The sequence below is a fragment of the Artemia sp. Qi Xiang Cuo genome, chromosome 5 (genome assembly GCF_049724085.1).
Source record: "Artemia sp. Qi Xiang Cuo chromosome 5, ASM4972408v1, whole genome shotgun sequence".
NCBI classification, from domain to species: domain Eukaryota; kingdom Metazoa; phylum Arthropoda; class Branchiopoda; order Anostraca; family Artemiidae; genus Artemia; species Artemia sp. Qi Xiang Cuo.
The window spans coordinates 47156650-47279046 of NC_142798.1; the positions used below are offsets into that span (position 1 = coordinate 47156650).

The window sequence follows — 122397 nt, forward strand, 5'->3', positions numbered from 1 at the left end:
AGTAGTGGAATTCCATATATACAATCTACTGACGTCCGGTATTTAGTGACCCTCTTTAAGCTGAAGCATCTGAAAATCAAGGTTGCAGGTTTTAGACTTTTACAATGAGAGATTGGGGGCAAAAATCCAAACTCTTGTTTCTAGTGATTTTTTTTCGTTTCAAGCTTGATTCACATTAAATAAAAAAAACAAGTTTTTTTAACTGAAAGTAAGGAGCGATATTAAAACTTAAAACAAACAGAAATTATTCGGTATATGAAAGGGGCTGTCCCCTCCTCAACGTCTCGCTCTTTACGGTTAAGTTTTTTATTGTTAAAAAAAATAGAGTTGTTAGAAAGAGTCAAACTTTAGCGTAAAGAGCGTGGGAGGGGACCTAGTTGCCCTCCATTTTTTTGGTCACTTAAAAAGGGCGCTAGAACTTTTAATTTCCGTTCGAATGAGCCCTCCCACGATATTCTAGGACCACTGGGTCGATACGATCACCCCTGGGAGCACAAAAAAAACAACAAATAAACACGCATCCGTGATCTTTCTTCTGGCAAAAAATACAAAATTCCACATTTTTGCATATAGGAGCTTAAAACCTCTACAGTGACTTTTAGGGGGTGTTTCTCCCTTTTTTCGAAAATCAGGCAAATTTTCTCAGGCGCGTAACTTTTGAAAGGGTAGGACTAAACTTGATGAAACTTATATATTTGAAATCAGCATTAAATCTAATTTTTTTTATGTATCTATTGGTATCAAAATCCCGTTTTTTAGAGTTTCGGTTACTATTGAGCCGGGTCGCTCCTTACTTACAGTTTGTTACCACAAACTGTTGGATATTCCATTTTATATTTCAATCGTTTAAGATTCATTTATATTAGTACCTATTGTATATTTGTCTGCTAAGATTGTTTATTTAATTTCTGTTCGTTTTGGGTTTCATTTATGCCTCAATAGTAGAATATTGCAGTTCGTTTTAAGCTTGATTTGGATATTCAATTAAAACTTCACTCCTTTTAAGATTTATTTATTCATTTATATTAGAACCTGTTGTATGTTTTTTGGCTGTGATTGTTTGTTTAATTTCTATTCGTTTTGGGTTTCATTTATTTTTTAGAAGTAATTTCTGGTTGTTTTGTGTTTGAATGATTGTAGGTTTCTATTTCTTCTGATGTTAATTTTAATATGGCCTTTACCTTTCTTTAAACAAATTCTTTTTCGGAAAGTTTCTTTCTAATTAATTTCTGTTCGTTTTTTATTACCCGAGTTTCAAGTTTTTCGAATTTTCGTTTTCAAAATAGTTTTTTAGTTCCAAATAAATTAACAGCCTTGGCAAGAACTAATAAAATCAAATTAAAATATTCGATATATAATCATATTAATTGCTGAAAGCTCACTAGCTCACGATTTTGTTTTACTCAGGGCCGGATTTAAAGCTTTCACACTTCTAGGCCCAAGCGTTTTTACCGCTCCGTTTTTTTAAGATTTTCAGGAAATTCCCAAAACTTTGCGAACAGTGAAAGCCACAGGGTCTAGTGGGCCTGTTGGGAGAATCCTGGTCTGGTTTCAATACAATTTTCATATTATTTTCAATGTTGTAATAAGTACAAAAGAAAATATTTGTAATATATTTCATTTTAGTAAAGCGCCAAATATGCAGTAGGCCTTATGCTTTTGCTATTAGGGAAAGAAACACTAGCCAACCTCTTGTTTGTAGTGAATAATGTAGGTGTCTTGAACAGTTTTGGAAAGAGCTAATAAACTGAATTCCCGTGATTTCGGGAATAGAATATCACTAATTAGTTTTTTTGGGTAGGAGGGGGGCATGGAGGGAGGGCCAGGGGTCAGCTCCCATGATTTTGGAATAAAATCGTCAATAATAAAATCGTACATAATTCGGTTATCAAAAGAACGTATCTCCTGCAGGGGCTCCATATATGGGCATAGACTCCCTAGAGAGAACACCTGTGCTGTCAGTCCGACGGGGCACCATATATGGGCATGGAATCCCCAGGGAGAACACCTGTGCTGTCAGTCCGAACGGGGCACCATATATGGGCATAGATTCCCTAGGGAGAACACGTTTCCGAGAAATTGGTGTTCGTCCCGGAAAATTGTCTCCGGAGCGAAGTTTATTAATTTTTGATGGAGGATGTCAAGGTTGATAGATTTTTTGGTGATCATCCAGGAGAACTGTCTCTGGGCGAAGTTTATTAATGCCTGACGGATGATGTCAAGGTTGAGTGATTTCTTGCTTTTCATCCAGGAGAATTGTCTCCGGGCGAAGTTTATTAATGTTTGATGGATGATGTCAAGGTAAATTGATTTGTTGATGTTCGTCCAGGAGAATTGTCTCTGGGCGAAGTTCATTAATGTTTGATGGATGATGTCAAGGTTGATTGATTTGTTGATGTTCGTCCAGAAGAATTGTCTCTGGGCGAAGTTTGCACATGCATATTAACGGTGGGGAAGAGATATTTTGATCTAGGACTCGAGGGGGAAGTGAATTTCCGAGAACTTGATTTACATAGTCGCTAGGGGAATGTATTGATTCACGAAAGGGAAATTAGAAATGACATCACTTGTTATCTTGGAGTTATGCGGGAGTCTAAAGAGATAAATTAATATTCAATTTTTTGAATACGGCTTCATTGAATACGGCCCTCCTAAACCAATTTTACAAGTTGAAGAATCCATCCTTTTCACCCACAACTTTACATCACATCTTTTTGGATTTATCAACACCATAAAATACCTTTAAAAAGAGATTTCAGAACAAGTTCCTTTAATAAGATCCCGACTAAAGACATTTTTATACTTGATGTACTTATCCTTTTCATAAACATTTTTACTACATTGACTATATTATACCTTACCCCAAAGCAATACCTTTCAAAATAAATTTCAGTAAAACCTCTTTTCATAACGTCATTCATAAAAACATATTTCAAGTAGAAGTTCGCACTAGTGCCGTAACAAACTTTATAGTGCAACTTTGATAATGTATCAGCACCAAAATAGACCTTTCAAAAGGCATCTTTGAACTTGTTCTTTTCTTACAATCTCTCCGATGACAATTTTACGACTAGAAGTACCTATCCGAGATAATAAAAACTTTACTTTACAGGTTTTTAAATTCATCAACACCAATATCTATTTTTCAAAATGCATTTAAGAGACATTTCTTTTCTTAATGTCCCTCCTAAACCCATTTTACAAGTTGAAGCATCCATCCTTTTTCACCCACAACTTTACTTTACAGCTTTTTGGATATCTCAACACCAAGCAATACTTTTCAAAAGGCATTTCAGAGCAAGTTCCTTTCTTAATGTCCCTCCTAAACCCATTTTACAAGTTGAAGCATCCATCCTTTTCACCCACAACTTTACATTACAGATGTATCCAAAAAGCTGTAAAGTAAAGTTGTGGGTGAAAAGGATGGGTACTTCAAGTTGTAAAATGTGTTTAGGAGAGATATAAAGACAGGAAGGTGCTTTGAAATGCCTTTTGAAAAGTATTGCTGTGTGTTGAGGCATGCAAAAAGCTGTAAATTAAAGTTATGGGTGAAAAGGATGGATGCTTTAACTTTTCAAATATGTTTAGGAGGGACATTATGAAAAGAACTTGCTCTGAAACTCCTTTTGAAAAGTATTGCTTGGTGTTGAGGTAACTAAAAAGCTGTAAAGTAAAGTTGTGGGTGAAAAGGATGGATGGTTCAACTTGTAAAATGGGTTTAGGAGGGACATTATGAAAAGAGGTTGTTCTGAAATGCATTTTGCAAAGTATTGCTTGGTGTTGAGGTATCCGAAAAGCTGTAAAGTAAAGTTGTGGGTGAAAAGGATGGATGCTTCAACTTATAAAATGGGTTTAGGAGGGACATTATGAAAAGAACTTGCTCTGAAATGCCTTTTGAAATTATTGCTTGGTGTCGAGGTATCCAAAAAGCTGTAAAGTAAAGTTGTGGGTGAAAAGAATGGCTGCTTCAACTTGTAAAATGAGTTTAGGAGGGACATTATGAAAAGAACTTCTGAAATTCCTTTTGAAAGGTATTGCTTGGTGTTGAGATATCCGAAAAGCTGTAAATTAAAGTTATGGGTGAAAAGGATTGGTACTTCCAGTTGTAAAATGGGTTTAGGAGGGACATTAAGAAAAGAAGTTGCTCTGAAATGCCTTTTGAAAGGCATTGCTTGGTGTTGAGGTATCCAAAAAGCTGTAAAGTAAAGTTGTGGGTGAAAGGGATGGGTACTTCAACTTGTAAAATGGGTTTAGGAGGGACATTATGAAAAGAACTTGCTCTGAAATACCTTTTGAAAAGTATTGCTTGGTGTTGAGATATCCAAAAAGCTGTAAATTACAGTTGTTGCTTAAAAGGATGGGTGCGTCAACTTTCAAATTGGGTTTAGGACGGACATTAAGAAAGGAACTTGCTCTTAAATACATTTTGAAAAGTATTGCTTGGTGTTGAGATTTCCAAAAATCTGTAAATTAAAATTTTGGGTGAAAAGGATGGGTACTTCAACTTGTAAAATGGGTTTAGGATGGAAATTAAGAGAGGAAGGTGCTATGAAATGACTTTTGAAAAGTATTTTTTGGTGTTGAGATATTCAAAAAGCTGTAAAATAAAGTTGTGGGTGAAACGGGTGGCTATTTCAACTTTTAAAATAGGCATAGGGTGGAGGTTATGAAATAAACTTGCTCTGAAATGCATTTTGAAAAGTATTGCTTTGTGTTTAGGTATACAAAAAGCTGTAAAGTAAAGTGGTGGGTGAAAAGGATGGGTACTTCAACTTGGAAGAAGGGTTTATAAGGGACATTAAGAAAAGAAGTTGCTCTGAAATGCCTTTTGAAAGATATTGCTTGGTGTTGAGGTATCCAAAAAGCTGTAAAGTAAAGTTTTGGGTGAAAATGATGGATGCTTCAACTTGTAAAATTGGGTTTAAGAGGGACATTATTAAAAGAACTTGCTCTGAAATGCCTTTTGAAAAGTATTGCTTGGTGTTGAGTTATTGAAAAAGCTGTAATGTAAAGTTGTGGTTAAAAAGGATGGATGCTTAAACTTGTAAAATGGGTTTAGGAAGGACATTATGCAAGGAAGTTGCTCTGAAATGCCTTTTGAAAGTTATTGCTTGGTGTTGATGTATCCAAAAAGCTGTAAAGTAAAGTTGTGGTTGAAAAGGATGGATGCTTCAACTTGTAAAATGGGTTTAGGAGGTACGTTAAGAAAGGAACTTGCTCTGAAATGCCTTTTGAAAAGTATTGCTTGGTGTTGAGGTATTCAAAAAGCTGTAAAGTAAAGTTGTGGTTAAAAAGGATGGATGCTTAAACTTATAAAATGGGTTTAGGAGGGACATTAAGCAATGAAGTTGCTCTGAAATGCCTTTTGAAAGTTATTGCTTGGTGCTGAGGTATCCAAAAAGCTGTAATGTAAAGTTGTGGGTGAAAAGGATGAATGCTTCAACTTGTAAAATGGGTTTAGGAGGGACATTATTAAATGAACTTGCTCTGAAATGCCTTTTGAAAAGTATTGCTTGGTGTTGAGTTATCCAAAAAGCTTTAAAGTAAAGTTGTAGGTGAAAAAGGATGGGTGCTTTAACTTTTCAAATGTGTTTAGGAGGGACATTATGAAAAGAAGTTACTCTGAAATTCCTTTTGAAAAGTATTGCTTGATGTTGAGGTATCCAAACATCTGTAAAGTAAAGCTTTAGGTGAAAAGAATTTTTGATTAAAGTTGTAAAATGGAATTAGAATTGATATTATGACAAGAAGTTGCTCTGATATGCCTATTGAAACGTATTGCTTTATGTAGAGATATCCAAAAAACTGTAAAGTAAAGTTGTACGTGAAAAGAATTGATGCTTCAACTTGTAAAATTGGTTTAAGAGGGATATTATGCAAAGAAGTTGCTCTGAAATGCCTTTTGAAATGTATTTCTTGCTGTTGAGGTATCCAAAAAGCTGTAAAGTAAAGTTGTGGGTGAAAAGGATGGTTACTTTAACTTGTAAAATGGGTTTAGGAGGGAAATTAAGAAAAGAAGTTGCTCTGAAATGCCTTTTGAAAGTATTGCTTGGTGTTGAGGTATCCAAAAAGCTGTAAAGTAAAGTTGTGGGTGAAAAGGATGGGTACTTCAAGTTGTAAAATGGGTTTAGGAGGGACATTAAGAAAAGAAGTTGCTATGAAATGCCTTTTGAAATGTATTGCTTTGTGTTGGAGGTTTCAAAAAAGCAGTATAGTAAAGTTGTGGGTGAAAAGGATGGATGCTTCAACTTGTAAAATGGGTTTAGGAGGGACATTAAGAAAAAAACTTGTTCTGAAATGCCTTTGAAAAGTATTTGTTGGTGTTGGAGCATTCAAAAGCTGTAAAGTAAAGTTGTGGGTGAAAAGGATGGATGCTTCAACTTGTAAAATGGGTTTAGGAGTGATATTAAGAAAGGAACTTGTTGTGAAATGCCTTTTGAAAAGTATTGCTTGGTGTTGGGGCATTCAAAAAGCTGTATAGTAAAGTTGTGGGTGAAAAGGATGGTTGCTTCAACTTGTAAAATGGGTTTAGGAAGGACATTAAGAAAAGAACTTGTTCTGAAATGCCCTTTGAAAAGTATTGCTTGGTGTTGAGATATCCAAAAAGCTGTAAAGTAAAGTTGTGGGTGAAAAGGATGGGTTCTTCAATTTGTAAAATGGGTTTAGGATGGTCACTAAGAAAAGAACTTGTTCTGAAATGCCTTTGAAAAGTATTGCCTGGTGTTGGGGCATTCAAAAAGCTGTAAAATAAAGTTGTGGGTGAAAAGGATGGGTACTTCAAGTTGAAAAATGGGTTTAGGACGGACATTAAGAAACGAACTTGCTCTGAAATGCCTTTTGAAAGTATTGCTTGGTGTTGAGGCATCCAAAAAGCTGTACACTAAAGTTGTGGTTGAAAAGATGGATGCTTCAACTTGTAAAATGGGTTTAGGAGGGACATTAAGAAAAGAAGTTGCTCTGAAATGCCTTTTGAAAGTTATTGCTTGGTGTTGATGTATCCAAAAAGCTGTAAAGTAAAGTTGTGGTTGAAAAGGATGGATGCTTCAACTTGTAAAATGTGTTTAGGAGGGACATTATTAAAAGAACTTGCTCTGAAAAGCCTTTCGAAAAGTATTGCTTGGTGTTGAGGTATTCAAAAAGCTTTAAAGTAAAGTTGTGGTTGAAAAGGATGGTTGCTTAAACTTGTAAAGTGGGTTTAGGAGGGACATTAAGCAAAGAAGGTGCTCTGAAATGCACTATGAAATTTATTGCTTGGTGTTGAGGTATCAAAAAAGCTGTAAAGTAAAGTTGTGGGTGAAAAGGATGGATGCTTCAACTTGTAAAATTGGTTTAGGAGGGACGTTAAGAAATGAAGTTGCTCTGAAATGCATTTTGAGAAGAATTGCTTGGTGTTGAGGTATCCAAGAAGCTGTAAAGTAAAGTTGTGGGTGAAAAAGGATGGGTGCTTCAACTTGTAAAATGTGTTTAGGAGGGACATTATCAAAAGAACTTGCTCTGAACTGCCTTTTGAAAAGTATTGCTTGATGTTGAGGTATCCAAAAAGCTGTAAAGTATAGTGTGGAGTAATAATAATGGGTGCTTAAACTTGTAAAATGGGCGTAGTATTGATACTATGACAGGAAGGTGCTCTGAAATGCCTTTTGAAAAGTATTGCTCTGTGTTGAGATACCTAAAAAGCTGTCAAGTAAAGTTGTAGGTGAAAAGAATGGATGTTTCAACTTGTAAAATGGGTTTAAGAGGGATATTATGCAAAGAAGTTGTTCTGAAATGCTTTTTGAAAGGTATTTCTTGGTGTTGAGGTATCAGAAAAGCTGTAAAGTAAAGTTATGGGTGAAAAGGATGGGTACTTCAACTTGTAAAATGTGGTTTAGGATGGCCATTAAGAAAATAAATTGCCCTGAAATGCCTTTTGAAAGTATTGCTTGGTTTTGATATACCCTAAAAGCTGTAAAGTAAAGCTGTTGGTGAAAAGGATGGGTACTTCAACTTTTAAAATGGGTTTAGGAGGGACATTAAGAAAAGAAGTTGCTTTGAAATGCCTTTTGAAAGGTATTGCTTTGTGTTTGAGCTTTCAAAAAAGCAGTATAGTAAAGTTGTGGGTGAAAAGGATGGATTCTTCAACTTGTAAAATGGGTTTAGGAGGGACATTAAGAAAAAAACTTGTTCTGAAATGCCTTTGAAAAGTATTGGTTGGTGTTGGAGCATTCAAAAGCTGTAAAGTAAAGTTGTGGGTGAAAAGGATGGATGCTTCAACTTGTAAAATGGGTTTAGGAGTGATATTAAGAAAGGAACTTGTTGTGAAATGCCTTTTGAAAAGTATTGCTTGGTGTTGGGGCATTCAAAAAGCTGTAAAGTAAAGTTGTGGGTGAAAAGGATGGTTGCTTCAACTTGTAAAATGGGTTTATGAAGGAGATTAAGAAAAGAACTTGTTCTGAAATACCCTTTGAAAAGTATTGCTTGGTGTTGAGATATCCAAAAAGCTGTAAAGTAAAGTTTTGGGTGAAAAGGATGGGTACTTCAATTTTTAAAATGGGTTTATGAGGATCGGTAAGAAAAGAACTTGTTCTGAATTGTCATTGAAATGTATTGACTGGTGTTGTAGAATTAAAAAAGCTGTAAAGTAAAGTTGTTCGTAAAAATCAAGGGAACATCAACTATAAAAATTGGCTAAGGATTGAGATTATAAAAAGAACTTGCTCTGAAATGCATTTTGAAAATTATTGTATTGCGTTTATGTATCCGAAACTCTCTACATTAAAGTGTCGGGTTACGATACCTCGTTGGTGAAGATTTATTTGTTTTCTTGAACGGTTATTTTGCTAGGAACTTTCTCTGAAAAGTATTTCGAAAGGTATTGTTTGTTGTTTTTGTATTCGAAAAGATATAATGTAATGTTTCGTGTGAAGAGGATGGCTTCTTCAACTTCTAAAATGGGTTTACGAGGGACAATAAGAAAAGAACTTGCTCTGAAATGCCTTTTGAAAGGTATTGCTTGGTGTTGAGTCATCCAAAAAGCTGTAAAGTAAAGTTGTGGGTGAAAAGGATGGGTACTTCAACTTGTAAAATGGGTTTAGGAGGGACATTAAGAAAGGAACTTGCTCTGAAAAAATGTATTCGAGGGGAGCCAAAAGTAGGGGGGATGGGGCCCCTTTGCGTCTCAAAAAGTATTAAAAAACGGGAAGCAAAAAAGTTGGGGGGGGGGCTCTTTGGGGTTGGGGTAGGAGGGTCCTTTGGGGTTGGGATAGGAGGGCCCTTTGGGGCTGTGGTAGGGGACATCACTTCTTCTAAAATGCCTCAAACCGTTTCGCTTAAATAATTCCCTAAAATGTCTCAAAACTATTTCGTCCCAAATAATCCCTAAACGTAATTTCTACGTGTTCCTTTTGTTTTGGCATCACTGCGCTGTCATACTTGAAATTCCCAGGAAACCCTTTCCCGCGTTAATCTCTTCATCTCATAAATGTTCCTAGCTACACTATTATGGTTTCGTTAGAATATCAATTTATCTCTCCGACTTAAAGATCAATGAAGCCGTATTCAAAAAATTGAATATTAATTTATCTCTTTAGACTCCCGCATTATTCCAAGATAACAAGTGATGTCATTTCTAATTTCCCTTTCGTGAATCAATACATTCCCCTAGCGATTATGTAAATCAAGTTCTGGGAAATTCACTTCCCCCTCGAGTCCTAGATCAAAATATCTCTTCCCCACCGTTAATATGCATGTGCAAACTTCGCCCAGAGACAATTCTCCTGGACGAACATCAACAAATCAATTTACCTTGACATCATCCATCAAACATTAATAAACTTCACCCGGAGACAATTCTCCTGGACGAAAAACAATAAATCAATCAACCTTGACATCATCCGTCAGACATTAATAAACATCGCCCAGAGACAATTCTCCTTGACGAACACCAACAAATCAATCAACCTTGACATCCTCCATCAAAAATTAATAAACTTCGCTCCGGAGACAATTTTCCGGGACGAACACCAATTTCTCGGAAACGTGTTCTCCCTGGGGATTCCATGCCCATATATGGTGCCCCGTTCGGACTGACAGCACAGGTGTTCTCCCTGGGGATTCCATGCCCATATATGGTGCCCCGTCGGACTGACAGCACAGGTGTTCTCTCTAGGGAGTCTATGCCCATATATGGAGCCCCTGCAGGAGATACGTTCTTTTGATAACCGAATTATGTACTGATGGGACCTCATGATAGGTTCCTACTTTCAATATCCAATAGAATGAGCCCCCGATTAAGTTTATACGATCATTCCTTCCACAAAAAACCTTCAATACCTCGGGGCATAATTTACCGCACCTATCCCCGGGTTCTGGGGTGTTGTGTAAACCTCTGAGCTTTTGCTATATGATCATTGGTCAATTTTGGACAAAATGAAAATCTCAAAATTCGATCGGACGCATTTGGGGAAAAGAAGATTGGCGGGGGGGGGGGAGGAGCTAGTTGCCATCAGATTACTTTTGACTCTCAAAAAGGATCTAGACCTGTCGATTTCTAGTCATTTGAGTCCACTCCGAAGTTTACCTTTTCCATAAAAAACCTCTTATGCCCCCGGGCATAAGTTACAACCCTCCCACGGGCTCTGGGGGGGGGGAGGGGGTTACGTTAACCCCTAAGTTTTTATCTGATCGTTGAAAACTTTCAAAAGAAACGGCTATCTCAAAATTTTGATTAAATGCGTTTGGGGAAAAGAGGGTGTGTGTGAGGGGGAGGATAGATGCCATCCGTTCACTTTTGACTCTTAAAACGGTAACTAGAACTTTCAATTTCTAATCAAATGATCCACTTCTGAAGTTTATATCACCACTCCTTACATAAAAACTTTAAATGCCCCCTTTGCATAACTTACAGTACTTACCCCGGGGCTCTGAGGGGTTGTGTCAACCCCAGAGTTTCTGTTATTCTATCTTCAAACTGTTTTGAATAAAATGGCAATCTCAAAATTTTGATCGGATGCATTTGGGGAAAACGAGCCTTGCGGGGGGGGGGGTCTAGTTGCCCTGCGGTCACTTCTGAATTAAAAAAGGCACTAGATATTCCAATTTACTATCGAATGAGCCCCTTCCGAAGTCTATACTACCATCCCTTCCATAAAAAAAACTTAAATACCCCAGGGGCATAACTAACAACACTTGCCCCCAGTTTCTGGGGGGCTGTGTTATCCCTGGAGTTTTTGTTATATGGTTTTTGGTCTATTTTGAACAAAATAGCTATATAAAAATTCGTACGGACGCATTTGGCAAAACAGGGTTGGTGGGGGGAGGGGGGGGGGCTAGTTACCAACGGATCGCTTTTGACTCTTAAAAAGAGAACTAGAACTTTGAATTTCTAAACATTTGATTGTTGGACTATTTCAAAGAAAATGCCTATCTCAAATTGATCGGATGCATTAAAGAGAAAGAGGCTGTGTGTGTGGGGGGGTGGGGGAGTAGATGCCCTCCGGTCACTTTTGACTCTTAGAAATGTAACTGAAACTTTTAATTTCCAATCAAATGAGCTATCTCTGGAGTTTATATGACCACCCTTTTCATAAAAACCCTACATGCCCCCGGGGCATAACTTAAAACAATTGCCTTTGGGCTCTAGGATTTGTATCGACGCGGAATCTTTGTTATCTGATGATTGAACTATTTTCAATGAAATTGCTATCTCAAATTTTCGTCGGATGGGTTTGGGAAAAAGAGCGTAACCTTCGATCTTTTTTTACTCTTAAAAAGTGAACTAGAATTTTCAATTTCCAATCAAACGAACCCCCTCTGAAGCTTATACGAGCAGACCTTCTATAAGAACCATGCATGCCCCTAGGGCATAACTTACAACGCTTGCCCCTGGGCCCTGAAGGATTGTGTCGACCCCTGAGTTTTTGTTATCTGATCTTTAAACTATTTATATTTTTTTATTGGATGCATTTGGGGAAAAAGGGCATGGGGGGCTTTTGTCCTCCGATCAATTTTGACTCCTAAAAAGGGCATTATAATTTCCGATCGAATGAGCCCCCTCCGAACTTTATACGACCATTCCTTCCATATGAAGTGCCACTGGGGAGAAAAAATATTGAAATCTCATGGCCTTGGGGCGGGTAGGGGGAGGCTAGTAGCCATTGGATCACTTTTGATTCCTAAAAAGGGAACTAGAACTATCAATTACTAATCATTTGAATCTCCTTCGAAGTTTATACGATCACCTTTTCCATAAAAACCTTATATGCCCCGGACATAAGTTACAACCCTTCCTCCAGGACCGGGGGGAAGGTATGTTGACCCCAAAGTTTTTGTCATCTGATCGTTGGACTACTTCAAAACAAAAAGGCTATCTCAAAATTTTAACCGGATGAATTTGGGGAAAAGAGGGTATGGGGAGGGGGTATATACCCGCCAATCACTTTTGATGCCACCTAAAAAGTTAACTAGAACCTTTCAATTTCCAATCAAATGAGCCACCTCTGATTTTTATACGACAACCCCTTACATAAAACCTTTTAATTTCTAATCATTTGAGTCCCCTCCGATGTTTATACGACCACTTCTTCCATAAAAATTTATGCCCCCAGGGCATAATTTACAACCCTTCCCCGGGCTCCGGGTGGGTTATGTTGACCCTGATTTTGATTTTATCTGATCGTTGGACTACTTCAAACATACATGCAATATCGAAATTTTGATCAGACGCATTTGAAGAAAAAACGGTGTCTGTGGGGGAGGGGATGCTCTCTGATCCCTTTGACTAATCAAAAGACAATTAGAACTTAATTTCCAATCAAATTAGCCACCTTTGAAGTTTATAAGACCAACCTTTACATAAATCTTTATAGGGACGTGATAGGGGCTAGTTGTCCTCCGACACCTTTTGAATATTAAAGAGTGAACTAGAACTTTCAACTTCCAATCAAATGAGTCCTCTCTGAAGTATATACGAGTATCCCTTCCATAAGAACTATATGTGCCCCCAGGGCATAACTTGCAACGCCTGCCCCCAGGCCCTGTGGGGTTGTGTCGACACCGGAGTTTTTGTTATCTGATCTTTCAACTATTTTCAACAAAATGGGTATCTTAAAATTTTCGTCGGATGCATTTGGCGAAAAAGGGGCGGGGGGGGGGGGGCTAGTTGCCCTCCGATCATTTTGACTCTTAAACAGGGCACTTAAACTTTCGACTCCCAATCGAATGAACCCCTCCAAAGTTTATGCGAACACCCCTTCCATATGAAGTGTCTCTGGGGGAAAAAAAAACAACATAGGAGCCGTATGCTCTTTACTATAGGCAACGCCATAGCGTTGCCAATTATAGGTACCAATTGAAGGTATTCTGGGCCCCGTATTACCAAGAAAAGTATCAGTTCTTTGTGCTACCACACGGTTAGTTACGGGATATTCTAACTGTTATCCCTGAGAAACTGGCGAGTTTCCGCAAATTCTGCCTATTTTTTTCTGATAGCATCTATCAGCATTAGCTTTCAAATGCGCCCTTTGACAAAAAGATAGTTAGCGAAAGGAAGGAAGTGACCACAATGAGAGGAAAATGATAATGTCTATAAAAAGAAAAAAAAGAAGACAAAAATTTATGTTTTCGGTACAAAGTGCCAGAAAATGGCACTTTGCTATGGCACAATATATTTCGTTACTCAAAAAGGGTAATATATTTTTTCATTTACCTTCAAATGAACCCTCTCCCGTTATTTTATGACCACTGGTTCGATACGATTACCCCTGTGAAAAAAAAAGAAAAAAAGAAGAAGAAAATGAGACATCCGTGCTACCGATGGCAAAATATGATTTTTCTTGTTGTTCAAGGTGTGGGATTATAAGCTTCCAGGTTATACTTTTCGGCAATGTCAATTTCAGTACGGTAGTGAACATTTATCTCAATTTGGTGTTTGCAGAGCTTCAGGTCCTTTTTCGAAATTCACAAAAATTGGTTCTCATAACTAAAAATTTCAGTTAAATTTGAATGAAAAGTACCATTTCCTAAATAAAGCTACCTGGGAAATTTCCGTCCCTAGTCGATTTCTTTAAAATCACTTTTTAATTTTGGCTACTATGGGCTGTGCGCTCTTTGCTAGGCAACAGTTACTGCTGTAACCCTGATAACATTTGTTTTGGTCCCAATTCTAAAATTAGATAATGAAAATAGAATACGGCATATTTCATTTATAACTAATCAGATCATTAGAATAATACAATTTGTAAAGAGTTTACCCGCATTTTTGTCTCATTGTTTACATTCGAAACTGCAAAACTAACCCATCTTATGTCAAAATAGCTTTATATTCAGTAAAAAATACCCTGTATTCTTTCATAATTATTTTTAGGGTTAAAATCAAATTGGCTCGAAACGTATACAGGATGCTGCAATCCATTTTTTCAAACTTCGGCTAGAAGACGGATGAAAGGAATTCAGGCAGCGTTGCATGGTGTTTTGTAAATGAAGTGTGCATTTTTTTTTTTTTTTTTACTACATACAAACAAAAATAACAGCAACTATTTTTTTTTAATGAATCTGCTACTAAAGAATAGCATCAACTATAGAAAGTAAAAGAATAATAAAATAAGAAGAAGCAAAACATTTTCCAATTTTAGGTTTTTAGCAGTAAACCAGAAATCTTCACACTAAAAAAATATGTGATGGAGTAATTTGAAGCTTAGAACTTGGGTATTTTACTCCTCCCCCCGCTCTGTACCCTCTTTCTATCGGGCCTGCCCACACAGAGGGCAGTCCAGGCGTTTATATTTTGTCGTATCTAATACTATTCCATTACCACTGGTTGCATGGTTGACCCAAAACTTAATATTCGATAAATCTTCCATTACAATTGTTCTATCCCAATACTCTCACACAAAATTTTACACGGCCAGGATGTTTTGGACGATGAAATTGGAATATTTTGCATCTGGTTTTTGCTCAGATTAACTCTTGGTTTTACCGAAGCTTAATAACATAAATTGTAATTAAAGAGTATTTTGCCTATTTTTTCTTCAAACCTCAAATAATATAAAATGAAACCATAAAAAAACTTCGATTACATAGATGAATATCAAGAAAATCCAGATTTGAAATTAAAAGCTACGGCGTCATTGGCGCTTTACTGAAAGCCAATTTTGTGACAAATATTTTGTTTTGTACTTATCTCTGAAAATAAACATTAGAATCATAGTAACATTTTGAACCGATGTGATTTCAGCAATTAATATTAATATATATCAAATATTCAGTTTAATTTATTAGCTCTTTTTAAAGTTGTTAAAGATGAATATAGTTTCCCTAGAAACAAGTGTTTGGGAACTGCCTCCTTTCCTAACTGTAAAGAAAAACCAAAAGCCTACTGCGTCATTGGCGCTTAACTGAAAACGGATTATATTACAAATATTTTCTTTTCCAGTTCTTACAGTATTGAAAATAAAAATACAATTACAGTGAAATAAATTCTTGAACTTATGGATCTTTCAACAATTAATATCATTATACATCAATTATTCAATTTGATGTTGTTAATACTTTCCAACCCTGTTCAAGACGCATATAGCTTTCAGTAAAGCGCCAATGCTGCCGTAGCTTTTAGACTCTTACAGTGAGTGAAGGAGGTCATACCCAAACTCGTGTTTGTGGGTATTTTGTTTGTTTCAAGCTTAATTTCTATATTCGATTTAAGTTCCACTCGTCTTAAGATTCATTTATTAATTTACATTAATATCTATTGTATGTTTGTTTGCATTGATTGTTTATTTAATTTCTGTTCGTTTTAAGTTTCATTTGTACTTCAATAGAAAAACAATTTTTTGTCTTAAGCTTGATTTTCATATTCAATCTAAGCATTGCTCGCTTTAAGATCTATTTATTCATTTATATCATTACTTGCTGTATGTTTTTGCTATGATTGTTTATTTAATTTCTCTTCGTTTTCGGTTTCATTTATTCTTTAATAGTGATTTCTGGTCGTTTTGAGTTTGAATTTTATAAGGTATTTGTATCTGCTGAGCTTAAGTTTAAAATGGCCTTTACTTTTCTTTGAAAAACCTATTTTTTCAGAATTTTTTTTAAATTAATTTTGTTCGTTTTGATTGCACAAAAATTTCAAGTTTTTACAAACTCCTTATTTCAAAATCAAACTTAAAAAAGAAAAAAAAAATCAAATATTCATCAAAGTATCAACTAATATCAAAGTGAAAAAATGGGTTTGTGTCTACCTCGGAGTTTTTATTATCTGATGTTTGCACTATTTAAAAAAAAAAAATTGCTATCTCAAAATTTTTATCGGATGGGTTTGGGGAAAAAGGGCGTGGGGGGACTAGATTAAGCTTCGGTCTCTTTTGACTCTTTAAAAGTGAACTAGAACTTTCTATTTTCAATCAAATGAGCCCACTCTGAAGTTTATACGAATATCCCTTCTATAAAACCCATAAAAATCCCCAGAGTATAACTTACAACGCATGTCCCTGGGCCCTGGGAGGTTGTGTCGACCCTGGAGTTTCAATATCTGATGTTTGAATTATTTTTAACAAAATGTTCACCCGAAGTTGGTGTCAGATGGGGTTATAAGTCTAATGTACCCTACAACGTCAAGGATGGGATCCGTTATTTTCCCTTAGATCTTTTTCACTTTGTGAAAATGAACTAACACTTTTAATTTCCATTCAAATGAACCCTCTCTGAAGTTTATACGAGTATATCTTCCATAAGAACCATATATGCCCCCAGAGCAATACTTACAATGCCTGCTCCGGCCCTGGGGGGATTGTGTCGACACAGGAGTTTTTCTTATCTGACCTTTGAACTATTTTTAACGAAATGACCATACGTAAAGCAGTTTTGTTACATGATCTTTGAACTATTTTTAACAAAATGGCTACCTCAAATTTTTATCAGATCTATTGGGGGGAAAAGGGCTTGGGGGGCCAGTTGCTCTCTGATCACATTTGACTCTTAAAAAGGGCTTGATTTCAATATCCAATCATATGAGCCCTCTCTGAAGTTTATACGAGCATCCTTTTCATAAGAACAATATATGCCCAGGGCATAACTTACAACGCCTGCCCCCGGGCTCTGGGGGGTTTTGTCAACACATGAGTTTTTGTTATAAGACTTTGGAACAATTTTTAATTTACTGCCCATCTCAAAATTTTTATTGGATACATTTGGGGAAAAGTGACATGGGGGACTAGTTGTCCTCCAAATATGTTTCGAATTGAAAAGCCTTAATCAGAACTTTCAATTTCCAATCAAATGAGTCATATCTGAATTTTTTATGAGCATCCCTTCAATAAGAACCATATATTCCCCAAGGGCATACTTTACAACACCTGCCATCGGGCCCTGGGGGGCTGTGTTGACCCCTGAGTTTTCGTTATATGGTATTTGAACTTTAAAATAAAAAAAAAACGTTATCGCAAAGTTCTTATCGGATGAGTTTGAGGGAAAAAGAGCGTGGAGGGGGGGGCTAGGTGCCCTCAAATCTCTTTTGACTCTTAAAAAGTGAACTAGAACTTTCAATTTCCAATCAAATGATACCTCTTTGAAGTTAATACGAGCATCCCTTCCATAAGACCCATATATGCCCCCAGGGCATATCTTATAACGCCTGCCCCTGGGCCCTGGTGTGTTGTGTCAACACCGGAATTTTTGTTATATAATCTTTGAACTATTTTTAACAAAATAGCTATCTTAAAATTTTTATTGGATGCATTTGGGATAAAAGGGTTTAAGAGGGGGGGGGGGGCCGCTGGTTAGCCGCCAACATCTTTTGACGCTTAAAAAGTGAACTAGAACTTTCAATTTCATTTCAAATGAGCCGTCTCTGAAGCTTACACGACAACGTTGTCTATACAAAACCTTACATGCCCCCAGGGCATAACTAACAACCCTTGCCCTGAGGGCTGTGGGGGAGTTGTCATCCTCAAAGACCTAATTTCTAAAACTTAAAACCACGTGTAACATACTAATTGTGTAAAAATTTTGAGGGGGTATTTTAAAGTATAAGATGGGTGTGAAAGGGGGGTTGTTTGCTATAAAACCACTTTCGAATATTCAAAAGGGACTAACCCTTCCGCCTTCCACTTGAATAAACCCTTCTTGTCGGTTCTACTACACCACCTTCTATAAAAAACTTATATGCCACCAGGGTATAACTTAAAACCCTTGCCGTGAGGGTTGTGGGGGAGTGTCCTCCTCAAAAACATATTTTCAATCTGAAAATCAACTACGCGGAACAAAATGGCTATCTCAAAATTGTTATTGGATGTGTTTGGGGGAAGGAGGGGCGTGGGGGGGGGCTAGTTGCCCTCCAATCACTTTCGACTATTAATAAGGGCACTAGCCCTTGGAATTTCCAATTGAATGAGCCTTTTTTGAAGTTTCTACGACAACGCCTTCTATAAAAAACCTTATATACCCCCAGGGCATAACTTAAAACCCTTGCCCTGAGGGTTGTGGTGGAGTATCCTCCACAAAAATATATTTTCTATCTGGAAATCAACTACGCTGAACAAAATGGCTATCTCAAAATTTTGATTGGATGTGTTTGGGGGAATTATGGGCGTGGGGGGGGGGCTAGTTGCCCTCCAATCATTTTCAACTATTAAAAAGGGCACTAGGAATCTCGATTTCCAATCGAATGAGCCCCCTTTGAAGTTTCTACGATGATCCGTTCCGCGTGAAGTGCCTCTGAGAAAAAAAAATAATAAGTAAATAAATAATAAAACATTGGAGCCGTATGGCCTTTACTATAGGCAACGCTACAGCGTTGCCTCTGACTATAGACTCTCAATTGAAAACCTGTAGAGACATGATAGATTCAGTTGCTGGCAAAGCATGTCTGACTTTCACTGCTAAAACTTCCATCGTGTGAACCAAACAAATGGCTTAATGCTGGTGTGGCTGAATCACAGGAACTGACACGGCACTTGCAGCGACCGATAGAGATTGAGCAGCCAGCATATACATTTTCCTCAAACGCAAAATCCTGACGGGTGTGACCTGACCACTGCTTACAAAACCTAGAGCATTTTATCCAGCAAAGTCTTTCAGAGTTCCTCAGCAACATTTGATAGTACACCCTGACTAAATGCAGCTTGAGTTTGAGAGCAGGCTATGCAAACGTATAGATACATATATACATGCTATTTATAAGTATGCATGAGTCAGTGAATCGAATACGTTATTCTTCTTCTTCTCGGCCATTTCTAAAATACATTTCACACTATTAATACTACTAATTACTCACTGCATCACCAGGCCACCTGAGACCAACAGTTTTAGGCACGCTCTTCCTCCATCCCAATATATTCAAAGCCTCCCACTTTAAACCCTCCCAAAATTTCCAATTTTCCTTTTCTACCTTACGGCATCCTCCATCCCATTCAAGGACAACCCACTCGACATTGCCACTAGGACGATTTTTTTTTTATTATATCCCTAGAAAGCAGGATTGGACCATATTTTTCGTGCAGCTTACTGTTTGAGTTACTGTCAGTCGGGTGCCCAAAAAAATCCGTTGACGATTTCTCTGGAAAACTTCAAGCAAATCTTCCGTCTTTCGGAGCGCCCATACTTCAAAAGCTTTCTTGGCCACTGTCATCACTCTGGCTTCCAATATTATAATATTGTAAACTTTTTTCAACTGTGAAAAATGCCCCGGGTCTTGACGAGTATTCTTTTAACATATTCATTACACCCATTCAGCTGGCTAAATTAGTCTTTACTAATAATACTACCTACGTAAGTGAAGCTGTCCATGTGACCGACGTTCTTGTTACCCAACATCCCGTCACTTATTCCTAGTCTTCTTAACATTAATTTTCAAACGTATTTTTGTGCCATAAGCTCTCAAAACATCCAAAAAATCATTCATTTTTGTTACATTTTCATTTAGGATGGTCAAATCATCAGCATAATCTTAGTATAAGAGATTTTTACTTCTACTATTGATTCTATCCCCCCCCCCCATTGCCTTTGATGTGCTCTTTAGGACTAAGTCCACCAAAATGTTCAAAATAAGCAGGAATAGAATGTAAGTCTGCTTAACTCATGATTCAACACAAAACCAGATACTAACCTCATTTCTTGCGTTAATCGCAGCATTATTTTCGTCGTAAATAGCACTAACGCCTTTAACATATTTATCGGGTACACCATACAAGGATAGAACCTTTACTAACGCTCTTTCATCGGCTGAATCAAACACTTATCCATAATTTATAGGCTGAAGACTATAGGGGTTTGATGGATGAGATACTTCTTACTTTTATTAATCTAAGAGTGAAAATTTGCTGACCCATCCTCTCTCCTTCCTAAAACCATACTGATGTTATCTTAAAAATTTGTCTACAGAATCTTTCAGTTTAAAAAGCATCATCATACTAAGTAATTTCCCTCCTACAGAAACCAAGCTAATGCCTCTATAATTACCACAGTCACTCGTATCACCTTTTTTACAGAGGAATTTAATTAAAGTTTTCCTAAAATGGCTAGGTCCTTTCCCCCCCCCCGCTCAAAAACCATATTCACAATCTTCAGAACTTCACAACGACCATATTTAAAAGACTCATTTACCGCACTATCAGTACCTGGAATCTTATTATTTTTTAATCTTTTAGTGGTCTTCTGTCATTAATTCTGCCTCCCAAAATAAATCTTCCTTTACTTCCAAGTGTCACAGACTTTCATCATTTTCTATATCTTTTACTGTAACTTCATCAAGGTTTAGCAAATTCTCAAAATGGTCTGCCCATCTCTCTTTAACACATTCGTAAACACTATTTTTGGCCCCGTTCCTATCTTTAACTGGGACAAATCAAGATTGACTATTCCTTCTCAATTGCTTAACATGCCAGTACAATATTTTACTATTATGCCGTCTGATTACATCTCGCAGATCTTCAGCAATTTTATCCATGGCCTCCATTTCACACCTCCTTAATTCATATTTTAATGCTTTCTCCACTTTCCTTACGTTCCTTTTATTTCCATATACATTTATTACTTTAATAATTCTTGTACAAACCGGTCCTCCTCTCTAATAAACATAAACCATTCTCTCTAATATTCCTAACTTCGTCGTTAACTTTCCTCTCTCAGACACCTTCAGCGATTTTACAAATCGTTTCTATCAAATTCTCATCCTGGAGTCTACCGCCACCCTACCTCCCCGGAAAGTGTTTATCCTTCCTAAATTTCAGCTTTAAAATGATTTTTACTTTTAACATCAACAAAAGCACTCCTATATAACCAAGCATCTTGTATTGGTCCTGCCGGTCTTCGATTTCCAATAACATAATCAATAAGGTTAGCCGTATGAGGAACATGTAAATACCATGTTAATTTATGGGCCTTTTTATGGACTATGTAAGTTGGATGTTCACTAGTAGATGGCAGAAAAGCTGAAAATATTCAGATATTTCAAAATATCGTTTTCGATAGTTACGTTTCTATATTCGATATCGATATTTGGTCGTACATATCAATATCAAATATTGCCCAAGACTACGAAGAAAGCTATTGGGGTGTGAAGAAAACTATTGCAATAAATTAAAGACTAAAAATACCTTTGCTTTCAGCTCTGAAGTTTTATTAATAGAATATCCAAGAAATAAATAGTTACTGAATTGTACAAAAAGGAATAAACACATACATAAACCTTAACACTCGTCTGTTTAATCAAATTCAAAGACTTGCAAGTAAATTCTTGATACTTAGATAAAATCTTATATAAGTTTTGCAATAATTTTTTGATTTCTCCAGTTTGCCTATTGGGTCTTTTCTTTTTAAACTTGTTGCTATTGGCTATAAAAATCTATTGATTACGCAGTTTCAGTCATAACTAACTACAACATATAAAACTATATTAAAATCAAGCAAGGCTTAATTCCTTTTTTATTTCTATTTTTTGTCGTCTTTTTGCAACTTCTTGTAGCCTTTTTATTGTTGGACAACTTGCGGTAGAACAAAAAATTATAGAATTTACGGAAAGATATTATCCCTAATCAATTTTTGTGCATACATGGTCGTGAAATTAGACTTCTTGCGGTAAAAAAAGAAGAAAAAAAAAGAAGAAACTGCCTTACTGGGACTTTGGAAAAATGATATCAGTCCTTAGTCTCTTTTTGTCCACCCATAGTCATACATAAAATTAATTATGTTGTTTTACGGCATTGTAACATTATAATTGATCTGGTAAAATCATCAATTCTACTAACAGATGATTTTGTCGGTTTAATTAATGTTTTGACCGAGTGTTAAGCAGTTACATTCTTCATTGTAATTTAGTCTGCACCCCTTTTTGAGTTGCAACATAATCAAGGATAGTATAGTGGAATCGTGACAGCAACTACGAATATCTTCCTAGTTTGGATTTGGTGCATTAAAACACATAAGCTATTTGAACTAAGCTCATATAGCGTAAAGCAATAAAAATACTATTTATTTAAAGTAGCCTCATTTTTCACAGTCCAAATAGTTATTTTAGTATATATTTTATATCCACAGCCGAAAGGAAACAAAACTATTTAATTACGAGGACATTGCTTAAACTTTCATAGTTTACTTGCAATCAAATGTGGCGGACAAAAGCCGTGGCGATAAAATATACAAAATCACCTAGAGTGAACGAACTATGAAAAGCATTGCAATAAAAAATAATAGTGCAAATCTCACAATAATAAGACATTAAGTTAGCTATATTTTTAGATTTCTTGGTTTGGGTGTAGTAGACTGGAAAACAGAGGAAGCTGACATGAGATTCTCTATGTACTGGCCAAGTACTTGATTCTCAGATTTCAAACACATATTTTCCTCTTTGACCGTATCCACGCGTCGTGATAAATCTGTAATGAGTTAAAAAGCCAATAAATTAGTTAACCCAAAAAAAGTTACATAACGCGGCTTCAGATTGACCATCACCTAGTTTTGCGGTGTTTAATGCTAAATTAGCAGACAATCGAAAAAATAAATATAAAGATCTATCACAAAGAAAGAAGAATAAGTCAATGGTTTCTATTAAATTATATCGTACACCATTTGTGAGATAATTTTTACCAAGGGTGTAGAACTACTAAAACCAAGAAACCAACTATAACTTCAAGAATTTAGCAGTTTCGATCCGCAAATCTTTAACTTTCGAAGGGACGACTCTAACTCTGACTCCCATATTTCAGGCACTGAGTTTAGAGTTATGCTTTTTATACTATTTTATAACTCTCTGAATGAAAGTTTTAACGGTTGTGGGTTGTGGTTATGCAACTGCGGCTATGTTTTTAAACGATAAAATAAAATAATAATAATAATAGCAGTATTCTCAGACATACTAGAGTGAAATTCCAACTATAAAAGAAATTCTCTTGTATTTGATTGCATGATCAATTCTGTTCATTTAGACAGAACAGACATTGAAGGGGCACAACAACCCCAACGCATTAGACATTTGCGAGTGGAGCTGGAGTTCTTTTATTTTACACCCACACCAAAACATTCTTTCTCACCACTACCACTAAAAGTATTATTTTCTAGCAGCTCAAACTACCCCTCTTTATGTAATGTGACCCAGGTCATGCTACTATTCAAAGTCATATACTTCACCCATCTAGACTTTGTAAATTCAACCAGAGGCAACAAAATTGACATGTTCCTACGGAACAAATTATTGTTGAAATAGGACTTTCAAATTAAGCCCTCCTAAATTAAATTTTCTACTGTTGGACAAGTATAACTCTAAAATCCTGTAAGAACATGCGTATTCAACGATTCAAGTTGAGTTTTGTCAAGGAAAATCGTAGATTTTCAATATTTGTCAAAATGATTTAAGAGATTTCCAATATTTGTCAAAATAATTTAAGAGATTTTGAATTTTTGTCCAGCTTATTTTGTTTTTGTTTGATTTGTGTCGTAAAGATTTCAAAGATTCCCAATTTTGTGGTGGAAGCTCACAGGTTTTCAATCTTTGTCGTAAAGTTTTCTGAGTTTCATTTATTGTCAAAAAATTTTCTCCATTTTCAATGTTTGCTCATGACATTTCATCTTTTTTCAATTTTATTCAAGTAGTTTCGTCTTTTTTCAAGTTTTTTTGAAGTGATTTTGTCTTTCCCATGTCTTTGCTCAAATAACTATGTCTTTTTAATTTTTTGTTGAAATGGTTTCGTCTTTTTACATTTTTGCTGAAGTAAATTCTTCCTTTTGAACTCTTTTTGTCCCAAAGTTTTCACCATTTTCTCTTTTTTCAAGTAATCGTGTATTTTCAAATATGTGTTCAGATCATTTCGTTTTTTTTTAGTTTTTTGTTTCGCAGTTTTCGCCATTTTTAACTATTGTTCAAGTAATTTCGTATTTTTTTTCAAGTAATTTCTTCTTTTTTAATTTGTGTTCTAAATTATCCACAATTTTCAATTTTTTTAAAGTAATTTTGTCTTTTTTCCCGAAAATTCTGACTATTTTTTTCTTCACATGATTTGGTCCTTTAAAAAAATCACGCAATTTAGTCTTTTTCTATTTTTGGTTCACGCAATTTCACCATATTAGGTTCCTTTAATGGATTGTGGAGTGTCAATTTCTGGTTTTATGTTTTTTTTTCTAGGTTAAGATATGTGTTAAGTGATATTTTTTGGAGTATATGCTATCATCGCATATGTACGTTGAATTTTGCTTAGTTTATCTTTGCTGAGTTTCACGTATTGACTCTAGAAATATAAGGTTTTTTCATATTCTTGAAATTCTTGATATGATTTCTTGAGAAAGACTTCTTCTGTCAAGTTGAGAATAGTTTGAATTTATGAAATTTGTTTAGATTCCTCATTGAGGAGGGTTTTGTTGTAACAAATCAAAATGAGAACTCTGAAATTTGAAAAAAAAAGTGCGATTCTTGAAACATGAAAAGTGAAATTTGTTAAGATTCTTTAAGGCGAAGATCTGTGTTGTCAAGTTGTGAATATAACGAAGAACTGTGGAACTACAAAAAAGAATTTGTTCTTGAAATATGAATAGATTAGTTGTACAAATCTCAAAATTCATGAGTTGGAAAGAGGCTTGTCATTGAAAATTGAAATAAAAAAAGTAAGAAATATTGAAAAAGGGCATAGTTCTTGAAATTAGAAAGGTTCAGTTATAGATGAACGTAAAAATTCTAAGGATAAGAAGAAAGAAAATGAGAAATTCGCTGAGATATTTGAACAGGAAAGGGTTTTGTGGTAAAAAAAAAAGGAAATGAGAACTGTGAAAATAAGAAAAAAGGTATTAATCTTGAAAAGCAAAGGGTGAAATTTGTTAAGACCCCTTGAATGTAAAGGCTTTGTCTTGCCAAACTGTGAAAATAATTTGAAAAAATGTGGGATTTTGAAAAAAAGCTGTGATTCTTGAAACATGAAGGGATTTGTTATAAGATTCAGGTGCTTTGACTTTTTACCCTTGTTGAGTTTCCTATTTGACTCGTAAGGGTCAAGTTTTGTAATACTGATTCGAAAAGAAATCAAATTTCTTGAATACACAGTATTTTCATATGCATAAGCTGAGTTTTACTGTACTGAATGTTGCTGGGGTTTCCCATTTTCAAGTCTCCCTTATTGACTCGAGAGGTTTAATATTCGCCATATAAAATTTCTTCAACGGATTGTAGTGTGTTAATTTCAGGTTTTTTAGTGTTTTAGTTGATTAAGATGTGAATGGAGGGATAAAGTGTTGAACACATGCTGTTTTCATATATTTCCCGTTGCCGAGTTTCCAGTATTTTCTTGAGAAGCTTGAATTTCGTCACAATGACTCAAAAGGAATGAGTCAAACAGTTCGTGGTAACGAACTGTAAGTAAGGAGCGACTCGGCTCAATAGTAACTAAAACTCTTAAAACGGAAATTTTGATACCCATAGATACATAAATAGAATCAAATTTTTATGCTGATCTCAAATATATAAGTTTTATTAAGTTTAGTTACACCCATCACCCCCAAAAAGTCATAGAACTTTAATGAAAACCAGACCTTCGGATTCAGCGTATCAGAAAACCCTACTGCGGAAGTTTCAAGCTTCTATCTGCAAAAATGTGGAATTTTGTATTTTTTGTCAGAAGAAAGATCAGGGATGCGTGTTTATTTGTTTGTTTGTTTGTTTTTCCCAGGGACGATAGCATCGATCCAGTAGTCCTAGAATATCGTATGAAGGCTCATTTGAACAGAAATTAAAAGTTCTAGTTCCCTGTTTAAGTGACCGAAAAATTGAAGGGCAACTTGGCACTCCAATTTTGAGATAGTCATTTTGTTCAGAATAGTGGAAAATCTAATAAATATGTCTTTGAGGATGACTTAATCCCCAACAGTTCCCGGGGGAAGGACTGAAAGTTATAAACATTGTCCATTGTTTAGATATAGTATTGGTTAATGGGAAGTATAAAGACATTTCAGGAGGGATTTTTTTCTGATGGGGGGGGGGTGTCAGAAGAGGGGCTTACGGGGGCGGATCTTTCCATGGACGATGTTTTATTGGGAGAAGCCACATATCTATGAAGGGGCGCCGGATTTCCCAGCTTTATTTAAAAATCGATCAGAAATTAAATAAAAAAACTAGTTTTTTTAACTGAAAGTAAGGAGCAACATTAAAACTTAAAACAAACAGAAATTATTACGTATATGAGGGGGTTCGCCCCCTAGTCAATACCTCGCTCTTTACACTAAAGTTTTTTTTAGTACTTTCAAAAGAGCTATCTATTCTAATTAACCAACCTTTGTGATTCAGGGGTTTGTGATTCGAACAAAATTCGATCTTTAGCGTAAAGAGCAAGGTATCTACTAGGGGGCAAACTCCCTAATATACGTAATAAAACATACGAATACAGAAGTTCGTTACGTAAGTTAATTCGTAAGTTAAGTCAGAACAAAGTTTTGAGAAAGCCATGTAGCCAAAAAAGTAAAATTAATACGCAAACTTTGTTTAAATTACTCAGGTAGGGTGACCCAAAATAAAAGCTGCATTAATTCAAAAACGTTCAGTAATTAAATAAAAAACAAGTTTTTTTAATTGAAAGTAAGGAGCGACATTAAAACTTAAAACGAACAGAAATTATTACGTATATGAAAGGGGATGTCCCCTCCTCAATACCTCGCTCTTTACGCTAAATTTTGAATCTGTCACATATTTATTTTTATTACTTTCAATTTCAATTAATATTTATATTAATTTCAAACTTTAGCGTAAAGAGCGAGGTATTGAGGAGGGGACAGCCCCTTTCATATACGGAATAATTTCTGTTCGTTTTAAGTTTTAACGTCAATCCTTACTTTCAGTTAAAAAAAGCTTGTTTTATTATTTAATTACTTAAAAAAAACTTTCCGAAAAATAAGTTTTTCAAAGAAAAGTAGGCCTAAAGGCCATTTTAAAATTAAGCTCAGTAGATATGAATACCTGTTAAATTTCAAACTCAAAACGACCAGAAATTACTATTAAAGAATAAATGAAACCCAAAACGAACAGAAATTAAATAAACAATCATAGCAAAAAACATACAACAAGTAATAATATAAACGAATAAATAGATCTTAAAGCGAGTAATGCTTAGATTGAATATGAAAATCAAGCTTAAAACGAAAAAAAAAATAGTTTGCTATTAAAGTAAAGATGAAACTTAAAACGAATAGAAATTAAACAAACAATCAATGCTAACAAACATACAATATATATTAATGTAAATGAATAAATAAATCTTAAAACGAGTGAAACTTAAATTGAATATTCAAATCAAGTTTGAATCGAATAAAAATAACTACAAACAAGAGTTTGGGTATCGCCTCACTGCAGAAGCCTAAAACCTACTGAGTCATTGGCGCCTTACTGAAAACTATATGAATCTTGAACAGTCTTGGAAAGTATAAACAAAATCAAATTGAATATTAGATATATAATGATATTAATTGTTGAAAAATCCATCAGTTAAAGATTTTTTTTTACTGTAATTTTTATTTTCATTTCAATGCTGTAAGAACTGGAAAAGAATAAATTTGTAATATAAGAGTAATTCGTTTTCAGTGAAGCGCCAATGACGCAGAAGGCTTTAGGTTTTTGCCGTGAAGGCAGGAAGCAGTATCCAAATTTTATTGTTAGTGAAGCTATATTTTTCGTGACCAATCTTGGGAAGAAGTAATAAATTAAACTGAATATTTGATGTATAATGATATTAATTGCTGAAAGCTCATCAGTTCAAAATTTTACTGTAATTTTAATGTTTATTTTCAATATTAAATACAAAAAAAAAACATTTGTAATATAATTCGTTTTCAATAAAGCGCCAATGTCGCAGTAGGTTTTAGGCTTTTGCAGTGAGGCGATACCAAAACTCTTGTTTGTAGTTACTTTTATTCGATTCAAACTTGATTTGCATATTCAATTTAAGTTGCACTTGTTTTAAGATTTATTTACTCATTTACATTAATATATATTGTATGTTTGTTCGCATTTGATTGTTTATTTAATTTCTGTTAGTTTTAAGTTTCATTTATACTTAAAGTGCAAACTATTTTTTTTCATTTTAAGCTTGATTTTCATATTCAATATAAGCATTACTCGCTTTAAGAAATATTTACTCGTTTATATTATTACTTGTTGTGTTTTGTGCTATGATTGTTTATTTAATTTCTGTTCGTTTTGGGTTTCATTTATTCTTTAATAATAATTTCTCGTCATTTTGAGTTTGAATTTTAACAGGTATTCATATCTACTGAGCTTAAGTTTAAAATTGCCTTTACTTTTTTTTGAAAAACTTCTTTTTCGGAGTTTTTTTAAATTAATTTTTGTTCGTTTTTGATTTCAAAATGTTTAAAGTTTTTATTGCATGGTGGGGGGGGATTGCTTACTGTCCGATTATTCTTGACTTTAAAAAAACGGATCTAGAACTTTAAATTTAAATCGAATGAGGGTTTTTTCAAAGTCTATACGATTACCTCTTTGGTAAAAACCTTATATATGAACAATAGACAGCTTGCATAACTTGTGGACAGCGATTGGTAATAATGAATGGATTGAAAAAATAGCTCCAATAAGGGTGTTTTGACCATTTTACTTGCTGACACAGAGAGATCACGACTGTTTGGGATTGACCTTAATAGGATTTTGTGTGCCAAAGCTATTTTGCATCTATCACAGAGTATGTATTTTAACCTTATAATGGGATAATTATAATAGATTTACTATGTGTTCTTCCAATACAAAACTTTACCTTATTAATGTCTTTGGGGTGGGGGCGGCGTAGTTGGCAGAAGGAAGAAAACTTTAGCGTAGACAGTAAGAGAGGGGGAGGGGGAGGTTGGAGACTCATCCAATACGGGGTGGAACTTCACTTATCTCCTCCGTTCCCGATTTAGGAGATCAGACAGACTCATTGGGCTGTAGAATGTTGGACCGTTTGAGTTGTGGAAGACGTTAAAATACTCAAAAATACTTTATATTTTCAGTTATTGCAGGATTGATTTCATAGATTGTGGAATGGTGAGCCCCCTGGCCCATCATTTGGGTGAACCTCAACTCATAATATGCAATTTTTATTAATTGTTCCGTGTTGTGTGTATATATTATTCTATATATGTTATTTTGAGTTATACTTTTATCGCATTGCGTTCATTTTTAAGGCTTGAGATAAAAACTGAAACCTCAGCGGAGACAGTGGTGGGGGGAACTCTCCCCCCCTCACATGCATTATTGAGCAGCCACAGAGAAAGTAAAACAAATTAAGATAATCTGTCTTTTGAAAATGTCTTTTTTTCAAGAGACACGAACAAAATCGTCTAAAGGAACCTGAAGTGCTATATCTGACATTTCAATTGATTCTTTATTCCCGTTATTTTCAAACGTTAAATTTTGAATATTATCGAATGGGTTTAGTCAACCCCTCCCTGAATTATTCACGTTTGGAAAACCCAGCCCTGGGACATTCCTCCCCCCTCAAAAGAACATTTTCTTTTCCAGCTGATAATTCCTCCGCGTTAAATTCCACCCAGCAGAAATTTCCCAGCTGTGGAATATGCTCCCCCAAACATATTCCCCTCAGATAATTTCGGATATTCATAAAAACGGAAGCTGAAATTTCTACTCAACTTTTTAGGTCAGAAGCAATGCTATAGCGTTACCTAAGTAAAGAGCCATAAGGGTTCAATGAATTAATACATTTATTTTTCCAGGGGCACTTTATGTGGAAGAGGTGGTCGCATAAACTTTGGAACGGGGTTCATTGAATTACAAATTAAAATTTATAGTACCCTTACACCATGGGCAGATCCAGGATTTCTTAGGGGGGGGGGGCCCAAAATAGGTTGATGCGATAGACTTGCGTTAGGAACAAGTTTAATTAACGCAATCTTGCGTTAATTAAGTAAATTACATTACTTTAGACTACGTTAGGGGGGGGGGGGCCCCTCGCACATCCCCTGGATCCGCCACTGCCTTACACTCTCTGTTTCTTTCCTTGTTAGGGAGGCGAGCAGATGCCTAATAGGTGTGTGTTAATACCAAAACATTCTAACTCTCAATGAGCCTTCAGGTATAAACAGAATTAGTTAAAAGGGAGGGGTGGGGAAAAGGGCGTGGGGGGGGGGGGTATTTGCCTTTAGATCGATTTTGACTCGTAAGAGCTCGACTAGAACTTCCAATTTCCAATCAAACGAGCCCTCTCTGAAGTTTATACGAGAATCCCTTCCTGCCCCCGGGCCCTGGGGGGTTTAGTCGACGCCAGAGTTTTGTTAATTAACCTTTCAACTAATTTTAACAAAATTTTTATCTGATGCATTTAGGGCGTGGAGGACGGGGGAGGGGGCTAGTTGCCCTCCAATCTCTTTTGACTCTTAAAAAGTGAACAAGAACTTTCAATTTCCAATCAAATGAACCCTCTCTAGAGTTTATACGAGCATCCCTTCCATAAAAAAATGATATGAAGGATTCGGAGAATCCTTAAATTATAACCCTTGTCCTGAGGTTTGTGGGAGAGTTGTCATCCTCAAACAGCAAATTTCCAGACCTTAAAACTACGTTTAATAAAATGGCTGTCTCAAAATTTTGATTGGATGTGTTTGGGGAAAAGGTGGGCGTGAGAGCGGGGTTAGTGGCCCTCAAATCTCTTTTGACAAATAAAAAGGGCACTAGCCCTTTGGATTTCCAATCGAATGAGCCTTTTTTGAAGTTTCTACGACACCGCCTTCTATAAAAACCTTATATACCCCCAGGGTATATCTTAAAACCCTTGCCTTGAGGGCTGTGGGGGAGTGTCCTCCTCAAAAACCAATTTTCTATCTGAAAATCAACTACACTGAACAAAACGGCTATCTCAAAATTTTGATTGGATGTGTTTGGGGGACGGATGGGCGGGGGGGGGGGGCTAGTTGCCCTCCAATCACTTTTGACTATTAAAAAGGGCACTAGCCATTTGAATTTCCAATCGAATGAGCCTTTTTTGAAGTTACTATGACAACGCCTTCTACACAAACCTTATATGCCCCCAGGGCATAACTTAAAACCCTGAGGCTTGTGGGGGAGTGTCCTCCTCAAAATTTTGATGGGATGTGTTTGGGGGTATGATGGGCGTGGAGGGGGGGGGGTAGTTGCACTCCAATCACTTTCGACTATTAAAAAGGGCACTAGCTTTTTGAATTTCCAATCGAATGAGCCTTTTTTGAAGTTTCTACGACAACACCTTCTACAAAAACCTTATATGCCCCCAGGGCATAACTTAAAAACCTTACCCTGAGGGTTGTGGGGGATTGTCTTCCTCAAAAACATATTTTCTATCGGGAAATCAACTACGCTGAATAAAATGGCTATCTCAAAATTTTGATGGGATGTGTTGGGGGGACTGTTGCGCGTGGGGGGGGGGCTAGTTGCCCTCCAATCACTTTCGACTATTAAAAAGGGCACTATCCCTTTGAATTTCCAATCAAATGAGCCTTTTTTGAAGTTTCTACGACAACTATCCCTTTGAATTTCCAAAAGAATGACCCTCTTTAGAAGTTTCTACGACACCGCCTTCTATAAGAACCTTATATGCCCTCAGGGCCTAACTTAAAACGCTTTCTCTGAGGGTTTCGACGGAGTGTCCACCTCAAAATAATTTTTTCTATCTGGAAATCAACTACGCTGAACAAAATGGCTATCTCAAAATTTTTATTGGATGTGTTTGGGGGAATGATGGGCGTGGGGGGGGGGGCTAGTTGCCCTCCAATTAATTTTGACTATTAAAAAGGGCACTAGCCATTTAATTTACAAGCGAATGAACCCGTTTAGAAGTTTCTACGACACACCCTTCTATAAGAACCTTACATTCCCCCAGGGCATTACTAAAAACCCTTGACCCGTGGGCTCTGGAGGAGTGTACTTTTCAAAAATATATTTTCTATCTGGAAATCATCTACGATGAACAAAATGGCTATCTTAATGTTTTGATTGGATGTGTTTGGGGGAATGATGGGCGTGGGTGGGGTGGGGGGAAGTTGCCCTCCAATCACTTTCGACTATTAAAAACGGCACTAGCTTTTTCAATTTCCAATCAAATGAACCTTTTTTGAAGTTTCTACGACAACACTTTCTATAAAAACCTTATATGCCCCCAGGGCATAACTTACAACCCTTATCCTGAAGGCATAATTTCATTCTTACACATTTCCTCAAACACATAATTTCTATTTGGAATTAAACTACGCTGAACAAAATGGCTATCTCAAAATTATGATTGGATGTGTTTTGGGAAATGGTGGGCGTGGAAGGGGTGTTAGTTGCCTTCCAATCAATTTCGACTATTAAAAAGGGCACAAGTCACTCCAATTTCCAATTGAACGAGATTTTTTCGAAGTTTCTACGGCAACTTCTTCGATACGAAGTGTCCTGCTCTAAAGGAAAAAAAAAATTATAAATGATACATTGTGCCAACATCATTCTTATATGCCCTCAGGGCATAACTTAAAACCCTTGCCCCGAGGGTTGGGGGGGAGTTTCCTCCTCTAAAAACATATTTTCTATCTGGAAATTAACTACGTTGAACAAAATGGCTATCTCAAAATTCTGATTGGATGTGTTTGGGGGACTGATGGGCGTGGGGGGGGGGGGGCTAGTTGCCCTCCAATCCCTTTCGACTATTAAAAAGGGCCCTAGCCCTTTAATTTCCAATCGAATGAGCCTGTTTTTAAGTTTCTACGACAACGCCTTCTATAAAAACCTTATATACCCCCAGGGAATAACTTAAAACCCTTGCCCTGAGGGTTGTGGGGGAGTGTCCTCCTCAGCAATATATTTTCTATCTGGAAATCAACTACGCTGAACAAAATGGCTATCTAAAAATTTTGATTGGATGTGTTTGCGGGAATGAAGGGCATGGGGGGGGCTAGTTGCCCTCCAATCACTTTCGACTAATATCAAGTACGCTGAACAAAATGGCTATCTCAAAATTTTGATTGGATGTGTTTGGGGGAATGATGGGCGTGGGGGGGGGGGGCTAGTTGCACTTCAATCACTTTCGACCACTAAAAAGGGCACTAGCCCATTAATTTCCAATCGAATGAGCCTGTTTTGTAGTTTCTACGACAACGCCTTCTATACCAACCTTATATGCCCCCAGGGCATAACTGAAAACCCTTGCCCTGAGGGTTGTGGGGGAGTGTCCTCCCCAAAAATATATTTTCTATGTGGAAATCAACTACGCTTAACAAAATAGCTATCTCAAAATTTTGATTGGATGTTTGGGGGAATGATGGGCGTGGGGGGGATAGTTGCCCTCCAATCACTTTCGACTATTAAAGAGGGCACTAGCTTTCTGAATTTCTAATCGAATGAGCCTTTTTTGAAGTTTCTACGACAACGCCTTCTATAAAAACCTTATATGCCCCCAGGGCATAACTTAAAACCCTTGCCCTGAGGGTAGTGGGGGAGTGTCCTCCTTAAAAACATATTTTCTATCTGGAAATCAACTAAGCTGAACAAAATGGCTATCTGAAAATTTTGATCGGATGTGTTTGGGTGAATGATGGGCATGGGGGGGGGGGGGCTCGTTGCACTCCAATAACTTTCGACTATTAAAAAGGGCACTAGCCCTTTAATTTCCAATCTAATGAGCCTGTTTTGAAGTTTCTACGACAACACCTTCTATAAAAACCTTATATGCCCCCAGGGCATAACTTAAAACTCTTACCCTGAGGGTTGTGGGAGAGTGACCTCCTCAAAAATATATTTTCTATCTGGAAATCAACTACGCTGAACAAAATGGATATCTCATAATTTTATTTAGATGTGGTTGGGGGAATGATGGGCGTGGGGGGGGATAGTTGCCCTCCAATAACTTTAGACTATTAAAAATGGCACTAGATCTTTGAATTTCCAATCAAATGTGCCTGTTTTGAAGTTTCTACGACAAAGCCTTCTACAAAAACCTTTTATGTTCCCAGGGCATAACTTAAAACACTTGCCCCATGAGTTGTGGGGAAGTGTCCTCCTCAAAAATATATTTTCTCTCAGGAAATCAACTAAGTTGAACAAAATGGCTATAAAAAAATTTTGATTGGAGGTGTTTGGGGAAAGGATGGGCGTGGGGGGGGGGGCTAGTTGCCCTCCAATCACTTTCGACTATTAAAAAGGGCACTAGCCCTTTAATTCACAATCGAATGAGCCTGTTTTGAAGTTTCTACGACAACGCCTTCTATAAAAATTTTATATGCCCCCAGGGCATAACTTAAAACCCTTGCCCTAAGGGTTGTGGGGGAGTGTTCTCCTCAAGAATATATTTTCTATCCGGAAATCAACTACGCTGAACAAAATGGCTATCTCAAAATTGTGATTGGATGTGTGTGGGGGAATGATGGGCATGGGGGGGGGCTAGTTGCCCTCCAATCATTTTCGACTATTAAAAAGGGCACTAGAACTCTCGATTTCCAATCGAATGAGCCCCCTTTGAAGTTTCTACGACGACCCCTTCCATATGAAGTGCCTCTGAAAAATAATAAAATAATAATAAAACATTGGAGCCGTATGGCCTTTACTATAGGCAACGCTACAGCGTTGCCTCTGATCACACAATAAGGACAAAGTTTGTTCGCGTTGTATGTCAGTTAGTTAAAACAGTGTAAGTGAGTAGCGAGCATGTATAATGATCCTTTCTTAGAGGAAGGGGGATCACCTTCCATTATCGTTGGAATAAGATTAAATTCGTAAGGAAGATAAAATTAGACTTGAAAGAAAATGTAAAATAAATAAAAGGTGATTGGATTGTAGCAGGGTATAGACATGTGTATTACCTCGTCAATAGGAATCAGTTTCATTATAATTCAAATAAAACTGGACCTGAAAGAAAGATAAAACTAGACATCAAAGAAAACATAAAATAAATAAAACGTGGTCAGTCTTTAGTAGAGGTGAAGACAGATCTTTCGCGGTCGCGGCTAGGATTCGTTTTCATAACTATCTAAATAAAATCGCACTTGAAAAAAGGTAAAGAATAGTTTAGAAAGAAAATGTAAATATCATACTAAGAGGATAGAAAAACATGGAGGAGGGGGTGCAATTGGGAGGAAGCATAAGTGAAAGCTTTATATTCATATTATTGAAGCACAACATACAGGATTTTTTTCATAGGAATCTGTTATGTCCTTACTACTGCCTTTAAAAAATCATTTAAAAACGAATGGGGGAAACATTTAAGTAGGAAAGATCAAATTTTTTAAGGTTCTTTAAACATGAAGGCTGGAAAGTGTTTCAGGCTTGTAGCTAAGATGACTTGTAATTATCACTCGCTTTGTGAAGGGGTGAAAGCCGTTGCACCGTTCTTACTAGGATAAGATATAATTATTTAAAAATAGACGTGAAAATACTGATAAGAAATCCCATATTCAATGAAACAGCTAAATAAGCGTATACAGCTGTTTTAAGAGACTTGAAGGGTAGAAGCAAGGTATCATTAAAATTTAAATTATAAAGGAAATACAAGTTAAAAAATTTTGTTACCAAAAAAGTTACCAAAAAAGTTTTTGGTAGTAAATAGAGGTTTTTTGTTTTTTTTTTGGGTGGAGAGGGGCAGTATGCATGGCTGTGTTGGGCTCGTCACCAGAAGGTGCTATAATTATTACTTAAAAATAGAGATGAAAACAAAATATAAAATAAGCAATTGTTGATTGGAGTATAGCAGGGGTATGCATCAGAAGAAAGATCATGGATGAGTGTTTATTTAATTTTTTTCTTTTTCCCAGGGGTGATCGTATCGAACAAATGATCCTAGAACGTTGGAAGAGGACTCATTTGAACGAAAATTAAAAGTTCTACTGTCCTTTTTAAGTAGCGAAAAGATTGGAGGGCAACTCGCCACCCGTTTCCCCCCAAAATCGTCCGATCAAAATTTTGAGATTAAATCACCCCTGCCCAGCTACTGGATACGTCTTTAAATTTCAAATTTTGCCCATTGTTTATGCATAGTATTTGTTATTGGGGAGCATAAGACATTTTTAGGAAGGGTAGGTCTTCGGCTTGAGGTTGGTTTCCATGGGGATAATTTTTGTTGCGGAAAAAAGTTTGATTTCTTGTTCTAATTTTGTAAGAACGACTTCGGGAACACAAGGACCGTTTAATTACAATAGGAAGCTTTTTAAAAGTGCTAGAAACCTTACCGTGAAGAGCAATATATTGAGGGGGGATAACCCCTTCATATACGGAATTATTTCTGTTCGTTTTGAGTTTTAATGTTGCTCCTTACTTTCAGTTGGAAAACTTTTTGTAATTATTGAATCAGAACTGGGCCTATCAGATCAGTAGATCAAAGGTGTCTCGAGGGGCTAATAACTGACCGTCGCAGGTCTCCCTTCCTTCGTGCCTCCGGCACACCTGAAACAGCGTGTTCCTGGAAGCGAAGGAACACAGTTTTATCTTTGGCTTATGGAAAGCGTACGGCGCGTTTTTTACGACGGCAAACTTTCTCCTCTTGAGAGGTTATCTTTACTTGGTCGTGTTGTTTACTGCGTTCGACATTGGAGATCCTGGGTCCTAAAAAGTGGACATTATGCTTTGAACGAGAATTCTATACTACAAACCTTTACCATTGCCTAGAGATAAATATGCATTCCCTAGTGCTTCTCATTCGTCAATTCAAACGGCTTGGGCTCGAACGTCTTTTCAAACTCTCCGACATGAATAGCCAACCATGTGAAGATTTTTTTTTAGGAAGATGCGGTCTCAAATCAACACTTACAGTACTGTAATAAACTTTTCGTTCCTCCAACTTCTACATCGAATTCGTCGAAATGAAAGTATAACGTATTTTGAAGCTCAATATTCTAATGAACAGTTGTCCTTGCCCAAGGCCAAGCGAGTTAGATCCATTGGTGTTGTGTCTGTCAGTTCCGATTTTTCTTTGCCCGGGGACGATGAAATCAAGCTCGAGATAGGGCGAGCTCGTATTGAAAGCTAGCGAATAATGAAAGCCTTGATACCCGACGACGTACTTTCTGCTTTCGGTCACCAAGTACCGGATGTTCGTCTTTCTGTACTTCACGACAGTGACTCAAACGATGACTCAGAGGAAAATACTCTGTCCGATAAGTAGGAAAAGGCTTCCGCGACTGACACTGAATCGGGCTCGGAAAGTGACGGCATCTTTGAAGCATCTTTGAAGATTTGCCAGTGATTGCTCACTGTGTGAAACACCAAGTTGAGAAAAATTGGGTTAGTGAGCCTGTGACGAACATGAAGAATTCTAGGTTTTGTCTTGTCAAGACTTCTGACGGCTCCATAACACCAATAAAAAAAATCCACGCTGTTGTGGCTTCTGAGGGAAAGCTCTGAGAAGCTGAGTAGTGACCGATTAAAACGGGTGATGGTCCAGGGCCACCGAGTAGGACTACGTGAGTCGCCACAAACCAATGCAGAGGTCGGTGTGAAATCAGAATTGCGTATCGGTGAATGGTGCGTTTACAGACCGGTTGGCAGGGGAAAGAGAGTATTAGTTGGGCGGGTCATACAGTTTGGCTACTTGTCTGGGCGAAGATGCCACTCTGTTGACATGCAGAATATGGCGATGCCGTTCCCTGATGACATAGGAATTCTGTGACAGTGGTTCCGGCTGAATGCTGATCTCACATTAACTGCCGCATTGCTAGACCAGGGTTACTGTGACTCCAGCCTGTATATCATGCATTCAGCAGAACCCGTTTCTAGGGAAATCGGCACCAACATTGTCTTTGGCTTTGACTCAGACGTCTTCACAAAGCTGAATTCATTTATCCAGAAGAAAGGGTTCCACTCTTTTGGTGTCTCGTCAGCATCGCAATCATCATGTTAAAAATGGCACTTAAATCCAAAACTGACCTCAAGACCATAGCCACCCCCATCGCAATGTTTTGTGTGTCAATAGAAGGAATTTTGTTCAAAATTTTTCAGAGATAGTTGTTACTTTTTGTTCCCTCTCCTCCTCCTCTCCACTCGGTGATATTTTAATACAAAAATATATGAATCTTACAACTTTATACATTATCATATCACCTAAACTTCAAAATTCTTTTATTATATACCAGTCAATGTATTAGTGGACATGAAGGCACACTACCATTTAACTTTTTTCTTGCCAAATATCTATCGCTCCCCCCGTTCCAGGGTGTCCTTCCCCCTCTAGAAGACGCTTTTCCGGTGGCATTTTTACTTCAATTTCTTAAAATTCATATCCTTCAATTTTCACTAATACGAATTCGAATTTTAAAGGTGGTCTTCCAAAAGGCTTACTCTTACAACTTTAAGATTTTTTAACACAAAAAAAAAACTATTTGCTCTTCCGTATACTGGGCGTCCTCCGTCCACAAGAAACCCATTCTTGCGGAGGCACATTTTTCCTTCTTTTTTTCTTTTTTTCAGCCCTTTTTACGACCAACCTTAATAAAAAAAAAACAAAATAAAAACAAGCCATCAACAAAAAAACAAAAATAACCTTAATACCGACGTGCATGAGGGCACAGAACTGAACAGAATCTTGAACCATGTCTCCTACGGACGAGGAGGCCACCCACGGCGGGGCTGGTTCTTCCAGTTCAAGTGCGTGTGCCCCTCGTCCTCCATTTGCTTGAGTTCTTGATATAATTTTATGAGTCTCGAATGCATTCCGAGATCTAGGGCAGCGAAAGCGATGAATACCATCGGAAATCTTGTTATGCTCAGTAGAAGACTTAGTAGTAGAAGACTTAGTGTTTAAACTTGTGCTAACCGAGCTTAGTTTGATTTACTGAAGCTCATTTGTCCAGTTTCTTAGGGTTGTCATTTGAGCTGTGATTATCGAGATCATTACTGAAACGTACCAATAAATATCTGAGAATCTAGTTATTTTTTTTAGTTGGTTGCTTTACTTAGCGCTTTTTACTAATAACTCGGTAGTAACAGTTTTGCTGACTGTTGCTTTACAGTTTTTCCTTCAAATACCCAAAGGCCTGGGTTTAATACCAAGAAAGTTGGATTCTAAGTACATTCGGGAAAAAGGGATCTGTGTTTCTTCCGGATTCTTTCGTGTCAAAGCAGTAGATTCGTTTTTTTTTAGTACAATTAAGAATCCGAGATCCAAGGGTGCGTCTTGGCACAGCCACTAAACAGAAAAGCATGTATGATAAAAGGGAAAGGGACGTGTGAAGACGTGATAAAAGGCAACTTTTACCGCTGGCCAAGCCGTATTGAATAGGGCTGCGAAGCGTGACGTCAATTCTTGGGCGGGAAATTCAAATAACGATGAAACGTGGATGCGTAGACAAGTTTTTTCGGAACTCTGGCGAATTGTTTTGGCCTAAAATATTGGTCGTAGATCCTACTAATCCACCAGAACGTTTTAAAGTCGAAATAATTCTAGGAATATTGACAATCAGTTGTTAGTTACAATTAGAAACCACGTTTCACGGTACTTCGAATTTTGCAGCTTGCTTTTTACGTCATCACCGCGCAGCTCTATGTTGTATAACTTAAATACCGTGTTCCGGGATTTTTTTTTTTAATTTCGGGAATTTTTTTTTAAAGAAAAATCAGAATTTTATTTTTGAGCTGGTGACAACGCTGCATGTATAATAGGAAAAAGTGACACAATCAGTGCCATCGTAGGGTTACCTAGTTTTTGCATGGGTATCAACAACTTGCAGTCCTCCTTTCTTCTTCTTTTGGTACATATCAGTTTTTTTCAGTCTTGGGGGCTCTTTTCCTTGCCAAATAAACCTGTAAATGATTTTTTCCAAGTTTTAAAAGATCGCTTTTGAAGGTGGTAAAATATTCAACAGATATCGAATAACAGGCAAGCTGTTTATATTTACATATTGCGCCCTTTAGAATATGCCTCCGGCGTGCCTCCGGAGGCATGCCTTCGGCAAGCCTCCGTGCCTCCAGGTGTCCCTCAAAATGCCCAGTTGTTAACCCCTCGAGGTGTCTAGAGAAGACTGGATTTGTATCATAATTATTGAACCCCGTCTGTCCTTGGTCTCTTAAAAAGAAAATAGGAAAAAGGAATAAGAGGGAATGTCTTCCATCTTATTTGTGCCTTAGTTTGATTGCACCTTCTTTTCAGGTTCGTTTTCCAAATGGAAGAAAAACCAGCCTTTCCTGACGTACATAAATTTTTTACAAAGGTGTCGGCTGTTAAAATGAGAAGCCTAAGAAATTGAATATATCAAATTTTACTGAAATATATTTGATGTTTTTGCAAATAAATGATTATTTATCTGGCGTTTATTGTTTATTTTAAAGATTAGAAAGGGAGATTGAAAATCTAGGACTAGAAGTAAGATTATAAATCTAGTAAATTATACAACACTAGTATAGTAAACTCGGTGAAAGTAACTGAAAATACAACACCAGGCCTAGAAAATTGAACATCGGTAGTAAGGAAAATCCAACGAGAGAACTGAAAATCTAACAAACACGATAGAAATCCAATAAGGATCTTAAAATCCAACATGTTGTTTTGTCAATAAACTGAAAATTCAATAGCATGTGAGAACATCCAAGTGTTTATTGTTCAACAAGTCGAAAATTCAATTCGGGTATGGGAATCTTAAAATTTTTGTTTCTCAATAAATTAGATATTCAATAATAATCATGGAATTCCAATATGGTCTCTAATCTTTAATTTCAGCTATTGAAATTCCACTTTTGTTGTTGATAAACATTACAAACAAGTTTTGTTTGATCTCAAACAATTTTTTTACAGTGTAAAATGAAGAAGATGACATTTTGATTCGTGCACTGTGGGATGAGAAAAGTTCCATAAAAAAAATTTAAAAATACTTCTTCAAAAAAGGTATATAGCGATCTTTAAAATTTATAATTTCCCTAACATTGGAAAACTATTTGTCGTTTGGATCTGTTTTCCTTAGTTTTATCAACCCAAACTCCCGTTATTGTAATTATTTCTGGTCTTTTTTGCAGTAGCAGAATGAAGACCATGGAATATGTTTTTCAGGGCTTTTGGCAGCATCATAGGCGCCAGAAGCAAACTAATTACTAATTCCACTATTAGGCAAGACGAGCAACAAAATCTCTAGTGTTTCTGAAGCATGGTCAACTGACTTTGGTAACACTGACTTAACAGGCGAAGACTCTTGATTTATGATTTAATGGTACACTTTTAAGGAACGCTTGTCAAACTTATCAAAAAATAATAAACATAATAATTTTTGCTTTCATTATGCTTTCGGGTTTAAAGCAAAAATTATTATTGTTCCAAATCTTATATTCAGAATAGGTAAAAACAAAGGCAAAGATCTCAGTGCTACACTCTTGATATTCCTTAAAGTAAAGTAAATGTATATTATACACACCATTAACCATTATGAAAGTAATTAGCTTTAATTCCCTTTTTGCCATTTTTAGCACCGGCTTTAACTATTCTAAATAATACATTTCTCTGAGCAGTTTTGAAAAGGGATTTACAAATACTGAATTCAGAAACACTTTAATAGAAATAGAGCTCAAATAGTAAATAGCGATATAATAACTAAATCCATAAGCACAGACAGGTTAAGGCCAGGGGCGTTTCGTCAAGATCATGGGGGCAGTTGGGGCTGATTTTCCCAAATCAAGAGAAAATGATTGAAAAATGTGCCGTATAGCACCATAAAAGCAAAGGTATACTAAAGAAAACTGATCAGCTTCTGTGGATGCTTGAATTATGTAGGCCTATCTTAGTTTTGACAAGACTTTTGAAGACACTGTATTTCAGCTGAGAGATGGGGGGGGGGTGCAAACTAGTGTTGTTCTGCCTCTGCCTGTTCAGGTAAGAAAAGAAAGCTGTCAAGATGCAGCTACGCGATCATCTAACAATCATTTCGCGTTCTAGGTACAGTTCCAAAATTTGTAACCTCAGTTCAGCAAAAATAATGGAGAGGCTTACAAGCCAATACGTACAATAGCCAATCAACATCAATATTGCATGGAGTAAAAGGAACTGATTCTACTTATGCATTTATTATTTACTCAAATTACAAATATCAAATTATTAGTGTGCTACTATGTTTCATCAAAAGATAACTGAGGCCCTAAATCAAATACTTCACTTCTTTAATTTGAATATCTAAGTTAAAGATGTTTATTTTTAGTTTAAGGTTCAAAATAAGAAATTACTTGAAAGAATGTCACTGTCACAGTTTCGTAGCAAAGGAGGGGGACAAGAGGGGTATACTTGTGTCCGGGAGTAGCATTGGTTGTGGCTCAATTTAGATAAACGTGTTTTTTTTCTGGGCATTTGAATACAGAAGGCCCGTTCTTTTGCACTAAGATCTTACATCTTAGATCTCACATCTTTCTGCGAAGATTTCCGTTCTTTTAACTCATCTTTGTTCTAACATCTTACAGCTCACTGATGTTCCCAAAAAGTGTGAAATACGCCATCTTTCTACCATATAGAACAATGATGAGAGAACTTTGATGATATACTCATCATTGTTCTTAGACCGCTAATCAGGGCCGAATGATGAAAGACATTTGCAAAAGAACGCCATACGATGATCTTAGTGCTAAGATTTCACTTTTAAGCGTTCTATGTCAAAAGATGCAAGATCTTAGCACATAGATGAGTAAAAGAACGACCCTAGAGATGCCGACAGCACCTTTTGGGACCAAGTTGAAACTTTCAGGGAGAGTAAGAAGGGATGGGCCGTATTGACTTCAACATTTGATTTGAGGAACAGGGGTCGAGACAAATACAAAGATACTATACGTATCCAGGTTATTTTAATTAGCATATATGCAACATGTCTCAAACGCCTTGGGGGATCAAGCTGAAACTTTCGAAGTGCAAGGGGGGAGGGCAAGGGGACTTCAATTTTTTAAATGTCTGTTTTAAGGGGAGCAGATGAGAGGACAAATTTTTCTTTTGTCTTCGGTGCACCCAAAAATATTTGCACTATAGGCCCCTATGGGACTTGGAATCTATTGAGGGTAAAGTAAAGAGGTAAACCAAAAGGCATTATATGCACCCGGTTGTTCAAATAGAATATCTCCGACATCTTGTGGATCGAGTTGAAGCTTTCAGGGAATACTGGGGGAGGAAGGCGCAAGCGAATTACAAATTTTATGTTTGGGATAAGCGATGATAGGGCAAAACATTTTTATTGGTTCGCCAGAAGAGGGTCCAAGCACTTTTATATTAAAAGCTCAAAACTATATCGATAAGTGCTTGGGCCACAGGGCCAACAACAAATTAAAAAACTTTTTGGTCTGCAAATGAGCCAACAACTTTTTGTCTCGACCGGTCAGGACTCATAATACTTTTGTTCAGTCTAAACCAAAAGCAGTTGCTTGACGTGGAATGGTATCGATCATCCCAGTCCAAAAGACTAAATGACCCGTGTGCTCCAAAAACAGGACTAAACATTTTCTGTCTCCAATCAGTTTGATAATTACATTGATGCATCGCTCGACTAGGTGAACCCCTATGCAGAAAACTATTTCGAAACTAATTTTGGCAGTTTTGAATCGTGACGCCCCAAAATTGATGTTTCTTCCTTTAAAAACATTTCTTTTAAAAGCGAAGGAAATCAATTGGCAAATAACTGATTGATTCATCAACTAAAGATATTGCTTCAACACACTGAAAAGATTTCTTCAAAATTACCAATTACCATTTCAAAATATTATTTGGGCATCAATTTTAAATATGTTCGAATGTTTTTTAAAACGAAAGGTTTTAACAAAGAACGTCTCCCTTTATAGTAATAAAATTGAAATGAAAGTCCCAAATGTAAGCATTCAAAGAATTTTGTTTTTCTTTTCCCTAATTGCGATTAGAATCGTGTTTTGCTTCTTTTTTTGTTGTCAATGTTTTGACAAACAGAACTACACTGTTCGAAACCCTTGTGTGTTTGTTATGGCATACATGACGCTCTGGTATTTAGAAACTTCAGAGGGGGGGGTAGCCCCAATATAAGATTGTGGAAACACAAGTTCGTTTTAAGTTTGAGTTGATTATTCTTATTTGTTTCTGTTCTTCTTAGGTTTCATTTAGTCATTTATATTGATGTATGTTATTTTTATATTTGATGAGGTTGTTTATTTTAACTTCTATTCTTCCTAAATTTCAATTATTAGATTACTTTATTTCTGATCGTTTTAGGTTTTAACATGGGTCTTTCCTTTCCTGAGAAAAACTGTTTCTTGAAAAACATGTTTTTAAATTAATCAAATCGTGACCTGAGTCAAAATTATCCTACTGCTCGAAAATTGATTCCCAAAAAAAACTATAAAAGATTTTGAGCGCTAAATAATCCAGTTGATAAAATTATATCAAGTGAACATTTTTTCTTTGGTCTTTAGTGATAGTGGAACAAATAAGAGGAATACGATATCTTCGCTCCTAGAATAACTCCGCTCTAAGTGCTGACGAAGTCGGGATAAAACTGAATTATCTGTTGGTGACTAACAAAGGATCGTGTGGGGGCCAGGTCACAGAATTGAGATCCTTAAAGAAATGAATTTAACTGCGAATGTTACGCGCAGTTTTTGTATGTTGGAGATAGTACAGACAAACTAGAGTTTGACCCCAAAAAAATTGCAACAGAAATGATTTTTACAGCATGTTGTAGAAAAAAAAAAAGCTGAACAACATATCCAAAGTTGCACATTCTAGGTCAAAGAAAAACTGTTGTTTTTTTTGGCCTATCGTGTCAGTTTTCTTACTTTCCTAACAAAAAAATTAAGTTTAGTTAATTGTCCGGTTTCTTGAACGAAATTATTATTCCGATGTAAAAAGACGAGATGAGTGCAAAAAAGGAGTCAAATTTGGTTTAGTCAATATAAAAAAAAGTTTCATAATCATCAAGATGAGATTTTTACGATTCTCGTCACCGTGACCCCATTTATTTTATTTTATCAAACCATCTTTAGGTGGCTAAATTGTCGGTTCTGAGATCTAATAATTAGTTAGCCTGAATCTGATCGTCGCTGGCTCCATCACCTAATGGGTCGGCCTAAAAAAGTAATTGCAAGATGTTTATTAAAACATAAAAATACTAGAAAAGGGAAATCATCTATGAAACTAGTTTTTAAAATCCCTATGATAGGCCGACATTTAAAATCCCTCTTAGAATAAACTATTATCAAACAGTTCGTGGTAACGAACTGAAAGCAAGAAGCGACCCGGCTCAATGGTGACCGAAACTCTGGAAAACAGGATTTTGATACCAATGGATACATCAAAAGAATCAGATTTTAATGCTGATTTCAAATATATAAGTTTCACCACATTTATTCCTACCCATTTAAAGTTACGCACCTGAGAAAATTTGGATGATTTTCGAAAAAAGGGGGACAGACCCCCTAAAAGTTATAGAACCTTAATGAAAATCACACCATCATATTCGGCGTATCAGAGAACCCTACTGTAGAGGTTTCAAGCCCCTATCTACGAAAATGTGGAATTTTGCATTTTTTGCCAGATGAACGGATGCGTGTTTATTTGGTTGTTTTTTTTTCCAGGGGTGATCGTATCGACCCAGTGGTCCTAGAATATCGTGGGAGGGCTCATTGGAACGGATATTAAAATTTCTAGTGCCCTTTTTAAGTAACCAAAAAAATGGAGGGCAATTAGGCCCCCTCCTACGCTCATTTTTTCCCAAAGCCACCCAATCATTGAGATTTTGAGATAGCCATTTTGTTCAGCATGGTCGAAAATATGATAACTATGTCTCTTAAGATGACTTAATCCCCCGAAGTCCGCGGAGCAAGGGCTGAAATTTATGAACTTTACCCAATGTATACATATAGTATTGGTTATTGGGAAGTATACAGACGTTTTCAGGGAGGATTTTTTTCTTGTAGTGGGGGTTGGGTCGGGGGTTATGTGGGAGAATCTTTCCATGGGAGAAGGGATATAGCTATGAAGGGGGCGCCGGATTTCCCAGCATTATCAAAAAAAAAATAATCACAAATTAAATAAAAAAAAAACAAGTTTTTCAACTGAAAGTAAGCAGCAACACTTAAAACGAACAGAAAATATTACGTATATGATTGGGTTCACCCCCTAGTCAATACCTCGCTCTTTAAGCCAAAGATTTTTCAGTACTTTCATAAGAGCTATTTATTCTAACTAACGGCCTTTGTGATTAAGCGGTCATTTTTAAAGAATTGGAACAAAATTCGAACTTTAGCTTAAGAAGCAAGGTATTGACTAGGGGGCGAACCCCCTAATATACGTATTAAAAATATATGAATATAGAAGTTCTTTAGGTAAGTTAATTCGTAAGTTACGTATATTTATTACTAATGAAAACGTGTGTCATTAAAATTAAGAAACTTCCAAGAAAACCATTTAACCGAATGTTAGTAAAATTAATATGCAAATTTCTTTTCAACTATTCATGATGGATGAACCAAAATCAAAGTCTGCCTTAGTTCAAAAACGTTCAAAATTAAAAAAAAACAAACAGTTTTTTTTAACTGAAAGTAAGGAACGACTTTAAAACTTAAAATGAAAAGAAATTATTCCTTATATGAAAGGGGCTGTCCCCTCCTCAACGCCTCGCTCTTTACGCTAAAGTTTGACTTTCTCACAACTTTATTTTTTTAACAATAAAAAACTTCAGCGTAAAGAGCGAGGCGTTGAGGAGGGGACAGCCCCTTTCATACACGGAATAATTTCTGTTCGTTTTAAGTTTTAACGTCGTTCCTTACTTTCAGTTAAAAAAAAAATTGTTTTTTTTTATTTATCAACACACAGACTAGTCATCACAACACATGAAATTATCGAATCAACTTCATGAACACTTGAAAGACAGAATCAAACTCCCACTAGTATTCACAACTTATTCTTTTGATTCAGATATCTAAAGTTTGACGTCCTCCTCATCGTTATAGCTTTCAATTCTTGGAGAGTTAGAACATGCTGTCCCTTTGCAGGTTTCACACGCTGCAGTGCAACCTAAGACGTTTTTAAGGTAGCTACATCTCGCTGAGCTACATTCCAGTTGACAAGAACACTTCACGTATTTCAGAAGCAGACGAGGGACTGGTGGGACGTCAGTAGTCAATGGATACAAGAAGTCCCCATTCCTGATCTTGGTAGAAAACCCTGTAACTGTGGAATTTAACCGCATCAGAAGTTGGTGGAAACTGTTGTGAGTGGACGAACGTGCTAGCAGTAAAAGAAAGATTTATTTTTTATTTTTATTGAAAAATAAAAATAAAATACCTCCCCCACCTCCGTGGGGGAGGTAGAACCTCTCCCAGTAGTCACCTTCTTTTTAAAACTTCCCTACGGAGTTCACTCAGAATTCCCCCTTTTGATGGGCCATTTATCATGAGCCGAGCATCTTCTCCAGCAACCCTTACTTCCTCCTTCAAAGCTTACTTCAGCATGAAAACTGCAGCTGATATACGAAAATCGGCATCTGCCATTAGCTTCATCAGAGTAAGACTTTCCACACTGTGAATCCGTGAAGTAGAGTCACAGCCTAAGATGGCGTGAGCCAAAAGAATCAGATGGCATGTCTCTTGGCCCAGCTTCTCTTTCAGTTAGTGAATATCCCATATTCGGCGAGCTTTGTTCGACTTTGGTTCAGGTGCAAAGAATAGTTTCTTGCTTGATAGGTCACCATAATAACACAATGGAACCAAAATATCATTATCATCTCCAATAACAGCAGTGTCGTAATACCAGAAAGAATCAACCGCAGCTTGCATAATTGGAACATCTACATCACCTGGTCCCTGGACTACGACGAAACCCTTTGATCGGAGATAAACAGCCAACGTGCAGATAAACCTGGCCTTGTTTTTCTTGCAGGACAAGAACTCATTTTTTTTTACCTTCAGCTGTATATCTGCTGTGAAGAAGATCTCACGGCCGATTATACGACTTCTCTTTGACTGGGCCATATCCTTTATGGTAGCTCCGCCATTGTAGCCGTCAAATACAATAGTGGCAGATATATACTTTTGGGTCATGTAAGTAGCATAATGCTCAAGGATTTCGGAGTGTTTTTCGTTTTTTCCCATGGAATTCTTTGCAGAAGAGCTCCCTCGTTGATGATACATCGAATGCCTTTGGAAAGGGGAGTAGAGCGCTACTCAAGATTGAAAGCCTATGCTATAGCCTTGGCAAATTCTGGCCTATTCGGAGACCGGAGCATGCAAGAACTGTCAAAAAGTGATGCCGGGTAGGAACACAATTCGTGTTGAAAGTACTCAGATTCCGTGAGATTGATCCACTTTGCGAGCGTGATGAACCTCTGAAAAAGGAGAGTGGAGTCACGTCTTTTCCAATCTTCACCTGGATTCTGCTTTGTGGTAATTTGAACTGTCTGTTGTTTTCGTCGAAACGAAAAATCAGCGACAAGCTTTCCAGACATGGAGTCAATGATTTTTGGGCCTAAATCTCTAGCAGAATGAAAGTTGGCAGATTCGTAGGCTATCAGACTGTTTGTGATGTTTGTTAGTTGAACATCCCTATTGAATGGTGATCCTTTTTCTAGGAAATCGATAACGATCTGGGTGTCTTTACAGTCTTTTATCTGCCACGGCTAGGACGTTTCCTTATGTTGTTCACTGGTTCTATAGAAATCCTCTGACATGCCCTCTATTAGAAGATTTAGTGCAGAGCAGACTGGCTGAGACAGAACCCATAAAGACCTTTGAACCTCTACCATACCAATTCCATCGGTAAGGCCACCAGCCGTTTTGAGACAACGCATGAGCTTCTACTCAATGACAAGATCCGTGGAGAGCCAGGCCCAGAATCTATCATAGCGTCTAATCACATGCATCCCATTCTGGAAGGCTTGTTAAACGGCAGGATGGGTTTCTTACAGCTTGACCATTCGCTGGAGGTAAAGCTGGCAGGATTTTGTGTAATTGTTGTGCCCAGATGCCGCCAGATAAGGTAGCATGTCCGAGGCTGATTTTAAGTGGAGATATCATGATACAGATTGTTCGGCTCTTAAGAAATTTCGCAGTACGGATACCATATCGGAGCATTGGAACCACAGTTTCGAGGTTCTGTACTGGAACAGCTTGTTAGGTGGCGGATATATTGAATGACTTTTTAAATCTATAGATGGCAAGATATCAAACATGGGCATTAACGTGACCTAATAAATGAGTACTCGGGATAAATTTAAATTGTCACTTACGGCTTGGCTATCCAAGAAATCACTTGAACAAAGCGTGGGACGAAACATTAACATAATTTATTGAATACAAAGGTAATGAAAGTGGTGTAGCTGCCTTCTGTGCGTTAACTGGTCTTCTAAACAAGCCAACCATAATTTATCAGCCCACTTATTTTTTTTTTTACCAACAATCGACGAATTGGTGGACGTAAGTGATAACAGAAACAAGTCAAATAAAAATAAAAAGTGCATATTGATGAATATGAAACGGGTTTTCTAGTAGACACTACGTCAGATTAATTTGATTTTTGGGCTCAGCTCATCATTTTCTGTCAGAATAGTTGCCTTCTGATAGTATGGTGAAAAAGAGGTTACAGCAAGGTGAAGGGTAAAATCACATTTTGATGATTATGAAACTTTTTTATGGTACATTGTACATCAAATTTGTTTTCATTTTCGGATTCAGCTCTTCATTTTACATCGGGACGATAGTTCATATACAGAAAAATAAACATTTACCGACAGTTAATTTTTTTTTTTAGTAAAAACTGAAAAATTTACACGAAAAGCAGAAAATCTAGTTTTGCGTCGACCTAGAATGAGCAACTTTGAATATGTTGTTGAGCTTTTTTTTCTCTACAACATGGTATAAAAATCATTTCTGTTACAATTTGTTTGAGGTCGAACCATATTTTTGGCTAGTTTGCCTGTACTAAGAGGGTTTATGGTCATTCATTTTTTATGCAGACTAGTTTTATAAGAGTAATGAAAGAGTGCTTATTTTCATAATTTTAATAACTACATAGTAAAAAATGTATTCACTTTTGTTGAATAGCTTCGGAAATCGGCCAAGACCAATTAAAACACTAGCAACTCCTTGAAGTGCACCATGGTTTAACCTATACAATTTAAAAACACACTTTTGGAAATCGGCCAAAAGCAAGTTAGGAGCTGGTAACTTTCTGGGAGTAACTACCATGCTTTAGGTTGCACAATTTAGAAACCAATCTTTTTGTAGAATATTTTTTTAGATTGGCCTGGAGGGGAGGGAGGCGACAATTGACATTGTGTCAGGGGGCTGAAAAGCTTGGCTAGTCATATGCGTTTTGATAAACCGAAAGAGTGCACCGATTCATTTAAGCAGCTGGGACTCAAAAAGAAAGAGAAAATAGTGATTAACAGATTATTCATAAAGTTAAATAATTAACTAATTTAAATTAAAAAACAAGTTGCAACAGAAATGGCTTAAAAACATTTATGTTGGAAAAACATTGACAAATCCAGTATAAGGATTTTCCTAGTTCCCACCCAACATCTCAGACCATAGACGTAGAGTACGGGAGCGGGGACCACAGTGCGTCCCGGGGTATTCGCAGGAGGGATCAGCCCCGTCCCCTTCCAAGAACATCGGGGTTCTACTCTGAAATATCTGAAATAAAAACATTTCCTTATGGCATTGGGTTGCCCTACCCCCTTCCTTGGGAAAATCAAAATGCCGAAGACACAAATCTAAGCTTCTGAGAAAAAAGTACAAAACATCCTAATTTTATTATGTAATGAGTTGTTGCCATCAATTTTATTTCTTAGCATTCGTAGCTTTCTAACAGTTATATTTACCACTAATAATAATGACTTTTTCTTTGGAGCTAAGGGATGATTCTTCTCATTCTAATTGGCCATAAGAATAACCAACATGACATACAAAGCTAAAGGAGCAATGATCCTTCTGAGAATTAGAATTGGGGGTGGGGGGGGGGGGGGTACAAAAATATTCTCGTTCGTGATCTGTATTAAACAACAACTTATTTTTCATATTTCCGACCTCTCTTGTCCCCAGGAAAAATGCTTTCTTCCTCGTCCGAGTCCAGTCATCACCCTTTCTTCCTATACGTCCAGACTCAATCGACAAGAACTATGGTATAAGTTGCTGAATATGTATTTCTATTTAAACGTTTGTTTAATGCTTTCCGAAAAATGATGGGAAGCATTTTTGTTTCTTCCCTGTAGGTTGTAATCGATAGTCTTTAAAACTAAAAGTAATATAATATAATTTCAGGACATTACTATATTGTACCTTTTCGCAAAAAATTTTACGGGCCGCAACATAAGTCAACGGCCCACGGCCTGTGTAATGCGCAAATCCGTTCTTGAATAATAACTAATACAACAAACAAATACAGGCACCGGCTCAAAATTTTAAACCTAAAACGTGAGTTATTATAACAATTAAAGTCAAGTAAGTCCAATTAAGGTTCAATAATACATGCAAAATAAAAAAAAGCCAATCAGGCAGCCAAGCTTATGCAAAACTGAATCGATCATGATTATTGACATCTATCACCATTATAAAGTAGCAAATTCGGAAGCTCTTATTACAGGCTTGTCGGTCGAATAACATTCAATACGGTCGAATAACATTCAATAACTAATTATCTGTTGCATGTTTTATGTCATAAATCAAGCAACAACACGGAAAAGGTCATTTTATAACATTCAAAAGAGTTAAAAGATGCACTGACTGAAATGCCAGACTAAAAGGTGGTGTAAAATCTATGCACTATGACAATAGCTTCTTAATAATATAATTATGCTTGGAAAATATTTTCTTCTAGAGTCTTAATTGAACATACAGAAAACCTATATAGTGAATCATACAGTAATAAAAACACGATGAACAGTAAAATAACCACATTAAGAAAACATATCCTGAGCTAGGCGAGAAAAGTATTTGGTGGCCAATCAAACAGTTCGTGGTAACGAACTGTAAGTAAGGAGCGACCCGGCTCAATGGTAACCGAAACTCTAAAAACCGGAATTTTGGTATGAACTGATACATAAAAAGAATCAGATTTTAATTTCGATTTCAAATATATAAGTCTCATCAAGTTTAATTTTACCCATCAAAAGTTATGCGCCTGAGAAAATTTGGCTGATTTTCGGAAAAAGGGGGAAAGGCCCCCTAAAAATTATAGAACCTTAATGAAATTCACACCATCATATTCAGCGTATCAGAGAACCCTACTGTAGAGGTTTCAAGCTCCTATCTACAAAACTGTGGAATTTTGCATTTTTTGCCAGAAGAAAGATCACGGGTGCGTGTTTATTTGTTTGTTTGTTTTTGTTTTTTTTTTTCCCAGGGGTAATAGTATTGACCCAGTGGTGGTAGAATATCGTAAGAGGGCTCATTGCAACGGAAATTAAAAGTTCTAGTGCCCTTTTTAAGTGACCAAAAAAAAATGGAGGGCAACTAGGCCCCCTCCCACGCTCATTTATTTCTCAAACTCACCCAATTTAAATTTTGAGATAGCCATCGTGTTTAGCATAGTCGAAAATCTAATAAATATGTCTTTTACGATGACTTAATCCCCCACAGTTCCCAGGGGAAGGGCTGCAAGTTGTGAACTTAGTCCATTGCTTGCATATTGTATTGGTTATTGGGAAGTATATAGACATTTTCAGGAAGAATTTTTTTTGGTGGGGGGGGGGGGGGTTGGGGGGCTGGAAGAGGGGGTTACTCGGGAGAATCTTTCCGTGGCGGGTGTTTCTTTGGGGTAAGGGACATTTCTATGAAGGGGGCGCCGGATTTCCAAGCATTATTTGAAAAACGATCAGAAATTAAATTAAAAAAACAAGTTTGTTCAACTGAAAGCAAGAGGCACCATTAGAACTTAAAATGAACAGAAATTATTACGTGTATGAGGGGGTTCTCCCCCAAGTCAATACCTCGCTCTTTACGCTACAGTTTTTTTTTAGTGCTTTCAAAAGAGCTATCTATTCTAATTAAACGGCCTTTGTGATTCAGGGGTTTGTTAATTAATATTTTTTTAAAATTTTAAATTAAATAGCTTGTCATTTAATAAGGAGAGAACCCCATCATATAATTAATAACATATACGTAATAAAAAAAAAACAATAAAAAAAAAACAATCGATGCGGCGCAATAGTTATCCAAACTTTTAGAAAAGGAACTTTCATGTCAATAAATGTATCAAAAGAATGGGATTATAATGCTGATTCTAAATATACAAATTTTGTTAAGTTTAGTATTACTCATCAAAGGCTACGAGCCTGAGAAAACTTACCTGATTTTTTAAAGAGGGGGGAAACATCCCTTAAAAGTGAAAAAAAATTTATTGAAAATCACAGTCAGATTTAGTGTATCAGAAAACCCTATAAAATAGGTTTCAAGCTCATATCTGCAAAAATCGGCAACTTTGTATTTTTTTCCAGAAGAAAAATATACGACTATAGAAGTTCGTTACGTAAGTTAATTTGTAAATTACGTCAGAACCAAATTTAGAGACAGCCATTTAGCAAAAGAAAAGTAAAATTTTTATGCAAATTTTGTTTACTTATTCAATGACGGCGAGCCAAAATAAAAGCTGCATTAACTAAAAAACGATCAGAAATTAAATAAAAAAAACAAGTTTTTTAAACTGAAAGTAAGGGGCGACATTAAAACTGAAAACGAACAGAAATTATTCCGTATATGAAAGGGGCTGTCCCCTCCTCAACGCCTCGCTCTTTACGCTAAAGTTTGACTCTGTCTCACAACTTTATTTTTTTAAACAATAAAAAACTTTAGCGTAAAGAGCGAGGCGTTGAGGAGGGGACAGCCCCTTTCATATACGGAATAATTTCTGTTCGTTTTAAGTTTTAATGTCGCCCCTTACTTTCAGTTTAAAAAACTTGTTTTTTTATTTAATTCTGTTAAAAGTCAGAATGTGCATGTAAAAACCGAAGTATGACAATGTGGTATGTTTATCTTTTTTTCGTAAATTCGCCCCTGTGCGGTGCTTTGGCATCGTAAAAAAAACTTTAATTTGTAGGGAGAGCAAGGCCGTATCCAGGAGGGAGGAGGGAGTTTGACCCCCCCCCCCGAAATGTTTGTCTGACTCGTAAAAACGTAACAAAAATAGACATAAACAAATTTTGTATTCGTTTTTGAGTATTTTTTTGTGTAGCCCCCCCCCCCCCAAAAAAAAAATGAGTAAAACCTCCTCCGAAAAAAAAATTCCTGGGTACGGCCTTGAAGGAGAGCACCAACATTTGGCACGAATCCTCTCAATACTAGTCATACATGTTTAGGAAAGGATAGACGCTGAAATCTAATTCTTTCCCAACTTGGTTCATTGTGATCATATAGTGGATGTCTTATGTTTGTTCTCGCGCCCAAACTGCAACATGCCTACCTTTCTACCTAAGAGTTGGTAGCGAGGGGAGGTTGTTGGAGGGCCTAATGTCACATTTTGGTCCTCATATCATGGAGACTGAACATTGTACCCTAATTCCGGCTCAAATACGGTGCAATGTCTCTGTCTTTACAATAAAAAATTGATAGTAGGAGAAGCGGCAATACTTTGGAGACTTCTGGTCAACTGTGGTTCTCCCATCACAGAAACTGAAAATCCTTGGATTATTTCAGTGCAAAAGACGCAAAAACATGCCTACCTTTCTGCTAAAAAGTCAGGGTGTGTTGAAGTGACAAGGGGCCCACTTTATGCCATTAATAATACACATTGAAAACCCTTGGATGATTCCAATTCAAGCAAGGTTCAATATGTAGCCCGTTCTGCAAAGGAAAATGGTGAAGAACAGAAGGGAGTTGGCGTTGGAGGAGCCAGTTATTCACTTTGCGGCTCAAATCATTCTTTTGAAAAGTCCTTGCATGATTAAAGAGTTTAAACAAGGTGCCAAATGCGTACCTTATAGCTAAAATTAGGCGGTAGGAGGCAATCAGAGAGGCTAAGGCCCCACCTTGGTTCTTCAATTATACGAAAATTTTGAAAAAATCCGTGCATAATTCCGGTTTAAACTAAGTGCAACATGCCTAACTTTTTACTAAAAAGTTAAACGTGAAACGGTGACGAATTTGCTGGAGGGACTGCAGTTCTACTTTATGCCTTTACTAGTGCAGATTGAAAATATCTGCGTGATATTGCTTCAAATAAACTACAACGTTCCGATCTTTCTACTAAAAAGATGAATGGGACAAAGGGGGGAGGGGGTCGGAAGGTCGATTTAAAATGGATGAGCAGTTGTGTTTTGCAGCAAAGGTGAACATGACGCACACATTAGTGGTACAAGAAGGCTTGAAGGCAATTGGATATCATTTTTGAGATAACGAATTGGATTTTCTGTTGAAAAACGGCAAGATAACTATAGTTCTGTGTTACAGTATCCAAATATAGTTGGAGACTGTAACACAGAATTGTAGCTATGTCGCTATTTTTTATATTCAATAATAATTATTCAAGTGTTATCCAAAAAAATGATTATCTCTTGATTTTTTTTTGTCTCTTGATTGGTTTTAGATCAGTTATTTTGTGACGCCACGAAATTGCCCCACTCTCTTGTAAGTGGAGCAACAGCCCTACTGATGATTGTTCTAAGCGGGTATCAAGTATTTGCCATCAAATAAGATCTTTTCATGTTACTTAGTTAAAGACTGTAATTTCTACACTGTGGAAATTCATGACTCAAGTCAGAGGCTTCCTATCAGGCAAGTATGCGTGGCCCTAAATCTGAATTTTTTCCGAATTTCTGGGTACTTGTTATTCAAATTGTTAATTTTTATCAAAGACTGTTCCCCCAAGAATTCCTGCTTATTTACCTGCTTCCTATGTTGCAATTGTCGTTAAATTCAGTGATCCAAGGCTCGCTGTCGTTAAAAAAAGGGGGTGGGGGTGGCTCACATGAGCCGCAGTTGGTTTGAGTACTGATTCTGGGGTAATCTAAGGTTCTTAAAACTAAAATCGGGTGCACATGCTTCCACTAATGTAGAACTTGACGATTTTAGCCTATAAATGCGAAATTAGCTTATAATGACCAGCTTTTTTTTTAGCTGTAAAAAAAAAAATGAAAACGAATCAAGATGCGCATCATTCGGACCGTCAGAACGTCCTTTACACGCTATTAATAAAAACAACGTCAAGACTTGAATATGCAAGAATATATAAGCGTTTGAACAAGAAAATCCCCCCCCCTCCAAAGAAAAATTTCTAAATAGTAGCGTTCTACTCGAAATAGTTTCAACACAAGCTATAATTTTTATCTCACCAAAGGATAGATCTCTCTTTTAAAAGTCAAATCATGTATTTACATTCTATACAACTGAAATTTTTAACCAGAAAAAAAAAAACCAGCAGATGCCTCGTTTTGCGATCGCAAGCGCGAATTTGGTTTCCGCAGCAATAAAAAAAGCCGAGCATCATTACATATCGAGTTTTAGTTGCATAACGCACACGTAAGTTACGACATAAAAGGAAAGGGTTTAGGATATTTATCTGCTCCAGCTAAAGGTAAGGATTCCGGCAACAATGATTTTAGGGGGCGTCCGTTGTCTTGCGTGAGGTGCGCCATGTTTTCTAGCCTAGTATTGTTGTTTCACTGTTGTGTTTTCATTGTCATGTTACCATTGTTGTGTTTTCTTCTAACATTCAGTTTGTTCCGTTTCCCGTTTCGGTTCTACCGAGGGGTGAACAACTTGGGACTGGTGTACCTTCCATTTCCGGATTAATCCAGATTTAATCTCGGATTTTTACTTTTATTGCAAATTTTTGGGATGAATTCTGATTTTTAACGAGGATTTTTTTTTCTCAAATTAATCCAAACCCTGTAAAAAAAAAAAAAGAGTTGTAGGCAACTTCCCCATGGGTTCCATAATGCAGGCTGGGTTATGTTAGTATATTCGTATATATTCTGTTAGTTTTATTACCGTTGCTATCCCCCTACTTTTTTCCGATAGTAGGTACAACCGTGATTCATGCTGGACTACACACAGACACACTCGAGGCTGACTTGAACGACCAGACGTTTAATACGGTGCATTATCAACCGAAAAAAATAACTTGAAAGTCACTTAGTCAATTTAATAAATGCTACGGTTCCAGCTCGAGTTTACTAGAACCTGGGGTTTTCTAGTTTGAAAAATTCACATAGGCCAATGAGTCAAATTTCCTAAGCCTGAATCCTGAAAGCCCCCTTCAGGCCCTCCAATATGAGGGACTGGAGGCTTTTTACTGGGCGACAGTTCATCAGCACGCACTAAAAGCAAACAGTGAACATCACTCTTGCTCTGCCGGTGCATTTTTAAAGACAATTAATTGCTTTCGAATTCATTTGTGCTTTTCTTCTAGGCCGGGTTGACTGCGGTTAAATATGGCGCTCTTCCCGAGTCCGGTGAAGAACAGCAAGACGATGGGATTATAGAACCTTTCGACTTCTTAAGATGCTTGATATGACAGGACCCAACTAGAAAGGTGACAAGAATGAACATACAATCGTTCAAAGGAGCCGCTTCCAAAAGAAAAGACGAACTTTCTGAAAGTGTAATGAAAGTGATAGATTCCGCTAGTGATGAGCTATACCCTAAGTGGCATGATTCATGTAGAAAAGAGTTCACAAGCACAAACCACATTGAGTGCGATAAAAGGATTTCCTGTCTTGTTAGTGTAGCTCCAAGCACAGAGGTTGCACGGCCGACGACGAGAGGAAGCACAGGCGAGAAATATAGTCTGTGTTTGATCTGCAGTGAGCCCGGTACGATAACAGAGCAGTTGCGCCGTGTAGACTTACAACCGGCAGGAAAAGATATACAAGCAAGCAAATGTAGTTCGTGATCAATATCCTCATGTTCTACTCCGAATTGAAGGAGATAGAAAAGTGTCAATCCATATGCCAGCAAAGGACGTCAGATACCATGACAGGTGCATGAAGAAGTTTCTGGACTGTAAGCCCAAAGAAGTCAATGGGTCTCAAAGGGCTGTTACAGCGTTTGACTCGTTTTGCCAGATATTCAGACCGAACTTTCGCAACGGCAAAATCTATTACCTTAATGGACTTTGCGAAAAGTACAATATGATAGTACTCGGGTCATTTCCAGAGGCAAATTCCATCAGGAGTTTTAGGCTCAAGCAGAAATTTTTAAATCGATTTGAAGGCGAAGGTTAGTTCCTGCAGCAAGGAGAAGGACAGATGTTATTGGTGTTTTTCAGGCGCTCATTAACGGCTTCTCACTTTCCGAACAAGATCCTGTCACTTCGGCAAAATATTGACAAGGACTATGCACGGATAGAGACCACGGATACCAAAGATTCAGTGATGAAGACGCTAGGCAGGTCGATGTTGAGACGGCCATGGACCAATATACTCTTACCAAAGGCAAGCTCTATAACTGTTTTGAGCATGTCCGACGAAGAGGACATTCCTCTATCTCGTCGAGTCAACGTGAGCCATAGGCCAGTAACAAGGATGAGCGCTAGGTCGGGGGTATCTTTAGGGGATTCTTGTTCTCACACCTTAAACGAAGGTTATTCATACTTGCACTACGGCAGGTACATGCGAAAACAAATAGTCGCTGCTGGAGACTGCTGGACAAGTGAAGAAGGGGAAGATGCTTACGACACCGACTTTTCCGAAGCTATGAAGATTTTCCCCGACTCCATGTACAACTTCGTTTGTATGATAGTCCTTGATCAAGTCGAGTTTGAATCCCTGCCGGAGTAAGGAAATATCCCAGCTCCTGAACAATTACAGTCCAACATTCTGATGATCTGTCAAGCAATCATGTTTGCTATTGTCATCAAAACTCCTGCAACAACATCACTGGGACTCGTTCTGTACCATGTTACAAGAAGTAGTGACCTTCTTCAGATACTACACCGACTTGGTCTTTCTTTGTGCTACAGTACTGTTAGACAAATTTTGAATACCAGGGTGGTGGAGCTGAAGGAAAATTCTGAAGACCAGATTTTCATTCCTTCGAATCTGCAGAAAGGACTTTTTCTACCTTCGGTATCGACAATTTGGACCTCCAGCTAAACACATTAGATGGGTCTTCGCTACACGTTACAAATTTTACGGTAAATCAGCATCCACATATTCAAGTTGACGGAAAAAGCCGTGATCTGCCAGCTGTCCATGGAACAACTACTTCCACAGGTTGTTCGTCAACGTCTCCTGCAGATTTCGGAAGAACTGCTGATGTGACTGGTGTGTCGAGCGGAATTTTTGGGAGGATTCCACGGAAAAGAACCCGACAGATGGTAACCGACAACCCTCTTGACACTCAAGCTAGTGAACATACCTGGAAGGTTAAAATCCCCAGGAAAACACGACCTTGTGACTCTGCTTCCTTACTTTCTTTGTTTGAAAATAGGTACGAGACTCCAATGCCATTCTCAGTGCAAAACTTGGACCTCTGCTGGACGCTTTGTAGGTTGTGTCCTACGAAACTTCTTGAAGTAGAATTTGAAGAACCAACTCCCAGTTGGAAAGCCTTCAATGCAAGAATCGTTCCTTTCTGGTGAAGCAAAAACACCGTAGGTTACTTACTCTTGCTTCCCTATTCGCCAACATCCTATGAAGTCGTAGCCTCTGCCATTAGCATCTGTCAAAAACAGCAGCGAAGCTCGGAAACAAGTTCACAGTCATCAGTCAGGATTCTCTGATCTAGTTCTCTTATTGGGTGGTTTTCACAAGCTCATGAACTATTTGACAGCGGTTGGATCTCCCATGGAGGGAACAGGACTAAAAGAAGTTATTCTTGCGGCAGAGATTCTCAGGGAAGGTACTGCGAATTAAGTCCACGTAAGTTAAGTTTCAGGTAATTAGAGTTTCGAATAAAGTTTCAGGTTAGGACATATACCAGGCACTCATGCTCACTTCCAGGTCTACGAAGGAATGAACTCACTAGGGTGGGAGGCATTTAAGAATTGGCTTGAAACATCCTGCTTCGTTTTAGTGCCTTGTACAGTCGAGAAACTTCGAACCCTGAGTGATACAATTGAACGGTTCAAAAGTGAAACTAGTCCTGAAGCAAGTAAACATATAGGGGATGCGTTGGACAGCATTGCTCCACTTTTCTCGAAGTAAAACGAGTCCAGATCCACCATAAGGAATCATAGCCTCTGGATCAGCTATATAGATCTTATGCGTACCGGAAACGACTGTCTTTATGCTGAAATAGCTGTAGACAGGGGATCACACTTAAATGCCACAAAAGATATGATTCCGATTTTCTTCGCATCTGGAAACCATAAATACGCCGCAGCTGCGCTTAGCTACCTAGAAGAAATGCTACGCCTGCCTGAAAAAGCGCCAGAAGTTCACAGAGAGTTTGTAAGTAGAAATTTTCTTATTAGGAAAACAACCAAGTCATTTCGCAGCATTGCATGCGATCTGGCTTTAGAGTCGACAATGAATCTGGACATCAAAGGTCATCAAGAAGTTTCAGGTATCGTTGGAGCGACAACGGATGAAAATACCAGGGATCGATATCTGACTACTCTCCCCTTTCTTGCAGCAGTCACCAGAACGATGAAAGTGAACAGAATATGGATGGTGAGGCAATAAAGCATCATGAAGATACCACCGCGTTTACGAATCTGACAATAAAAGGCAGAAATCGGGTTATTGACTTGATAGAGTTGTTCGAAAACCCATTAAAGACGACGAGAACAGAGCTGTACAACTTTATGACAGGGCATACAGCTCCAAAAGCCGTAGCAAATTGTCTGCTGAACTTCCGAGGAATTGGCATCCTAGCCATGAGCTCGTATCTCTAAGGGACATCCACGAAAGCAAAAGTTGGCATAGTGCAACTTTCGCTTCTGTTGCCAAAAAAAAAAAAAAAAAAAAACACAAAAAAAGATTTTGGGTAAACTGAGTGGCTTAAACAAGCTCTGCGTCTTACAAATTCAACACAAACTTCTACCCCCTGTGAGCTGCTGAAGTACGACTACAGCCATATCTGGCCTCACTTGCAGCATTATCATCATGTCGTAAGGAGCCTCAGCTACGTACTGGTACAAAGTCAACAGCCTTGAGCTACATTCTGCAACAGTCTGGCTTGCAGTCATGGCCAAAATGATTCCACATACACTTTTTGAAAACTTTCCTCGATCTGACTATATAGTTGATGTCATGAGTATCATAAGGTGTTATGGACCAGAACGAAATGAGACGCTAGCATATTTTGAAATAAGAGTTTACGATTGGATTCTTAGAAACATAGTCGAAGCTTGTCAGTCTATCCATTTGGTTGGTGACAGGTATGACGGTCATAGTGACGATAGAACCCGTGATGAATACTCGTTGAACCTCAAAGAAGCATCTGGCTGTCGAGAAAGAAGTGGAAATCCTAGAGGAAATATTTCCAGCCCAGTCACTTCCTCCAGTAAAGTTGCAACACTTTGGGATGTGATTCTCAGTAATCACTCAGCCAAAGGTCGACTCTTGAAAGATCTTTTCGAGGCCTGGGAGTACACAATGTCGAACCGTCTGATGGTTCCTCTCTCTGGAGGTTTCGAGAGTCGACATAGAGCTGTTACCGTTCCACCCCATGGAATCTCCGTTGATGGCGATCTCTCGTCTGGCCATGAGGAAGCAGACACTCGGGTGTTATACTACACAGCATTTGCCGCAAGACGAAAGAGCACACTTGTGATAATACAAGCCAACGATACTGATACCGTCTTACTAGCTGCATACTACTTCCAGTATCTTGCTTTTCTTGACCTCAAGCAGCTCTGGGTTAAGCTTCCATCCTACTGGATACCTATTCATACGGCAGCACAAAAACTAGGAGTAACATTTTGCAACGCTTTGCCGCTTATCCCCAGCTTGAGTGGATGTGACACCACAAGCTTTCTGCATGGAATCGCAAAGGTCCGCTTTTTTCGAGCTGCAATGTCTTCGGAAACTTTGTTGGGGTCTTTAGGTGATTAAGTTCGACCCCTTGCAGAAAAGTCATCATATGTGCAAAGTAATGGTTTAGTCAACATGTGTAAGCAGCTTGTGGTTATAGTGTATGGCAGAAGTGCGGCTAACTTCAAAAGTCTGAATGACCTTCGAGCACATTTGTACCCAAGATAGGAGGATTTGCGGCGTTTACTACCAACTGATATCTCGTTACTGCTTTATTTGAAAAGGTGCATGTTCCAGTAACTGATTTGGATCCAAAGCCACAAGCCGCGTATTGATTTACCTCAGGCTACAAATATGTGCTGGAGAATCGAAGATCATGAACTGAAGCCAGACCTAGTTTCTGCGATGCCGCATGGGCTAGCATTACTTTCTTTTTGAAACTGTGACAAGACGAGGTTTCGCTCGCACTGCAAATACTCCAAAACAGGTTTCTGTGACAGCGCATGCAAGTGTGGAGCTGACCCCCAAAAATACCTACTTTCCGATGTGAATCAGAACGAGTCCGAAGACGAAGACAAAGATGAAGAAGAAAAAGAGATCTGAGCCACCGTTTCATGTTCAGTTTTTACTACTTGATTTTTTATTTATTTTTTATATTAAACTGCTAATGCAGTCGTCTAAACCTTACTTTCAGCTGATCATAACAGTTACCGTTTACTACATCAGTGGCCGTTGACCCATTCTAACCAACTGGATCATTGACCCCTGCTATGCTGGGATTTAAAGAAAATAGTATCTTAAATCAGCCTTAGTCACCTCTGCACCACACGTTCACACGGCTTCGCCACCTTGAGGTTCGTATATAAGCCTACGTTAGGCAGATAATACCTACTACTACAGAAAAAATAAATAGTTGCTCAAGAGTTAAGATTTTTCGGAAAAAAGGCACAGGTTTTGACTCGTAATAACGAGAAAATTCAATAAAGCATAAAAAAAAATATACTTATGCAGTCAAAAATTTCAGAAAAAACTAAGAAAAGTATATTAAAAAACCTTGTTTTTAAAATTAAATAGGGGTTAAATAAAAAAAATAAAGGTTGTGGGGGGAAACTAAAAATACCAGGTGAAAGTACTCGTTCTTAGGATTCAGAATATGTCCAGTTTATAAAGTTTTCAGTTTATTTTACCAAGTAAAAAAAAAATTAAGAGCGGTATGACGCGTTATAGGCCAAATCTGACTTTATAGGATGAAATGACCATGTTCTACACGCGTGCGAACTTGTGCCCCCCGATATTCGTTATCAGCTCTACCAATTACCCTAGAATCCACCCTCAAAACAACTGCGGCGAATCTGAGCCACCCTTTGAAAGATAACCGTCCCTGGATTACTGACTATTAAGAGGAATGAGCAATTTAAAAATACCTATTCTGTTTTAACCAAAAAAAAAAAAAAAAAAAAAAAAAATTACACCAAGTTTTAGTTTGTCCATAAGAAATTGGTACCGCAGGGAATTTAAGCTGTTTCGAGAACAGGAGCATAAGCCTCGCTTCGACTGTACATGTGCCCAAGAGAATATGGTTTCTAAGTCATCGATGTGAAGATAGCAGATGCAGTAATTAAAGGATTTTATGGTGTGACTCTGTAAGCTCAGCCAGAGTCGACCCAGCTCTAAATGGGTGCCTTGTGAAATCTGGGGGGGGGGCATGGGAAACGTTGGATGATTTGCCCTCAACCACACATTGCACTCCCGACCGATGGCAGAAATCCGGAGATCGATACCTGTGCTACGTAAACCATTGGTCAGCACGCGAAAAAAAAAATTATTTGGCAGTTAAAGAAAATGACACCCCCATGAGCTCCGAGAAGAGTGAATTTGCTTCAATTGGACAAATTCAAACATACAATTTTTATGCAACGAATGAAAAATATTAAACTGACTATACTAACAGAAATTGATAAGATGAAGCAAATCAATGCTGCAACAAATTTAAAACTGGCTTTTCATTACAAGACCAGAATGCAGTGAATCCCGATAACACGCCCAACCCTAGCTATTGATGACGACTGTTTTTACGCAGAGATCAACTGAAGAAGAAGAAAAACACTATAGTATAAAAAAAACAGTTTGTGTGCAAAGCTTTATTAATGAACAACACTGCACAACAATTTAGTTTCGACCACTAAAATCAATGTCATATAAATAGGCGACTATATTTTCCACCAAAAAAAAATGATATGACACCAGTGCAATTTTCAAGGAAAATTTTGCTGTTGGGACTTTAGAATGTGTACGGCAGGCCAAGATGATCGAAAAACTGCATACAAATTTCCTAGTCTGAAAAATACACGCCAATGACCAGTCTCTACACCAGATATACTAATATCAGCTGTAAAAAAGCATTTTCAATTTAAATGTGATGGCATAATATGATGTTGCAAAACACAATTTGTGTCTGGCCATATTATCAAAAGGTTATAAAGAGGGATTTCATTCACTTTACTAACAAGACTGAAACGACAATAAAATTCAAATTTGTACGGCAGGCAATCCATAATCCTTCAACGCTGGCACTCTCCACAAGAGCCAATGCAAGCTTTTAAGGGATTCCACTGCTAACAAAATGAAGAATTCCAGTAGATGCAAAAGCCAATGCCTCATACAATATCGTATGAGGGACAAGAAGTTTTACAGTGTTCCACTAGCCCTCAATTCTTCAACTACGAGGGCAACGAAAGTCATGACCTGCTGTTTTTGGACATAAAGTTTTTCTGAAGCGAAACTGACTCATAAAATCAATGCATCCCCCTACTAGTTTCCGTAAAATGAAAGTGAATGGGGCGACTGTTGGATCTTATGTACATCTTAACACTTGGCAGAACCCATTAAGATATGATGTTTCTGGTAAACCATAAAAGGATGGATCCTTCACAACAGCTCTTCTGTCAGCTCTCTACAAAACTGAAGAATAAAGCGGTCTAATGATTCAGACACTTCTCAGTTTTTAATCTGAGAGTGTTAATTTAGTGGACGCATCACCTACCCTTTTCAAAACTACACTGCTCTTCTCTCAAGTTTCACTTACGGCATATCTTAGTCTAATAAGTATCTTCATTCTAAGTAATTTGCTCCCTACAGAAATCATCTTAGTATCTCTACAATTAACAAACTCGCTCTTATCAGCTTCCTCATATGGGGGTCTGATGGAAGTTTTCCTAACATCACCAGGTACTCTTTCCTTTTCAAAAATCATATTCATAATCTTCAGTAATTTATCTCAAACTTCGCAACGACCATATTTCAAGAAGTCATTTATAATACTATCAGCACATGAGGCCTTATTTTTAAAATCCTTCTAGGACTGTCTCTAACTCCTCTTTCCAAAATAGATCTTCCTTCACTTCCAAACTGTCAAAATAAACTGCCCATCTCTTTTTAGCACTTTTCTTATCACTAACTGAGGCCCTTTCCTATCTAACTGGTAGTTGTAGTGAGAATCTTCCTTTGAAAAGTAAACATTATAGCATAAATCTTGTTGATTGAAATTCGGACACCAGAAGCTAACACAACCTGTAGATTAGAATTAAATGTTGTTGAACGAGTCTTTATAATAAGTTGAAATTGGTCACAGACTTCCATATTACTAAATCCTCAGCTTAAAGGCCAAACAGTGAGCGTTACATTTGGGATTTGTTACATAAAGATTGAAAAGGGGAGGGCTCAACATTACTCCTGAGTAACAGGAATGACCTTACCGTTTACGTCATTTACCTGAATTAAAGAAGCTCCTTTCTGTTAGGAAAGCATTCATGAAAACAACAAAGCTTTGGGAAAATCCAGGCTTAATAGGAGCCTTAAAAGGTTTATAAAGGAACTGATTATCAAAGGAGGCTAACATGTCAAACAGAATAAACACTGTCGACTGGTCACTTTTAAGCAAAATGCTTACCTCAATTTCAAGGCAGATAATGTGGTATATTGAGCTACAGCCTTTTTTTAGTTTATTACTTCTTTTGGAAGGACGTTATTAATCTCAGCAAACCATAAAATTTCTGAAAGGATCATGCTTTCGATAAATTCAAAGAGGGCAGGTAAAACCGAAATACGTCGGCAAGAGCTAGGGTTACTAGAAGACAGAAGTTTTTAGGATAAGAAAGACGATGGAGATCACCCAAGCAACGGTGAACAGGTGGTGTGGCTAAACAGGATTATAAGAGTCAAGGAGTTAGGATGATCAAGAGTTTATAAATCCACTTAATGTAAATACCATTACAGCCCTCGTGTACACTTAACGGTAAGCTATTTACGCAAAGCAATTAATCCTGAATAAAAGGCTTCACGGGTTCACTTTTATAGAAAGAACTATGAGGCACAAAATGGCGAGAGGATTCTGTGAGAATCAGGATGCTATTTCTTTTTTATCAAGGTCAGCAAAAATATTTGCTTCCTTATACCTTACGCTGCGCTTTTAGTTTGAGGCTTGGTAGAAATAGCTATCTGTTTTTTTTTTAACTAATCTGTTTAACTAACTAATTAATTAATTAATATGAGCTATCTGTTTTGAAGACAAGATTGCCTTTAATCATTTTACAATTTTACAAGGATATTCCAAAACAGGGCCAGCTTGGTTTTGATAAAAGGTGTTACATGAAACTTAGGCATACCACACGAGTCTTGTATGGATGTTAGAAGAGTCACGTGATCTGATAGCATCTGGGAAACGTTTTCAATGAACTTTGCCAATATATGATGATGAAACGAGTTGTAGGTCAACGGTTCAAAAAATACTGGAAACAATATTGAAATACATCTGAATATTAAATAGGCCATGGCATCCAAAGATATGAAAGAAATACTTTCTTTACACTTCCCTGCCGCGTGGCTTGTGGAGGCATGCTCCCAATGAGGGCTATGCGTATTGAAATTACCGAAGGTAAAAGAGTTGTCCCCTAAAAGTTCAAACCTCAGTAGCGTTTCTGCTTTTGGTTAATAAACTTCATGAATCCATTATTACCGTTAGTGAGGTAAATTCCTTTGCCAACAAAGTAAATCTCCTCCCTACAAGGATGTATAGACAGGGGGGAATTTTTGGATTAGGCTGTTCACAAAAATTTCCGGCTCCCTTTCCTTTCCTATTGGTTGATCAGTCTTTAAGCATCACTAGGGATTTTTATATCCTTTGACTGGGGCCAAACAAACAATTCCCAGTTGAATTTCAGAAACACATTTTATGAGGTCAGAAAGTTTGCTAGAGCAAAGAAGGATACAATTCCATTGAGGAATCTTCAGATTAATAACAGTTATTAGTCATAGAAATGTCAAGCCTGGAGCTTTTTCAGGATTTCTAAAACGTCTTTATTTATCTTATGAAAAAAGACCCCGAAATGTAGCTGCAAGCAATTTCTTCTGTAATACTTCTTTCAGGAGCTGACGAATGTTCGATTTGCATATTTTGTGTACCGGTGACACATTTTATAAGCTATGATACAAGGATTATTGGCTTGTTTATACCATCTTCAGTGGGGTTACTATTGAAGTTTTCATTGGTTTTAGGGAGCTGGTGAAAGGCAATGTATGGTTCTAACTCCTTCGGACAGTTTGAAAATCATTATTCAACTGGGCGTCAGTTAAGGAATCGGAGGCACGTGGAATGGATACAACAGTATCGGCTGAGCTGTCTCCTTTAGCATTTACAGATTCATTAGCTCAACTCATTACAGCGACATACCACTGGAAGGGTTGGCACCCTCCGATGAGGGGGAAGGCAGGCTTATTGTGGAAAATGAACTTAAGAAAAAGATACCAAAATTTGAATTTTTCTCATTGTGTGCACTTTGCAATACTATATATTTCTCGAAATTTAGTAGGATGTGAGGCAAACTATCATTGTTTACAATCATTATTTTTAGTATTTTTTAATACTAAAAATATCGGTATTTAGTTTTTAGTACTTAAAAAATCAGTATTTTTTAATTCAGAACACAGTTTTAACTTAAAAAAAAAAAAAAAAAAATTGAGTTTCCATTATTAATGCATTGCTTTTCATTTTCCGCCTTTTCCTGCTCATATTCTGTAATCTGGTGTCTGGTTTTTGTGCTTAAAGTATCAGAATAAAGGACCAAATTTGAGCTTGCATTATTAATACATGTCTTTTCATTTTCCTCGTTTTTTTTAAGTTCATTTTCTATTTCGTACTATATAGAGCTTATATGAGCCCATAGATGAACCAGTATTTGAAAAGGTCTCTTTAAGAGGTTAGAACCCCCTGATTTTAAAAAACAACCAAAATTGATTTTTTGCATTGGGTTGCAGTGATCTGTCTTTTCTTGTCAAGGGTAGGAACCTACCGCAAAGTCATAGAGAGATGTTTAGTGGCTCAATTAAAGCTACTGCTTATGGATGACTCACGGGCATACCCATGAAGAGGGCTTCTGGTTCCCCCCCCCCCTCCCAAAATACTAAATTTTTACTCAATCCAGTTAACAATATGAAAGAGAAAATCTATAAAAGAGAAAACTTGAATGAGTAAACAATGTTAAAAAGAAGTTATTAAGCTTACCGTCCAAAGTATTTTGTAACTCCATGACTTGAGCAATGAGCGTTGCTTTTTCTTCTAAATCTACTTCAGGTATAGGTTCGCCATCTACAACGAAATGGAACATAAATAACCAAAAAATAAATCATGGCTGCAGCAGTAGCTGCAACCTAGTAAAGAGCGAACCGCAGTCCATAGTAACCAAAAGTGAAAAAACACGTTTAAAAAAAACTGCCTAGAGGAAAAAAAATTATCATCTGACATTGATTCAGTAATGGTAACTATTATCTCGGTTCGCCTTAAAGTAAAAGTTTGTTACAAAAAGAAATTTATGGTGATTTCGGGAAAAAAAAAAACCTGAAACCAGTCGAAAATAGCGTCAGATCAAAATAAAAAGTATATCATTGGAATCAGTTTCGTCGAAAACCTTAAACAGGGTAATTACAGTCCCCCCGCCCGGAACAACAAGGAAAATAACTTTTTTGCACGGGTAGCACTCACCTGTCTCCCGTTTTCTTTTTCTACAGGGCTAGCGGTTTATGAGAACATCAGAGGGAGATGCTTAATGGCTCATTCAAAAGCTATTTCTCACATCTACGTGCTTTTTATAAATTCCGTCATCTGTAAGTTTCAAATGGCAGAAAAAGGACCCTTTTTCTGCCATTTCTCAGTGGGTGGCAATAACAGGCTACCAGACTATCGTAGAGATTCTTGTAGCTTATATAAAATATATTTCTCCTATCTACGTTCTTCCTATAAATCCACCATCTGCAAGTTCCAAATGGCCCTTTTGGTGAAAGCTGTTGTCTATACCTACGTGCTTTTTTTTATTATCAATTCTACCATTCGTAAGTGCGATATACCACTGAAAACAAAACTTTTGATGCCACTTCTTAAGTAGAAAAGCTCTGAAATACAAAACAAGTACTATTGTAATAGTTATGTTCCAGAACCCTTAAATGGAGGTTCACAAGAACCCCTCCCGTACACTCCTCCTTCCAGCCCCCTTAGTAAGTTTCATAAATCGTCTTGTCACCAGTAAGCTATTGAAACATTAGCAGGCTACCTACCATACCATCGTATATAGATTTTTAATGGCTCAATTAAAAGCTATTGCTTATATTTACTAGGTTTTTAAAAATTATACCATCTATTAGATTTTACGGATTTCAATGTTAACTAGATTCTTGGGAGAATTTGCAATGAAAGCGTTATTTTTTTTTTCAGGCCTAGCGGGTTACAGGAACATCATAGAGATGCTTAAGAGCTCATTCAAAATATATACATGGTTTATATAACTTCCGCCATCTGCAAGTGCCATGTGGCAGCGGAAAGGCACTTTGTAAGCCAGTTCTCAAGGCGTTGGGCTAGCGGGCTACCAAAACATCGTAGATAGATTTTTGATAGCTCATATAAAAAATATTGCTCATATCTACGTTTTTCCTATAAATGCCACCATCTGCAAGTTTCTAATGGAACATAAAACGGCACTTTCGGTGCCATGTCTCAAGTGGAAAAGCTGGGGCTCGAGGGCTACCAGAAACTTTTAGAGTGATGTTTAATGGCTCTTTTGAAAACTTATGCTCATATCTACTTGCTTTTTATTAATTCTACCATTCGTAAGTGAAATATAGCACTGAAAACAACACTTTTGGCGCCGCTTCTTAAGTGGAAAATCTTGGAAGTATAAAACGGTATCATTGTAATAGTTATGGTATAAAACCCTTTACTGGAGGTTGGGAATAACGCCTCCCGCATTTCCTCGTCCACAGCCCCTTAATAAGCTATGCAATTAAAGTCCTACAAACACCAATGTATTAAATAAGATTATTAAAGGCGTGGTTCTGTTAGTACAGCGCTGGACTTCAAACTAGATTATCATGCGTTCGATTCCTGCTTGAATTTTTTGCAATCATTGTTTGTCCCTTCTTATGATTAATTTTTAGATAATCCACTATTTTTGCAAATCTGATGCACTCATATGTTAAAGCATATCCCAGGAAAGCTTAGTTTAAACATATTACTCATATCTAAGAGTTTTTCATCAGTTTTACCATCTATAAGTGCCATATAGCACTAAGAACGGCACTTTTGGTGCAACTTCTTAAGTGGAAGAGTCTGGAAGCACAGCACGGTACCATTGCAATAATTTTGGTCCAAAGCCCTTAACTGGAGGTTTATAAGAACCCCTCACATATACTCCACTTCCAAACCCTCTTAGTAAGTTTCATAAACAGCCAACTCATCTTAAAAGCATAAGATTACTGCGAAAACAAATTAACTAAAACTAAAAACTTTTCAACTCAACATCTACCAAATTATGGTTGAATGATCAACAGGTTTGAATTGAACCTTCAAACTTCACTCTGCGATGAAGCATGTGTGCTAGTTCTAACGTTGGTAATTGAGGAGAAGGGACGTCCTTGCGCCCTTAGTTTTTGCTCCAGCCTAGGTTTTGAAAAACACCTCTTTTTGGTCACTTCATAGGAAAATGCACTTTTTTCATTTGAAAAAAATAGGGAAAACAACCGAAAGTGCACTTTATGGGAATGTACTATCAAGTCAAATTTATAAAAAGCAATTAGGTATAAATATAAGCTTTTAAATGACCCCTTAAACAGCTCTTTTGTTATAGTAGCGTTCTAGTTTCTGCTGGTCAGTAAGCGATTTATAAAGGCCTGTCTTCATTATGGCTTTTTTAGGCAAAGTTGGCCGAGTAAAAACAGCTTTCTGTTCATCGAAAAACAAAAGTTCCTGAAAAACATGCATTGTTTTGTAAAGTATAGATAATGAAGTTTATGTTATAGACTGAAGGTTTTTCGTAGTTGTCAAAGTTGTCTGCAGTATTTTCTAGAGGTGTCTTTTTTTCTTAAGATTAACTGAATTGGAAGCATACATTTTTAGGGGGGGTTGCTCAAATTCGTGTTAATCTTCGTAAGAAACGCAACCGTGATCTGTCTCTACCTTAAAATTGCTCCACCCTCCCCCTCCCTAATTGAGGCTTTTTCTATTTGGTAAAAGAATAGAATTTTCTATTTTTCTTTTTATTAGGCGAATCTATTTATGCACGGGAAAGCAAAGTCCTTTACCGAGTCATGAAGTTCCAAAGGCATTTCACCAATAATAGGCTGAATTCCAGGGGGAGGGGGGCTTACCTCGTTTAATTGGCACTTTTAATGCTATATAATAGAAATCTCAAAACAAAAATATAAAAAAGGCAGTATCATTCAGCCATTAGGAGGCTGGTGCTCCCCCTCTTATGGGCGCCCATGCCAGGCGAGTAGCTTCGACACAAAAGGTTAACTGAATTGGAAGCATACATTTTTAGGGGGGTGTTAAAATTCGTGTTAATCTTCGTAAGAAACGCAACCGTGATCTTTCTCTACCTTAAAATTGCAGTATTTTCTGCAGTATTTTCTAGAGGTGTCTCCCCTAGATCGGTGATAATTAAAAATTATATTAAAAATATGTATTCAACTGAAACTAAGGAGTGACATTAAAACTTAAAGCAAATAGACATTATTCCGTATAAATAAAAAAGATCACGGCAGCGTTGTTTCTACATTAAATTTAATAAAAAAGAACACAGATTAATTTAAAAAAAAACAAAGCTTTTCTGATGGACGCAAAGAGCGAAGTTTAAACTTAAACAGGACAAAAATTATTACTTCACAGCCTAACTAACATATATCAATAAAACTAGTACAAATAAACCAACTAATTATGTTCCCTATGTTTCTAGGATTATAGAAAACTAGCGCTTTACTGAAAACACAAAATAATATAGGAGTTTTGGTACAGTAAAAGCAAACCAATTAAGGACAATTTTTACAGAATAAAAATATTATCAATCCCTTTTAGGATCAATCCCTTTTAAGATAAAGCAACAATCAATTTTAGGATTGTTGCTTTAATTTTTTTTTTTCGTTTATTTTGGTATCACTTCTGCACAATGGCTCAGTTCAATGACTGGCTTTCATTTGGTATCACTTCTACATCATGGCTCAGTTCAATGACTAGCTCTCGGTTTGGTTCTAAAAAGGACATGTCATGATTAGTTTGTAGACAAGTTCGAAGTATAGCCATCTGGATAGTGTTAGGACTATAGACTAGCTTTAGAATTTGTATCATACTAATTTTTTTTTAGGGGGGGTTGTTATATAAAAAACCTCAAAAAACACATACAAAATTTGTTTATGTCCATTTTCGTTACGTTTTTACGAATCAAACAAACATTTCGAGGGGGGGGGGGTTCAAACCGAGTAACCCCCCCCCCCCTGGATACGGCATTGACTTCCGGTTATTAAAAAAATATTGAATTTTACGCTTATGTTTTTAAGATAATCTTAATTGTATACTGAAAGTTACTGATGTCACAACTGGTGGAAGACTGAAAAACTTTATAGATCAGTTTATTGTTGTCAGGCTACATACTCACTTTTGACTCGCAAATCAATATTTCTGTTTTTTATACTTGACTTTTGTGTTTTCAATAAAGCGCTAATTTTCTAAAATCTTAGGAAAATATAATTAGTTGGTTTATTTTTACTAGTTTTATTGATATATATATATATATATATATATATATATATATATATATATATATATATATATATATATATATATATATATATATATATATATATATATATATATATATATTACATAGGCTGTGAAGTAATAATTTTTGTCCGGTTTAGGTTTCAACTTCGCTCTTTAATTCCCTCGGGAAAACTTTTTTTTTTAATAATGTAAATATATGACGCTTGGATATTAAGCATTTGCATTTATCGGACAACGTCCTGATTGGACAAAATTAATACAACTGAACTTGTTTATAAATATTTATGCCAGAAACCAAAGGGTGTATCGAAACTGCCAAGGAAAGTGAGCTACTGCATTCAAAGAGTCATGTTGAGTGTATCAGGTCTTAATATATTGGGTGTCTTAGAAGGAGTGTAACTACTTCATGAAAAATATGAAAGACAAGAACTTTTTTGTACGAAAAAAAAAATCTTCGGCAAATTCAACTAAAAGACTCTCCGACGAAAAATCCCAAAACGAAGCTACATTAAACAGCTGCATCGTGTAATTTTAAGTGTTTTGTTTTTTTGTTCTTGAACCTAAACGTTGGTCTAAAGAAAATGTCGATATTACCTCTAGTTTTAGGCCAGACCATACAATATTTCTTTTCATCAATACCATACAACGCGGTCAAAAAAGGCGAAAGAAAATGGCCCTCTTAAGCTAGTAGTAATCTACTCAGAATCATAGGTAGATTCTGTTTAAATTTAAGGAAAGATCAACAAATTTGCGATGGGTGGAGAGTCCAAGAGTTAAAAAAAAACTCAATTTTCAACCATAAAAACCAAGATTTTTCTGCATCTCTATGTGCTTCACTTGTCTGAAGTGTCCCGAGATGGATACTGAGAGACAAGATATTTATCAGTTTTTTTTTGCAAATCTGCTCTGGACTTCGATCAAATAGAAACAACTACATGTTTTTTTCAACTGAAAGCAAGGAGCGCCATTAAAACTTAAAGCGGAAAAGCCAATTGGTTTAATGCGTCTATTATTAGCGAAATTGTATTCTTTAGTTTCGGTTACTATCGGGTCGAGTCACTCCTTACTTACAGTTCGTTAGCATCAACTGTTTAATATATTTTACAGAATAAATGCATATACAATGAAATTTTTTCAGGTTTTTAAGCGTTTTTGTTTTGAATCGTTATGAAGTAGTCAAAAAATTTCACAGACTAATGGAATTGAAGGGTCAGTATAAGAATAATAAACTACATATTAATGATGACAGGAGGAATAAGAATTGGAATAGAAAATCAGGAAGATCACCTGTTTTCATGGAATTCACATCAGAACGATAGTTAATCGCTTCTTCTTTATAAACAAAATCCATCCTATCCAAAAATTGTAATATTATGTACTTTCGATTAAAAAAAAGAAGACATGAAATGCCAAATTGATCATATTTGTTAGTGCTTAAATATGACTTATCAACTGAATTAACAAGTTTATTTGATGATATAACATTTTACACAGTCTGTATAGTTCAACTTGAGGCAATGCACTAGCGTTGCCTCAATAAAAAGGTAGTGTCTTATCGGTAGTTGTGTTTCCCGACCACTTCATATAGAAGCCGTGGTTGTAGAAACTTGAAAGGGAGCTCATTTTATCTTAAATTAAAAATTCTAAGTGTTCTATGTAAGGGCCAAAAGTGATAAGAGGGCAGCTAGCCCCCTACCGCACCCTTAACGCCCCCCCCCCCCGTTCATATCCAAATTTTTAGATGGTCATTTTGTTCAGAAACGCCAAGATGCGTAACAAATATTCCTAACGGATCGACACCACTCCTGTATCCCCAGGGGGAATTGTCAAAAATTACGTAAATTACCTACCGTTGGAAGATAAGTCTTCCAACAGAAAAGTTAGAAAGCAGAAAAGTTGGGCACATACGGTCTTAGTTGTCCCATCAGCTTGGAACTCTTAGAGATCGTTGGTTTGACCAAGAATTTCCCAAGGGTATACTATGGAAACAATACACGTACCTGAGTTATTCAAAAGGCCCTATGTGCATCCAAATTTTCAAAATACGTTATCGGCAATATCTCAGCAATAGCTTTCAATTTAAGCTCCCAGGTAGTGTTGGGAAGGGGCAGGTGGACTTCGAATTTTGACTTGAGTAGGAAGCAGAGTCACAAAAGATACAACTATTAAAATCCCTACAGCGGCACATCTGAAGTATCTCGGCAATGGCTTGGGCCTTGGGAAATCAAATTGAGGCTTCCAGAGAGTTTTTTTTTTACGGGAGGGAGGGGCAGGAGGACCTCAAATTTTTATTCGGGGGAGGGGATAGTTACATCAAAGGTGTTTAAATGCATTCAGCTTTCCAAAATAGCATATCTGCAATGTCTCGGGGACAGCCAAGAGGATGAGGCTGCAAGTTTCAGGTAGTGTTACGGAAAGCAGGGGGGCAAGGGAAACATAAAATTTTGTGTTGGGCTTGGAGGATCTTAACTTAGGTGATGAGGCGGAGGGGGGGGGGGGAGTATTTTGTCTCAGATCTGCCAATAGCTTTGAGGACTACAACTCCTGCGGGACTTGGAATGTACTCACGGTAAAGTAGCTATGTAAATAAAAAACTATATGTCTCCAGGTTATAAAATTAGCGCATCTACAATGTCTCAGGAACGGTTAGGGATAGAGTTGTAACTATCAGGAGATGTCGTTGGGTCAAGTGGACCTCAAAGTTGGCCTCGGGACTTCAACTTTTGCGTCGGGAGACGACAAGGCTAAATAGATTTTGTCTCTGATCAATCTAAACGTTTTTGCACTATAAGCCCTATGAGATCTTGAATCGAACGGGGTGTGAATAAAAAAAAAAATACCAAAAAGGGGCCAACAATTTTTTTTCTGAAAGGATAGAACCTTAGATCAGTGCGTATCTGGGCCAAACATAACTGAAAACACGCCAAAAACTTTTTTTCCGATCAGTCAGGACTCAAGATATTCTTCCGATCCAGACCAAAAGGACAAAAGCATTTGACTTTGAATGTTTTTGATAATTCCAAACCACAGACAAAAAGATTCAGGACACCCAATAAAGAGACACCGATCATCAGGGACAGGATAAACACAAAATAATTTTACAGTTTGGCTGTGTCGATATGTGGCACCAGGAACTGAGGCATGTTGACAGGGACAAAAAAATCTCAATGAAGACGAAAAATAGGGGACAAAAACTTGTACTGATACGTGAGGCATTTTTCAATTCATGACACCCACAAATAGGTCAAACATAGTTTTCTCCAATCTTACGGCTGACCCCTCTCCCCCCGCTTCCCGCCAGGAAAATTATCCCCTCCCCATGAACCCCCCTTCCCGCACACAATTACCCCTAGGAAATTCCCCGCACATATGAGCCTGAGGAGCTAAAGGGAAAGTATGACGAATAAAAAGAATGAGGAAAAGAAGAGATTTTGGAAGATTCTACCTATATTCCAAAATATAGGTAAAATAAATGGTGTAGAATGTCATATAATGTTTATTTTTATATTTTTATTTCTTTTGATGCTTTTCTTCGTGTTTCTTTTCTTCGGGGGGTTGAGTTATCATAGCAGGATAAGAAAAAAATTAAAGAAAATAATTTGGAAATATAAAATTAGTGACAACTGTAGAAGTGTTAACCTACGTCGGAGGTGCACCGAGATACAGGTTGGGACTAAGAAGTAAGAGTAGTTACTTCCTACAGATTTTGTCTGAAACAGACATCTATAGTACATTATGCCAGTACACCCACTGTGATCAAGAAGGCGTCCACTAGGTGTAAATCAAAAGTTTTTTTTCCGTTTGAAGCACCATTAAGTGGCTTTTTTTTGTTGTTGTTTTTTAATATAATTCCAATAACATGTAGTCAAACCTCAAGTCAGAACCAACAAAGTTTAAGATGGACAGAACTTCTTTTTCCAAATAAACAAGCAAATTATCTGTTTTAATCGTCATTGACATTGCAGCCACATTATTCGCCCTTGTTCTACTATAGAGATTCCAAACAGGAGGAAATAGGCAAACACGGGAAAACCATTGCAGATTCCAGTCCAACAGAGGATATCGGATCAGAAATCTCCCGCCATTTGATAATGCAATGATTCAAAAGGTACAATCTTCCGCTCAACATTTTTCAAAGATTGTATTGTATTGTTGCCTTTGATTCAGTTGAACAGCGGACTATGTAGAAGATTAAATAAAAAAAACAAGTTTTTTAAACTGAAAGTAAGGAGCGACATTAAAACTTAAAACGAACAGAAATTATTCCGTATATGAAAGGGACTGTCCCCTCCTCAACGCCACGCTCTTTACGCTAAAGTTTTTATTGTTTTAAAAAATAAAGTTGTTAGACAGAGTCTAAATTTAGCGTAAAGAGCATTGCGTTGAGGAGGGGACAGCCCCTTTCATATAAGGAATAATTTATTTGCGTTTTCAGTTTTATTTTTTCTACTTACTTTAAGTTTAAAAAACTTGTTTTTTTTTTATTTAATTTCTGTTAATTTTTTAGTTAATGCAGCTTTTATTTGTATAAAAATTTTACTTTTCTTTTGCTAAATGGATGTCTTTAAAAATTAACTTACGTAACTAACTTCTATATTCGTATATTTTTCTTCTGGCAAAAAATACAAAGTTGCAGATTTTTGCAGATATGAGCTTGAAACCTATGTAATAGGGTTTTCTGATACGCTGAATCTGACGGTGTGATTTTCATTAAAATTGTTTCACTTGTAGTGGATGTTTCCCTCCTCTTTAAAAAATCGAGTAAATTTTCTCAGGCTCGTAGCCTTTGATGAGTAATACTAAACTTAATAAAATTTAAATATTTAGGATCAGCATTATAAACACATTCTTTTGATACATTTATTGACATCAAAATTTCGTTTTTAAAAGTTTCGATTACTATTGAGCCGTATCGCTTGTTTTTTTGTTGTTTTTTTTATTACGTATATGTTATTACTTATATGAAGGGGTTCTCCCCTTAGTCAATACCACGCTCTTTACGTTAAAAGTTAAAAAAAAATTTGATTCAGAAACCCCTGAATCACAAAGGCCGTTTAATTAGAATAGATAGCTCTTTTGAAAGCACTAACAAAAAACTGTAGCGTAAAGAGCGAGGTACTGACTTGGGGGAGAACCCCCTCACATACGTTATAATTTCTGTTCGTTTTAAGTTCTAATATTCCTTCTTACATTTCAGTTGAAAAAACTTGTTTTTTTTTATTTAATTTCTGATCGTTTCTTAAATAATGCTTGGAAATCCGGCGCCCCCTTCATAGAAGTGTCTCTTACCCCAAAGAAACATCCTCCACGGAAATATTCTCCAGAGTAACCCCCTCCTCTAGCCCCCCCCTCCAGAAAAAATCCTTCCTGAAAATGGTTGTATACTTCCCAATAACCAATAAATAATGCTGGCAAGTCCGGCGCCCCCTTCATGGAAATTTCCCTTCCCCCATTAAAACTTCATTCATGAACAGATCCTCCAACATAACCACCTACCAACCCTTCCCTCCCACTACAAGAAAAAAAAAACTCCTGAAAACTTCTGTATACTTCCCAATAACCAATACTATATGTTAACATTGGGTAAAGTTCATAACTTTTAGCCCTCCCTCTGGGAACTTCGGGGGATTAAGTCATCCTAAAAGACTTATTTATCTTATTTTCGACCATGCTGAACAAAATGGCTATCTCAAAATTTTGATCGGGTGACTTTTGGAAAAAAATAAGCATGGGAGGGGGCCTAGTTTGCGCTCCATTTCTTTTGGTCACTTAAAGAGAGCACCTGAACTTTTAATTTACGTTCGAACAAGCCCTCTCAAAGTATTCTAGGACCACTGAGTCGATATGATCACCCCTGGGAAAAAAAAACAAACAAATGACCACGCATCCATGATGTTTCTTCTGGCAAAAAAATGTGAAATTCCAGATTTTTGTAGATAGGAGCTTGAAAACTCGACAGTAGGGTTCTCTGATACTCTGAATATGATGGTGTGATTTTCATTAAGGTTCTGTAACTTTTAGGGGGTCTTTCCCCCTTTTTTTGAAAATCAGCCAAATTTTCTCAGGGGCGTAACTTTTGATGGGTAGCACTAAACTTGATGAAAGTTATATATTTGAAATCAGCATTGAAATCTGATTCTTTTGATATATCTATTGGTATCAAAAACCCGTTTTCTAGAGTTTCGGTTACCATTGAGCCGGGTCGCTCCTTACTTACAGTTCGTTACCACGAACTGTTTGATTGCCGTTGAAGATAGCATGCTACAGGAATTTGTTAACATCCTGGAAGCTTATAAGCAAGGACAATACATCCTGAGTCAGAATCTATGGTGAAGAGTTGTCACGACTTGATGTAGACAAAGATCAGAAGCTTAAGCAAATTGTTGATTTCCCTACTACAAAAGGTGGAACCAGTCTGGATGCTATTTGCACCAACCTTAAAACCATTTACAATACTCCAACTTCCCCCCCCCCCCTCGGTGGTAGCTATCATGTCATGCTATAATTGAAACCACTGCTAGTTTCTAAAACAAATTATTAAGTCTCTTAATTTTCGTACCAGCCAATAACAAGTCAAAGTCTTTTATGATTTTGGATCTTGGATTACATCTGAGAGCTGGGATGATGTAGTATCGTGCGTAAATCTTAATTCAAAGGTTAGTTTGTATCAAACAAAATAATGACAAATTACCAAAAATGTTTCCCAGAGGTTACCATGAAGGTATGCTTCTCAGATAAACCTTACATTAATGAAAAAAAAGGAATAATCCATTTGATCCAGGAATAATCGCTAATAAGTCGTCAGTTATGAAAGTTATTTTTTTTAAATCACCCCCTTCTTTCACAAACCCCATTCCTCCCAAAATCTCTGTCACGTGCATTAAACTTCTTGGGTTGACAACTATTGCTGACTTGAAATGGGATGCCCATGTTCAAAACATCCTCAAACAAGCTTCCCCTTTGGTTTCCCTTCTAAAACTTTTGATAAATTTTTTGCCCCCTAAGGATCTTCTCCAACTTTATTGTTCTTTTATTCGGCCAATACTGGAGTTTGATTGTCCACTGTGGCATTTCAGTCTTTCTTCAGAGCATATTATAAGATTCAAAAGGGTCCAAAAACGAGCACTTAGAATCATAAATGGTGAAGGGAAGGTGTCATATCATTATCCACTAGGTAAGTTCAAACTCACCAAGAAGGCCGAGAGAAGGAACCTCCTGTGCCTTCGTTTCGGTACCAAGACCCTGTCAGTTCTCCGATTATGTTCCATCATCCCCGAACCCTACCTTCCCGCCCGCAACAGACCATCCCGTATAAAATCCCAAAAAGTCCCCAAACTGACTCCCATCCTCGCTAAACAAGAAAGATATAGGAAAAGTTTTGTTCCGAATTTTATTGAGTTGTATAATAGCCAGGAAAACTAGTCATTAATTTTATTGTTATCTATTTATTTTTTTCTTTTTGACTTTTTTACTAAGTTTTATATTTTCGACGTAACACTTTTAACTAAATGTTGTTTTCCTAGACCACCCTGCCTTTCTATGAGGAACAAATAAGCTTCAAATGGGGATAAATCTATTTATTTAGACAGTGAAAAAAAAGTACAAAAGTCCAGATATTTCGATGACATATCCATCGACCGTCTTCTACTGAAGTATTTCTACTCAAGACGGTCGCTGGATATTTGATCGAAATATCTGGTTTTTTGTACCTATTTTTTCACTGTCTAAATAAATGGATTTATCCCCATTTGAAAGCTTATTTGTTCAACTAAGTCTTGACTCATCTTTTTTATGTCTATTATACAATGGATTATGTTTGACGTGAAAGTCAAATTCTTTCGATATATATATATATATATATATATATATATATATATATATATATATATATATATATATATATATATATATATATTATATATATATATATATATATATATATATATATATATATATATATATATATATATATATATATATATATATATATGTATGTATAATTCAAATTCGGCGACCATGCTGTGAATGAAATTTTTAAATTAAATTCTATTCTATAGAAAAGGGTGGCAAACAAGGCTTTGTACTTTCTCTAATCCTTTTCAATTATTTAATTAATGGAATCATTGAGCATGCTCTCTGGATATTTGAAAGAATAGTAGTTGGTTGAAACGTCACCTTGATGGACCTAGACTTGTAGACATTGAAAATATTCTTAACCTGAACCCAGAATCATACCAGAAAATACTTGACGAAGTGCCATATTTCTCAGCACACCATGGCCATAGAATAAACATAAGAAAGCAGAAGTTCTTGATCTGAACATTTCCAGAAACCGACTGTTTATGGTCTTCTACTTAGAGATTGACAGCTTTGTCTAGCTGGAATCTGAGGTGGATTTGAAAGGAGGATGTGATCAAGAAGTCAAAAGAACAACATCTAAAGCTTAAGCAGTCTTTGCTAAATTCCGCGAGCATTTAAAAATTTGTCAAAAGATTAGTGCAAAAAAATGAGCATTTATATGTTGACAGTGAGGACATTTTATCTCTATAGTGTCGAATCCTGGTCCACTAAAGCAGCTCAGAGGCGCGCTCCGGGGGTCTTTAACCATTGTTGCCTGCGTTTCATTTTATGCACCTGGATATCAGATCAAACAATAGAATAAAAAAAAAAATGTTACAACATTGACAGAATCTCAGGCATCATCAACTTTTGCTGGTTGTGACATGCTTTACAAGGCCCCGAAAATCGCCTCATTAAACAAATACTGCTTGCCGAGCCTCTACCAACATGGTATGAATTAAAGATTTGTTGGACCTTAGTTACACAAGATGTGGAGCCAGATGGAAATTGTTGCATATTTGGGCATACATAGGGAAAATAATAGCTCTTGTTTTCCAAAGAATTGGCACAAAACTGGCCATCATGGGAAATCATCATTAAGAGGCTTCATTCAGAAGCTGGGTAAGGCAGAAACGCATGGCCCTACTTCAAGTACAAGTGCCAAATACCATTATTGCATGGGTGGTAATGCCCCCCCCCCCCTCAGTACTCACGCCAATACATTATTGCACTTTAGAGCGATATTGCAACTAGGACAATACAACTAAAAAGTTAAATATTCACATTCTTAAAAAACCAGTATCACTTCTTTCAATATTCCATTAATTCACAAGCATCGATAATTCAGATGCTGGGCAAGGTAGGAACACCTGGCCCTGCTGGAAGCACAAGTAAAGTACCAAATACCATTATTGCATGAGTACTATTAAGTATTTTCCCCATAGTGGGAGGGCGGAGTGCTGCCAGGAACTTTGTTTTACCAAGATCTAATGAAAATGTATAATTTTCAAATTGTTATACAATTTAAATTATTTCTTGTCTTATTTTTGGTGGTGGAGGGGGAGGTGCATTTCCCCCCTCCCTTACTGGCACCCATACATTACTGTACTTAAGTGATCCTGCAACTGGAACAATGCAACTAAAAAATTAAATATTCACAGTCTTAAAAAATCGGTATCATTTCTTTGAAGATGCCATTAATTCACAAGCACATCAAGCCCCAAGTACATGCCAGGCAATGAAAAGATACCAATAAATCTAGATTTTAATGGATCAAAAATCCAGTCATCTAAATCAAATATATTAGCCAAATAGGATGAAGTCAAAGTTAGCACACAAGGAGAATAATAATATTTCATAAAACGCATGAAGCAATAAAATAAAATTGAAACAAAGGTTTACATACAGCACAGTAAATTTACAATGAGACATACTAAATTGTGAACAGAGTATAATGGCCAGGGAACGCTGATCACCACTTTTGTTCTTATCAACATCAGAATTATGATTCCTATTCTTAATAAACAAAATCTACTACATAGACTAGGTATATCAACTAACACTCATATGTTCAGTGCTGAAATTTTGGACGCTAAAATTACAGTTTAGCAGAATAATGAAAAGAAGTTAGAAGACTAAACTTGTAGAGTACATCCAAAATTGCTTTATCAGAAAAATATTGGTTTAATACTAATGCATTTAAATAAACAATCAGAACTCTAATAGCAAAGCTCAAGGAATTGCCAGAAAATATAAGGAAATCTATCATGTTTGATATTCCTGAATAAACTAAACAGAGAATCTATTAAAAACTTATTGTCACTAAGCAAGATTGTATCCAGACTTTTACTTAAGGGGCAGAGGGGTTGTCAAAGAAAGGATTCTCTACCAGAAAAGCATCATGTCTTTTCAGTTAGGACTAATAGAGCCATCACTCAAAGGCAACACTTTGTCATTGATCACTGATATGACATTATGGACATAATAAGGTAAACATTAGTATCTACTATACCAGCACATAGGGGGCAGTCTTCCCTTCTCCCTGATATTGCTCCAAATGATGCCCCGGAAAAATAAAATTTGCAGCCAAAATGAAATTATTGCATGTTAACCCCCCCCTCCCCCCCCCCAAAAAAAAAAGTCTAACTGTTCCTCCTAAGGATTGGATTCCCATATACATATTTATATTTTTATACATGGGTAACCATTCAAACAAGACTGAAAATAGGAACAAAGAGAAACAGAAGTTATGGCACTTCCTGATTATAGCATAATTTGAAAATAAAAGCCATTGCTTTGTGAAATTGTATCATATATTTTGTAAATATGTTGTTATTTTTTAAATTTTGAGTAACAAAGGAAAATTTGCAACATGTTGCTTTTTGTTTTTTAACTTCCTAAAACAAGTTTCGGTAAGGTAGTGTTTTTTGTTCACTTACCTGCATTAGCATCAACCAATGGAATGTTAGCTAAATATGAGTGCACTTTATTTGAATCAGGATTCTCTTGATTTAAACTTAAGTGATTCATATTTGACCCACTTAAGACTTACCTATAAAGAGAAAAACAATCATAAAGCAAAGACTTAACCAATTTGTATCTAAAGAGCCATAAATGGCATTTTATTTTTACAACAACTTTCATGTTACAATAAGAGAATATCAATCAGGGGCTGTAGGTCATAAAAAGCAGCCTCTCAAATCAAATGTTTCCCCTAAGCATTTATAGTATTTGTGAACCCTGCTATTCTTTCTCCTTCAGCTTAATAGGCACTGACTTCAGCTTAATCCAGGCACTGACAATTCTAATGGGGGGGTTTTCTTTTGAAATTGTTCGTCAGCGGAGTTTGGTTAGTCAAGGCTAATTCTAATGGGAGGGTTTTCGAAACGACTAATTCTTATATCTTTTTGGGGAATTTCCGATTAATCTATCCAATGGGAAATTTAGTTAAACTCTTGGTTAGCGGTCCGCGAGTGGCTTACCTGAGTGGAGGCTGAACATCTAGAGTGGGGAGCTTAATGTAGGAGTACAGGTAGGGAGCTCATATTGATGGCCATACTGACTCGAAATCAGATTGACGAGTTTCAGTTCCCTTAGGAGCGAGTGGAGCCACAAGGACTAACAAGCTTGAGAAATATCAACACAAGAGAATAAAATAAAATAATAGTGCGTTTATTGTTACTTACATAGTAATCGCAGAGTTCTTGGTTGTATCAACAAATTAACGACACAGGTCTCCAATACGAATTGTACTGAGACGAAATATCTCAAAGTTAGTACACTTCAAAAGTTTGTTACAACACAATCATGATCAAAAAAATAGCTAGAAGACTGGTGTAAAACTCAAACTAAGACTCCAAAAAGACTGAAAAAGGACTCAAAGTAGACTCGCGCAAAATTGTTAAGTTCTAACTATCTATCCTCTGCAACTATGCCGGAGGTTACGTTTTGGCGTTGCTAAAAGTATATTTTTTCAGTCCTTATTGGCTGCACTATTGTCCTACATTACTATTGGCCTGGCTTGCACCAATGAGCTACTTGGGTTTAATTACAGTTTATGAGTTTTAAGATGTCACTCTGGAATTTTTCTAGCAACTAAAAATTCTACACTGCAATATTTTGCTAGCAGGTGTCGATTAATTTATGACTTTTAAGATATAACTTTGGGATTTTTTAAAGCGATCAAAGTTTTGTATTGTAACATTTTCCCAGCATGGTGTCGCTCAATTTTCAGAATCAGTATATTTTATTTATTTTTAATTTTGTAAGTGATAATAAAATTTAATTTCACTAAGATACTCAGGGGTTAAAATTAGTCTCCAGAAAAATGCAATTAGTTTAAGCAAATATTTTACATCTCGAGTGACTGCTTTTTTTTGTATTGTAAATCTTACTTTCTTGACAGTTTGGTATTTTCGAGCTCTTATTATTCAAACACAGGTGTTATCACCTGTCGTATGAGATTTGGTCAAGCTAATGTTCATTGAATACTTTGGAGACGGGGGGTCAGATTTACTTATTACATTTTCTGTGGGAAAGATTTTTTTTGTTAAATTAACTACGTTTATTTTGGTATTTTAAATTGAACGCTTGATCTTTGTTTGATTTATAGGTTACTTGAATTTTTGGAATTCACATTCTTGGGTGATGTTATTTTACTGGGGTAACTTTAATTGGGGAATTTTGATGTATATTTTTTGAAAATCTATCCCATTACATATCATCCATCCAACTTTTAACGATGTCCTCATCGTTGTTACGCTCCTCCCAATTTAGAATTTTTTTTTTTTTTTTTAAATTTATTTTGTACTTATTACTCGAATTAGCTCTGCTTTTGTAAAATTCATATATATTCTTTTTTTTTTTTTTTTATATACTTTAGTGATACGATATACAAACTAAAACAATTCTAAAGTTTATTTTAGGCTAAAACAAGTGTGAGAGTGGGAAAAGTCTTCTATAAATTATATTGTTTGATTATATATTAATTGTTGTTTAATAAATATCACACTAAGTTTACATTAACCTGATACGATTCTCTTATCACTGAAAATGGTAAATTTCGCCTTTATAATACTCGACTTTACTTTCACCTGACGCTAAAATGACACGATGACATTTTTGTTCCTTCACCTGATATGCTAATATTTCTACTTAGTTTTAACTAATCTAAGTTCGGCATTAATAATTGATTTATTACCTAACGTGATACATGTTTGCTACTTCTAATGTTGATTTATACTTCCACCTGACGTTACATAGGCACGATTATATTATTGTTCCTTCACCTAATATTAAAATTCCTTCACTTAATGTTCTAATACCTATATATGGCTCAAACTAGTTAAGTTCTGCTTTTTTAATTTTATCTTTATTTAATGAGAATTCACGAGTACAACTTAATTGAAAATTGTATGATATTTATTTGATTTCAAAAAGAAAATAGCTAATAATAAACCATATACACAAACATAAATTCCTAGATCAAAAAAATTAAAATAATTTTAAATATAAAGTTAGACACTGTAACATATTCTGATATTGATGTCTGATTGCAAAACTGAGCTTACGTAATTTACACTGATTTTCATATTTATTAAAAGCTCTTTATGTTCATTAAAGTTATTAGCTAGATACATAAGATTTCACACTTACTTCATCATTCTACGTGTCTATATTACTCACATACGTTTTCACTCTACTTTGGGCTTCCGTTCACTTAATTACTGGGTTGGCTAATTGTTCATGGTTTGTCTTCTTGGTGTTTTGCTTTCTGTCATTCGTTCTTTGGAATAAGTGTTTATGTTGTTCGCAATTATGACTGTATGCACAAAATTATCCGTGCGTGGGTCCTTACGTCATATACGAGTGGTTAATGTTGTAGACTCTTTGAAATGTCTATTAGGTATGTAACCCTTATGAATTAATTACATGAAATGGGTATCTTGATCGCTGGGCTGGGTATCTCTTCTTGACACAGTTTGACCGGGGAAAATCAAATACTCGTACAGTCTGTGTTTCCCGTAAATTTTTCACGTTCAATCCATTTTTTATTTGGACTATGGGCTGTGTTTCTACATTTAACGTTAACTATGGCACGGTTGTAGCTTGATTTGAGTGCCTTGGCTCGGCGCATTGTCTTTGATTTTCAGTTCAATGGTTCACAACTATTGATAGCTTGATATGTAGATGAAAACAACTGTTTGGTTCTCTTCTTTGAACACTTCATTTTGGGAAAGACCTTAGTACGTAAAGTCTATGTTTCCCACAAAATCGATTATGATTGGTTTTTCATCTCATGGATTATGGTTTGGTTTTACGACATCTGTTAATGATTGGATAGAGTCAAAACTTAAGCTTTTGATCTTGGTTAACATTTACTCTGATGTGGGGCTTAAGATACATAGTCCTTGAGGGATTGACTCTAGGTTAATTCTTGGTGTTTTAAACATTAAATCTTAAGGCCGTTGCCGTCTAAGTATTTGACGGTTATTCATGCAGTTTTACGACGCGACAGGTCGAGGCGGTTCTTTAGGTAATCATCAATTCAGGTATATGTTTGTGTATAGGGTCCTTGGTTCCCGACACAGCTTGAGGTAAAATTACCTGGTACAGGGTTCTTGTGATTTGGACTTGTGGTCACAGTATCGTCTTCAGATATTTCCTTGGTGAGTACTTGTCGGTGGTTGACGAATGACGAAAGTATATGCTACTGTGTTGTATCCGTGTTGCATGTTGGTACACCATAATTAGTCTGCACCGAATACTCTGCTTCCTAGAATAGAAATATCCTTGCAAAATCATATACTTTTTAAAATTACAGAAGTTAAAACATATATACAACAACGTACAGTTTTCATACTATTATGCGTGGACAATTTTTTGAAATAATAGTTATGATTCGTGGTACTAATAACATCAATTTAGTACAGTTACAGTTAGACACAACGCAAAAAAATAAGGGCAGATTTCATGCTGTCCTGCATGTTGCTTCAATCATTAGATTACTATAAAATAAATAAGGTGATCATCAGAAAAATGATTATGTTTAAAAAAAATAACACCATAAAATTTTCAAGATTGGTGACTATGTGTGTACACGTATATATGTGCATTAGGCACATATTCAATATTCAATACATTTTTTAAATATTATTCAACGCTCATCTACTTTAACATTTACTTTTCTACTATGCTACTATTTGCGAGGCAGGCAATATGGTTTATATGAGAGGTCTTGATTTACTATAAATTTTCAAATCTTTACTGTTTATGCGCTTCCACGCTGCCCAAGAAGTATATCTTTGCAGCTGCATGGGCTTGCACAAAAAAAACAAGTGAGAATTTGGGATTGGACATGGCACGAATGAGGACCTCTATTCCCATTCGCTCGATCACGTCCTCCCTTACTTTTTTCCTTAAGGGTTATCAGGGAGTTCTGGGTTTAGGCTTTGCATCTCGCTTGGCTCAATACAGTCCTCCTTCGGGTTTTGTCTCCGTGGTCTCGTAATTTTTCCATAACTTGAATCAACAAAATCTTCATTGTTAGGGAAACCAATGAGCTCCAGCATCCCAAACGACTAAATATTCCACTTGGAATGAGCTGAAGACGCTCCACGTTGGTTTCTCGTATCTGATAATCTCCGGTCTCCTTGCGAATAGGAGAATTCATATTTCTCATGCATTATGACTATTTTGGGGGTAGTTCCGATGCTTAGGTATGATTTCCTGATTTATGACGTCTTGGGCCACTGCATGAGCAATGAAAATTATGATGGCATCCGTTAATCGTACTTTCCTGTCTAATTCTAAAATTAATATGTGTTAATTTATCTTGCAATGTAATCTATTCCTAGTTTTTCGATTTTATTCTTTAGGGTTTTGAATATAGATTGCATTATTACGCGTACAGCTAACATCGTTAGCTACATGGCTTCTAAATATATTGAAGTTACTAATCCTTTCTCGCATTGTATTTTATTCACAATTTTCCTGCTACGGATCGATATTTGGTTTTATTTGCCAATCGTATTCCGAAACTATACGATTTTTTTGTCACATTTTCTTAAATCGTACTTGACGTTCCATTTTTTTTTTTTCGCAAATACTTATTACATTTATTTATTAACAATGATAATTTCCGCTAAGTATATGACATCTTCTTTTGCGTTCTTTATACATATGAACTCTGTGTCAATAATTGCTTTGGCCTTTTCATTATTTGGTCTTTTCAGAACATTTCAGAACAATGGCCAAAAGAAGGTAGTTTCTATTGATCTTTGTTTAATTTATAATTTTTTCAAGATTGGTTATGGTTATGGTACACTCTAGGTCGAAGTCAAACTACCTTTTCACCGGCATTTCCTCAATACATCGGGTACTAATTCGTTCAACCATAACTTACTTAAAGCTCCATGTTAACCAATGATGAATATGTGCTTTGTGTGGAAAAACAAGGCAACTTTAGGTTGAAGTTGAACTGCTTTTTCACCAGTGCCACCTTGCACTTGGCTATTTGTTTGTTCGAACATAATTTCATCCCTATAGTTCCGTACTCTAGTTTAACGACTTTGCGGTCGCGTTATCATCTTAAAAGTATAGAGACTTTCGAGAAACTACCTTTTTGTCAATATATTTATAACGTATTTAGACCTTGTGATATTTACATTAATTCGCAGTTCCATAAATATTAACACAATACTGGTTTATAATGCATTTTTTGATACTAATCGATTGTCATGGTTATAACACTTCAGGTAATATTGTAGTGTTTTTTCATCATTCAATGTGATTATATTGTCTATATATACATTTTTTTACACTAGTTTTTTGTCTTAAATATTATTATCTTTTCTTTATCAAGCGTTGACTGATCTGACTTCTGAGATCTAATAATGTCTAGTATTCTGTAATCGTCCAATGAAGAAATAGTGGGGCTCAGGAATTTAAGTTCGAATACTATGTCATTTTTACCGTTTTCAGGTATATTTAGGTACATTAAATAAACTAATAGTTGTTTTGGGAGGTGCAGGCCTTCCAAAGTGGCGGTTATGTCATTCCTTCGCATATTGTGACGAATGACTTTCCGGCACAACTGAGATAAAGACAAGGGGTCATTTATTATTTTTACCACGGAGAAACTTAAGTTCACGTGTGATTGGCAACAGCATAGTTGCTCGCGTATTATTACGTCTAATCCAGGGACTATTGTTCTTCTAAAATTTTCATCGTCTTGGAAGAAATTCAGGGTTATTTTCTTTATGTGTTTGTAATCTCTTGGGGTAATTTGAAAAATTGCTGCTCCCATTGAAGGGTTTATCGGATTCAGGTACGTGTTATTTACACAGTTGACGTACAGGGTTTTAAGAAAGTTTTCACCTTTTAACATATGTCCTTCGTCTATTAGTATGGAGAGAAATTTAATGGGCCAAATTGTAGTTATGTTATTATCATTTTGATCGTACAACATATTGTTGGCGATATATTCAGACAACGAGCTATACAGTGATGAAGGGATATATTGTACTAAAGTTCGGAAGTCCAGATTGGCACTTCGCCTAGTGTGCTCTAGTGTTTTTGTTAGCGCACGCGCGCTAAAATTATAGAGCACTAGGCTTGCCGTTAATCTTAGGATTATTCTTGGTTCCAACATAGTTTTTTGAGATTTTAGAAGATAGTATAGTTTTGGACAATCAAGATCTTCTACTGTTCTGATAAGTTCCTCTTCTTTCATTAAATTGTCAATATGTCCCCATTCCCTTAACGGAGCATTAATATTGTCTACGCTATGTCTTATCTTAAGGTTCCATACGATTGTTTTTTCCCGTCTAAGATTATTTAATTGTCGATAGCTTGGATATTTTATCATGGGTACGCTTTTTTTGACTATTCTACTAGATTTTAGGTTGGTATAAGCAACATACCGTATGGTCGCTTGTTTCGGCGATTCTCTTAACCACGTGGTTGAAGGTTACTTACACGTACAGTATCTGGAAATGTGCTCGTATATAAAATTTATCATTAAATGAGAGATTACTTAGTAGTAATTTATTTTCAAAATGGTTATAGTATTTTAAGGCATAATAATGATTATGAAATAATTAAGATAATTAAATAGTTGGCTATACGGCGCGTCGCTTAGTGCTATCAAGTTGATGTTTAATTTTAATATGTGCCGTTTGCTTGGCTTCTTCTAATTCATGATATTTAACTTTCACTGGTATTCTTGGGTTCCTTTTCCTATTTGAGTTGATCTTCGTAGGAAATACTTCGGCGCAGTGCCCGAACACAAAATCAAACTACTCGAGTCCCAGCACCGCGTCAACGCATTCCCCACGCATCGGAATTTTTGTCCATTTTTATTCCATATTCTCGTATGGTCATTTGTGTTATCACATTTTCTCTAATTGTGGGGGTTAGGTAGGGTAATTTTAGCGAGTCGCATAGTTGATTTTACTAGTCTTTATGGCGTTCTTTCTTCGGTTCTGGTTGTATTTCGTAAGAGATATCCCGACTCTGCACACTTCCCCCAAACAATCAACAGGAAAAGCATACAGAGTGAAAGCATTCCCCACGTATCAGGCTTCGTCTCCTTTTTTCACTTCATATTCTTTCACGGTCACTTTCGTCGTCACATTATTTTCTTATGGTAGAGGTGATTTAGGGTAATTCTTGCGGGTCACTTTTTATAGAGAGGTTTGTTGATTTTCTCGTTAGAGTCCCAGAGCCAAGTCTAATGACCAATGGAATATAACACACCATAGGTCACAACAGTTGACCAACGGGTCCCCATGTTTTAGGGTAGTTTTTTCCAACTTCAAACCGTAATGTTTCATTATGTGATGACCAATTTTTGTAACTGAATAGTCGTTCCTCATAAGAGAGCTAGGGCCAAATGGAAACGGGATGTTATGTAGACACCATCCATCGTCTCCACTTTGCCACGGCTTCCCACGACTGGGGGGGCCTGTTCACTTGTCACATTTCCTTGTTGGTTATTTGCCTTTTGTATTTCCTTGTTGTTAATCATAGAGAGCCAGGACCAAATGGGAACGGCAACAGAAAGACAATGACACCATTGCCAGTTCCCTGTGGCCACCGCTACCCACAACTGAAGGTCTATTTGTTCGAAAAATTTGATAAGTAAAGAGTGGTAGCAACGTCCTGTTGTGCAATTAAGTCTCATATTCATGTAACTTTTTTTTTTTTTTACAGAGGGTGAAAGTCAAGTGATTGCATGGTGGGATAATGGACACCATGCTAATCCTTGGCTCTAACCTCCCATGGTTGGGGGTTTATCCATCTTCATTATCGTATACTATATAGATATTTAGATTCTTGCTCTTATTCCATTTCTAGAGCACTTCATGGGTTTGATTGCTGACTATTTTATTTTGCTTTTATAAATTAGAATTGCCATGTATATTGAGCTTTTATTGATTGCCGAAAGAGAAAAAAAATTTTTTTACATTCGAAGTGTAAGGGTTGTTAATAATTTTTCTTCGGATAAAATTTGGCTTCGCTTTTTTTACTTGTTATTTTTTTAACAAAAAGAAAAAATTTTTTTTTTTTTTTTTTTTTTTTACCGTACGAATTATATGTGGTCTTACAACTGGGGTTTTTTTTGCCAAAAATATCTTTTACATGGTCTGTGTGGGTTTTCGAGTTTTAAAAATTAAGGAAAGGATTGTATTATATTAAAGGTTAGTATATTTCAATTAGTGCGATATCTGTCGATCGGCTTGAGGGAACTCTAAAGTTTTCTATTAGAACTTGCTGTGGCATTCGATTTCTATAATTGTTGAACCCTTATTTACAGCAAAATTTTTCTTAAGTAATCTATGATTAACGAGGCAAATTTTTCTTTTTAAACAATCTCTTTTTTTTTTTAATATCTATAGTTTCAATTAATTTCTCTAAGGCCCTTTTTTTTGTAAATATATAATTATTTTTTAATGTATTCAAAATTCAGTTAGTATGCTGTAACGTTTTTTTTTTTCTTTTAATTTATTTATATATTTTATTTAGCCGTGACGCGACTAAAGTATTACTTTCATCGGTTTTGTATATTATTAGTTAATGGGAGTTAAGTGAGTCGAAGTGTAACTTTACTTTCAAGGTGTCAAATCATTCTTCTCCTGTGGCGGTGTTAATGCCACTGAATATCGTGTTCTAAATTGATTTCCAAATATACAGCCTTTGAAGCCTTATCATCAAGTAAATTTTAGCTGAATAATCCTCACACACAAGGATACTGATTTGGGGGTCAAAATTCAGTACATAGCCCGTCAACAACACACTAGTCTATAATGCTTTTCACATCTCTACCACGTGGCGTTATTACTTGAGAGTTTCGTAGTTTGTCATAAGCCATATTAACTTAATTCATTTATAATTAAAAAATTAAAATTATAATATATGTGATGATGCTATATTTTGATGCAAATACGAGGCCGCACACCTGAAGGGGGGGGGAGGGCTCATAAAATTGGATTGGAACATATCTCCATAACCTTTAGTCGGTTACCATTAGGTCAGATCTTGATTCAGGGAGAAAGTTTGAGAATTTATCCTTGTTAATTTAGGGTCTTCGAAGTGTACGTTCGAACAAAGGGCTAAATTACCTCACAGGGGTTGTAGTCTATTTTATGGCTTCTGCTTTCACTTAATTGCCTTAGAAATTACTCTTCAGTTATTCATGCTTCGTATAAATGTCTGTTTTGTTCTATCAATTTTAGTTAAGCACATGCTCACTAGTGAGTGCACATTTTTTTTGAATTCTTAAATACCGTGCTTTTTACAAGGCTTAAATTTTGTGAATAATACGTGATTTACCATGTCATATTATTTATTGTGGAAAATTAAGGATTTACTGGGAACTGTGGTCGCAACTGGCTTATGAGATTAGTAGAAATTATTAAATATTATCTTGTGATGTGAGTATTTATGATTAATCGTCAACTTCTGGTAGGATTTTCTTCCTTTTGCGTTAATCGGTTATTTTTTGTAATTCCTTACTTCTGAATTATTTTGGTTATTAGAGTATTTCGACAGACCTATGTTAGTTTGATTTTACTCTACCTGCGCGGTTCATTTGTATGCTTTAATTCAATTTAAAGTAAAATTGGTTGAACTCGTTGTTGCAAATTGTTACGGTTTTTGGTGGTTATATTATTCTTTGCCTATCGGCTGTAAGCGTTCTACGGCTTTTACTAATTATTGCAAGACTAAGGTGTTATTTAGCTCTTTTTAGTTACGATTTTAATTTAAGGTACAACAATTATCTATTAGGGAAACATATTCTCTATAGTAGGCAATCAAAAATAGAAGTATATCAACGCGCGGTTTTTTTTTGTCTTAATTATTATTGAATTTTGATTTCTTGGTACGATATTTTGGAATTTTGGTAATAATTTCGCATATTTAGGCTTCACGGAAGGTTTTTATTTAAAGTTTGTCGCTCTTGACGTAGAGTATATGTTAATTAATATTTAATTATGACATCCAAAAAATTAATTTAACCGAATATGATAGATCACAAATATAGGCTGGGCTACCAAAAATACTTTTTCCTTTTAGGTTTTTTTTTTTTTTTTTACAAATTTATTGGGGTTTTTTTTTTTGAATCACGGTTTACACGGCCTGGGTGGTTTTACTCGTAATTGTGGATATATCTCCTATTAAGGATTATATCGCATTTCCGTAAGTTGAAATGTATGCGTCAAAATTAATATTTTGAGTTCTGCAATTTTGACTTATTTTTACGTTTTATAGGGATTTCATATAGGACTTATTTCTGCATTTTTTGCAAACTAGTTTTTACGTTTTTTAAGGTTACTATAATTTTCGTTTTGCGTCAATTTTCTTGCGACTAATTTCCTTTATTCTTTTAGGTTTCGGAACGGAACTGTGTATTATTTTACTTATTTTATATTATGCCAGACCACTCTATGAACAATATACGACTAAATATATATTTAAGGATATATCGTATATATCAATTTTTGATAGCAAGCTATATTTTTTTTTTTCATTTTTCCTCGTCTTTATCCGGCCTAATTTTTTTTCTGCTGCGGGGGTGTTGATAATTGAGGAACATTTTGGTATGGTAAGCTACTTCTTAGTTTTTAGGCGAAAAGACTATTAATTATAGGTGTGCAATTAACTCTGAGTACACGATATTACACGGGTCAAATATTTTTTTTGTTAATGAAAAGATGAAAAGTGAAAGCGATTTAACTCGGGGACACTATGCTTATGTGATTTGACCGTACTATCATAAATCTTAGTGGTTTGAACTACGTTTGGAAATTACGGGCTTTGATTATTATTGCAACTTATCGTGTCGATGCTTTACATGGGGTCAATTGAATTGTACACGCGATTATTGACATTTGAGGTAAATTAGTATCCTTTTTCCTGAAGAATCACAACGTCATTTTTCCTTTCAAATTTCGGGAAATTGGTTTTTGAATTCTTTAAATTTAGGAAAGGATTTGAAGGAAGATTAAGGACTGCCTATGTTGTTCTAATTGATTAATAAGTCTTTGTCTACAACAATTAAAATTTGTACTAATGTTTAAGGGAAAATTAGCGTATTTCCTAACCTTTGGGTTGGAGTGGAGGGCGACTAGTACGCATGGTGCACGTTAGGGTAGATAAATTTTTTGTATTAACTTGTTGGTACGTACATTTTTGAGGTAAAACAAGCGAAAACACACGGGGGTAAGGCTGTGGATGGCCAACTTTCGCCGTTTTGGCTTTTGTAATTTTTTGGAATGCATTGGAGTTTGTGGTTTTGTTCGGAGGAACATGTAAGCGAGTCTATCAATTTACCATTATTGTTTGTTTGAATTATTTTCGATTGTTTAATTTTTTTCAGAATTTTAAGTTCATATAATGACTGAGGCCTACTTCTGTTATTTAGATTGACAGCGGCCCTATATCTACAATTTGGTTAATTATCGTATGCTTATTTGCAGGTAAATCCTGCCTTGTGTTGCTACTCTCTTACATATATATATATATATATATATATATATATATATATATGTACACATTTAACTATCTAGAAACCATGATAAGCTTGCTTATTATGTTGCCGCTAATTACCTATTTCCTAATTGTTTCTTAGCTGGGTGATTAATACAATAATAACTCGCATATATAGTTTTTTGACTTAATATTTTAAGTTGTTTGGTATTTCATAGCCTTTACTGCAAGTTTGGGTTGTGGTTATTTCCGGTCATCTCTTCTTTTGATTAAATTTAGTGTCTTTTGGAGTTCCGTATTTGATTATGTCATTGGCATGATGATTAAAAATAAATATTCCACAAACTTGAATTCGAGAGGGTATAGAATCTATTGAAGCGCCGATCCGAATACTTTTTTTTTGAATTAAATGTAATTTTTTGGAATTTAGTGGTCTGGGGATATGGATTGATAGACGGCCGAACCTAGGACATGGATTTGATCCTCGTGCCCTGAAGTAAATCTCTACATTAAGCGATCCATTGTGATCGTCAGGCTTACCGCCTCGGGGGGGGGGTATCCGAAAGGCGGTTTAACTATTCCTGATTAATATACTGTTGATTTTTCATTGCATTTTTTTTTTTTTTTTTTAAAGTTTAAGGTTCAATCTGACGTTATTTATCTATTTACTTTTTAAGGAAAAAATATTTTATGTATATAGAAAAAAAGATTATATTTTTTAAATATTTTTCGCTCGTCTATTGATTCATTTACTACTTTTTTTGTCGTTAAACGTCACATCCTATGGAATTTATTTGTTTCAATGTATTAGAAGGGGATTTTGATGAGAAAGAATTTTCACCTCTTTGTTTTTGTTTAGCTCGATTTATTCTCTTGTCTGGCATTTCTTAGTTTTCTGCGGCTTCTGGCGATGGTTGGGTTTTGGGTGTTCCTTGTTGTGCATAGCTTTCTGAGGGATCTTGGCCCGTAATGACATTCTCTTGGGCGTCAGGGTACTGGGTCCTCGTGATTATATTATTATCCGTTGGAAGATTCCGTTGATTTGTTTCCAATTGGGGTTTTGTGTGGTGATGACGAGCTTGATTTGGAATTGCAAAATATACGGGTTGGGATGGTCCTTCGTCGCAATTGTTAGCAAGCAGATTTTCCAAGTGGGGGCTGAGGGGTAGATCAATTTCAACGGTAAAACATGTTGCAACTATCTTCTCTAGGTTTGAGCAGAAATCTCTCTGTTTTTGAAGTTCTTCGGTAATTTTGGCATGGTTCTCTTTTAGTTGTTTCTCTAAGCTGTCTTGTTGCAGCTGTATTATTTCTTTCTGTGCTTTTAAGTGATCGTATTTATGCTGCAATTCTAGGACCTTTGTTCGCTGGGGCGCCAGGGCGTCTTGTACTGCCATTGTCGCGGACAGAACAGTACTGTTTATATAATCTTGTACGTTTTTACAAATTTCATGCATTTTATCGTATAATATTAGCAATTTTCGTATCTGGTCGGGATAATTAAATCCTTCGAAAAGCACGGTGTCACTACCTGATTCCATTTCGTTTTGGATCTTGTTAGTCTGTTCTTTAATTTCAATAAACTGTGTTTCAATCAGCTTATACACTTGTTTAGATACTAAGCTCTCCTTTATTATTTTGTTCATTCTTTTTTGGGACGCCTGCATCTCGCTAAGAGCTTTCAATGTGGCGTATATCGTATTATAGATTTTTACTATTTCCACTACTAAGTGTGACGATTCATCGAGGAGTTTTTATCTTATTTTAAATAGTTGATCCATATTTATTCTGTCAGTAACGGGGTTGCACTGGGTATTTTTCTTTTGGAGGGGGGGGGGCTTGAACAATTCTTGTTCTTCTTCTATCTTCGGGGTTCTTTACCAAGCCGGGGTTTAGTTTGTATGGAAAAATTAAATTTTGAATTTTTTCGCCCTTTTTTGGGCATAAAAAAAAAAGTAGCCCATATTTTCTTGTTTTTTTTTTTTTTTTTTTTTTTTTTTTTTTTTTTTTTTCAATGGTATTTATTATTTAATATTGCCTTATAAAATTTTTTTTTTTTGGGGGGTCCTTGTTTCCTAGACGTACGTCAATTTGTCCGGTTTCTTACTAATTCTGCCAGATTTCGTGGTAGTTTCCTGTTCGCCCTCTTGTTTTTTATTCTTTGTTTATTTTACCATAGAGATCGTATCAAATTTCTTATACTGTTTTAGTAGGTACTTTTGACCTTTTAATTTTGCGGCTTTCGCATGGGCCGCGGCAGAAGTCTGTTTTTGTTTTGGAGCATTATGGGGGTAGTCAGGGTCTGATTCATCATCGGACTCATTATAACTAGTATCTGAAGATTCATTATTTGGGCTTTCTGGGGCGATCCTGTGCGATTGAGGGGTATCTCCTGCCCTTGCTTCATATATTTCATCTGCTCTAGAGGTTGAGGGTTTATTTTCCATTTCCTCACTCTGAGGTCCTGTCTCGGGGGAGTTAAAAGATTCTTGAGAACTCTGGGAGGAGTCAAATACTTTTGGAGAATGTCTCCACTGCTTGAATGCAATATCTTCGGGGGGGTGTGGCGTATTTCGTAACATGGTCTGTTTCCAGGAGTGAGATTCCTTGGGTTTTACTTTAGATACCGTTATGTAATGGTACTGTCCCAAGTTTTCATCTTCAGGGTGTTCCTGTGTCCACGGCAAAGTACTTTGCCTTGTTTTTATCGGATAATTAATAATGTCCATAGCCTCTCTCAGGTTTTTTGTATTTTTATCCCTGGGAGGAGTTTTTTTTCTTTTTGTACCTGGGGTTTCCACGGCTCTGTTTAATTCCTCCTGTAGCGACAGGGGTCTTTCTATGGGGGTTGCTGGGGATACCATGTCATCAGGAAATCTTTTGGGGGGACATGGAGTTGAAATTCTATCGGGGAAAAATTGAGTTTTTGGCGATAGCGTATAATCCAATTCTTGCTCCGAGCTTTCTGTGGATGAACTCTCTGGGCTTTTTGGGGTTCTTGCAGGTATGGGTATTAGAGGTTTTCTTTTAGGGATGACTAGATTTTTCATGGCCAAAAATTCTTCAAAATCTTCCTCTTCGCTATTGTTTTCAAAATATTTTTGTTTGAAATTAAAGGGTTTTAGTTCGGATAGCCTGGACCTAGGGAATTGATTTTCCGCGTTTGATGAATCTGAAGATGAGGGTTCGGGTGCCCATTTAACGGGGTATTTGGCACCTTTCATACGGCTTACATGTGCTTTGTATGTTCTTCCGTTTTCTGGATTTATCATTTTAAAAGTAAAATCGTTGTCATATTTTTTGATTATTCTCTAGGGTCCTGAATATTTATTAGAAAGTTTTTTGCCTTCCAATTTAGCTTCATTTTTCAGATAGACGCGGTCGCCTACCTTAAAATTTATATTCCCTTTGATTTTGGATTCATTTTTCAACTCTTGATTCATTTTACATTTTTCTAACTCTTGTCTAACTATTTTATAGGTTCTTCTCAACTTATTTATAAAATCTTGCTTATAGTCCTCCGTACTGTTGAAATACTGTCTTGATTCTATAATTTCTTGATAGGGTATTTCATAATCGCGTCCGAAAAAAAGAAAAAATGGACTTTCTTTAGTCGTTTCCGAGTATGCCGTATTAATTACATTGGTCAAGTAAGGTAGATATTGATCCCAATCGTTTCGATTGTCCTTTGAATAAATGCTTAAAACGTTGGAAAATATTTTGTGCCTATTTTCAATTTTTCCATTTGCTTGGGGCTGGTAGGGGGAGGTTATTAGTTTTTCTGTTTTAAGGAAACTCATCAAATCCTTTGTTACTTTAGAAACGAAGTTAGATCCATTGTCACTAATGACGCGTTGAGGAACGCCAAACTCTAAAAATATTTTTGCTAGGGCTTTACTAGTGGCATATGCGCCTTGATTTTTAAATGCTTTGGCAAAAGTGAAGCCGGTAAAATGGTCTATTACTGAGAGGATGCAAGTATGACCTCTATTAGAAACAGGTAATCCTCCACTTGTACCAAAAAGGTCAAATGAAACGATGTCGAAAGGGAACCTTGCTATCGGCACTCTTCCCAAGAGGTGATTAGGGTACGTTTGAGGATTTTTTCTTAAGTTACAAGCTTCACATGTACTTATAAAGTCTTTGAGTTTTGTTAATGTCGACGGGACATAAAAGTATTGTCTTAACTTGTGGAATGTTTTGGTTATTCCTAAGTGTCCGCCTATGTCGGAATGGAAGTACTCAAAGGCAGGAATTATTAAGTTTTGGGGGAGCACTGGGATTATTAAGGTTTGACTTCTATTCGTTTCGCCTGTTACTATCCGGCAAAGGATTTCTTCGTCAAGGTCATAATAAAAATTGTCTATTTCCCGTCTTAGGGCTCTGAACTTATCAGGGAGATTACCAGAATTCACCAAGTAGATAATGAGGGTCAAACACATTTCATCCTTAACTTGGTTTCTTTTAATATTGGCTAGGGATAAAGGAATTACTCGTGGTCCTTTTTCTTCTATAAGGATTTTTGGTATATTGTTCTTTCGTTTTTGTTTACTGGGATTAATGGCATTTATTTTTTTAGTTTCATTATCTGAAGAGTTATTCTCGGGGTATCTACTTAGGTAATCGCAAGGGGCGTTCTGTTTACCGGTCACGTGTTCAAATTCGTAATCCAGATCTTGGATTTTCATTATCCATCGCGCTAAAATTCCAGTTGGATTTTTGAATGTACTTAAGTACTGTAAGCTTTTATGGTCCGAGCGCAACATAAATTTTCGACCTACTAAATAATGTCTGAATTTATCTAAATGGTAAATTATAGATAATAACTCCAATTGCGTTGCTGAATAACTACTTTCGCCCTTGGTTAGAGTTCTGCTTGAATATCATATGACTGTCTCCATATATTGGGGGGGGTCCTGGTGGGGATCTGGGTTGTTTTCAACGGGGATTATTTGGGAAAGGATTGCACCGATACCTAGAGCTGAAGCATCGGTGGTAACCACGAATGTACCTTTTTCAAAGTCTGGTAACGCTAATATTGGTTCAGAAGTAAGAGCTTTCTTGAGAGTGTCTAAGGAAGTTTGAGCTTCCTGAGACCAGGTAACATTTTGGGAATTCCCTTTAGTTAGATCTGTTAGGGGTTTTGCGATTTGGGCGTAGTTACGTATAAATTTTCTAAAATAACTGGTTAAACCAATAATTCCTCTTAATTGTTTCATAGTTTTTGGCGGCTTAAGGTTCTCTACACATTTTATCTTCTCAGGGTCCGGTGATATTTGACCTTGGGTCACTATCATTCCTAAGAATTTTATTTCGGATTGAAACAAATTTACTTTTTCCGGTCTACATTTCAAATTACCCTCTCTGAATTTTTTGAAAACTTTTGTTAATGTATTTAAATGGTCCTCTGGTGTTTCTCCCACACAAATAACATCATCCACAAAATGGATAATATATTCTATGCCTCGTAATAAGTGTAATAGGGGTCTACATAATGCACTTGAACTAGTTTTGAGTCCGAAGGGTACCCTCAAATATTCATAAGAACCACATTCCGTCGTTGAAAAGGCCGTTTTATAGACGTCATCATCTGCTACCTTAACTTGGTGATAACCTTGTGTGAGGTCAAGAGATGTAAAAATTTTATTTTTGGTTGAAATGCAATCCAGGATTTCATCAATTCGGGGCAGGGGAAATTTGTCACTTACTACTTGCTTATTTAAGGCTCTATAATCCACTACGAGCCTAAGATCCTTGTTCTTTTTTGGTACTAGTATAACGGGGGCTGAATACGGGCTTATACTCGGCCGTATTATATTGTTTCTTTCTAACTCGCGGATTTTATTTTTTAACCAGCCTTTGTAGGCATGGGGGATGCGATAGGGCTGTTTAGCTATAGGTAACCCTGTGGTTTGGATAGAGTGTTGATAAAATGGTATCAACCCGATGTCTTCCTCACACATAGAAAAAATATCTCTAAAATTCCAAAGCAATTCACATAATTTATCCTTTAATTGCGTATCTCGAATATGATCTAGTTTAAATTTTTCAAAAAATTGGGGTGTTGTTAGGGGGTACCTATTCTTTGGATTGTTAGTTCAAATATTATTAACTAAGCTTTCCTTGGAGTCTCTCCATTTGTTTAGCTCATGCTCAGAAATAACCTGTATTTCCACGAGACATGTCCCTTTTTTCAATGTAATCATATCGTTTTCATGTGTGTTAGTTAACCAAATAAAACCTTCGCCTTTTTCATATGAGATGATCTGTTCTTCACAAAACAGATTTTCTGGAATTTCTTTGCACGGGGATGCGAACCAGATTTCAGAATTGTCATTTACGGGGGTGACCAATTGAGAGATTTGTACTCTTTGCGTGGTATTTGGGGGGATTTTTGTTTTACATACTGCGAACCCATAATATTTCTTTTCCGTGTTATTTTATATTAAATTAAGATTGGTGCTTGCTTGCGTCAGGTCTTCCCCTTTCGAGGTTGATTGTAAGGGTGACTCCAAGACCTTTCCCCTTACAACAGTGTTTGGATTTATTATTTCATTCCACAATTCAGCTATTTTCTTTATCTCTTTTTGTCTATACTCCTGCATTTCTCCTATTTTTACTTTTACTGACTCGATCCATTTGCTGTTTGATTTTCTTTCTCGTCTGCTCCAGTGATTTTGATTTTCGATCCGTTTGATCGTTTGATTTCCCACGGGACGAGAAATGGGAGGGAATGACGTGACGTGGGGTACAAAGGTTTTGATTCTAGTCACTGGTGCTTCCCCTCTTTCCACGCGGGGGAGAATAGGGTCGTGTGGATACACGAGTCGGTTCTTTGCTATGTCTAACAACACCTTATTAGATTTTAAAAAATTAGAACCAAGTATCGCTTCATATGGGAAATTTTTTCAGATTATGAAGTTTGTAGGAAAGATCCTATTATATTTTATCACGTTTAGGCATATGGAGCCTATAGCTTCCAGCCTATGCCCCGTGACACTCGTTAAATTGGGAATATTGAAATTTTTCCGTCGCTTAATATATACTGGGAGTCTATTAAATATATCCGCATTTATTATGTTAACCGATGCACCCGAATCTATTAACGCTTTGAAGTTAATACTTGCAACGCTAAAATTATTCAATATAGGTAGTATATCATTATTATCACTAAAAGAAGGTACAATTACTGGATGGGACCTATAAAAAATACTGGCCTCCAGGGTCCCAGTTAATTTTCTTGGGGGCCTAATTCGTTTCCCTGTGCGCTTATCTGATAAGTTGGGGTTTGACATTGGGGTTCGGTGGGAATTTCACCCTCCACTTCACTAGCATGTGAAATTCCCATTTGATTGACATTTGATTGTCTTGTTTGCCACGTATTATTGCGTGGGTTAAAGTTTCTTGTGCCGACGGCTCGCGGCATTTGTTCATTTTGTATTGACGAAAAATTTCTCTCATTTCCCGTCGGAAAAAAATATCCTCTGTTATCAGTTGTATTTCTGTTGAATCTAGTTGGATACACCGTTCGTGAATTAAATTGGTACATGTTTTGTCGCATATTTGGGTTGGGGAACCGATCATTACTGTGTCGGTTGGGGGAAGGATTTATATAGGTTTGGGGATTCGTATATTGGGAAGGATTCGTTGGATTTGTACACACGAATCCTTGTTGGTACGAGTTGTGGTACGAGGGTAGACGTGGGGGTTATTTCTATAGTTTCCTGCCCCATTGGCGTTTGAGTTTGTTCTCCCGAACAAACGGTTATCAAAATTGGGGGTTGCTGGTGTGATGTTATTTCTATTGTGGCAGTCCCTGGCAATGTGTCCTTGATTAGTACATGTGAAGCAGATAATTTTAGGGTTCTGTACGTCGTGTGTTGTATTCGTGGGTCCAAAACGTACCATTCTTTGTCTCGTAGGGGTTGGGGATCTATTTTGGTTTTTTTTGGGTGAGTTGTCTCTTGGAAAGAAATTTTGTGAAATTGCTCGTGCTCGTCCCGGAGTTGAATTTTCTACATTATTTATTCTTGACTTATTGTGGTTCGCCACAATTGAGTCAATTTCTATCATTCTCTCCACTTCCTGGACTGCTAGGTCTAAAGTTTGGATATTTTTTGATATCAACATTCGGTACAGTTTGGGGCTTAATCCTTGCATGAAAGCATTTAGTACGATTTTATCGTATAAGGGACCAAACTCTTTTCCGTACTTGGCTTCAATGGATACCATTACTTTGTGCAGGTACTCTCTAACATTTTGTGTTTCGTCGAAACAAACCGTACCATGCTTTAGTTTGTGTGTTGAACTGGTTTCAACGAATCTTTCTCGGAACGCTTTTAGTAATTTTTCTATTGAGTCTATAGGAAGATTGTTATCTTCCCCTATCGTATTTTCAATTTGTTTTAGAAATGTTAGTGCTTGCCCCTGAAGTCTCATTAGCAACATGCTTACTAATGATTTCAAGTCTGTTTGAGTTACCTCTACAAATTGATTCAATTGGATAATAAATTCGTCTACATCTGAGTCTCCGTTATATGGGGGTAGTGATTTTGATATTTCAACTGTTTTGGCTATAAGTTTTTGCTTTAATAACTGTGCGTTTTGATCTAACTACATATTGGTTTTTTTTTTTTTGGGTTAAAATTCGGTACTGGTTTTTAATTGTTTGATACTATTCAAAATGTTTATTTTTTAACAACGTGTCCTCTCTTTTGTACTATTTCCAGATGATTTAGACCTAAAAAAAAATTTTGAACTTAAAAATGTGTAAACAATATTAAGCTTTGATGCATTAAAGGAGAGAAAAAAAAAAATCATTGTTGTTAATATTCATAAACGATTTTCCCTTTTTTGTTTTTGATGTTGTCGGGGTTTTTTTGCTCCTTTGAAAAGGCTTCCCCAATTCTAATGGGGGGGGGTTATCCTTTGGAAATGTTCGACGGTGGATGGTTGTTAATCAAGGCTAGTTCTATTGGGGGGGTTTTCGAAACGACTAATTCTTATACCTTTTTTGGGACTTTCCGATTAATTTATCCAATGGGAAATTTAGTTGAGCTCTCGGTTAGCGGTCCGCGAGTGGCTTACCTGAGTGGAGGCTGAACATCTAGAGTGGGGAGCTTAATGTAGGAGTACAGGTAGGGAGCTTATATTGATGGCCATACTGACTCGAAATCAGATTGACGAGTTTCAGTTCCCTTAGGAGCGAGTGGAGCCACAAGGACTAACAAGCTTGAGAAATATCAACACAAGAGAATAAAATAAAATAATAGTGCGTTTATTGTTACTTACATAGTAATCGCAGAGTTCTTGGTTGTATCAACAAATTAACAACACAGGTTTCCAATACAAATTGTACTGAGACGAAATATCTCAAAGTTAGTACACTTCAAAAGTTTGTTACAACACAATCATGATCAAAAAAAATAGCTAGAAGACTGGTGTAAAACTCAAACTAAGACTCAAAATAGACTGAAAAAGACTCATAGTAGACTCGCCCAAAATTGTTAAGTTCTAACTATCTATCCTCTGCAACTATGCCCGAGGTTACGTTTTGGCGTTGCTAAAAGTATATTTTCTCAGTCCTTATTGGCTGCACTATTGTCCTACATTACTATTGGCCTGGCTTGCACCAATGAGCTACTTGGGTTTAATTACAGTTTATGACTTTTAAGATGTCACTCTGGAATTTTTCTAGCAACTAAAAATTCTACACTGCAATATTTTGCTAGCAGGTGTCGCTTAATTTATGAATTTTAAGCTATCACTTTGGGATTTTTTCAAGCGATCAAAGTTTTATATTTTAACATTTTCCCAGCAGGGTGTCGCTCAATTTTAAGGAGCCGTATATTTTATTTCTTTTAAAGTTGGTAAGTGATAATACAATTTAATTTCAATAATATACTCAGGTGTTAGAATTAGTCTCCAGAACAATGCAATTAGTTTAAGCAAATATTTTACATTTCGAGTGACTGCTTTTTTTTTGTATTGTAAATCTTACTTTCTTGACAGTTTGGTATTTTCGAGCTCTTATTATTCAAACACAGGTGTTATCACCTGTCGTATAAGATTTGATCAAGCTAATATTTATTGAATACTTTGGAGACGGGGGGTCGGATTTACTTGTTGCATTTCCTGTGGGAAAGATTTTTTTTGTTAAATTAACTACGTTTATTTCGGTATTTTAAATTGAACGCTTGATATTTGTTTGATTTGTAGGTTACTTGAATTTTTGAATTCACATTCTTGGGTGATGTTATTTTACTGGGGTAACTTTAATTGGGGAATTTTGATGTATATTTTTTGAGAATCTATCCCATTACACAATAACTATTTATGGCAGCTTTGCTACATCAGTCTTAACTTATACTTGATTACTTCCAACCTTTAACCCCTAGGCAATGTTTTTCATCCTTGGCATATCAGACACAATGATACAATCAAAGATTACAATGGCTAGTACCCTAAAAAACCAAGATATATTGGGATTATTTACACTTACCGATCCACAATATGTAAAGATAATTGACTCTGCAAGGTTTAAAATGGTTCTACCTGCTATCCTATCTATCCGCAGCATTTGGCTAGAAGATGGCCAAACAAGTATTTACTTCTATCTATGGCAAATTCTGCCCAGGGAAGTTAGGCTTAATCAGGCAAATAGCCCTTGTGATACTGAAACAAATCTCGTAGTCAAGTAAAACCATGACAAACATAAACATGTCAGTGGAAGCGAGAGCAGAGGTCAATTTAAACAAGGAGGATATTTATCTTCAATTTCACCAGTGAAAAAATGTTTTCGAAGTTTCAGATTTTGAAAATTAATTTTGTTAGAAACACGTTCGCAGCATAAGGTGCATGGAATTCGGTGGATATATCACTAGTCTTTTGCCCAATTGAAACAATAGACTGATGGCCAAATATTATTTTAACAAACAAAAGGAAAACCAAACTGCACAAGTGTGCAGCCCCCTGACCTTGACTTGAATAGGGGCTTTTCTTTCAAGAAAAAATCTAGAGAAGCATATCAGTCAGTGACATGAAAGTTTACAGATTTTATTTTTTACTTTTTTTTTGTGTATACTTTCTGAGCCCGCCTATATTCAAGGATAGCATTTTCTTCCATCCATAAAAAGTAACATGTAGTGGCAGTGTAGAAGAATACCAGCCAAGGGTGCAGAGAGCTGAAGGTGTAAACTTTAGGTGCAACCAGAACTGTGTACCAAGCTTTCTGCTGCCATATTGAAGAGAGATTGGGCCAAAATATCCTTTAACATTTCCAGTGCCTAGGGCATGATGATTAAAAACTGAACACAAGGACAAACAACTGACTCTGGTTAATAGTCTTTCTTTTATTCCAAGGTAACTAGTGAAAGTAAAAAAAAAAGGAAAAATAAGTTAAAGAACAAGGAGAGGGGTACCTTTGAAGGAATCCCTAAGAAAATTTGAGCCTTGTTTGAAAAAACATAGCAATGAAAAACAAAAAATCAATACATTACTTAGGGATATGTTATTAAGGAACAGTGGGTCAGGGTAGTGGCCGCTATATTTGAAAGACATGTTGAAGAAAAACATAATTGCCTTAAATTGCAGCTTGGAGCAATCTAAGATTTTTTAAAGAGGGTATATGGTATATCTGGCCTTTTTATTAATTTTTTTAGCTAGAAGAGAAACATTCCACTTGATACATCTTTAGCACTCTTTCTAAATATAGTAACTGCTACCCTGACAAATGCCTCCCTCCTCCTAAAAAAAGAGGCCAGACACAAATTTGCAGATTTTGTGGGGATTTGTTTCAAATGGGCTTTATGAGACAAGCTGTTGATGAAAAATAATCCCAAAAACAGTGCAAACCTTTAAAACCATCAAATTTGTGTAGCCTATATAGCCTAAGGCTGTATGCAACATCATTTGAGAAGGTAGCAATTAGCAGCCTATATTTGGAAAGAGCATTGAAAGGTGAAATGGGTGGTAAGCAGTGTTTCCACTTTTATGTTTTTATTCTCTCTATTTGCATACAAATTTTCCCTAAAATTCCTCATGTTAAGGAATGTAAAAGGATATTTTACCCAGATTTATATATAATTTACATGAAAAGGGGCACAAGGGGAGACCTCGCCCCTGGGGATCCATAATAGAAGGCCCCTCGATTGTACACTCAGCAGGGTTCCCTGGCATGTGGACATGCCCTTTGAATTACAAACCTTCTCCCAGCAGTGGGTTCAATTGCATGGTGATGCAGAAACTATCATGGGAGGATCCTCTATATGAGGACAACTACGCCAGGACGTAAAATCTAGATCTATGGATAATGGCATCTGCAAAGGGCTGTCTCAACCCTGTCAGAGTACTTGCAAGACTGGGGACCTTAAAGTTAACTCTATCCCCACTTGAGGAGTGGTGCTGCTCAGGAAAATTATAGCCTGGTAAATGACACAGCATTTGCACAGGATTCTGATTAATGGACAATTCTTCTGAGCTTGGTCTGTTCTGGTGGCGGTTTTTGGGCTAAAAAAAACTATTCCTAGCTGATTTATTGACTATGGGTTGCCTACCTGTAGTACCAGAAAATTTGTGGTGCGGGAATATATAATGAGTTGAAAGTAATAGACTTAAGATTTTCTGTACAGGATTTTAACTCTTGTTGATAGAAGAGCATCACCAAGTGCTGAAAATCATGTTGGAACCAAGATCGGCCCAGGATTATACAAAGCCTCCATTCAACTGAAGGTCCCAGGGACTTCTTGCTGTCTGGCTGTAAGCCAGCTTAAGCACTTTGGTGTAGACTTGAGAAGAAGTGTTGGTCCCTGTCCATCACTGGTTCTGGTACTATTGTTTTTCTTGGGACTTAAAGTAATTTTGATGATTTAAAGAATATGAAAATTGTAACTTGGAATGTTATGATGCTAAAAAAATATATATTGTAATGACATTTTGACTGCCAAATTCAGACAATTCAAACTGGACTTATTAGGAGTTTCAGAAACGCATTTCTCAGGGGGTAAGAACCTTAGATTAGGCAATATAGAACTATTTATTCAGGCAGGAAGGATGGGGTGCATAGACAGGGAGTGGAGACCATGATAAATAAGGAACCAGCTAAGTCCTGTTTAAGTTGGGAAGGTATTAAAAATAGAATATTAATTGCGCACTTTGTGACAAAAAAGTACAGGGCATCAGTCATAGTAGTATATGCTCCTGCAGAACCAACGGACAGAGATAGTAGTGACTCAGATGAACTTTACTTAGTTACAGGAACAAATAGAAAGGGTCCAAGGCAGAAATATGGTGTTTTTATTAAGAGATTTTAATGCCTAAGTTGGTAGAAATAGGGATAGATGGTATCCTAACCTAGGCAAATTTGGTGTAAGAAAAGAAAACAGTAATGGCTACAGACTGCTGCAATTTTGTAGGTACAACATTCTAGTATTTTGTCATAAAATGGCCCATAAGTTAACATGATATTCACATGATGGTAAGACAGCTAACCTTATTAATTATGTTATTTTAAACAGACTGGAAGGATCAATACAAGATACTTGGGTATATAGGAGTGCTGTTTTTGATGTTAAAAGTAAAGATAACCATTTAGTAGTTTTTAGCGTTAATTTAATGCTGAAATTTTGGAATGGTAATAGCCTCCTTCCAGGAAGCTATGATGTTGTCAGACTCCAGGATGAGAATTTGAGAGAAACTTTCTAAGAACAGTTGAATACTGAACTGTAGAGTTTACCATTTGACAATGTAGAAGATGGATGGAATATTTTTAGAAAAATAAATTGTGAAGCTGCTGATGGTGTCTTAGGGAAGAAAGTAAAGAACGCAGCTAGGAATATAGTGAAAATGCTTTATGTTTAATAGAGAGGAAAAGGGGCTTGTACAAGACTTATTTGGGTGATAGATCACATGAAAATAAGAATAACGTAAAGAAAGTGGAGGAAGCATTAAAATATGAACTAAAGAGATGTGAAGTAGAGACCATGGAGAAAATTACCAAGGATCTGGAAGATCCAGCTAGATGTAATAGTAAAATATTATACTGGCTTGTTAATTAATTGAGATGCAATAGGCAATCTGGACTTGTCCCAGCTAAAGATAGGAACAGGGCTACAATTAGTGATAAGAAAAGAGTAAACAAGAGTTGAGCAGAACATTTTGAGAATGTGCTAAACCAGGATAGAGTTACAGGAAAGATATAGAGGAAAATGACACCTTGGATGCAAAGCAAGATTTATTTTGTGAGGAAGATTTAGTGAAAGGACTAAAGGATTAAAAAATCATAAGGCACCAAGTGCTGATAGTGTGGTAAATGAGTTTCTCAAACCTGGTGGCAATGAGGTTAGAAATAAGTTACTGAAGATTTTGAATACAATTTTTTAAAAAAGGGGAAGTACCTAGAAATTTTCGGAAAATCCTAATTAAACCCCTGTATAAGATAGGTGTAAGTGCAGTATTTATAGAGGCATTAGCCTGGTTTCTGTAGGTGACAGATCCCATACTATGGTGATACTTTTTAGACTTAGAGATGGTGTAGACAAAGTTTTAAGAGAAGAACAGTGCAGTTTTAGAAAGGATAGAGGAAGTGTTGACCGAATTTTCACTCTTAGGTTTATAACTGAGAAGTGTCCAAGTCATCAAACCCCTTTAGTCTACATTTTTATAGATTATAAGCCAGCGTTTGATTCAGCTGATGGAAGAGCTTTAGCAAAAGTCTTATCCTTGTATGGTATACAGTATAAATACATCAAAGTGATTAGTGATATGTACAAGAACAACACTGCTGTAGTTAAGGTAGGAAATGAGGTTGGTAGTTTGTTCTGTATTAAATCAGGAGTGAAACAGGGTTATGTTCTATCCCTCTTTATATGGATCATTTTGATGGACTTTATCTTAAGGAGCACAGTAAAGGCAATGGGAGAACACAGAATCAAATGGGGAAGACAAACTTTCCTCGACTTAGATTATGATGATGATTTAAGCATCCTAGATGAAAGTGAGAGCAAAATGAAAGAACTTTTAGAGGTTTTGTAAGTTCAGGGTGCTAGAATAGGTTTGAAAATTCATGTTAAGAAGACCACGTTGCTAATGCTAGGAATAAGTGAGGATGAAAAAGTGATGCTGGGTAACAGAAAGATTGATCAAGTACACAGCTTCACTTACCTTGGTAGTATTATTAGTAAACATGGTGGGTACAGTGAAAATGTTAAAAGTAGAATAGCCAAGGCCCAGGATATTTTTTCATAGTTAAAAAAAGGTTTGGAAGAATAGGAAGATAAGCCTTTGAACCAAGATTAAGATATTGGAAAGCTACAGTGATGACAGTGGTTAAATATGGTTCTCAAGCATGGGCACTCCAAAAAATGGAGGGAGATTTGCAAGATATTTTCCAGAGAAATTGCCTATGGATTGTTTTGGGTACCCAACTGACTGTCTATATTTCGAAAAGTAGACTATACAAAAAGTGTGGTTCAATCTCACTTACTAGGGCTATAATGAGAGAATGGTTAAGATGGCTAGGGCATGTTCTGCAGATGAAGGATGACAGATTGTCAAAGATTATCCTTTTTGGCCAACTGTCTAGGGCTAGACAGAAAGCAGGTTGTCCTTGATTGGTGTGGGAGGATGTTGTAAAGAAAGAGTTAAAAGAAATGGCATCTTCCTTGGAGGGTGTAGAGAAGGAGGCTTTGAATAGATGAGGATGGAGGAGTAGCATGTGTAGCTGTGTTGGCCTCAGGCAGTTTGGTGCTGTGATGAGTTGTTAGTAGTAGTTGTAGTAATTGATGCATGGAATTGATTGCGGCTAATCCCGCATATGCCTGGTTTGAAGGCGGGTACTCACTTGAATGCTCAGTATCCAGTCCAGTAAATGAACCAATGCTACAAACCTAGTCCAGTTCTCAGAGAGTTACATACAGTATCATTTACAAGGTAAGCAACATTTGTCTTTAGGCAGTGAAGAAGCAGGAGCTAAGATAGAAAAACTGTACAGAATTTGATAGAGAGCAAGAAAATAGTCCATGAATTCAAGGTAAGTCTGTGTTTTTTGCTGTCAACTTGCTTTGTTGTGTAAACAAGATAAGGTTACATGTTGCAGTTGGGTTGTCAAGGATGGTTTCTATGAAATACTTCATAAGCCTCTTTATGCAGGCCTGAAAGGATAACCAACAGATCTATGCTGGCGTAATAATTCTGTGTACTTTGCATCAAAAGAGCTCCTGAAGTTCTGCATATTTGTCTTACCTGGAGACACTTCTGGAAAAGTAAACATAAATATTTTGCCCTAAGTCTTCTACTGCCTTAGGAAGTAGCAAGCATGCATAGGATGAACATAGGCGAATAAGATGATATGAGTATTTCACATCCAAGATGCAGGGCACCAAGGCTTTTATAAGTGTTAAAGCAGATCCCCACTCTGGTCTACAGATGTTAAAGGGGTGATAGTATTATTACACATAAGCTCCTGAATTTTAACTTTCCATTAAATAAGCCATTTCAACTTGACCAATCTGCCAGAACTAGGGGGGCACAGTCGGAAACTATATCAGAAGAGAGCTGCCACAAGACTACACAATAACTTCTTCACTAATAGAATAGTGAGTTTCTGGAATTTGCTCACCAAAGAAGTGGTCACTACCCCCAGTACTGCTGCCTTTAAAAGAGCTGTTGATGGAGAATGGTCATTGAAGCCATGGCAAACTGAGTGGGATGCCATTTAGACATCCAACCATCATCATTACTAACCAGCAATTCAGGAGGATTTAATCATTATTTTGCTGGACAATACAATTTAAGGTAATTTAAGACATGTTGGCTCTAAACAATACATTAGTTGTATCTGCACAAAATCCAATAATATTTTGCCAGGGAATCAAGTTTTTATAACAACTTGTTCGATAATGTTAAGCAGATTCTCAGCCAATCCATTAATACACTTAACAATGTCCAATACTTTGACAAGGAGTTTAAAAAATACTACAATGATAGCTAGCTGCTTGTCAACAGTAAAATTGGTAGTTTTGTCAACTCTTGCAGAGAAAAGGCTGGTTCTGTAGCACCAACAAAAAAACTCTTTTGCAAAATATTTGTTGCTTCTGTTTATCCAAAGTAACCCCTAATAGGGCCTGGTCTTTGGGAAATAATTTTCTCAAGAGTGATCAAGGTGAGAGCAATAATCATGGCAGATCATTTTCTGATAAAAACATACAAATGCACTGTTCAATTTCTTTGGAAAGACTACTTACAGTCATAAGTTTTTCAATGCTGCCATTGTCAGGCTTTGTCAAAATTTCATTGCTTGCTTTTAAATGCTGCTTGATCAGAACATGCCTAGTCAACTCTGATTTCTCACAACATACATACTTCACACAGAATTTACAATAGGGTACATAAGTCATTTTCTTTGACTTGTTTGGTACTCTTTTCTCTATCAAATTTTTAACATTGGTAACTGAAGTGACTTGTCAACAAACTTTTTTTTGTATGTTTTCTTTTGGGGGTATTGGCCCAAACCTGCTTTATTTTTGGAGAAGCTGCCATGAGCTGAACATCAGAAACATTGCCATGTTCATCATCCAGTTGTCTTTTGGGACTACAAATAATTTAAAGATTTTTTTTTTCAAGTCAAAATTATATATAAAAATTTCCTTTTTTGAAAAAAAGTGTTTGATAAGGCCTGTCACAAGCCACAGAAAAATAAGTAAGAAAAGATTCACTGTATTATAAAATAAAACTGCAGTATATAAAATTGGCTGTAGTGCTCCATTTGGGGGGGGGGGGGGGTAGGGGGTGTATAAAGTGAAACAAAAAACCTTTAGCAGTAAGTACATAAGCATTTTAGATTGTTTTAAAGTAATTTTTTAATTTATAAGAATTCTTTATGAGGAGGAAAAACCTTAAAGGATTACCTTTGGAAAAAGTATTTAATGATAGACTATTTCTTTCTTCCTATATGATTTTTCCCTGAGCCTATAAGTAACCTTAACCACCGGTAAGCCTAATAAGTTTGGTGCTTTACCTTATTAAAGAAGATATTGTCTAATATGCAATTTTACCCTTATCAGTTTGACTGAATATTAAGAAAGTAGTGTCCAGTAAGCAACAATTCAGTCAAATTAGAACACAGAGACCAAATTTATCACTTTAACCAAGGTTTCTGGGTGTGGCAAGAATTGCCCCTTGCAGCCTGAGCCTTAGGGTGTGGGTCCATCCCTCCTGTGATATTAATCTTGCATTTTAACAAGATTAACATAAGCCAGTGCTGCAGTATAAGATTTTTGAAGAAAACCAAGCATTTGTGATATAAGATATTTTTTCAGCCTTCATTCAAAAAAATCAAACTGTCCCTGAATATCCCTTAAACCTTTACTTTACCCTAGATCCCAATGAATCCCTATATACAAAATAAGTGCCTCTAGAAGAAGTTGTTTACCCCTAAAACATGGAGAAATTGCCAGAAGTGGAAGCCCAGGTGGTATGTTTATTTTTTACCCAAACAAATTAATCAAAAAAAGGAAAAATTGGTATTAGTTCTGTATGTTTATTCTCCACAAAAAAAAACTATGAAAACTGCTCTAAATTATTCTAAAATACTTACTAGGCCTAATATCATTCCTTAAGACATACTAATAAGCTTTACTGCTCCTCTCCCTGTTGGTCAAATATAGCCTATAGCCCAAATTATAAATTTGAAACCATGAATTTGCTGCTGTAGGTTATTACTTGTTACCTATTAAATCAATTTGAAGTAGTCACATTTAAAAATTCATTGGGCAGTTCAGGGTATATATTTGACTATTAGGGGTGGGGGGGTTGGCATGTAAAGTTTATTGATATGTCTTGAGATGTGATATTAGTACAGGGGCAGATCCAGGATTTTTTTAGGGGGGGGGCGCATAATAGGTTGATCTGAAAAAAATTGTTTAGGGGGGGGGCAAAATAGGTTGATCCAATAAACTTGCATTAGGAGCAAGTTTAATTAATGAAAACTTGAGTAAATTAAGTAAATTACACTACTTTAGACTATGTTAGGGGGGCAGGAGTGTGCCCCCCCCCCGCTGGATCTGCCACTATATTAGTAAGTATTTTAGTATGTTTTAAAATAGGCTAGGCTAGTTTTCAGAATTTAAAGTATTTCCTTTGGGGGAGTAGGAACTAATACCAAGATAAATTGGTAAAGGTCTAAAAAAGCAGCTGTTCAGAAGGAGACATGCTAAAACAAAAAGAGACATTTTTAGATTTCTAATTCTATGCTCATTTTTATGATTGTGTATGCATTTTTCACAATTCATACTTAGCCACCACCCTCCCAATGGCCTTGCATAGCCTTAGGATATGTAAGAAACTCACACAACATTATAAAAAAATTACTTTATAATATGCAAGCATTAATGCATTGTTGAATTAAAATTTCATCTATTATTATGTTAGTTCTTTTTTATGTGCTGGCTTTGGGCTATGCTCATTTTTATGATTGTGTATGCATTTTTCACAATTCATACTTAGCCACCACCACCCCCCCCCTCCCAATGGCCTTGCATAGCCTTAGAATATATAAGAAACTCACACAACCTTATAAAAAAATTACTTTATAATATGCAAGCATTAATGCATTGTAGAATTAAAATTTCATCTATTATTACGTTAGTTCTTTTTTATATGCTGGCTTTGGGCTATATGAGACCCTTAAAGGGGAGGGAATTGGGACGAACTGTCAAAACTGCACACAAAAACATTAAAATTAGTAATTTAAAAGTGTCTCTTTTTTGTTCTAGCATGTCTCCTTTTGCAAAGCCACTATTCTACAACCCTAACTTTAATGCTAGGCTAGTATTAGTGTTCAGTTGGGGCTGTTGAAAAGCAAACACTATAAAATTTTGAAAACAACTTTAAAGAAAGGCCAAATTCCAGACACGCTACTTTATTCTATCTTGGAAAGGGGTTATGTTAGGAAAATGAAACTTTCAGGCATGGATCTGCAGACTAAAGCTTGTCCCACAAAGGTATTTTGAATTACTTAACTCTACTCCTTCTCCCTCTAGAGGGCACTGACCTTTGATGACTTTTTAAAATCTTTGTATTATAAAAGTGAAACCTTGCAAAATAGACCTTCTGCTTAAATGAAGCACAAGAAAAGTATTTTCAGCTTCACAGCTTTACTTGATCCTAATTTACAAAATTTCAAACGTCGGCAATATATTTCCTAAATTTGGAAAAAAAATCCATTGATATGGCTTAAAATTCTATTCCAAGGACAGGAATTGAATTTTCAAAACTAAAACCAGGGAAAAAGAAATTGAAAACTGAAAATTAAAGTACAATGTTGTTTTGTCAAAATTCCAACAGGTACATACCTGTCAAGTATAGTAGCTTGGAAATGTATCCCTGTAGTATGTTTTTACAGGGGTGAATCTCCAGCATATTTATTGGGGGGGGGGGGCAAGAGGGGTCCATATCTGGATATTGAAAGGGTGTGGAATATATATTTTTGTTGGTAAATATTTACCATATCATATTATTGAATTATGAATAAAGTGAATATACCACTTGATGCCTTTTTTATGCTCTTTCAAAATATAGTAATCATTTTTGTTGGAAATGAATTTTACCACCACCCCTATATATACCAATTCAGGGTATATATTTGCACATTCGGGGGGGGGGGCAAATTTTATTTCTGATGTAAATGAGAGGTAAGTTTAAACTTTACCCCCACCCCCCTAATGTGTAAATATATACCCTGAATAGGTATATAGGGGTGGGGGTGAAATTTATTTCTGACAGCAATGATTATTATATTTGGAAAGAGCATAAAAAAAGGCATTGGGCAGTATATTCACTTTATTTACAAGTCAATAATATGATTTGGTAAAAATTTACCTTTTTTTCTCCACAATATTGGGGGGGGGGGGGGCAACTGCCCTGTCTGGCCAACCCAAAAAAATGCCCCTGTGTTTGTATGTAGTAGGCCTATGTTTTTTGACCTGGATTCCTTACAAAAAATTTAATTTTCGAAACCTAACCCCTTTCCAAGATAGCATAAAAGTAACTAGTCTAAAATTTTACCTAAAGAAATCTTAAAATACTAACTTATCATTCCTAATAGAACTTCCCATTACTTTAACCCAAATCCTCTCTAATGTGCAAATAGTAGCCTAAGTAATTTAGGATTCTTAAAGTTGTTTTCAGAATTTTATAAAATTTCCTCTCAACAACCCCAATTGTACACTGATACTGGTAAGCATACTATTCTTCTGCTATTGACATATGATAGACTACAATGTTTTCTTTACAGGGGGAATCTCTATGCAACTGACCCAGCTTGATTCTTGTAACTAGAATAATGTGGATAGGCTGGCTAAGTGTGTGAATAAATTGAATCATGAGCCCTCTGGCTGAGAGAAGAAAGCAGTCCATGTTTCCACAGAGCATTTAAAGGACAAGATAGAGCAGGAAAAAATAATTTTTAACAGGGACAGTCAATTTTGAAGGTCAGTAAAAAGTTAGGCTAGCTTCTATCTATCAGTTTGTTCCTAATCTCTAATAATTTCTTAACTATTAATAAAGTCTACCAAAGCACTCCACTTAAAAAAAAAGCTATCAAAAAGGGGGCGTAGTCTCTATGGTCAGGGATCAGCAGAGCAGTGAGCCAAATCAATTATCTGGAGCTTCTTCTTCTAAAAAAATATACATGGCAATTCTTGTTATTGGTGATTCGGCGTGCTTTCGACGTCGACATATAATTAGTGTAAATTAACTTTTTCGCCGAAATTAAGAAATTAGATCCTATCCATTAGAAAATATGTTACGCTTTATAAAACAAGTAATGCTTTCTGATCACAGGCAGCGCAATGGCACTGCCTAAGTAAAGAACGATGTTGACACAATGTATTATTTTTTTTCTTTTGGTTTCTTGGTTTTAGACCAGGCCACTTTGTATCGAAGGAGTTGTCATAGAAACTTGTAAAAGGGCTCATTCGATTAAAAATTGGAAGAGCGTGTGCCCTTTGTAATATTCGAAACTGACTGGAAGGCAACTAACACCCCTTCCACGCCCACTATTTCGCCAAACACATCCAATCAAAATTTTGAGACAGCCATTTTGTTCAACGTAGTTGAAAGATCTAGAAATTATGTCTTTGAGGAGGACGCTCCCCCCACAGTCCTCAGGGCAAGGGTTGTACTTTATACCCTGGAGTCATAAAAGGTTTTTATTAAAAGCGTTGTCATAAAAATTTCAAAAAGGGCTCATTCAATTGGAAATTCAAAGGGCTAATGCCCCTTTTAATAACCCTCGGTGCTAAGATTGTAAGTTATGCCCTGGGGACATATAAGGTTTTTAGAAAGTGTTGTCGTAAAAACTTCAAAAATGGCTCATTCAATTGGAAATTAAAAGGGCTAGTGCCCTTTTTAATAGTTGAAAGTGATTGGAGGGCAATTAACCCCCTCTTATGCCCGCCATTTCCCTGAACACATGCAATCAAAATATTGATATATCCATTTTGTTCAACGCAGTCAAAAGTTCTGGAAATTAGGTCTTTGAGAATAATAACAGTAGAAAGGGGGGTGCTACTCCGAACGGGGCACCAAATATGGGCATAGAATACTGACAGGACATAATTTATTCAAGGATTATCGATCTGTTGTTGTTTGGCCACGTGTAATGACATGTGCTGCCACCTACAACTTTTTTTACATAATTTATTCAAGGATTATCGATCTGTTGTTGTTTGGCCACGTGTAATGACATGAGGGGTGATTTAAATAATCGATGGGGGAATTATTGGTTCACGAAGAAGAAATTAATAAACAAACATGGATTCATTGTTGTTTGGCTAGTTTAACCTGGGAACTTGATTTACATAATCGGTAGGGGAATTATTGATTCACGAAGGGGGAATTAAGAAACAAACATGGCTTCATTGTTGTTTGGCTAGCCTAACCTGAGAAATTGATTTACGTAATCTCTAGGGGAAAGTATTGATTCACGAAGGGGGAATTAAAAAACATTATGGCTTCTTTAATCTTTGGTCTGAGGGATAAACGTTCTTTAGGTCAGAGAGAAAAATTCATATTCTATTTTTAAATAGGGCTTCATTGATCTTTAGTGTCAGGAATTATAAATGACATCACTTGTTATCTCGGAATTATGCGGGAGTTTAAAGAGATAGAAATTCTATTTTTAAATACGGCTTCACTGAGCTTTAAGTCGGAGAGATAAATTGATATTCTAACGAAACCTTAATAGTTTAGCTAGAAAAATTTATGAGATGAAGAGATTAACGTAGGAAAGGGTTTCCTAGAAACTTGAAATGTGAAAGCACAGAGATGCCAAAAAACAAAAGGAACACACAGAAATTACTTTTAGGGGATTATTTGGGCGAAAGCGTTTTAGACAGCTTATGGAATTATTTCGGCGAAACAGTTAGAGACATTTTAAAAGATGATTTAAAAGATGATTTTAGAAGATGTTTTGAGTGTGGTCGTTATAATACACAAGTTGTATTTTAACAGTGTTGTGAGGTCCCCTACCCCAACCCCAAAGGGCCCCGATCACCCTAACCCAAAACAAAGGGTTCCAATCCCCAGACCCCAATCCAGAAGGAACCCCCCGGTCCCCAAAGCTTCCCAGGGCTTCCAAAGGGCCCCCGGATTCCCAAAGGCCCTCACCCGGTCCCCAAAGCCCCAAAGGGCACCGATCCCCCTACCCCGCTCCACAAAGGTCCCCCACGCTCCCAATGGGCCACCTGACCCCCAAAGGCCCTCCCCGGGTCCTCAAAGGTCCCCCAGGCTCCCAATGGGCCACCGGACCCCCAAAGAGCCCCCTCCCCCCTTTGGTCCCCAAAGGGCCCCCTCCCTCTCCCTCCATCTCCCCCCTCCTTCCCATCCCCTGCCCATCCCCTCCCCCTCCCCCTCCCACCCATCCCCTCCCCCTCCTCCCCTCCCCTCCTCCCCTCCTCCCCTCCCCTTCCCTTCCCCATTTTTTAATATTTTTTGTGCATTGAGACACAGAACGACCCTCCCCCCCCGGCCCCCCCCAAAAAAGGTCCCCCGACACCCCAAAGGCCTGATTTTTCAAAGTTCATTTTGAATTTCTTTCATTGAAATGCAAGAGGTGGACTATTTCAGTGGTGTATGATTATTGTTTACCACATCACAGTTACATTATCTTAATTTATCAAAGTAAATTTTGAATTTCATAAATTGAAATTAAATAGTTTTAATATATAAGTATTGTTTGGTTATGGTTTAACTTGTAACAGTTACATTTTCTTGATTTTTAAAATTTCATTTGAATTTCTTTCGTTGAAATGCAAGAGTTGGAATATTTCAGTAGTGTTTGGTTGTGGTTTACATTGTCACAGTTACATTTTCTTGATTTTTCAAATTTCATTTTGAATTTCTTTCGTTGAAATGAAAGAGTTGGAATATTTCAGTAGTGTTTGGTTTTGTTTTACCTTGTCACAGTTACATTTTCTTGATTTTTCAAAATCATTTTTAATTTCTATCGTTGAAATGCAAGAGTTGGAATATTTCAGTAGTGTTTGGTTGTCGTTTACCATGTCACAGTTACATTTTCTTGATTTTTCAAAGTTCATTTTGAATTTCTTTCTTTGAAATGCAAGAGTTGGAATATTTCAGTAGTGTTTGGTTGTGGTTTACCTTGTCAGAGTTACATTATCTTGATTTTTCAAAGTTCATGTTGAATTTCTTTCATTGAAATGTAAGAGTTGGAATATTTCAGTAGTGTTTGGTTGTGGTTTACCGTGTCACAGTTACATTTTCTTGATTTTTCAAAGTTCATTTTGAATTTCTTTCGTTGAAATGCAAGAGTTGGAATATTTCAGTAGTGTTTGGTTGTGGTTTACCATGTCACAGTTACATTTTCTTGATTTTTCAAAGTTCATTTCGAATTTCTTTCGTTGAAATGCAAGAGTTGGAATATTTGAGTAGTGGTTGGTTGTGGTTTATCGTGTCACAGTTACATTTTCCTGATTTTTCAAAGTTCATTTTGAATTTTTTTCATTGAAATGCAAGAGTTGGAATATTTCAGTAGTGTTTGGTTATGGTTTACATTGTCAAAGTTAAAATTTCTTGATTTTTAAAAATTCATTCATAGTTTCTTTTATTTAAATGTAAGAGTTTAAATATCTCAGTAGGCTTTGGTTACTGTTTACCGTGTCACTCTTACAATTTATAGTTTTTTAACATTTCATATTGAATTTCTTTCGTTGAAATGTTAGAGTTGGAATATTTCAGTAGTGTTTGTTTGTGGTTTACCTTGTCACAGTTACATTTTCCTGATTTTTCAAAGTTCATTTTGAATTTCTTTCATTGAAATGTAAGAGTTTAACTATGTTAAGTTTTTATGATTGTGGTTTACCTTATCACAGTTACAGTTACATGATTTGTCAAAGCTCATTTCGAATTTATAAACATTAAAAGCACGAGTTTGAAATTGTAAAAGGTGAGCTGTTGTGCGTCGAATACTCTCTGGAAAAGAATATGGTTTTTTAAAAGTTTATTTCTATGGCCTTTCGTGGAATTTTATTTGCGGGAATTTGACAGTAGTATTTGGCTGTTGTTTAACTTAAAACATGGACATTTCCTTTTTATCACCAAGTACATTTTGATGTTCTTACATTGAATTGTAAGGGTGGGAATATTTCAAAAACGTTTTGTCATGCATTCAAATGACTCAGTTACATTTAAATGAATATTCAATGTTCATCTTGAATTTCAATAGTTGACATGCAATAGTGGACTCTCTATGTTGTAGTTGTTATTGTTGCTCATAGTAACACAAACTTTTTATAGATTTTTTAAAGTTCATTTTGAATTTCTTTCGTTGAAATGCAAGAGTTGGAATATTTCAGTAGTGTTTGGTTGTGGTTTACCTTGTCACAGTTACATTTTCTTGATTTTTCAAAGTTCATTGTGAATTTCTTTCGTTGAAATGCAAGAGTTGGAATATTTCAGTAGTGTTTGGTTGTGGTTTACCTTGTCACAGTTACATTTTCTTGATTTTTCAAAGTTCATTTTGAATTTCTTTCATTAAAAAGCAAGAGTTGGAATATTTCAGTAGTGTTTGGTAGTGGTTTACCCTATCACAGTTACATTTTCTTGATTTTTCAAAGTTCATTTTGAATTTCTTTCGTTGAAATGCAAGAGTTGGAATATTTCAGTAGTGTTTGGTTGTGGTTTACCTTGTCACAGTTACATTTTCTTGATTTTTCAAAGTTCATTTTGAATTTCTTTCGTTGAAATGC

General features: G+C 36.4%; 1 protein-coding gene across 2 annotated transcripts; it reads right to left on the bottom strand.

The window, feature by feature from the left end:
• Window positions 1-21567: 21567 nt before the first annotated feature.
• On the bottom strand, window positions 21568-117837 carry LOC148952199 (short coiled-coil protein B). Of its 2 annotated transcripts, none has more exons than XM_089088874.1 (4): window positions 117713-117837; window positions 84082-84194; window positions 68765-68848; window positions 21568-22844 (listed from the first exon to the last, which is right to left on the bottom strand). In XM_089088874.1, the coding sequence occupies exons 2-4, from the start codon at window positions 84170-84172 to the stop codon at window positions 22696-22698; spliced, it is 324 nt and encodes a 107-aa protein (XP_088945000.1). In that variant the 5' UTR covers window positions 84173-84194; window positions 117713-117837; the 3' UTR covers window positions 21568-22695. The 2 variants fall into 2 exon arrangements, with proteins under 2 accessions (XP_088945000.1, XP_088944999.1); XM_089088873.1 differs by having other exon boundaries at window positions 117700-117831.
• Window positions 117838-122397: the final 4560 nt, after the last annotated feature.

Bases quoted from the DNA above. Each gene is read 5' to 3' on its own strand.
- LOC148952199 (XM_089088874.1), bottom strand. From the start codon at position 84,172: ATGAATCACTTAAGTTTAAATCAAGAGAATCCTGATTCAAATAAAGTG. The intron at 68,849-84,081 runs GTAAGTGAACAA...ATTTCGTTGTAG, and splicing joins ATTGGTTGATGCTAATGCAG to ATGGCGAACCTATACCTGAA. The intron at 22,845-68,764 runs GTAAGCTTAATA...AACTCATTACAG, and splicing joins GTTACAAAATACTTTGGACG to ATTTATCACGACGCGTGGAT.